A 132,189-nucleotide genomic window follows, 5' to 3' on the forward strand; every position below is an offset into this window, starting at 1 on the left:
TCTTTTTCCTGCCCCATGACATCCAAATGACAAGGATCAAGGCTTGTACAGAGCCAAGCCCACGGCTGGGCCCAGCCGGCAAAGAACATCTCTGTGGCTAGGCCTACACCTGACCTTCCCTTCTTGCCATTTTCCAGGTGCCACTGCAGGAGTGAAGGATGCTGCTCTGGGTGTTCTTCCTCGTGATCCTCACCTTCAGCAGTGGCTCTCACTGCTCTCCACCCTCCCCGCCCCTCAGGTAAGCAGTCCTGCCCACAGGGCCTGGATTCCTGCTGCCCCAAAGCCGTCCCTGCCACCCAGGGGGGTAGTTTAGGAGTGCAGAGTAGAGCCACAAGCTGGCCCGCAGCTATATCCTCAGGCAGACCCCACTGTCCATGTCTGGAATGGGGCAGCCCCTGAGCTCCAGAGAGGTCTCCCAGCCTGGGGTCCTTCTCTCTCTTGGGATGAGCAAGGCAAAGGGCAACAGAAGGACCTTACAGAGATATGGTAAGCGCAGCCCGCCCCAACCCTGGCTGTCCTCTCGCCTGGCCGCACCACCCCGCCCTCTGACCTCTGACTCCTTCCATATAGAATTCCTCGGTATGCAGATGCCATCTTCACCAACAGCTACCGGAAGGTGCTGAGCCAGCTGTCTGCCCGCAAGCTACTCCAGGACATCATGAGCAGACAGCAGGGGTAAGCAGAAGTTCTCGTGATTTCCTCCTGTCCTTCTATGCATCAGAGTTTGGAGGGACCAAGCTTTGTCACTTCCCTCGCACAGCCTCTGTCATTTCTGGACTTGCCATAGCAGAAGGGCCACCTTGTCAAACCTCAGCTTACCTCTAACCATGAAATGATCCTTGAAGACATGCTATGTGCTTCTCCCCATATGAGGCTCCAACACTAACAATACCAACTGCAGTTACCATTCTATTGATTGTGACTGTGGTAGAAACAAAGGCTCTGCCCTGGGACATTTACACACACTCTGCCCAGTGCTGGGCACACGGTCAGCCCTTGGTAGTGTTAGCCGTTACCCTTAGTTTGTTATCTGCTCCTTGTAACAACCCTACAAAGTAGGGATTCTTACCCGCATCGCACAGAGCTGTTAATAGCTTCTAGACGACATACATCAAAGAGTGGCAGAGCCAGGATACAAATAGCCTGACTCCACAGCCTGTACATTTGGTAGTTTTCATTTTGAAAAATTCCAAACTTACAGAAAAGTTGCAGCAGTAGTACAATGGACTTCCACACACCCTTCCCTATATTCAACAATTCCTAATATTTTATCATATTTGCTTACTCTATATCTATACCTAGATATGGATCTATACATGCACACACATATGTAGGCATTTATTATTATTATTATTATTTTGCTGAATCATTTGAGAGTTAATCGCAGTCATCATGACCTTTACCCTTAGGTGTGACCTTTACCCTGCGTGTGTCTCCTAACATGCCGCAGAAGGACATGCTCTTACATAATCACAGTATAATCGCTTAGAGTCCATATTCACATTTCACCAGTTGTCCCAAAATGTCCTTTAGAACAATTATTTATTTTCCTGATTCAGGATCCAGTCCAGGCTCACAGCGTGCATTGAGTTGTCGTGTCTCTTCAGTTTCTTGTAATCTGCAACTATTCCTCAGTCTTTCATGACGCTGGCATTTTTGATTAGTAAAGGCCAACTATTTATAGAATGTCCCTCATATCAGGTTTACTTGGTGTTTCTTCAGGATTAGATTCAAACTCACATTCGCAGAAGTGACATTGTGTCCTTCTCAGTGTATTGTATCAGGAGGCACATGATGTCACTTTGTCCCAGTATTGGTGATGGTAACTTGGATACTTGGTTAACATGGTGTCTGCCAGGGTTCTCGTCTGTAAAGTTAATATTTTTCCCTTTGTAATGAATAAGTAATCTGTGGGGAGATATTTTGCAAATATGTATTTCACAGCCTATACTCTTCACTACTGTATAGACTGCCTTGCTAAAAGCAGCTCAATCTAATTCGGTTGGGTGGAAGTGTCCACACCAGACATGGGAATAGGCACAGGGACACACCCTGCTCTGCTCACTTTGTCCTGGCCTTTCCCAGGCCTCCCCAAATCCTACCCAAATAGCAACCACAGCTGTTTCTCTTTCTCTAACCTAACAGAGAGAGAAACCAGGAGCAAGAAGCAAAGACACGGCTTGGCCGTCAGGTGGACAACATGTGGGCGGACCAAGAGCAGATGGCATTGGATAGCATCCTGGTGGCCCTGCAGCAGAAGCCGGGGTAGGAATACATGTGTGTGCATGTACACGCACATGTGTACATGCAGGGACCAAAGAGGATTCCTTCCCTGGGTGTTGCCAGGAAAAGGAAAGAATCTCCTCCTTTCCAAAGACATGGGGCTCTGCCAAGCAAACTGGGAACAAGGTCCCACCTTACACACATCAAGAACTGGAGGAAGGGAAGAAAATGCCTGATAGAGACTGGATCTTAGCCACTGCTGTATTTTCCAGCGTGTTGCAAGAGGCCAGGCTCATCTGTGACCGAAAAAGTTACTTACTTGATAGTTCTGGGATAGGACCTGGAACCTGAATTTTAACAAGTGTCCCAGGGGTTTCTGATGCAGATGATCTGAGAGGCATGCCCTGGATCCCTTGCCACATTCACAAAATTATAAACCCAAAGGAAGACCAGTCCCTCCCAACACCCTCAGGTAGAGAGTGTGGGCAGCCCTCATGAGAGGGAGAGAGGGGCATGACAGTCATTCCCATCTCCCTGACCCTCACACTCCCACTGGGACGGGGAAGATCAGGAAGGAGTTTTCCCATTTTACAGAGGAGGAAACCTAAAGCAAAGAAGGGGCAGCAGCTGGCCCCAAGTCAGGGACTGGCAGGCCTGAGCCCCTCTTTGCTTCCCTGGAGCTCCTTCACACGGAGCTCCACTTCACAGACAAAGTTTCCCAGGAATGACACGACTGTTTGGAGAAACTGTGCTGTATTTTAGAGCTGGATTTTAAGCTGTGAGCACAAACATGTCCCAGCACGACTCTGCCAGGCACTTCTGGACCAACCTATTAAGCCAATCCGGTTCCCAACAGAGCTCTCCATGTGCTCCCTCCCCTTATCCCCAAACTAATCTGACACCAAGAGCCCAGAGATCTCACCAACTACATCCTGTGGAGATACAAGCAGTGGCAGGCCAACAGACAGACTGCAGGAGGGGTGAGAACCAGGCTGGGAGGTAGGGTGGGCTCCTGGGTCCCAGGCCTGGTTCTGCAGCCAACTCGCTGTACACAGCCAGTCAACTTCCTAGTTTCCTCCTCTGTGAAGGAAGGGGTTAGCTCCCATCACCTCTAAGGTCCCTAAGGCTAGAATTCTAGAAATAATGCCTCCCCTGTACCTCCCACGCTGGGATTAGGTAACCATTCACCTGCCTTATGGCTCCCCCATGCCCCAGTGCTGTGGAGTGGCCCCAAGGAGGGTAGAGTCCTAAGAATGCAGGCTTTGTTCCTGCAGGTTAAAAGCCAGAGGCTTCACGGAGCTCTGAGTCACAGAGCCCACAAGAAGGGCTGCTACACAATGTTCCCCTCCAGCCCAACTGCTGCAAACACCAGGACCTCACCGGTGGGCCTGAGGAAACACCATAAGAACGAGCTCTTATACCCTGACAGCACAGAGCAGAATGATTGGGCAGGCGGCACGTTTTTGCACCCACCGCACTTCATGTCCAGCTAACCCCCCTGTAAGGAGTCTGAGATTCAGATTTATCCGTCCTCCCATCCTTGTAGAAGTCATCCAGTGACTACTATGTGCCAGGCTCTGGGCTGAGGGGACAGCAGTGAATAGGACAGCAGGCGTCCCGGCTCTCATGGAATTCATAACACACTGAGGCAGACGGAAATTAAGCAAGTACTCGCATAGTGAATTGTTTAATTTGTGATAAATGGTAAGAGATGTACGGGGTGTGGTGAATGTGTGTGCCGGAAGGAATAACCTAATCTAACCCTGTCTGGGGATTAGCAGGGGCTTCCTCAAGGGGAAGTGACAGGCCCGGGACCTCAGTGGCAGTGGGCAGAGCTGGGGCTACGACTGAGGTTCGCTTCACTGGCTCAAGTGAGAGCCTTCCCTCCATCCCACACTGGAACCCAGACAGCCAGTCCTGACACTGGAGTACCCGTCACCCTAGTTCCAGCCATCCTGGCCTAACTCACCCTGCTGCAGTCCCCCCATTGAGCTTTCTCGTTCTTTCTGCAACAGGAATTCCCAAGGATGAAGATTCCGCCTGTTTTATGCTACCTGCAGCTGAAACGCAACTGCATCCAGTTAATCCTATTTAATTTCTGCCCTACTTTTGTCCCCTCATAAATACAATAAAATTCCCCCAGACTTGTCTGCATCTCAATGTTCTTTTATCTTCAGCCTAATTTTTTACGTGTTTTACATAGTTACTTTTCCCAGAGGGATATTACAAGGTATAATAAAAATAGCTAACATTTACCCAGCACTCAGAGTGCCAGCCGGGCAGCTTCACATGTGGAATCTCACACGCTCCTCACACAGCCTAATGGGAGGTATTGGCATCCTTCTCATTTCACGGACAAGGAACTGAGGCCCAGAAAGGTTAACTGAACTGCCGTGGTCATAGCTGACAAGTGAGAGAGCTGGGATTCAAACCCAGGCAGGCCAGCCCAGAACCAGGCTCTCAACCATATTCATCTACTCCGGGCCAAAGTCATCCTTCATCCACTGATGACTTGTTTATCTATGAGCAATGCCATTTATTCACTCAGCAAATATTTGTAGAGCACTCACTGTGTGCCAGGCACTGTTCTAGGCACTAGGGATATAGTCATGAGCAAACAGACAACGCCGCTGACCTCATAGAGCTCATATTCTAATGGGAGGAAGAATAATAAAAACAAGTAAATATAGAATATGTCAGATGGTGGCAACTGCAAAAGAAAGAAATTTAAGGCCGGGGAATGCTGGAGGGCATTATTTTACCTATATAATGTATATATGTGCTGTGTAGGGGTCAGGGAAGGCCTCACTGATGAGGTGACATTTGAGTACAGACCTGAAGGAAGAGAGGGGATTGGCCTTGTGAATATCTGGGTAAAGAACATTCCAGGCAGAGTGAAAACCCAACACAAAGGCCCTGAGGCAAGAGCATGGAAGGAGGAAGAGCCAGGAGGTCAGTGCGGCCAGCTGGAGCAGGGCGAGGGTGTGAGTGGAAAGAAAGGAGGCCGAGAGGCAGCAGGAGGGCAGCTCATGGGGACGCTTGGAGGCCATGATAAGGACTTCGGTTCTCACGCTTGGAGAAATGGGAGCCATCGCAGAGTTTAAGCAGAAGAATGACGTGGTCTGACTCGTATTTAAAGTCACTCTGAGAAAGGGTCAAATTCTGGCTACATTCTTACAGTAGAACTCATTTGCTGATGGGTAGGGTGTGGGGATTGGAGAGGAGGCGAGAATGACTCCAGTTTTCGGCCCGAGCAACTGGAGGGATGGAGTTGCCATTTAGGAGCTTTGAGGGTAGAAGCAGAGTTAGGAGTTTGGGTTTGGGCATGTTGAGTCTGAGATGCCTACTAAAGGCAAGTAGGATGTTGAGTAGGCACCTGCATATTTGAGTCTGGAGTCAGGAGAGAGGTCTGGGCCTCTGGTTTGGTTTGGAGCTGTCACCATTTAGATGGTCTTTTAAAGCCAGGAGCGTAGGTCAGATCACCAAGGAAAAGAACAGAAAGAGTAGAAAAGAGATCTAAGACTGACCCTGGGGCACCCTCACGTTTAAAGTTTGGAGGAAAGATGAGGAACCAGCAAGGGAGACTGAGAAGGAGCAGGCAGTGAGACAACAGGAAAACTACAAGAAGGAAATTCCAGGAGCCAACTGAAAAAGTGTTTTAAGAGGAAGGGAGTGATCCACTGTACCAAATGCTGCCGAGGGGTCAAGTCAGTTGGGAGCTGACCACGGAAGTGGCCGTGGAAGCCACAATGACCTTGGCGAGAACCAATTGGGTGGAGTGGTGAGGCAAAAGTCTGTCTCAAGTGGGTTCAAGAGCAACGGTAGGAGAGGACTCAGAGCTGGTGAGTATAGACCTGGCTGTACACTACGGTGGCCACTGCCCACACGTGGCTACTGAACACGTGACATGTAGCCAGTACCAACTGAAATGTGCTTTAAGTGTAAAACAGACACTGGATTTCAAAGACAGTATGAAAAAATACAAAATATCTCAATAATATTTTTATACCGATTACATATTAAAATAATATTTTGGATATACTGGGTTAAGTAAAATTAATTTCACTTTTCACATGAAGAATGTCCTTTTTGCTTTTTTATTGTGGTTACTAGAAAATTTAAAATCACCTATGTGGCTTGCATTATATTTCTGTTGGACAGAGCTCGCAGAGACAATTCTTTCGAGAAGTCATGCTATAAAGGGAAGCAGGGAACTGAAGCCACTGACCAGAGGTATCCACGACAGTGATTACTCAACTTTTTCTATTCATGAATCGTTTTACCTAGGCCAGATATTCACGCATATCATCTACCATATGCATGCCTCTTATTAGAAGCTGTGAACTTTCTGGGGGGACCAAAGTGTTCCATATTTTGATTTGGGTAATGGTTACACAAGTGTAGTTAGATGTAAAAATTCACGGAGCTGTACACTTAAGATGTGTGAATTTTACTATAAGTAAATTAAACCTAAAAAAAACCCCACCAAACTCTGAAAAGTCTGGATTGATGTGATGTGTGTTTTGAATAAAAACACAAGAATTGCTGCGTTTTAGAGCCGATGGGGACTCAAGAGATGAGCAATCCCACCCCGGTGGTCTGCAGCCGGGGGCACAGTGCTCCCCCGAGTCCCATGGGCCCATCTCCCAGCACCAGAACTGTAAAGCCAACTCAGTTGTTCACAGAGTTTAGGCCACCTGCTGCCCCTGGGACCCCCAGTTTACCCTCCAAGAAAGAATGTGAAGTGTGGGAAAGGCTCTGCAGGGGCCCCTTAGCGGCTCTGCTGAGGAGACAATGGGAACAATGGGGAACAAAAGCCCCCTCCCAAGGAGAAGGCTGGCCATTGAGGGCGGGCAGTCCACTTCAACCACGAGAGGCCGAGAGGCCGGCTGGGCCAGGGAGAACCTGCGAGGAAGGAGGACAAAGGAGGGGACTGCTGAATGGTGGGCTTGCTGGGCCGCCTCTTCCTCCAGACCCACCTGCTCATCTCTTTCCTCCGCCTGTCCCAACAAGAGCAAAAACCGAGGACTCTCTCAACTTCCAGTTTTTCAAGTGAAATAATGACCACTGGGACCCGCTGCTCCTTGTGGTTTTCGAGGTGAATGCAATTAGAAGGCAAAAAACCACGATGGCACAATTCCAGCACTTTATCACCACTAACCACGACACTAATGGCGTCTTAAAAGACTTAGCCCCTCCCCACAGAGGTGCTGGGAGCTCCCCATTCCCGTGGGGGTCCTACTTAAGACCGAAGGCTATTTTCTTTCCCTAAAGAAATGGTCTAATCAATGGGGGACTTGTCGCTTTTAATGATAATCCCTTATGTTTGTATTAACTTAAAGTCCACAAAGAGGCTTCCCATCCCTTACTTCATTTGCTCCCTGCCACAGCCCCCGGAGAGAGGCAGAGCAGGGTGGCTGGCTGCCCAGAGAGGTGAGAGGTCGGGTGACTCAGCCAGGTCCTCCCACTCGGAGGGAGCAAAGCTGGCAACTGATTCCTGATTCCAGGGCAGTGCTCTTATGTTGTTTCCAGACTCCAGCCCCCTTAGGAAAAGAGAGCTGGGGAGTCCAGTGAATTAAACAAACAAACAAACAAACGTGGACCTGGTACAAACTGCATACTGGGCTCTTGCTAACAACACACGGGTATTAACAATAGTAACAGTATCCACACTAATCAGAGCGAACGCTGAGTCAATGCTAAGTGCCAGGCACTGTGTATGTGTTTGGGGTATGACCTTATTTAATCCTTATAAAGGCCTCAGAGGTATTATCCCCATTTTTACTGATGGAAAACTAAGGCCCAGAGGGGTAAAGAAAGGTACCTAAGGACACAGAGCTAATCCAGGAATTCAAAGCAGGTCAGCTGGACCCTAAACTGCTGTGCTTAGTATTTCCTAGAGAAGGCCAGTCCAGGCACTACTATGGTGTCAAAGATAAAGCAGAGCTGCACAGTAGTTCAAGTGCTGAAAACAGACTTTACTCAGGACTATTGCAAGAGGGGAAAAGAGACCTCAGGATAGAACTGGGCTCAATTCCCAATACGGCACGGCCAAGTGGGAACTTACAGCCAAGGAGCAGGGTGGGGACCAGTGGATGGAAACTTACTAAGAGGAAACGTCAGGGGTAAGGGGATTCTGGCTAAACCCACCTAACAGGATTCTTGTTGAAGACAGGCCAAGGTGATCAGACAGTACCTGGGGGACGTGGGAGGATTAGGGGCCTGATCAGATATCAAAGGTGGGGGGTTCTCGTTAAATTGACTTAGCAGGCTTTTTGCTAAAACTAGATTTTACAAAGAAGTGCACAGGGGGGCCTAGGAGAAGGTTCAGGAGCCTGACTAAAGTTTGGTCAAGCAAAGAATCTTTGTCAGTGGTGAATACTTTGAGCAACAAATCCAGTGGATTTCCTAAGATATAGGAGTTAGGCCTGCTGTCAACTCCAGCCTTCCCAGAACCACCGGGATACAAGCAAGCAGATTCCCCACTGCAGCCTTGCTCCAGAGCTGAGAGGTGAGAGCCCTTCAAGAGGCTTTGCCCACAGGATAGGGCCAGAAAGACAGCATGTGAGGTGAGTTTCTGCCTCTGCTATAATCCAGCATAAAGTTCAAGTTGCCTAAAATTTGCTGTCGGTCCTAAAATAAAATCTATCCCCTTGACCACAGCCCTTAAAAGCCGTTTGTTCTGGCTTCCAGTGATCCTCTCCTCCTTGCTAACTACACCCTAGCTACACTGGCCTGCTTTCAGTTCAGGTTTGCCAAGCTCTGGCCTCAGATCCTTTGCATATGTTCTCTGCCTAGAGTGCTTCCCCAGCTCTGCAAAGGCTCCTTCCTGTCCTTCGGGTGTCAGCTTAGCCTGTCCAACCCTCTAGATAAAAACTGCTTCCTTGGAAGCCCTTCTGAGATTTGTGATCACTCCGCTCCCTTTCCCCCGTCCCCTCCAGGTCGTAAGTGGACCAAGGGCAGGGAATGTGTGTCCTGCTCACTGCCATAGCTCTGGGCGCAACACAGAGCCTGGCACATAGCAAATGTCTGCTGTGCTTTATTCTCCAGCTCCTCTCCGGGTCTGCAGGCCAGCCCTGAGCCAGCCTTGGAGCCCCTTCACCTTGCCGGCCCCTCCTCCAGGAAGCTGTCTCCTGACCTTTCCTCCAGCCACCGTACTTCTATCATTAGGCTCCACGACCCCTTCTCTACACCATGTCCATCAGGCCTCATCCGGTCTGTCTGCCAGAACTGTACAGGTCTGGTTACAGGTGTGAAATTCCCAGCTGGGTGGGCTCCCCATGCTCTCATCCCTTCCCCACCACTCTTGAGCTGCTGGTCTCAGCCTACCTAAGTAGGGACACTAGGAGCCACCCAACAGCAACAGGAGACCACATCACTCTTTCTCCTCAGGATGGGACAAGAAGCTAAAAATTAAAAGCAAGGCTCCCAAAGTCCTGTGTCTACAGGAGCCAGTCAGGTATCAGTGGAGTGAAGTTGGCCGGTGGAGCTGACACCTGTGAGGGGCGGGGCTCTGGCAAACTGGAGCATGCAGGCCCCGCCCAAGGGGAGGAGCTGCTGTTCAGCTCCAGCTGATTGTTGCCATGCAGGAATCAGGCCCACTGTTGCCAGCTCTGATTTTTTCAAGAGAATCCAAACCCCAAAACCTAGATTTTTTTTTTTTTGGTGAGGGAGATTAGCCCTGAGCTAACATCTATTGCCAATCCTCCTCTTTTTGCTGAAGAAGGTTGGCCCTGGGCTAACATCTGTACCCATCTTCTTCTACTTTATATGGGATGCTGCCACAGCATGGCTTGACAAGCCGTGCGTCGGTCCGCACCCGGGATCCAAACCCGCAAACCCCAGGCTGCAGAAGCAGAGCATGCAAACTTAACCACTACACCACTGGGCCGGGCCCCCAAAACCTAGATTTTTTTGGGGGGGTGGGGGGAGGTGAGGAAGATTGGCCCTGAGCCCACATCTGCCAATCCTCCTCGTTTTGCTGAGGAAGACTGGCCCTGGGCTAACATCCATGCCCATCTTCCTCTACTTTATATGGGACGCCGCCACAGCATGGCTTGACGAGCGGTGCGTTGGTGCGCATCCAGGATCCCAACTGGTGAACCCCGGGCCACTGCAGCAGAGCGCGCGCACTTAACCGCTTGCGCCACCGAGCCGGGCCCCAATTTGTAAATGTTGGCAACTAATTCAATTTTTAAAAAAAACACTATGGATCAAATAAAACATATCTATGGGCCACCAGTTTGCAACCTCTGGAAAAGGAGAGGCCTCCTTCCCGTCTTAGAGGCACCCCTGTAATTGCCCACATCGCCCTCTCACCTGTAGAATCCCATTCAGAACTGGCCCAAAGTTTCAGAATCTCCTTTCCCCTTTGCCAAATCGAAATCCCAATTTCAGCTATGTTGGAAAACAATCCGATTAAAATAATTTCTACCACCCAAATTCAATAAATACTGTTAGAATTACCTGCATTTCAAAAGTTATCTAAATATATTTATTATGTTTCAATTAATAGAATTGGAGACAATGAGCCAAGGTACATAACTAGGGGCCACTCAGGAAAGATGCCAAGCACAGCCAAGCACTTCAGATGCATGGAATTTTCAGTCAGAGGAGGTAGGTCCTGTCATGATCTCTGTTACAGAAGGAAAAAAGGAGGCTTAGAGAAGTTAAGCCACTTGCCCAAAGTCCCTCACTCTAATAAGTGGTAACAGGAGTGGTTACCACTCTAATAAGTGGTAACTTCAGTGGTAACACTGAAGTCTATATACTTAACCATACTGTTCAACATTACTCTCTAAGTGATATTATATAACCTCCATGGAGTGGCAGTCCTAGGCATTTCAAAAGGGGCATTCTTGAGATGTGTCCCTCCAAGAGCCTAAGAGAACTCATGTGGTCAGCCTCCTTTTAAGACAATCCCTTCCCTTCCCCCACTGCATGCCTGCCGAGACGGCACTTTCAAGGTAAAAGCTGAGGGGCCTTCAGATACCAACAGGGCTCTATGCAGACAGTTGGTACCCACTGCTGGAGAAGAAGAGAGGGCGCTGGCTTTTCCAGGCAATTCTCAGTTCCGTTAAGAAAGGGGTGAGAAGGACCAATGTAAAAGGGCTTGGAGAAACACACTGGCCATTGTGTCAATAGTACTTTCCAACTAAGTCCTCAGGAATGTACCCCAGGGATCCCATCAGCTCAAAAGTGCTAGAACAAACTCTCAATCAGCCCTTTGTTTCTGTTATTCTCTTTATTCCCAAACAGATTAATTACAGATTTCAACTTTTCAAATGCAACATCTGGGTAAGTTAGGAATATTCACAGCATCTTGCTAGGGCACCAAGCCAAAGAAACAGAATATCTGGGCTCACAGGTATCTGCTCTGTGTTGGGGAAACAGAAAAACAAGCAAAGTATAACCACAATTTCAATTTTTTCCTTTTTAAGTTCTTTTTTCATTCCTCTTTTCAATCTGTAACTTGTTCTTGACTCTCTTTGATATTCATTTCAGCTTTCAGAATTTCCTTCCTTGTTCTGGAACTAATGTGCTGTTCTGAAAGAAAATGGAGATAAACACAAAATTACTGAAGGTTTCAATTCACTGTTACAGTTCCTAACTGGTGACAATGGTGACCTTGGAGAGACCAAGGTACTCTCCCACTATAAGATCCCATTTATACGGGAATCATGGTTTATTTATCAATTCTATTTATTTATGCCCCATCTCATTTCACAAAAGAATCTAAGATAGCTAGTTCCAAGTAAAGCTGATGACAAATAAAAACAATGTAACAAACCTGATGATAACTAACTCAGAAAGGGATATGTGAAAATTTAAGATGAGGTAATTCCAGGCACACCTCTCACAATTCAAGGCCAAAAAGACAGTGTAAATTTCAACCAGATGACCAGAAAGAAAGATTTAAAGAATGTTCATCTTCAGTTTCCCAAACTCCAGGTCCACCACCAAACATGTGGCCCTCATATAGCTTGGAAGATGACGTTCTGACCATTCAGTACAGAAACCTGCATCATATTCCTGCCATGTGGTCGTGTTCTTGCCAATGGTCAGACTCAGTGCCTAAACCTAATAAAGAATGATTCTCAAAAATGGGACTCAGTTCACAGAAAAATTTTAAGAGGGGATAAAAAAAAAAATCTCTTTATTCCTTCTTTCCCCACAGCTGCCTTTCCCTAGACTCCAAGAAGTGATGGGGAAACAGAAGAAGGAAAATGAAAATCTAGACAGACATTGTGTAACCAGGAGGGTGACAGCAGCAAGTAAGTAATTCAGGTGGCTCTGGCAAGCAGGGGCAGGTACTGAGAAACAGGCCGTCCTTAGCAGGCAGCTATATCCAGTGGTGAGGGCTGCTGTGATGACGACGCAGTCTTGCAGAACGGCAGGCTCCAAACCAATTATCAACAGTTCCAAGGGGCATGCACAGGCATGGAACTAATCCTGAGGGTCGAAGTGAGTGCCCCTCATTCTTTGCAACATTCAGAGGTGCCCAGGTACATTAAAATGTGTGTGTTCTGAAATGTTCACGCAGAGAGGAGAACACAAGTGTGAAATAAGAACCACTGAAAGGGTCGTGGCCCACAAACCTCTGTCTTGGCTAAGAAGTTATGCCCTCCATTAAGCCCGATCAAATCAAATCTGTCCTCAGATCAAAAGCCTTAGCTACCAGAGACTTTCCTTTAAAGTACTAGGTCCCAACCTCAGCAAGTCCCAAATGTCATATAATCAAGTGACTTTCCTCTCTCTCTCAAGCATCAGGATTTGGGGGTAGTTGGGCAGGGGTGAACTATCTGAAAATCAAGAAAAAATCAATCCAGAGTTATTTCCAAGAACTACAGAGCTGAATATTTAGCAGAAAGGACTAGTTCTGAAAGCAAATCTCAGACAGAGAAACTATAATTTAGGACAAAACCAAATGGATATGGCCAGGGAATGGGGGTGGAAAGAAGGGACTGGCTGCAAAGGTACATAGGGGGAACTTTTTGGAGTGGGGAAATAGTCTGTATCTTGATTGAGGTGGTATTTACACGATTGTATTAGGTTTGTCAAGATTCACAGAATGGTACACTAAAAAGGGTGAATTTTACTGTATATAAATTAAACCTGAAAAAACAAAACCAAAACAAATATAGTTTCATTCTGTGTTGAGGACTAGATGTTCCAGCTTATGCTCAGCCATCAGAGGAAAAGCTCTACATTCTATGCTTTGTTGATTTCTCCTATTTCCAGAGGATTAAAAATTAGAAGGCTTTGTTGCTTTGGCAGGGAAGGACATTTCCACGGTAAGGGACAAGAGGGAACATGACTTGAAAATTCAAATACCTCCCTCCTCTTTGTTGGTCTAGTACAGGGGTCAGCAAACTATGCCCCACGGGCCAAATCCAGACCGCCACCTCTTATCGTAAATAAAATTTTATTGGAACATAGCCATGTTCATTTGTTTACATAGTCCATGGCTGCTTTCACATTACAGTGGCAGAGTAGAGCACTTATAACAGAGACCATATGGGCTGCAAAGCCTCAAATACTATCTAGCTCTTTCTAGAAAATTTTTGCCTATCCCTGGTCTAGAGGAGCTGATCAATGAAGCATCAGACACTCTCTCTCCTCCCCTCCCTTCACCTTGCCTGCACTTCCATCCTCATCCTAGGACTCATACCTGAATAGAGAATAGGTGGTATTTCACTTGATATTTTAGTCACACAGGGAGCAGCCCTGAATCACACCCTGAGCTCCAGGAACCTGAGTTCTGATGCTGGCTTTGAGCTGTGGCCATCAGTCCTTCATAATTTAGAGCCTCACCAAACCACACTGTTTGGCCCAACCAGAGAAGAAGGTTATAAAAAGGCCTAGAAACAGTGACGAGGTGTGCCAGGATTTGCCATGGGACCATCACTGAATGAATTTAGATGTTCTGAATGGGGTCCCCTTTTAAGAAGTCGCAGGTTGGATCTGTCTTATCCTTAACTCTGCTCTCCTATAAACAAAGAGAGGGGCTGTTGCCTATGAAGTACCCCACAGGACATAAGGGAGGATGGAGTCATACAGTCAAAGCCAGGTCAAAGTTGCTCTGCTGCAAAGTTACTCCATCCGCTGGGCTACCTCAGCGGGCTTTGGCTTTTGCCCCAGTCCAGTCACAACCTGGTTTAGGAAGTGGGAAAAGGGCCTCCGAATTCAGCTTTGGCTTAGGGAGGGTGGGAGGAATGAGTGGGCTAAAAATTAGATAAATAACTGACATGCATGAGGTGGGCAAGATGGGAGAGTGGCCCTGCTTCTGGGATGAGTCCGCCCTTCATCTTTACCGTAGTGTCCTATATTTTGCCAATCTACTGCTCTGCTCTGCAGCGATCCTGCCAAAGGAAAGAGGGTTTGAGAATCAAGAAAGGACAGTAAGAAGAGAAATAAGCTGAGGAAAGAAATGGCAAACACCCAACCAGAGCTTCCATTAAGGGCACTGATTTTCCCAGTGGCAGAGTCTGTTCTAGGACTGAAAACGACAGCAACAGAAGAGTGGGCTTTCACTGTCCTTACAGGATGGGGGAGGGGGGGACACGGGGACAGACAATTTTAGGATTCCAGATTAGGAACTCCTGCTGAGCAGGATCTAAATCAAATGGTGTCCACCCCTATCTCCCCTTCATTTTGTTCATCTTGTGTGGGCAACTTCCAGAAAAGACAGAACTCAGCAGAGCACAACCTTTTGGCTCCCTGGGGCCCGGACTGGCTGCTGCAAGGGAACAGGGCTCGGCTTAGAAAAAATAGCTGAGTCTCTGGTTCTTTCTCAGATGCAACGCATAGCCACCAAGCTAAGGCTGCTGGAGGGACAGAAAAACGAACCAGCTGCCATTGCTGGTGCCAAGGGAAGCTCTGGTGGAAGCTGGATTACGACAGAAAGTCAAGGAGCATGTCGGGGCTGGGTGTCCAGTGAGCCACTCAGCAAGCTCACGATGGAGACTTGGGCAGGGATGAGACTGTGGCTCTACCGCCCACTAATGGTCTCTGAGAAAGCCTCTCTCTGATCTGACCAACGTAATTGGCAGCCACGTGGGAGAGCACACTACTGAGTTACATTCTTCCAGCAAAAGTCCTGGAGGGGAGAAAGCAGGGCACGTCTGAAAATGTTAACTTCCAAAGATGAAAGCAATTCTGACCTTTTCTTACTGACCTTTACATGGCTGAAATCACCCAAGTTCTAATAAAGTCAAATCAATGAGAAACACCTCTGTGACATTTAAATTTGCCTCTATCTCAGGTTCGAAAGTCAAGCTGCCAGCAAGCTGCCATCGCGTTGAGATCTGACCATTTGTGTGAACCTAAAGTTGTCTGGTTCTCAGGGACGTGGTATGGGCTACTAAGCAGTGCTCACTGCTGGGGCCCTCTGTAAAACCTGAGGCAGCTTCTGTGGGGAAGAGCATGGACCTCACACTTAGGAGGAAAAGCTCCGGGAGCCTATAGGGGTTATAGAGGAGTAACTCGCTGGGGCATGGGAGGAGGGCAGAACAGGATTCTCTGTGGCAGCAGAGAAGAAAATTTTTAAACACCCAGCACATTAACAACAATCTTCTGCCACATGTTCTAATCCATTTTAATCTTCATAAAGCAATTATTTTCTTCTCTTATTCTGGTGTGTTGGGGCATAAATTGTTGTGGTTTTAATACATTTAAAGCTGATCACCAAGGCTCTTTTCTGACTTAAAAGGCTTCTGTATCAGGCTGGATAAGGTGTTACACTTGCCCCTAAGGATATGAATCATTTGCCACATACTGTTGTTCAAAGAGCTGGGTGAGCAGAGCTGACAAAAATATTTCTAATCCCACTCTGGGTCCCTGGCCCACCCCCGGCATTACCTCTTGATTGCCTGCTGGGCCAGCATCCGATTGCCAGCCAGAAACGTCACACTGCCCAAGATGGCCAGATACTTCAGGGTCTGGAACATGTTGAGCTGAGTCCAGTAGACATACATGAGCCCCAGCATAGCTACAAGACAGGTGTCATGACAGCTGATTACATGAAAACACTGACAATGCCCTGGGGCAGAGGACAGTTAGGAACAGTAACTGCTGGATCCTGAAAAGGTCTGTATTTCTAGATCAGCTTGTTTTATTCCTTTTTCCAATGCCAGAAAATAGATAATTCAATATACTTGCCTCTCAGCCTTGGCTACCAAGAAATCCAGAGCTAAAAACTAGACCTCAGCTACTGTAACGATCTTGTTCCACCTTCTGGCTCACCTGTTTTCTTCAAGTAGGTTTTTTTTTTTTTAAAGTTACTGTCATGTATATTTGGGATTCCACTTTACTTTTCAAATTCTGAATGAAAGCATGCATGACTAAATAAATGAATAATTTCCTTTTTATTGAAAAAATTTTTCAATAATAATTTGCCACTGTGACTAGGAAGGAAGCAAGCAGGACTGAGGAGGAAGATTTAGTGAAAAGGGCTCAGGCCTGGGCATTGAGAGGCTGGGTTCTGGTCCAGGCTCCGCCCTTCCCAGCCACTTAAGTTCTCTGAGCCTAAATTCTCTCACCTGCCAAATGGGGATCATAATTCCTGCCCTGGTCACCCTCATCACGGTTGATGAGAATCAAATGAGGGAATGTGCACAAAAAGCACTCTGGCAAGAAAAGTCATGGCTCCAAACAAATTTATATTCAGGTTTTGTTCTCAGCCTGACCCAGGAGGGCTATCACTCAAATCCAGTAACTGGGCTGGAGAGAAAGGTCATCCTGTCAATTCTGCCCGGAAGGATGACGGATGAAGTACAGCAAGGGTTCTTAACCACTTTTGAGATCATAGACCACTGTGAGAATCTGATCAAAGTTAGGGACTCTCTTTCCCCATAAAAATACTGACACACATTTGCCTAAAATTTCAAGGGATTCATCTGTGGACCCCTATAGAATCCACACACTATGGAAACACAGAAGGTGATTTCTGACAGAGTCAAAGAAATGAGAAAAGAATATTGAAGTCTCAGCGAAACACAGGGCACCCCTGATCCAATAGTGTCAAAAGTCTCTGAAATGCTTCACCGATTTGTAAATTTACTGTTTTGTTACCTTTAGGTCCTAAGAACAATGCAGGACAACATGTCCGACTGTGGAAGGGACTGTTTTCTATTACTGCCCAGACACAGCTGCCAGTAAATGTGAAGATTGATATGGTGGGGAAAGATAACCTTTGGAAACTGCATTAATGCTCTTCATCCAGGAAGATGGCTCAATGTAAAGATACGATAAGTGAGTAATCTCTGGAAATGAACAGGGCTATTAAATGAGGGTAAATGGCCTGCCAACAGCAGCCTAGTACAATGAAACCCAATATAATGACAGCTGTTCTAAGCTGATGGACCAAACAGGTTTGTCATCCTATTAACTGTCCTAAAAGGCCAGGAGGAAGAGGGAAATGTTATGCTATTAAGTCATTATAGTTAATAGGTTGTGGGTCTACTTAACAGGGCTTTTGTGTGGGCAGACTAAATGTCAGAGGAGGTTAAATGGAATTAGCAGCCTAGGGCACTTACCAGCATGTCCCAGGTGAAAGATAATCGTGCTAGGAGCAAAAGTGAAGTTGGAGACATTGGCACCAATCCTGATCCACTAAACGATGGGGAGAAATAAATTAAAAAGACATTAGAACTTGAAAGGAAGGCAACACATGCTATGTCAACGCTAATCCAATAAACAGCCCTAAGGGCTTAAAAGTGCACGCATACTTGAAGGACAGGGAATTTTTCCAAGTGACAACCACCCTACTATAAGTCCTCAGGAAAAATTGTTCCCTTTTTTCTTTAGAAAGGCATTCCAACATCTGGTCTCAACTGGCCTTGGGTAACTCAAACCTGAACATCATTTTTCTGTGTGTGAGGAAGATCAGCCCTGAGCTAATATCCGTGCTAATCCTCCTCTTTTTGCTGAGGAAGACTGGTCCTGAGCTCACATCTATTGCCAATCCTCCTCCTTTTTTTTTTTCCCCCCAAAGCCCCAGTAGATAGTTATGTCATAGTTGCACAACCATCTAGTTGCTGTATGTGGGACGCAGCCTCAGCGTGGCCAGAGAAGCGGTGCATTGGTGCGCGCCCGGGATCCAAACCCGAGCCGCCAGTAGCGGAGCGTGCGCACTTAACTGCTAAGCCACGGGGCCGGCCCCGAACATCATTTTTAATGACAGCACAGTATTCTGTTTTAAAACAGGTGGAACCATGAAGCTAAAAGTTCAGAAACGGCATTTATGATGAAGTAACTGGCATCCCTGCTAACTTCTCCAAGTATTGGTAAGATAAACCCACTGGCAGCTGGTGGGATGCATGCTCCTCCTGCGGGCTCTGTGCTTTTTGAAACTTTGATCACTAAAAAACGAGAGCAGGTGCCCATACCCTAGGTCTGGTTTCTGAAAGCTTGTGGCATGCCTTCCAGATTTAGATTGACCAATAATTCTTTTATGAAAATCAATGAATGAATTAGGAACACAGGCAACTTTCCAAAAGTAAGATCTAATGAGTTTTTCATACAGTTCTCAAAATTCTCTGGCTTTCAAGGATACGCATCTATATTTATAATTTTTAGAAAGAAAAAAAAATTCGTAAAACAAAGGTAAAACTTCCCTTCATCTATCTCCCTAAAAGATTCTCTCTTTAGAGGTGACCAACACTAACAGGTAATGCCTTTTTAAGGTTTTTACACAGTGGATCCTACTAAATATACTATCCTACCCCTTGCCACCTTCACTCAATAAGACATCTTGACAATCCTGTCATATCAGCATATAAATCTATCCATTCTTTTAATAAGGTGTATATTATTCCACTGTACGGATGTACCATAATTTATTTAACACTGGCTTTTATGAGGACTTTAGGTTGTTTCCAGTTTTATGCTCCAAACAGTGCTGAAAGGCACAGCCTCTGTACTCTGGTTTTATATAGCCATCAGCACTGGGCTTTGGTTTTATCACATTTGACCTCATCTGAACACTCCTGTGGAGCATCACAGTCCATGCACTTTTATCATTTTTAATGCCTATTAGGTACTTTCTCATGTCCCTTGTTAGTGGAGCAGTTTATTTGGCTGCTCCCCCAAAGGGGGGAGTTTTAGTTATTCTAAACTTTTTTGACCACTGGTTCAGAGCATAGCTGCTAGACCCCTCTGGAGCTGTGCTGAGGCCAGAGCACAAAGCCTCCTTTGGAACGGCTACATCTGCTGAGTCCGGCGCCAGACACAGAGGGCCCACGCTAATTACAGCCACTCACCAGAGCAAAGAGCAGGAGCAAGGGTGAGAGGATCAGGGCAGTGAATGTATTGGACACCACTGTGGGGGGCCTCTTCTCAGGCTCGCGGAACAGGTGCTGCCAAAAGAAGACACAGCGAGGATATTTAAGAATGTGCCCTTCCCAGCAGGGGCTGTCACGTATACCAGAGACCAAAACACCAATGACAATCAAGAAGACGAAATGCCTCCCGGAGGCTAAAACCTCCTGGCAATGAGTAGCCACTTGGCCCACTGCCTCTTCTCAATGCTGGCTTCTGATCCCAGAGGTCTTTGGAAGGAGACCAGTCCCAGCCCACTGCTTGGCCAACTCTCTACTTCCCCCCAAAACTCACTGCCATTTAGAGGCTGAAGAATGCAACCCATCAAGTGGCATTTGCCTAGTATCAAAGAGGGTGCCCAGTATATGGATGGCTTGGGTGACACATCCGAGGTAGGACTCTGGATTTCATAATGCTTCTGGGTTCCCAGGGTGGCACTATCAGATGTTGCTGCCCCATTTAAGTTGGCTAACTGGTGGTAACCTCGCTCTCTTTTGAAAAAATGAACAGAGCCTCACTATGGATGGTTCCAGCCACAACTTACCCTTCCTGCCTCTAGCCCATGGCTCTAAGGAAGCCCTAAATAAACTTTCTCCCTTACTTGCACTGCCTGATTTCTAGAACTGAACCAGAAAGCTGGGCAACATTCTCTGATACTTGTTTTTTCCGCTAAGAAATTCTACATGAAGATCTTTGGGAGGCTCATCTAGATAGTGACACCTAGCAGAGGCAGTGAGGGACCGGGAGTCCAGAGACCTCTATTTGGGCCCAAACTGATATATATTGGCCGTGACCAGGGTCAAGTTGCTTCACTCTTCGCCTCAGTTTCTAGCTGGAAAATTGGGGATGGGAGGACAATGACCATCCTACTAGGCTTGTAAGGATATTGTAAGGATCAAATGAAAGAGGGCATTTGATTATGCTTTGTAAGCTGTAACACATGCAAATTTAACTTTTTTTAGACTTTCTTCTGATGTATAAACTTGTGGCTGTCTTTCCTGCCTCCCGATGTCCAGCCAACCCAGCTCTATGATGAGGCAGCCCCACCTGAGACTCCTGTTCCCAAATTTTCACCTCAGCTCCTCTTTGCTGCCACTGCCATCAGGGGATTTCTAACACTACCCGTGGCAGCTGCTGCCACCTACCTCACCCTACAAATCAGTCAGCACCCTTCATCACCACGGTTACACCTTCTACTATTCACCTGCATTTTACGTTCTTAAACAATGCTGTGTATCCACATTAGGAGGATTTAAACAAAGATTCCGACTGCTCCACCCCTTGGACTGCGTGTCCCTTTTTAAACAGTGAAATGAGAGCAAGGAGTCTGCTTGGAACAATTCAACATTAGCTCACTCACAGGTTTCCACATTACTACAGTATGATCATTTCTCACGACTGGAAAATAGTCCACTGAGTGGACCCACCTGTTTCCTTAACCAGTGCCCAACTGTTTAACAATTATTGTGTTTACTTTGTAAAACGCTTTAGAAACTTTTCAAAGCCTTTCTTTCCTTATCCGTTACCTATTTTGATGTTCCCAACAGTCCTGTGGGCTGGGCTAGGGAGGGATTGCTAATATTTGTGTGCGAGGAAGGTGAATCCCAGAAGAGAGGAGGGACTTGCCTAGAGGAGGAAAACCCTGTTCTCCCACCCCGAGTTTTCCCCCTGTAGGCGCCATCAGCCCTGATTTACGCTGGAGCAGAGAGGAAGACAGCCAACCCGTCTGTGCTGTAGCTGTCCAGCAGTGACCTGAGGGTGGAACCTCTTGGATATTTAGGAAAAATAGACTCAGCTTCTGACTTTTTCTCCATCTATGTGCTTTCTGGGAGGTGGTCACTGGGCTCTTTGAACCTGTTTTTTCAGATCTAGGATGGGACTGATATTATCCCTGCCTAACTCACAGGGTGGCGAGGACCAAACTACAAAACATCACATAAATAGGTTAAAGAAGGGACCAGAGCCACAGTCCGGGGGTTGGTTGCCTTCTCTCATTGTGCTCATCGCACATTTCTCCTCCGTGTTCAGTGGAGAAGCCCTTTGGGATATACCTGTATTTCTTGTTTGGCAGTAAAAAGGTTCTTGGACAGGACAGTCGACGGAGCATCTTCTTCAGGGAACTTGATGACCACATCAGCCTAAACAGATAAGGGCAGTCTTTAAAGGCACAGGAATAGAGGAGAAGGTGAAGCTCATCAGCAGGATAGTATCCGCTAATGCATGTCCAGGACCAGAGCAGAGAAAAGCTCCAAGCAGTCCAATCACTCCTGATCCATTAGTCGACAAATTGAGGCAGTAAAAATTGCAAGAACAAAATAAGTATTTGTTGAAAATGTAAGAGTTCCAATTTTCTACTGGTCTGGTGAGCCCCACAGAGCTGCTTAATACAAAAATCCCAGCTAGTACTCAGGCTGTTAGAGACGCAATCAGAAACTAGTCAGTGTCCCTGGGAAGTGTGATTTAGTCACAAAAAAAATAAAATAAAAATGCGCTCTCGTACAAGTACAAAAGCAGCCCAAAGTCCAGGAGAAGAAAAGGAGCTTTGAATACAACACAAGAAAACGCAGCTGCCCCTTTGTCTTGCAAAGGGAGCCACCCACCATCCAAGGCCTGCAATCTGGCCTCAGCCACCTTCCAACCTCACCGCCTACGGTCTTGACCAGATTCAGGTGCTCAAGCAAAATGGACCCGCTCCCAGCTCACTGAAACCACCTCGAGCTTTTCTGCAGGCCATCCCCAGCGATCATCCCACAGCCCCAAGACACCAATCTGATAAACCCTTGCAATTCTTCGACTCCAAGCTCAAAGGCCATGTCTTTCAAGAAGTTTTCTCTCATCACACCAATCAAAAGTGAGACACGTAGGTGAAAAGCACTTTGTAAACTATAACACGCTATGCAAATGCTGGATATTAATTTATTAGCGTTTTGCATATCCTACAACTCACTGTCCCCCACCATCCTGAACTGTTATCGGAATTCAAATCTTACCCCACCCCCTCCTACCCTGGGAGGCGATACCATATCTCAAAGGCCAGGACCTTTATCTCTTACATCTATGTTTCCCCCACAGTGCTTTGCTGTAATACAAAAACCTCCTTCCAGTATAACTTTTATAGAAATTCACTAGAACCCATGAGGGCAAATTTATACTTCATTCATTCACTCGATCACTATTTATTAAGCACCCATATGTGCCAGGCCATGTGCATGCCCCTAGGACTACTAATGGAGACAGCACACAGCCCCTCACCTCACAATGCACATTTATCACCCCGTGGGTGGCACAAGAAGGGCCAGGCTAAAGAGCCCGTGCCCCTGAAAAGGAGCTGTCTGTGTCTGACAGTGGCACAGCCACTCTTGCCCAGGCCAAGGTACATTTAGGCACATACCACATTCCAAAGGATTGGATTCTTCAAAGTGGCATCTCCGATGATCAAGTAGAGGGTATAGGTGCCGGAAGCAGAGTCGAATTCGATCTTTCTCTCAGAGGTATCCAGCTCAAACTTGTACACATTCTTGCTGTCTGGCTCAGCAACAAACACCACTTCCTGGCCAGTCTTCTGGTTATGGAGTCGGACAAATGTCTGGATGGAACAATAAGACAACCTTTCATCTGATAATTTCAAAACTCCCTCTGGGCCCCATGTCGAATCAGTGAGGCAACAGACTGTGAGCTCCTTCGTCACAGTGGGAGCTCTGGGATCCGCCTGATCTGCTGGAGGGAGCGCAGAGGGAGTGGCCATCCCACCCTGGTTCCTAGCTCAGAGATAAGATATAACTTTTCGCTAGTAAAAGAAATATAACTTAGGAGTCCAGCCAATTCTTTTTTTTTTTTTTTTAAAGATTTTATTTATTTATTTTTTCCCCCAAAGCCCCAGCAGATAGTTGTATGTCATAGTTGCACATCCTTCTAGTTGCTGTATGTGGGACGCGGCCTCAGCATGGCCGGAGAAGTGGTGCGTCAGTGCACGCCCGGGATCCGAACCCGGGCCGCCAGTAGCGGAGCGCGAGCACTTAACCGCTAAGCCACCGGGCCGGCCCCAGCCAATTCGTGAATGCCCAGTTTGTGGATGATTTAAGCCCTTTGCTGTTGCTACAATTTCTTCTTCCTGCCAGGCTTTCGGCCACTTTGCTACCCAATTAACTTCTTCACCAGGGGGTGAAAAGAAGGGAAATGAGGTGGAACTGTAAGAGACCTGTCTTCCATCTCCTAGTGCCTCCAGCTGACGGTTTAGTGGAAGAGACGTGGGGATTGACAGCAAGGCAGAGTTCTAATCGAGCAGAGAAGCCTAGTGTCAGAGAGATCCCAGGCTCTGAAGACAGAGAGATTTGCTTCCACTTCTTATTAGCTGAGCAGGTTACTTAACCTCCTTGGGCCTTGATTTCTTCATCTTTAAGATAGAAACATTAACTTTTACACGTGGTGTATCTGTGTGAAGATTCACAATAACGTACGCAAAGCATTTAGCACAGGACCTGGTATATACTAGCTAGCCAACAAACAGCAGCTGATATTATCAATATGATGGTACAAGTCTAATCATCCTATCCCCTCAATGGCATAAGAAACTAAGGTTTCCGCACATTAGAACTGCAGCAAAACTTAATATCCACTCACAGCTTTTCTTTCAAGTGTCTCAAAATAAAGAATTCAACAAGGCAGGTGGATTGGTTCTATTTTACAGATCATAAGGCACGAAGATTAAATGAGTTGACATTTAATCCTTAACACAGCTAGCGCTGGCTCCACAGAAAAAACATACATCTCATTTGTTACTTTACACCTGGGCAACAAAGAACAACTATCCAAGTTATTCAGGGAAAAGAGCCCAGGGATGTGAAGCATCCTGACCACAGCAGTCTTGGCCAAGAACGGGCTTTAGGAGCCCAGATGCCCGATCTTTCTCCTGTCACAGCCAAGTGCAGGCAGCAGCCAGACTCATCTGCAAAACGCCATCTCTACCTGGGAGGTCTCTAGGCCATGGTTTCCAAAACAGAATTTTGGATGAGACAACGTTTCAGTTAAAGTTACATTTCCTCACTAACTCTCCCTGCCCTAACCCCAATCCCACCAATGCAGTCTTGTAATTTTTTCTTTTCATATTCTGTCTTCCCTTGTGCTGACTGGTTGGCAAATGTCATTCTGAGAAGGAGCTGGGAAACATTAAGAGTGTGAAGTGCTTAAAGATCAGTTAGCCATGGCTAAGTGCCCTGACCAAGCTCCCTGGAGCTTGCGGGAGGAGGGGAGAGAGGAGCAGAGAAGTGCCAGGACAGCAGTCCTGGGGGCGGTGGTCCTGGGGGCAGCGCTCTGGGGCCCGGGCACAAGTGCAGCAGTTGCAGCTACAAGACACAGAAAGCAAAAGGCTTCCCCATAAATCCACTCACCTCAGCGGTCTGCTCTGAAGCTGCCTCTTGGCACAGACACAAGTCTGCTAGCTCTTGCTCAAGTATCGCTACAAAGGACCTAATCAATGCCACTAGAGCCCACATTCTTTCCTATCTTTCAGCATTCCAAGTATTTATCTGAATTTCCCTTTACAATACAATGATGGCTGGGGCAGGGCTGTGAGCAGTTATTCTCAACCAAGGGGGATGACAGAGGAGGGGGAGGAGGTATCTGAGAGGACAAGGGGCCATATTAGCTTCTCTGGGGAAAGAGTATGGTTTGAAAATCTTTTAAATAATAATTATCATTATTTTATATATGGAAAACAAAAATGAAGCCCATTGCTTTCACAATACAAAGTAGGCACAAGTTAAAACGGGCTATTCTTCAGATCCCCCAAATAGAAAATCTACTTTGGCCAAAACAAAAACAGGCTTTGGGCCCACTGCCTAGGTTTTCCTTTTTTCAAAATTATTTCAATATATGTTTTTTTGGTCAGAAAGAAAAAAGCCTCAATTAAGTGCTAATCTGCCTTAAATATATCTTCTCAAAACCAGCTAATCTTTTAAAAAGAGTGTATGCCATGTTCAGGGTTACAACCAGTACAAGGAGGGTAAAGTGTCATGTGGGAGAACCTCATGGCCTGTCAGTGTTCTGAGTGAAGATATGAAAGCAGGAGTCTGGAGCCATCCTGTAGCCAGCGTTACACAGAGCACCAACAACTCCAGCGTACATTAATGTTTCAGGCCAAGAGAACTGTCTGGGCTTTTTCCTGACCTGGTGAGGAGTGAGTTCAGCACCAGTGTTCACATCTACCAGCTGGAAGAACAAAGCAAAGTTCTGGTGGCTGTCAGCGATGAACGTGCCCTTGGCTTTGGCTGGGTAGGTCACCCTGAAAGAGACGTTTATACAGTAAGTCTCCAGAGAGGATCTGCATAATCTCGAGAACAGAGTAAAGAATACAAACTTCACTTCATTGCCCAATCCTCCCTCTCCCATTGTAACACTTTTCTGTTGTGGAAAGACAGAAGTGGAGAATTGTCTGCGGCCTGAGGGTGAACTGGACAGATAAAGCCAGGACTGAGAAAAGCACAGAATAAACTTGCATCAGGGTCTGGGGAAAATGCTATGTGCAGATGCTCCAGGCTTTCACTTCAAGGACCTAAGGATGTCAACTCAACCGAGTCAGGCACCAGTGGGGCTCACATGTCCCCATGCAGGCACACAGGTGGGCTGAAGAGCTGGGGTGGCAGAAGCGCAAGCAGAAATAATCACAGGACTGATGGCGGCAGCATATGTGAGCAAGGTCGAGAGACGAGGGGGTAGGAGATGCAAAGGAAAGAAAGGTACTTATAGCTTTTTCTTTTTTTAATGCTGTATTTTTTCCTAGGCACTGTTTCAATTTGTTTTTCTGCCTGAAATTGGGTTTTAAAAAGTCATTTTCTCAAAGGCAGCATTAATGAGAAAACTGTTCTTTTCACAGCTATCTCCTGGGATTTTTGATTAAGATGGCCAGGGAATAAAACAAGCCAAATGGTGACAGAGCTCAAACCTGGCCATATTTTATCCTATGGCTTTATATTTACTTACGAGTAATACCAACTCTTCATCTATATAGAGCATTAAATTTTGCCAAGCACTCTCACCGACATTATTTCAGTGGATCCTCAACAGTGCTCCCATCTCCAATGTCACTATGAAAATACCCAAGCAAGAGGCAGAAAGCCCAGCCCTTGCACATGACTTAAAAGGAGTGAATGCTTGGCTTCTAGGCTCTGGCTAACATCCTGTCTTCAAAATGGCCTTGAGGGTTCCTCCGCTTTCTCTGGCATCTATAGCCATCCCAGCTGAGTAAAGTTGGGGTCTGAACTATACCCAGAGATCCAGATGAGCCCCTCCAAAAATAAGGCCCTGGGAGAAGGGTGACAAATGAGCTTCATACAGTGTTCTGGCCCAACTCTGATCAATTGCTAATGGTTACCTAGAAGGTTGTGTAAAAAAAGATTCTATGTTCAGCAGGAACAAATACTGTGACTGATAGTGATGCCTTCCATGGACTTGAGAAAGGGGATCGTAACTCTAGTGCTAGGTATCTGCCATCTCAGTTCCAAGTGCCTAGGAGGCTTCCAACTGATTTCAGACCCACTGTGAGCCAAAGAGAGTTGCCATGAGGCCACCAAAAGCAAATTCAGAACTGTGAAGATAAAGAGATTACACCAGAATATAAATTAACACACTGCTTCCTTCATTGAGCAAGTCTTGATTTTAAAAAAATTGTCACCTGAACTAGATAATGTGCTTGGTGACATGGGTGACTGACTCGGATTTATATTCTGAGGTAAGGTCCTCATCTCACTGTGGACTAGTAATAAACAGTCTGCTCAGGGACTGGCCACCGGTATAGACAACCCCCAAATCTGCATGGATGCCAAACAGCACACCTGGCGCGGTGCCAGCGGAACTATACCTTCTTTAATTTGGAGTGTAAGCTAGATCACTGCTGACACGGAAATGACACCGAGAGGGCACAGTGTCTAGGCTGCTCCTCTCAGCTCAAGCCGGGGCTCCCCTGTGCCCAGGAGGCGGTCCCACCTACCGGGTGGTTTTGGGTGCAATACTCTGGTCCTTATCCACAGTGGAGAGATCGACATTTGTGATGCCAACTTCAGTGGAGATCTTGACTCTGAGCTGGAGTGAAACATAGAAGAAAATCGCCAAGTCAACTGGGTACACCAGGAATTAACATGCATACCCAAATTTTTCTCTTAAAGGTGAGTAAAGGGATAAAAAATCCGAGGATGGGAGTCTTCAATGATTTTAGTAAAACTGACCCAGTCACGTAGTATTTCCACCTCTCCCATCCTGCGGCCTAAAAGTAACTCCTTGATTCTTATCCCTTCTTCCCTTCTTTGGCTTTGGTTAGATGGTATATATTAAAAAAGAAAAGAAAAGTAGAACTTTTTACATGTCCTTTAAAACAAATAAGGGGAAAAATCCTTAAGCAGTAACCTTCAAATAATTTAAATCAACAAGTACTCAATTCTAATGACAGCTAATGTTTATTGAGTGTTTATTATGTGAAAGACACTGACTTTATAAAGACTATCTTGTTTAATCCTCACTCTGTGAGGTAGTGCTATTTCAGATGAGGAAGTTAAAGATAAGAGAGATGAAGCTACTCGCTCAAGTTTAGAGAGCTGGTAAGTGACAGAGCCAGTATTGGAGCTCAGGCATTCTGAATCGGAGCCCGTGTCCTTACACACCCTGCTATCTAGCTTCCCAGTGACAGTTACTCTGTGCCAAGCAGTACTATAATCTGTCCGTGAAGACCTAAGAAGCTATAGCATCATCTATACCGTTCACCAAGTACTTCTGGTTCTCTTTCCAAGCATGTGGTACAACTGTACTTCCCCGGCCCACCCCCAGAGTCACGTGTGGCCATGTGACTTGCTCTGGCCAACAAAATGTGAGCAGAAGTGAAGTGTGTCACTTCCAAGTGAAAGCTTTAAGAGCCACCGTGTGATTCTCTCTTCCTCTGACACAGACATAGACAACGTGCAGAGAGAGGCTTGCTCCCTCAGCCTGGGGCCTGGAGTAAGGAAAATATGAAGCAGAGCCTCCAGTCGACACACTAAAGATACCCAGCGTGGGCAAAAAAGACACTTTTGTTGTTTTAAGCCACTGAGATTTGGAGTTTGTTATAAGCACAAATCAGTCCATCTTGACTCTTACAGCGTTTGAATTCTATATGTTCCTTATAAATATTTCCACAAAGAAGAGCTAGCCAAAGCCAGTAAACAAGAAATTTTTAAAAATTAGATTAAAATAGGGGCCGGCCCCATGGCTTAGCAGGTAAACGCGCGTGCTCCGTTGCTGGCGGCCTGGGTTCGGATCCCGGGCGCGCACCGACGCACCGCTGGTCCGGCCATGCTGAGGCCGCGTCCCACATACAGCAACTAGAAGGCTGTGCAACTATGACATACAACTATCTACTGGGGCTTTGGGGAAAAAAAATAAATAAATAAAAATTTTAAAATTAGATTAAAATAAATGTAAAATTCGAGAAGAGACAGAAAATATGCTAAAAGTCTATTCATGGGCAAGTTGTGATTTAAAATCTAAGTTTGAATGTGCAAATCAAGGCACTTTCTATGTGCAAACATATCCATGAGACTTGCAAATATTTGATAAGCTTGAATGTAATGCTTAAGGAAATCCTTGCCAAATCCACTGGTATATAGTCTAAGTCAGGATCAAAGAATATAGAGGGCTGGGCAAATAATTGAAGGATAGCTGCAGCATTTTTCTAAAATGCATTACCAAGGTGTGATAGCCTCAAATCAAAGGCAAAGAAGAAAAATTAAAAAAGGATAAAGATAGCTATCAAGTAATTCTTCTTAGCGGCCTTCTCTCCTGCCTCCATAATAACTATTTTGTGACAACAGCCTCAATTATCAGGTTGAATAGGGGTGTTCTATTTTGCTTAAAAAAAAAAAAAAAACTCAATGGAAAAGATTTATTACCAGAGGCTGTAAGGATATCATTACCTCCTACTTTTGAATACACAGCCACCTATTGGCAGAATTATATTTAGCATCATTGCTTGTCACCAAGTCTAGGCAACTGGGTGAATTATGGCAGGGGGGTAGGGGAAGAGACGGGCTTCAAGTTGAGTAAACCCCCAGGAGAGAGCTGGGAGCCTCCACTTTGGTTCTTTGGGCTCTCTGCTAAGTAAACAGCTTCACAACTCACCTGGGGCTCGGAAACAGAGCAAGCTTTGCTTTATAAAGCTCAACCCAGCGAAGCACTGACACCACTTCTATTTGAAGAAAAACTAGCCTTGAGGAAGGCTCAAGCAAAGAAGTAGCCAAAGAGCTCTGATTAAGGCTACTGACTTTTAGCAAAACACCCTACTGAGACCACTTTCCCTACAACCCCCTAGAGCATCTGGAACACCTAGAGATATACAGAAACGGCAAGATGCACCTCCTCTCCTCAAGGGAAGTATATACGCAAAGCTAAACTATAAGAGACCAGGCTACTGCTTTAATGGAGGGATGTACCAAGTGCTACAAAAGCACAGAAGGAACTGTGATCCAAGCCCGCCTGGGGGTAGCCCTCGGTTGGGGAGTGGGAAACGTATAGCAGGAGGGCTTAGGCAGCCCTCCAGTTTGGGGAGAGCTAAGAATTTAGCAATACCCCATGCTTTAAAAAAATCTGTCTTCATATTTAACTACTCTGCAATCTTCATTAACATTAACCAGATAATTCCCTCTTCACTTTTTTGTGGGTGTGAGGAAGATTAGCCCTGGGCTAACATCCGTGCCCATCTTTCTCTATTTTATACGAGACGCCGCCACAGCATGGCTTGAGAAGAGGTGCGTGGGTGCACGCTCAGGATCCGAACCCACGAACCCCGGGCCACCCAAGTGGAGCGCACGCACTTAACCGCTACGCCACCAGGCCAGCCCCCCTCTTCACTTCTGTGAACTCATTCTCTTAAGGACTCATTCATTTAATCTGTAAATGTGATCTTGAAATCATCATCCCACCTAAATGTCCATAAATAGGAGGCTAGTTAAATAAATAATGGTACAGGTACACTACAAATTACTATGGAGCAATTAAAAAAGAAACAAGGCAGGTGTCTATAGACAGATATGGAGATATTACCTCCTTCTTTTGAATACACAGCTATCTATTGACAGAATTATATTTAACATCACTGCCTGTCATCGAGTCTAGGCAACTGGGTGAATTATGGCAGGGGTTGGGGGAAGGCCATCAAGCGGAATAGACCCCCGAGGGGAAAGCTGGGAGCCTCTACTTTGTGATAAAAGCAAAGAATACAACTGTTTATAGAACAATCCCTTTTGTGTAAATAAGAAAGGATATGCATTCACTCGTTTGCTATATGCATCCTTCTTTTTCTTAAAGCGTACACAGTTAACAGTTAATAATAGCTCCTTCTGAGGAGGGACTGGATTGAAGGGATGAGAAAAGGCTCTTGTATTTCATTATATACCTTTTTGTACTTTGAATTTTTTTTAACTACATGCATATTTTACTCCTCGTTTTCAAAAAACAGGAATTATCTGAGCAATGAGATTGTGTGCCATATACTTTCTTCTTTATAAACATTTTTGTATTAAAAAGTACCACCCAATAATTATGACTTTAAAAAATAATCACTCTCCTTTTCAGCAGATGGATAAACATAAACAGATGTTTAAAGACTTCTGTAAGGCTCCTCAATGTATCCTAATTACAGTGATAAGGAGGCCATCAGCTTTTGGGTTTTTCCTTAGAATCCTGACTATAAACTTTCACCAATAACATGGTCACTAAGGCCTGCTAATCAAGATTCCACTGTGTGTTTGTTATAAAGCCATCATAAGCACTCCCAGACAATACAGACACATGGAATGACAAAGGACAAACTGCAGTGAACTCAAGGCATTTGGGGTTTGCTCTCAGCCCTAATTTTAAAAGGCCCCCTAAGTTACAGCTTCTTTGTTGCACAGAAACACTGTAGGGCTGTTCTTGAATAGGGAACAATTTAAAACACGTTCTTCTGCTCCTAAAATCTTACTACAAATGAGTCTCTGGAAACATTTAAAAGAAAAGCGTTTTTATGCTACTCTTTTAAAGCAAACTGAGAAATAAAAATCATGGTAACTTTTTTCAAAGCCCTGTTATAGGAGTTCACAGTAGGATCCCTGCTGGTTAGCTGCTTCTTCCTTCAAACCAACACTGCAGGGTTAGTTTTTATAATAGGAAAGGGACTGGTTTAGCCACTTGAAATGCAGCTAAGCCTGCTCTACAGTGAACATGCTAGTCCTTTCTTTGCCTGAGCTGCATGCCACAAATATCTCAAAAAATGTTTTAACACCAGGAAATGCAATCTTTCTGCTGAGAGTAATAACTCTCCTGTTTAGCTCATTACTGTCAAAAATGATGGTGCTTTAGGGGCAAGACAGCTTCTAAAACCCACGCTTCCCCTGACAGCACGTCCAGTGTCAATGAGTGCTATTACAGGCCTTCCACACCAAACCACCGTTAATGCACTCTGACCAATGTTGAGCATCTCTCAGGAGAGTAAACAGGACCTGCTGACCTGCTCTGAGGCTCTAAGTGTGACTATTACTGAAATTACTAAGTAAAGTTGCATACGTGACAGAGGTCAGAGCAGGCACGCGCACCTACACAGACACGCACACATATGCACGCATACAGCTCTAACGTAATGAAGAGGAAGAGAGGAGATTTTCCATCACTGGGAAGGAAAAGGACAGCAATGGCCTCAACAGGGGCTTATTGTCGTTGCATGAGTAACAGCTATTAGCCATTTCTGCTATTTTGTACTTAGATGTACTTAGATAATTTTTCTAACAACCACAGAAACACTTGGACAAACACCAGATTTGATGTTACAAAAAGCCAAGCTGTTACAGTAATCAAGACAGCATAGTACTAGTATAAGGAAAAAATACAGATTAATGATGCTCAACATCATTAGCCATCAGGGAAATGCAAATCCAAATCATAATGAGATATCACTCCATATGCACTTAGGATGGCCAGAACGAAAAAGACAGATAATAACAAGTGTTGATAAGGATGTAGAGAAATTGGAACCCTCATACATTGCTAGTGGGAATGTAAAATGGCACAGCTTCTTTGAAAAACAGTTTGTCAGTTCCTCAAAAAGTTAAACATAGAGTTATCATATGATCCAGCAATTCCATCCCTAGGCATATACATAAAAGAATCGAAAACAGGTGTTCAAACAAAAACTTGTACATGAATGTTCATAGCAGCATTATTTATAATAGCTAAAAAGTAGAAATGTCCATCAACTGATGACTGGACAAACAAAATGTGGTATATCCACACAATGGAATATTATTTAGCCATAAAAAGGAATAAAGTACTGGTACATGCTACAACACGAATGAACCTTAAAAATATGCTAAGTAAAAAAGGCCAGACACAAAAGGCTACATATTTATGATTCCATTTATATGAAATGTCCCAAATAAATAAACCATAAAGACAAAAAGTTCATCACTAGTTGCCGGGACTGGGAGAATGCTATATTCCTATAGAATATGGGGTATCTACTAATAGACATGGTTGCTTTTTGGAGTGATAAAAATGTTCTGGAATTAAATAGTGGTGATGGTTGCACAGCTCTGTAAATATACTAAAAATGCTGAATTGTATACTTTTAATGGCTAAATTTTATGGCATGTGAATTATACTCTCAATACACCTGTTATTTAAAAAAAAAAAGCCAAGCTACTTTGTATAGGGTAAAAGGCTCACTCCTGGAAGATGAATTACCATAGTTCTAAGGTCCTCGAAATGTGAGATAACATCTTTAGATCACTCCATCCTTTTCTTCTTCTAAGTGGTCTGAGATGGAAACTAAGCACTGAAACACTAAGATTTGGTGTCTGCCCACAGCGGGTTCCCAGCCCAATGAAAGAGCAACACATACATATAAGCAAATGATGGTAATATAGTGCAATAAGAACAATTATAGACACGGTGTAAAATTACCATAGCAATAAAAATAAACTTTAAGTAGACTGAAGCCCTAAATAAAAAGAGAAAAAGGGGCCGGCCCGGTGGCGCAAGCGGTTAAGTGCGCGCGCTCCGCTGCGGCGGCCCGGGGTTCGCTGGTTCGGATCCCGGGCACGCACCGACGCACTGCTTGGCAAGCCATGCTGTGGCGGCGTCCCATATAAAGTGGAGGAAGATGGGCACAGATGTTAGCCCAGGGCCGTCTTCCTCAGCAAAAAAAAAAAAAAAAGAGGAGGATTGGCGGATGTTAGCACAGGGCTGATTTCCTCACACAAAAAAAAAAAAAAGAGAAAAAAAATCTTTAAAACCGTTAGAAGAAAATATTGGAGAATATCTTTTTGACGTTGGAGCAGCCTGGGATTTTTTAAAGAAGACAGAAAAAGCACAATCTAGGAAAAAAGACTTTTAAATTAGGCTTCATTGAAATTAACTTCTGTGCATCAAAAGATGCCATAAAGCAACATAGGGAGAAGATATCTGGTGCTTATAACTAAGGATTAGTATCCAGAATATAATAAGCTTCTAAAACTCAATAATAAAAACACTAACAAACCAAAAGAAAAACAGACAAAAGATATACGACAATTCACAGAAAAGGAAATCTAAAAGGCCAATAAACAGAAGAAAAGATGCTCAGTCTCACTAGTAACCAAGGAAAAACATTAAAACAAAAAGATACCATTTCATATCCATCAGATTATCAAAAACTCATAGTACCAAATATTGGTAAGAATGTGAAGAAAAGAGCAATTTGGCAATACGTAATAAAGCTGGAAGATGAGCACACCCTATGATCCCACAACTTCACTCTAGATAAACAAACAAAATGTGCATAAGGAAACATGTACTAAGCAGCATTGTTTGTAATAGTGAAAATCTAAATGTCCAGCAACAGGAAAATGAATGGATAAGATCTGATCCATTCATAAAAGAAAGACAATTAATTTTATGACACTTAGCCATATTTATGCATGTAGAACTTGAGCTATGTGCATAAATATGGATAAGTGTCATAAAATTAATATTGAGTAAAAACAAGCAAAAGGATACATACAGTACAATGTGTAAAATTTGAGAAGATGCAAATCAATGCAATATATTGTTTAAAAATACAATATGTGTAGCAGAAATATAAAAACTGGCATTGGAACAATAAACCCCAAATCTAGGGAAAGAGGGAAGAACAAGTACTTGAGAAATACACCGGCAGCTTAAATTCAATCTATATGGTTTTATTTCTTACCTCCCCCCAAAAAGGAGCAAATATAGCAAAATATTAAGGTCTGAAGGAGATGAGTGGATACATGAGGATTCATTGTATTACTCTCTCTTCTTTTCTGTATATTGAAATAGTCCATACTAAAAAATAAAATAAAGTACTATGGGAGCACAGATGAAGGAGCAACATTTGAACTAGATCTTACAGGATGAGTATTTCAGCATATGAGCAAGGGAGGGGAAGAGCATTCCCCGTGGACGAAATAAGAGTAGAAGTCCAAAGGCGTGTGCATGTAAAGTATATTTGAGGACCAGTGTGCATCAAGAGCAGCTGGAGCTGAAGGACGAGGATGCACCCGCACTGAAGCCTGTGCATGTGCCTGTGGACCTTCTAAGCCATGCTGAGGAGTCTATACCTCACTCACAGGCAACAGGGAAACAAAGAGATGTTTAACCAGAGGAACAATGCGATTTTATCATTCTAGTGGCACTTATGAATAATTAAACGGAAGGGGCAGAGATTAAAGACAATGAAACTAGTTAGAAACGAACTTATCAGTCTAGATCAAGAACACAGGGCTCTCACAGAGTAGGAACACTGGGACTGAAGAACCAAGGGCTCGTGCAAAAGACATTCCAAAGTGGAATGAACAGGAATTCCTGACTGAACAGAAGTCAGAAGTGGAAAGAAAGGAAGAGGTTAAGAAGGACTGGGACGTATGGATGTGGCACTTAAACTGAATATGTTGTTATCAAGATTAGAAAGGCAGAAAGAAGAGGTTTCAGGCAAAAAAAAAAAAAGTTTGCCTTTTAATGTGTTCAGTTGCAAATAAATCCCCTTAATGAAGGAAACTAAAATTGAAAGCATCTAGATTTTAAAGGTTCAAGGTACATAGTTTCTGTCCAAATTTTGTGTTAGTGAATCAACTAGGATCAGATGTCTCATGCCCAAAAAGGTCAAACATGAGGTAGAGAAAATGCAGAGAGACTAGAGTTCCAGAAAATATCTTCCTTTCTGCCAAACTTTAAATATAAGTGTTTAATCTACCTATGTTAAGTAATGTCCCACTTTTGAAAAGGTCAAACTTTCTAGCCGTCTTGTCCTTTCATTAAAAGAGAGTGAGTGTCACAGGAGCCAATGTGAGGAGCTCTCCAAAGGCCAAATCTGGGATAATATGAGCAACAAAATAAATGATCATAACCTATAGAATAAAATAAATATCCATGAGTGCAAAGCGTTATATATAATTGAATAAATAAATAAATGGGAGGGGGAAGAAGGAAGGGACAGCTTTTTCTTACAGCAGAATTCCAACTAATAAACGTACAAGAAATGAAAGAAAGAGAAAATCACCTTTTGGCAAACACCACGTTAATAACTTTTGCAAGTAAAATCATCGGGATACTTGCAGAGTATCAAAGTATCATTCCACCACTTACTTACAAGCAGAAAAACAGCAACTTTACAGTGGAGAAACCTAACAGACACCACCTCAACCAAGTGATCAAGGTTAACATCACCAGCAATGAGACATATCCACATCATACTTCCTAAGAGGATGCACTAAGAAGGGCAGAGCATCACTTCTGGAATATTCTTGCAAAAAATGCATGACTTGAATTTAATTATGAGGAAACATCACACAAACCCAAAAAGAAGGGCATTCTACAAAGTAACTGGCCAGTACTCTTCAAAAGTGTCCAAGTCACGCAGGACAAACTATCCTAAATTGAGGAGGCTAAAGGGACATGACAACTATAGGGATATGTGATCCTAGGTTGAATCTTGGATCAGAAAAGGGACATTAATAGGATAACTTGTGGAATTTGAATTAAAGTCTATAGATTATTTAATAGTATTGTATCAGTTAATTTCCTTGTATTGATAATTATATTACAGTTATATAAAATGTTAACATTTGGGGAAGCTGGGTAAAGGGTATACGAGAATTCTTCATACTATTTTTGCAACTAAGATTGAAATTATTTCAAAATGGATAATTAAAAAAAGAAAAGTGAGTGGAAAATGACATTAGAATAGTGACGAAAATAGTTGTCACAAATAGCATATATTTATTCAAGGAAAGCACAGTACCACTTCAAGTTCCCCTGACCCAACAGAATACACAACAAGGTAGTCAAGTAGAGGCAGCAAAGACACAGTGGCAGAGAAGTGACGGCTGAAAGGAGAAAGTGATATCATAAAGGGCCAGCTGCTGGAGCTGCACATAGCTCCACGGCCTCCAGGCTGGCTCTACATTCACCAGGGCGCTAACTAAACTGGTCTTGTGCAGGGCATCCACCCAAGCACAGGCTGCATGACCTTGGACAAGTCACTCTACCCCTTTGAGCCTCATCTATGAAATGAAGATGACTCCACCCATCTCTTAGGGTTGTTGTAAGAATAAAATAATGTAAGAAAAAGCACACAGGACCGTGCTCTCACGTCACAGGCATTTAATACAGAGTTCACACTGATGATTCTAATTCAGAATAAGCAAAGGTTAAACCATATTCCATAGCTTAACAAAGTAGGAAAATGTGTACTTCATCTTAAATAAACCTCTATCCAAAAAGGTTAAAATGAAAGCCACAGTGCCTGAAGGGTAAACTTCAATTAGGTGGGAAAACCACCAATGTGAAATACCTCATTTCCACAAAGCATCAGAAAAATGAGGCATAGCTTTCCATCCTTAAAACCACTTGCGGGGGCCGGCCTGTGGCCTAGTGTTTAAGTTTGGCAAGCTCTGCTTCGGGAGCCTGGGTTTGGTTCCTGGGCATGGACCTACACCGCTCACTGGCAGCCATGCTGTGGCAGCGACCCACACACAACATAGAGAAAGACTAGCACAGATGTTAGCTCAGGGTGAACCTTCCTCAGCAAAAAAACCCCACTTGGATCTTCAACACAACTAGAGTCAGCTATGCATCTGAAACACAGTTCATTATGAAAGATTACTGGTTTTCTTTCATACTTTTACCCAGATAGCCTCACTACAGTGCCACATGCCACTTGATGCTTTTCGTCACCTAATTAGCATCAAGCACTTTTCTAAATCTATCAAAGCTTATCCCACAAAACATTTTAAGAATATTTACGCCTCAGTGGAATTATGAGTGATTTTTATTTTTTCTATTTCCAAATTTTATGTAAGATAGTAATGCTAAATTATAATAGAAAATAAATAATTTACAAATAAAAGAGAACTTGCTATGATCAAGTTCTTGGCTAAGTCTGTCAAACAGCATAGTTCAAACCTATCCCTCTCTTAACATATTCATATTAACTCAATGGTAAAGTGAAGTCAATATACCAGATGATTAATGCCATGTGCTTATGTGATCATTTCCTTGGATATATTAACACGGCAATGGGGATGACAAGAAAAGCACTTACCTCTACAGTATTTGCAATATAACGGTTGTCACCTTCAACTTTGACAGAGAAGTCATAATAACCACTGGCAAACTTGACATTCTTGAAGTTTAGTTCAAAAACATCCCTGTTAAGAATGACAGCAGAGTTAGCAAGAACTCACATAGGAAAGTCAGGAAGATCACAAGAGGGCTACAGAGTGAGGCACTCCCGGGACAGCCCAGGGCCACACCACTTCTCCACCTTCTGACTTCCCATTCCACCTGGGCAACCTCCTGCTCAGTCACAGACTATAATGTGGGGAAAACTTCAAAACCATCTCAAATGACCTCCTTTTTCAAGTCTCCAAAGTCTTCTTTTCCTTTGTTTCCCCCCCTCAGCTCCTAAAATCCCACCTCCCTCAGGTAACCTTCCACAATTAAATGGGAAACAGGTAAGTCGATAGTATGATCCCAGTTATGTAGGGGAAAAAAAAAAAAAAAAGTAGAAATGTTCAAAGAGGTTGGGGAGGGTAGTAGAACTGTAGGGAATTTTTGGTATTATTTCTACTTTTCTGTTTTGTAAATTTCCTAAAAAGGAAATATCTTACTTTTATAAAAATATTAATAATTTTTATTTTAAAAGGGGAAAAAAGGTAGAGAATTCTTAACTCTAACTACATAGCAAAATCTCCACTGTCTCTTACCATTCTACTGATTCCTAAAAATGATTTTGCTTTTTAATTTCATGTATTGCCTGTGTATCTTTATGACTAAAAAATGCATTTTCTCTCTAAAACTCAGTTCCTGATCGCATTAACTTTCTAATCTAACACTTAACAAACTTTCATATAAAAATTGACCCTTAATTTTTAAAAAATTTACATAACAATACACAGCCATTAAAAATAAGACTGTAGAAGAATATTTAATCCTATGGGGGAAATGTTCATGACACATTGTTATAGATAAAGCATAATCCTAATTTAATTTTAAAAATACATTCATATGCATAGAAAAAAGACAGACAACAAAAGACAGCAAAATGTTAACAGGAGGTATATCTGGGTGGTAGAATTATGGGTAATTTATATTTTCTTTTTCCTGCTTTTCTATATTTTCCCTACAATAAACACGTTATCACTCATACATCAGAAAAAAACAATAAATACTAAATTTAAAACTGGCTACTTATACAATGGCAAGACAGAGACAACTGGAAATAGGGAAGGAAAGAATAAAACTAAAACAGAATTCTTTTAGTTTTAAAAATCCTTTTCTGGGCCGGCCCTGTGGCTTAGCGGTTAAGTGCGCGCGCTCCGCTGCTGGCGGCCCGGGTTCGATCCCGGGTGCGCACTGACGCACCGCTTCTCCGGCCATGCTGAGGCTGTGTCCCACATACAGCAACTAGAAGGCTGTGCAACTATGACATACAACTATCTACTGGGGCTTTGGGGGGAAAAATAAATAAATAAAAATTAAAAAATAAATAAATAAATAAAAATAAAAAAAATAAAAATCCTTTTCTTACATAACTATAGGATTTTGATAGGATGGTTAGGATTTTACCTAACCAAAGTTTAGATAAATTTGGCTTTATGATTTTGGTAATATCCACCTTAATCTGAGTTATACTGGCTGTAGGTTAATTTTCCAAAACAAGTTGACACCCTGCAAAAGTATGCTCACGACTTACCCTACAGGGGTGAAAGACGTCTTCTGGAGAACAGTGGCTCTGGAGGCAACAGATTTAGCATGTTCTAGTTTAACAGTGGCCTGAGTCAGAGGCTGGGACAGGACATTGGTGACCTGCAACTGGAAATAAATTTAAAAGTTATCTATAGGAACAAAGGCTGAGGGAGTCCAGAATTTATTTCTGGGGTGCTTTATCCATAAGGAGCTAGCTCTGCAGGGGAAGAAACACCTCAGTTCAGGAAATCTTCACTGACCTTTGGCCTACTGTCTATCAGAGATCAAACAGAGGAAAACACAATCAGATTGGGAATGGGATAGATTACAGAATGCTAGAGGTGGGTGGATCTTAAAGATGATCTTGCCCAGTGATCTCATTTTTCAGATAAGGAAACTAGAGCCCAGGGAAAGAAAATGACTGGCCCCAGATCACACAAGCTGTTATGTTTCCTTCTTTCTGATCCTCTGTTTTATCCACTTTACTAAAGTATCTTTAAAAAAAATTATTAGCAAGAATAATACTTTAGGAAGGTATGGGCAATGGGAAAACTGAAGAAATATGGATAACATTAATAATTATCATTTGCCGAAAGTCAACTATTTGCCAGATACTAGGCTAGGCCCTTTACATATATCTTCCCATCAACTGTCTGAGATAGATAGCATAATCTCTACTTTACAGATGAAGAAACTGAGGCCACAAGAGGTTAAGAGACTGTCAAAGACCACGTGGCCAGTTAAGTGGTTTGTCTAGGACACAAACCCCAGCTTATCTAGCTTCAAAGCCAATATTTGTTCTCCTTTGCTCTCTTAGCCTCCCCTGCCTCATGGTGAACTATGTTAATCGGGTTATTTCTGACCCCACTCTTGGCAGAGGGGATATGAGTTGTAAGTAGGGAGAAGAGAGGCAAGTCTGAAGTACAGGGCACTTCCTTAGGAGAGTATCTGCAGGGCCTCCAAAGCAAAAGAACTGGTGGGACCCCAACGTTTAGACATAAATGATTATTTTCTTATGAAGACGTTCGCTTATCACCGGTTTCCAAACAATAACAAATGCCTCATTTGAGATGAGAACTCTACATATTCGAGATTTGTGCATTTGCTCTGTTCAACGAGTTAACACAAAAGAGAAGTCTAGGCTTACCGCTGAGTGAGAGGAAGGACTATGCTATGAAGAGGCACAAAGATACACTGCCAGCACCAGGGAGGAAGAGATCTGATATTTATTTTAACAACTATAAGCACCAGAACGACTTGGGAATTTAAAAACCTATCTTAAAAAATGTATTTGGAAAGTTTTGGTACTGGAAAATGCATTATAGAAGCAAGACTTCTCTATACATCTCAAGTTACGAACTCAGAAATGCACGTTTCTTACCCTTAATTTATTGAAAGCCTTACTATTTAAAATCCTCTAGCTTTTATTTATTTATTTATTTAATTTTTTTGTGAGGAAGATTAGCCCTGAGCCAACATCTGTTGCCAATCTTTCTCTTTTTCCTGAGGAAGACTGGCCCTGGGCTAACATCCGTGCCCATCTTCCTCTACTTTATATGAGACACCATCACAGCATGGCTTGACAAGCGGTACATCTGTCCGCACCTGGGATCTGAACCTGCAAAGCCCTGGCCGCCAAAGCAGAGCCTGCGAACTTAACCACTACACCACCAGGCCAGCCCTCCTCTAGCTTTTTTCCATAGATTTGAAGGGTTCTGTGACTAGTTTGCAGTGGTCATGTCCCCATTTCCAGGCTAAGGAAAATGAGCCTTGCTCCACATTTGATGGATATGTCCTCATGGGGATTACAATTGGCTGTGTACCAGTCTTTAGGTTTCTGAAAGCCTCACACTGGAAATGGCAGAGTGGCACATTTTGGGCATGGAAGTCATACCCGCAGGATAGCCTGTTCGTGAGTGTCAGAAGGAGTGCCCTCGGGCACAACCACAACCGGCACGTGGTAGCGGTTCTGGGAGAGCGCAGCGGCAGCAGAGGCCACACTGAAGGCTTCTGAGAGAGATTCAAAGTTCTTCTTGCTGAAGATCGCATTCATTAGCTGGATGACCTGATCCTGAAAGAAAAGGGAAATACGGCTCAAGATCTCCCTCTGGCAGGAAGGTGGGAGAGCCACCCCTCCGCCCCCAACTGGTTCAAGTCATTCCTTATCTGTTTATGAGGTGTTCACATGGAAGCTCTTTTAGCCATTAATCCAAATAGGTGGGGGGGGGCGGGGTGCAAATATTCTGCATTTAAGCTTAAAACATGGAATTAGTTGTTTTTTTCCGTCTTCTAGTACAAACTGAAATTCATGCATTTATTTGTCAACCATTTATTGAATGCTTACTATACAAATGCAAGGTCCTTCTAGATAACTACTGAGATATGAAAGTATGTTATAAAATACATGTAACAGTAACCATCTGTTCAATACCTCTACGTGCCAAGCCCTGTGACAGGTGCTTTACATGCATTAACTCAAATCTTGACAAAAAGCCTAAAAAGTCTGATATTATCAATGTTTTCCAAAAGAGGAAACTGAAGCTAAAGAAGGTTAACTTCTCAAGTTATAACAGAAAAAAAAAAAGGCAAGATCAAAATTCACATGTAGGTCTGGTTTGTCTCCAAAGTCCCTCCACGATAAAATATGTTCTTGCCTGATTCCCCTCACCCTCCCAGCTAAGCTACCTTCCCTCCCAACCAGCCTCAAAGCAGTACATTGGGGCTAAGTTTGTGTTTACAAGACCAAACTTTATAGCCAAAATGTACATTAGAAAGAAACTATAATAACTCTCCATTAAGAATTAATGGGCTGCTTAGAGGAGAAAACTGAAAGCAATTTTTTTAAAAAGTGGAACCTAAAAGGCATTATTAAAATCCTGGAGGTTGTTTGCTTAAGAGGAAACATTTTCCACTTCAATCAGTTTTGTTTTTTAAAACCGACCATCTAACAAAAGAGCTCCCTTGTTCCCGACAGTGTTATTCACAGTTGACATGAAATAATTTTCTTTAATTGTACCAATTACATTTTTCCATCACTAGGCTGTTGACATGTTAAAATGGGTGGCTGTTCACCAAAATGGTTATGTCAAAAGCAGTGACAGCAAAATTACTCTAGCCAAATACCTGGTTAGTAGCAGCTTGGGAATAAAGCAAGAAAAAGTTTAAGTTGTGTAAGTAGAATATTGTCAATTCATCTACCGTACTGTGTATAGGAGACTTCCTAAATGATTTGTACCATAAGACCCATATTCCTGCACTTTCACCCATAAAAGAACTAAAAGAATGTGGTATCTCTAGACCTCCTACACTTAGGATGAAGGGAAAGACAACGTAAGAATGCCAATAAAGGAATACACTATTAGATCGTATCCTCTGGGGAAACTATGAAATTAATTCACGTTATCCAAGACAGATAATTATTTACTGTTTATTTGAAGGAACTCAGTACAGAACTCATAATGCATAAAAGAAATGAAATTTCTAACTTGGAACCCAAATCTCTCCTCCTAAAATTTAAACAACAGCAGCTTGTATTTTAAGTCCTTTAGATCAAGGGTTGGTAACCTTCTCACAGACAAGGGGTACAAAGAGGGTCCTACTCAAAAAGACTTCCCACACACATTCCAACTAAAGGTTCTTTCAGGTTAATGAGCTCCTCTTGACATAAAAGAAGAAAAAAAGAATTAACTCTTGGCGGATGTCGGCAGACACACACCTCTCAGTGAACTATGTCAATCAGCAAAGATTAGCTAAGATTTAGCCACTGCAGAGGACGAGGGGGAAGGGAGAACGGGCAGGGCCCTTCGCAGTACAGGGCCCTTCGCAGGAGAAAGGGGATTTGCATGGGCCACCAATGTGGAAAGCAACGAGACAGCAAGCAGTAAGAAGTATCAGGAAGAAAAGGGAGGGAAAGAAGAGTAACACACTTGGCCTTGCCACCACCTCATGACGTGTCCACACTCCATTTAAAGCAAGTGTAACAACTGATTTACACGTCTATCCCACTGACAACCAGTTTCTCGAGGACAGGCCTTACATTCTTCTATTTCTCATTCTCAGCGCCTAACCCAAGACACCGAGTGACTACACCCCAAGGCTAACTGAACAGCCCTCTCTGAAAAAAGCTATTCTTAGCAGATAAAGTCAACAACCACTGTGAGTTTCCTGCCTGAGAACTGTTAGACAAGCACCTCCTTAATGGATGGCTCAGTCCCCACATGGTCCATGAGCTTGTAGGTGGCAGCTACAAATAACGCTGTTGTTTCCAGTCCTTCTTCAAACTGGAGATACACACCTCCCAGTTCATCCAGGCGAGCAACAAGGTCCTGTCGTAATAAAACAGAAGCACGTTGGAAGTCAAGTGTTAAGAGAGAAATGAGATGCAAAACCACTGTCACCCTAGCGCAGACACAGTTTTGAGAAATCGCACTCTAAACCTGGAGACCGCTTCAGTCACTTAGTACTTTCTCAAAAAAGGTGCTTAGGCTACCATACAGGCATTTGAAGAAAACAGTATCTTCTGCAGCTCTGGGAGTGCTCCTGCCCTGATCCCTTGTACTCAAGCGCAAGCGCAGGGGTCCAGGCTGCAGTGCACCCAGGAAGCATCGTTACACAGATGGATTCCATGGCCATCCATCTGGATACAACCTATGGAGCACAGCATTTCTGCTTCCTATTCAATGCTCTAAAGGATGAAGAGAGACACACTGCTCTCTTGGGTAACCTGAGGCAGCTAGTGTGCCTGTGGGGCATCCAGTGATGACACTGTCAGGACTGCCTGTCATCACTGCCACGCAGTCCATGAGAGTAATCTCTGAGCAGCAGGAGGTCCTGGGCAAAGGAAGGGACAGAGTAATGATAAAAACCACAGTGCTATTTGATGAAACCTATTATGTACTAGGTACTTTAGAACCTCACTTGTTCCTACAACCACCATATAAGGAAATTGAGGCTCAGAGATTAAATAATTTGCCCGAGATCACAAAGTAGCAAGTGGCAGAAAAAAATATTTGAATTTCAGGTTTGTTAGGCTATAAAATCTGTGGACTATGAGACTATACCTACAAAAGGCTGGAAAAGTAGTTTGTTGCCTAATTGATGGTGTAACTATACTAGCCTAACAAATATTCCCTAGGACATAGTGCTCTGATACGAAGAACATAAGTATGCCAAGGACATGAAAAGAAATGTGACTGGCCCTAACAAATTATGTATGTCTATCTGCAAGACTCTTCTATAGGGTTTCAAAGACTGGAGCTGGGCATTTGGCAAAATAAATTCACACCTCAATCTCCTCCACGATGCTCCTCAGGTCAGCCTGCTGGGACAGGTGGGACGCCGTCTGCAGAGCCTGGATCGTTCTGGAAGGTAAAGAGTAGAGCCCCAATGAATGGCAAGTCTCCTTTCATCTACTTACCCTTTCCAGCATCAGGACACCTACACAAGTATCCCACTCTTGTTCCTTAGAAGTATAAGATAGTCTCAGTCTTTAAGGAGCTTATTTAATATCTAGTTGGGAAAGACGTAACAAATCCCACGACATTATAAAGATCATGACAGCTAGAGAAAAGGCAATCCGGGCAACAGGACTTATGGTAAGTACTATGGGCACAGAGAAGAGAGGGAGCACAGGTTCACCCCCCTCTGAAAATCGGCTTTGCTCCTACGGTTTCACACAGAGAACCCTGAGACTGAGACTTAACTGGGTGTATAATAGCTACACTCGTAGGGAGAACAGGATTCAGTTCAACCAAAGTGCATTTGGCACTGCCTATGCTGTATGAGGCACTGTGCTAGGCAGAAGTTGGTACTCCAAGGTTACAGAAATATTGTGGGATCTACTGTGGAGCAACTTTTCTGCAACCAGATTAATGCAATAGGAACAGGAGGCATTTGGTAAACATGTGTTGAATGGCTGATGCTCGTGCCATCACCATTCTGCTAGGAGACCTGAAAACCATTCATCCTTCAGGCATAAAATAAGATGAAAGGAATAAAAGATTCGGTTCCAAAACTAAAGTCTATTCTCTTTTCCTTTTCCTACCATTTATTTCTGATAATAAAGTACATATCTGTCAAAAATTCAATACATTACTAAAGAAGTTAAAATTCCAGTAACGCTCATCCCTAAAACATAACTGTTTTCCAATTTATTTATTTATTTATTTTTTTAAAGATTTTATTTATTTATTTATTTTTCCCCCCAAAGCCCCAGTAGATAGTTGTATGTCATAGCTGCACATCCTTCTAGTTGCTGTATGTGGGACGCGGCCTCAGCACAGCCGGAGAAGCGGTGCATCGGTGCGTGCCCGGGATCCGAACCCAGGCCGCCAGCAGCGGAGCGCGCGCACTTAACCGCTAAGCCACGGGGCCGGCCCTTTCCAATTTATTTTTAACTTAACAATATATTGTATACATCTTTCCATATGAGTACATAAAAATGCACTTCATCACCATCATTTACTCAATCTCCAATTGATAAACATTTGTTTTACTAGGTCATACAGTGCTGTAACTGATAACCCTTACTCCTATATATATACATACACATATATACACACACACGTATTTTTAATTTATTGAAATGAAATTCACATAACAAAACTAACCATTTCAAAGTGAACAATTCAGTGGCATTTAGTATATTTCTCAATGTTGTGCAATCATCACCTCTATCTAGTTCCAAAACATTTCCATAAGTCCAAAATGAAACCCCATACCCATTAAGCAGTTTCTTCCCACTTTCCCCTCCCAGCAGCCCCTGGCAACCACCAATCTGCATTCTCTGTCTATGGATTTACCGATTCTGGATATTTCATATAAATGGAATCATATAATTCGCAACCTTTTGTGTCTGCTTTCTTTCACTTAGCATAATGTTTTTAAGGCTCAACCATATTGTAGAATGTATTCAGTACTTCATTTTTTTTTATGGCTTATTCATATATTTTTACCCATTTATGAGTGTATTTCTGTGAAATAAACTTTTTAAGGTGGAATGTGCTAGGTATGTGCATATACAACTTTTTATTAGATTCTATTCTTTTAATGCAGATAACTTGGAAAATATAAATGTGTTTTTCTGGGTCAAATGGAGAAAGCTGAGGCCCCTTGGTGGTAAAATAGACTACCACTCAACCCCAGAATGGTTTCCTAGTTCCCCAGAGACAACTGGACCCTTGTGTAAAACCACCATTCATCAGTTCAATGTGTCGTGGAATGTAGAGCGAGAACTTGTCTGCTTTCATCGAGATCATAACAATTTAGATTCCCTCCATGGAAAACTAATTCCATTAAGATGACAAACTGGAAAACAGAGGAGTCACAATTCACGGAGAAGACCCAGAGTCTTCGACAACTCCTATGGGATGCCTTTTGTTATAATGCACTTGAGAAAATGAAACCTGAATTTCTAAACAAGATACAAATCCCACATCTGCCCATGATAAAGCTGAGCCCAGAGAAGCCTGCTCAGATAGCCTAGGAAGAACTTTTCAATTAAGATATCACTTTTCTCTTCTTTGGAACGAGTGAGAGTCATGCTGGTAACAACTTCATAAGTTTTTAGAATGAAATTAATCCACTTAGCTTTTGAAAAGTTTTCTCACTAGCTTTAATTATGTATTCCCCAGTCAGCAATTTCTTTCCCTTTGGAGTACTATATTCAAACACTAAGAAAGCAGATCCTGTCTTGCGAATACACAGCAGATGATTCAAAGAAATTGGGTTATGAGAGACCACAATTACATCTTTTCAAATGGTTCATCAAACCTACAAATATTTCTTTTCTATTCTAGACAAGTTTATGAACATACTTCCTAGAATAAGTCAACTTAAACGTAGAAGGCCCATTTAGAAGAGTCCTAATTTATAATCACATTTCCTTAAATAGGGCAAATTAGTAGTAACATGACATAAGGCATCCTGCCAGTTTGATCTTCACAATAACCCTATGAGACAGATATCACTCTCCCTGTTTTACATATGAAAACGCTGAGGTTTAGGGTAGTTAAACAGCATGCTCATGGTCACAGAGGTATTAAAGTAGAAGAGTCTGGATTTGAACACAGTTCTATCTGATCCCAAGCATGTGCTCTGTGTACTTACTGTAAGCTTTCTACAAGAGAAAAGAAACACAAAAGTCTAGTTTCAGCCTTTATTAACTCTTTGTGGGGTACCTACCATGTGCCAGGTTCTACGAGCACTGCAAATAAAGAAGCTTACAATCTAATACAGAAATAACTACAATACAACCAAGGAAGCAACCAGCTCCCCGAGAAGGGGACCTCAGAAGGAAGTGCTCTAGAGGAGAAGGAACTCCACTTGTTGCATGCCCACTAAGAACCAGGCATTACACAGGGCTCTTCACATGTATCATCTCATTTAATCCTGACATTTGTTCTATAATGTAAGGATGACTGGTCTCATTTTACAGATGAGGCTCAGAGACGTTAGGAACTTGCCCAAAGTTACACAGCAAGGAAGGAACAGAGCTGGTGTTCAAACCCAAGTCTAACTGACTCCAAAACGGATGTACCTTCCTTGTACTTTTTCCTGTTCTGGGGTTTTGAGGAGGGAGCTTTTCCTTTTTGCTCAGAAGGAAATAGACAGACTTCTGTGGAAGGTGGCATCAGAGTGAGGCATTGACAGTGACATCATGCCACGAGATGGTGGAGATTGGGGAGGCATTCCACAAGGGATGATGAAAAGAGATCACAATAGTGTGAACTGAAACCAGAGGACCACGGGGCCAAGCACTGGGCACGGTGTGTACAAACATCAGCCCTGGGAAAAGCATCAGCCCCAAAGTCACTGGTTACTGACCCTGTGAATATGAGCAGGTATGAAAGGGACAGAGAGAGAGAACGTCAACTGACTGTGAGCCCTGTCCGTAACAAAGCTTCAAGTTTAGAAACATTTTGGTTCTTAGCAAAAAAAAAAAAAAAACCACCACCTGGGAAACAACTGAACTGTTCTGCAATATGGAATTGGTGTCACCAACCTCTTGCTAAACAATTAACAGGAGTCCACGTGCTCCATTCTTTCAGGGTTGCAATTAAATGGGCGACACATAGAAAACAAAAAACTCATATACTGTTCTAACGAGGAGTTTCAGTGTTAAAGAATAAAACTACATATACTATCACTCTGAAGTTTAGTGAACATCCTTAAGTCAGTTACAACATTTAAATTTATAATAAACAGGGAAGTTGCTCAGAGTTCCTTTCCTGTAAGGTACTTCTCCTTCACCTGAGCCTCTTGCAGAGTAGTAGAATCTGATTCCTAGAATACTCCCTGCTCTGAGCACCCTCTTCTCCCACCAGGTGGTCTCTCTCACACTTCAAGGGATCCCATAAGCCCTCCTGCAGTGCAGAGCCTCCACTGCCACATCTCACCGTGCCCTGGCCAAGCCTCAACAAGAGACAAGCACACGGCTCACTGGCCTCACCCCCGCTCAGTTATCTCCTACCTTTGCTCCGCCTCTAACCTCAAAAGGCAATTCTGTGTCTATGCGACAGTGTGTTTATGCTCTGACTCAGTATTTGCCTTCTGCCTGAGCAGCCTGGGGAAGTCTGGGTGAGCCCCATGAGGACAGGGACCTTACCCACCTTAGTTCAATAGTATGTCTGCAGCGCCTAGCACAGCACCTGGCAAATACTAGGTGTCCAGAAAATATTTGCTGAACCGAGAATGAACCCTCTCAGGATAATATCTGACAAAAATCAAGCCTGAGAGGTGCTTGATATGATGACTTACGCCAGCACAGTCTCTTCCTTGCCGAGGCGAGCAGTAAGGGCACCAAGTGCTTCTTGGGAAGCCAAGGGAAGGCCAAAGCCACTCAGGGCTGCAACTGCGTGGTAGATCTGGGTAACAGAGGAGTCTTCGCTGACAGCTGCCAGAAGCAGATCTTTGGTCTCATTTGAAATAGAGATCTAAGAAAGGATTGGCAGACACAGAGTTTTAGAACAGGTGCTGGCAATGTGTAAGCAGGCATACCAAAGATGGCACGCAGGGCAACTGCCAAAGTGACACCACCTGTCTAGCACATGATCACTCCCCCTCAATTCCCCAGACACCAGAATTAAATCTTTGTAAAACCTTAGCACAACACTTTAGGAGAGAGTGCAGCAAGTCACTTGTCCACTTACATGGTTCTCCTATGTTCAATAAAATGGATTTCTAGAATCTGGTTTGGGGACATTCCTACTTTACTGTGAACGTGTTTAAATGTTAAAAAGAAATGGAAAGAAGAATCAAGGCTTCCCAGAAGAGAGGCAACTGCAGGAAAAAGTTATTTAAAATCCATGAAAAGTGAAAACTCAGGGGAAAAATAAATAAACTTCACTTCCTTAAGGGAAAAAAAACCCACAAGAATGGAATTCCCACCCACACTAATGGATTCTCAATGATAAAAAATAATAATCTGACATGACCCTCCCTCTTGAAAAATACACTTTGCAGTTTAAAGTAAATACAGAAGCAGGAAGCTGGACTCACCTCACACCCTGAGAGGGCCTGGCTGGACTGGGCGGCGTAGAAAAGGGAATCCACGTTGCTGGGATCAAGGTTTGATTTAATGAAGGCGCACGCTTTCTAAATAGGGGGAAAAGTCAATGATAAGTGGTAATACATGCAGTGATTGGGAAAAGCATATGTGTTTTTTAGATGACAAAATTCTAAGCAATCTATGATGGCTTAAAGTATGAGCTACACAAGATTTCATTTTTTATGCAGTTAGTTTCCATAGGACACTATATTTCCCAAAATTGCTGACTTCACAGAAGGAGCAACAAACCTGAAGGCACTCTAGTCCTTCTGAACCCTAGAAAGGAAGGAAAGAAACCACTGTCACTCATCACCTGCTCTGGCCATAACCTGTGCTGGGTGTTTATGATGCTCTTCCTTTTATGAACATAAGGACCCCTGTGGTAGCTATTACCAATCCCATTTAACAGAAAAAGAAACTGAGGCTTGGAATTGGTAAGTAACCTGATGAAGGTGACAAAGCTAGTAAGTGGCAGTGTCTTCTCTGATTCTAACTGTACTGGGTCTCCACTTAGATGTCTCCAAAGCTAAGTCAGGTTCAACACACCTAAAATGAGCTTGAAACCTTCTATTTCTTCATCTGGACTTTCCAGCTCATGTACGGCATCACCATGTACCCAACTACCTAGAGCAGAAACCTGGGAATCATTCTCAACTTTTCCCTTACCCTCCAAGCCAACAGAGTCTATCTCCTTTTCGTTTCTCAAACCCAATCCCCGCCCTCTGGCTTCTCTCATTGCCTGATTTCAGGTCCTTGCCATTTCTCACCTAGATTGTTACAATCATCTGCTAAGTGGTCTCAAGCCATGCAATCCATTCTGTATAATGCTTCAAGAGTGATCTTTACAAAATACAAATGTAACCATCTTACTCTGCTAATAAAACCCTTGGGTGGCTCCTTATTATTCTCAGAATAAGATCCAAAGTTTTGGGGCCGGCCCCGTGGCTTAGCAGTTAAGTGTGCACACTCCAATACCGGCGGCCTGGGTTCGGATCCTGGGTGCGCACCGACGCACCACTTCTCCGGCCATGCTGAGGCCACGTCCCACATACAGCAACTAGAAGGATGTGCAACTATGACATACAACTATCTACTGGGGCTTTGGGGAAAAAAATGAGGAGGACTGGCAATAGATGTTAGCTCAGAGCTGGTCTTCCTCAGCAAAAAAAAAAAAAAAAAAAAAAGAGGAGGATTAGCACAGATGTTAGCTCAGGGCTGATCTTTCTCACAAAAAAAAAAAAAAGATCCACAGTTTCCGATACAGCATAAAATGTCCTCACGAATCATGCTCACTCTCTGTGCCCGCTTCATCACCACACCCCCAACTCCAAAACCTTACCCTCCAGCCCGCCGCAGCTCCCCAGACACTATGCTCTCGCCATTTAGGTTTTTGACCTTGTAACTCCCCCCGCCAGGAGCACCTTTCTCTTGTCCTTCTTGTCTGCCAAACCAGGTCCTCTCATCATCTCTGCTCAAATGTCACCTCCTCCAGAAAGCCTTAACTGACATTCATCCTAAGATAAGCCAGGTGCCCTCTCTCCTGAGTGCTCCCCCAAAGCACTTTCCACACTGTAACTACCTCCCCCAGTGACTAGTTACCTGAGAGCAGAGACTTTGACGAATGCCCATCCCGGTGCCTGCACAGAGTAAGCCCATAATAAAACCCATGCTATTTCTACTATATCAAACTACAAGAAATATTATTTAATAGTTATATCACTAAATATTTTGGTTGAGGTAACATAAAATTCAAAATTAAATGGTAACAAAAACAGTTAAAAGTGAGTGCTTCTGGGGAGTAGGACAGGGAGTAGGACAAGGTAAGCCATGCGATGGACTGTTGCTTTTCACTATTCTGTATCATCTGATATTTTATTGTGTGTGTGTGCTACTTCAACCAAAACACTTTTTAAAAAAATTTTATGAATAAAATTTAAATAAGAGTCTAAAACAAATGAGTTTCAACCAGAAGTTTGAAAGAGAGAAAGGAAAGAAACAAAATACTTCACCTGCACTTATGACAAACTGGCTACAAATTTGGGTGTTCCTGCTATGACTTCAGGTTTGATAATTTACTAGAACAATTCAAATAACTCAGTAAGTGCTATACTTAAGTTCATAGTTTTAATATAAATGATACAAGTCAGAATCAACCCAAGAAGAAACCCATCAAGTGATGCCTGGGAGTTTCCAAATGTGATGCTTTTGTGTCCTCAGGATGCATTACCCCCCGGCACTTCAATATGTATCACCTGCCGGGAATCTCAACTAAGCCCCAGTGTCCAGAGTGTTTACTGGGGGTTTTTTATGTAGGCATGATTGGCAGAATCATTGATTACATAATAGAATTCAATCTCCAGTCTTACTCTCCTCCCATGAAGTTGGGCTGATATCAAGTGTCTCACAAATTAGGGATCTGAAGACTGAAAACAATCTCTTCAAGCAGTCCTTTCAGTAGAATGTAAGCTTAAAACAGGTGCTTTGTCGCCATCTGGTGCTTTAACAATGGAATGAGAGCACCCAAGGCACCAAACAATGATTACAGTCATTGCTACGACTTTTTGAGCACTTAAAATGTGTCAAGCACTGTTCTAAGTGCTTTATGTGAATTTCTCATTTAATAAGAGGACCTAATGTATAGGACCTATCATTAGGTCCTCCTATTATCTTAAGTTTACAGACAAGAAAACGGAGGCATTAGAGAGGCAAAGTAACTGGTCCGAGGTCACTCAGCTCTTAATAGAGGAGCTGGAATCAAACCCAGGCAGCCTGCTCCAGGGTCTGAGCTATACAATCTCCCGCTCTCAAGGGACCACTAAAAATGATCTGTTCTAGAGTAAAGCCAGCATCATGTCTACTCTAATTCTTTGCAGAAAGCAAGGTAAACGGTACCAGCAGTCAGTGGTTTCAAAGCTCACCACGTTGACAGCACAGCTTTAAGAGCAGCAGAAGAGGGGAGAGACCTCTTAAAACATGCTCTGGACTCCCAGTAAGCCCACCCAGTGATGAAGCTCCAGTCGGCCACTTTTGGGGGATTTGTAACTCTGATTCCAGCTGCCCTCCCATGTTCCAGGCTCATCTTCCCAATTGAAGGCTGAAAATCACCCCCTCAAAGTCCATTCCCTATCTGCTCCCTTCCAACTTTCTGTGTGCCCTGTGTTAATACTCCGGTTATCTAAACATCCTCCAGAGTAGAGAATATCAGTGCTTTCCTCTACCCATTCTTCCCTACAACTTGCTGAACCAAATCAGGAACCAAGAAAAGACAGTAAATCTCTCTCAGCTGCCCTTTCCTCTCCCTTATTTCCTCCATCAACTGCTCCCAACTACTCCTGTCTCCTCTCAGACTACACTGTAATCTTGCCAGACTCTGTTACTGTAACATGCTATCAGGGCACACTCTGGCGAGAGCCCCACACCAGGTCCTTTGTAACCAGACCCACTTTTTTCATGTGCATGTCTCACCACACTTCCCCACACCTCTGCTCCAGCCGCCCTGGACAACCGACTCACTGCTCCCCAAAATAAACAAGCACTTTTAAGCCTCCAGGCTTCACATGGGTTTTTTTCTCCATCTGAAAGCCCATTCCTCTTGTCAACTCAACATCTCCCTCTCAACAACTGGTAACTCCTAATGTATTAACAAAACTCTAGACTTATTTTATTTTTATTTTTTTCCCCCAAAGCCCCAGTAGATAGTTGTATGTCATAGCTGCACATCCTTCTAGTTGCTATATGTGGGACGCGACCTCAGCATGGCCAGAGAAGTGGTGTGTTGGTGTGCGCCCGGGATCCGAACCCAGGCCACCAGCAGCAGAGCGCACGCACTTAACCACTAAGCCACGGGGCTGGCCCTAGACTTATTTTAAAATAAAACTTTTCTTGATCCTTCTCTCCCCTCCAGTTGCTACCTTCTCTCTCTTCCCACCAGCAACCTCCAAATTGTTAAACCCAAAGGACATTTTCCAGTGCTCATTCCCTCAACAATGGACAGAACGGATCACTTCCTCATTCTGAAACATCTGCTTCCCTTCATTTCCAGGATTCCCCTGCACTCTCCTGGATCTCTTCCTACTTCTTGGCTGCTCCTCAATCTCATCCTCTTCTGCCTGACCATTCAACACTGGAGGTTTTCAACTCCTAGACCCACTTCTCATCCATCCTCTCTCTCTCCCTAGGCTATCTCAGTCATGCCCATGGCTTCATCCAGAACCTTTATGCACGTAACTCTCAGATTTGTACCCCCAGCTGAGTTCTCTCAATGGACATTTACATGACTCAAAGACATTTCAAGCTCAACATGTTTAAGACCAAAGTCATGATCTTTCCTGCACAAATCTAATTCTCTTCCTGTGTTCCTATCTTATGAAATAACCCAACCATCCATCCATGCAGCCAAAGTCGGAAGTCCCGGTGTTATCCTTTGTACCCCTTCTGCATTCAATCTCGGCCCGTATCCCCCTGCCAACGTCTGTCCTCCACAAAGCAGGAGAGAACTCTTTCCAAAACGAAAATTGGATCCTGATACTTGCTGCATAAAATCAACTGCTCTTTAGAGAAGGAGCGAAATCTTTTCTGTGGGCGCCAAGGCACAGAGGCTTGGCCCCCCTTCCTCTCTCTCCCATTCTCTGTTTGACACACTGCCTCCTTTCAGTCTCTCAAATGTAACCAGCTCTCTACCTGCACGGGTCCTTTGCACACGCTATTCCCTCTGCATGAATTCCCTTCCTTCCCCATCTCCCAGTTACTTTCCCTTTAGAATTCAGATCAGTCATACCTTCCTTCATTTAATAAACAGCTATTGAGTGCCTACCACATGCCCCCTGCTATTCTAGGTACTGGAGATACACAGAATAGAATGAACAAAGTTCCTGCCCTCAAGGAACTATAATTTAGGGGGACAGAGTGAGATTTAAGTTCAGAAATTTCCTTGGGAAAGCCTTCCCTGACCAAGTCAAAGGCCCCTATTTTACACCTGCCGAAGTCCTCTACTTATAACACCACATATCTAACCCTCATAAAACTTACCATTGTTACAAATATTCATGTATATATTTGATTACATGTTAATGCCTATCTGCATTATTAGAGTATACATTCCAAGGGGGCAGAGGCTCTCTTTTCTGTTCAACTCAACACTAAATCCTCAGTGCTAGCACATGGCAGAAACTCACTAAATATCTGTTGAATGATGGAACGATTCATGCAGCAGCCAGCACAGACGGCAACTCCCCCTGTACCAGTTTGGGGCTTATAGTAAGTTTTCTCGGCAGACAGGGTGAGTGACCTGCTCCCTCTGCTGGACTCCCATGGTACTTTCCACACACTGCATGTGTCTCTATACTCAGCACCTGGTCTCACTATTATGGTACCTGTCTCTCAGATAGGTAAGGGGCTCTGCTGTCTTCTCTGCACTTAGCACAATGCCTGGCACATACCAATGTTCCATAAATGATTACTGCCTGAAGGAATATCTGATTCTCTGCTATCCCCAACAACTAGCTGTGTGGCCGACACTCAGTACTTGTTGAATGGAAACAGATATACCTTTATATGCACTCACCATGGGCCAGAATACACTTATTATTTCATTTAATCCTCCCAACAACCCTATAAGGTAGGTATTATTATCCCCAGTTTACAGATAGGGAAAATGCTGGATTGACTGACAACCTGTGAACACTGTCTAATGTTTCCTGATTTCAGTCATTTCAATACTACCATCACAATTTTTGCCATAGTATGGATCCCATTTACTTAATATTTCATTAAAATGAACACAAAACAACCCCCATTGTTCTTAAGTCTCATAAAAAGCTAAGCAATAATATCTATAAAATTGCCATTCTCATGTGCTTACGGTTTTAAATATATATATACAGTACCTGACTATCAAAATTAAAGACGTTTACTCTTCATACCACCTAAAATCAACTCTCATTCCCCACTCTGTTGCTCCCAGAGCTGCTTTCTATTCTCATATTCTCATTAAACCCCATTTCTCCCAGTTTTACTGCTAAAATCCCTTGTTACAAAATAACTAAAATCTCCCCCAACAATCTATCTGTGACAGCAACCAATTTAGGGCACCCAGCAGGGCTGAGGGAGTACCTTCTGCTCAGCTGAAAGCCAACACAGCTGAGCAGGACACGTACCACTACACGGAAGCGGCAGTAATGGAGACTTTCTCTCAATGGGTTTATTTAGTGTGCACCTCTAAGAAGAAAATCCAACCGCTCTGAAACATCCCTACAATTCCCTTCCTTCCATTACTTATAACGCACACGCCACAAATCACCACAGCATATATCATAAGTGATTAGAAGAATGAAGTATGTGATTAACCCATTTATTTTCTGATTAATAAGCACATTTAGAGAGCTTCCATTTCTATTAAGCTAAAGTTTACAATTCACTCATTCAACAAATATTTGTTGAATACCCTCTGTTCGTTAGGCATTAAGCAATGGGAACGACAGTTTGAGAAAAAATAAAATGTTAACCAATGTACATTAACCACTACTCTGTATTAACAGTACTACTACTGAGACCTAATACTTATTATATACTCATCACACGCCATCACCATGCTAACTACGCTACGTACGTCCCCTGTGAGCTGAGTACTACTACCATCTGCATCTTACAGAGGAGAAAACAAAGCTTCCGAGGCGTTCAGCAAGCTGCACAGCTCACTCAGCTGTGAAGCCAGCATCTGGCAGCCACGCAGCGTGACTTGAGAATCTGTGTTATAAACAGAAAGCCACAGCTGGCCTAATCACGCAATTACCCCAAATCGCACTGCACTGCTGCTGTCTGGATGGCTTCAGTCTACATCTTCAGCCCTCACCAACATCTCCTCAAACTCAGGACATCAGCAGAGGACACCCTTAGGAGTATGTGTTCAACCCAAATCCACGTGGAGCCCCAAATCATGAGACAGATAAAAAGGCGCTGCTCTGGTTAAAGCGAGAGTGCCTCACTCCTCCATGATCCACCCCCCTAGACTGAATCCTGGGGTTCCACACAGGCTTGAAAAAGACCAGTAGAAACCTCTCATCCTGCACTCAAATCCGCCAAAATTTAACATTAACCTAATATTCCAATTTTACCTCCTACACCTTACAATACAAAACCTCTCCTAGTCAAGACTGCTCTCCTCCATGTCTCCCAATTTGTTCTCTCTCTTCCCCAGGCCCTCTACAGACACCACAGGCCTTCTGGACAGCACAGGACCTGCGCCAGGCACTGTCTGAACTTGCCTGAATAAATTATAAACAGAAGAAAAACTTTTTAAATATTAATAATAATAAGAGCTACAACTCGAAGGGCCTTTTGTGGGCCCATCACTCACTATGCATAATACGATTTCACTTTATCTTTATAATGATCCAGTGAGGAAGGCATCGTAACTCCCATTTTACAGAACCATGAAGCCAGAAGTAAAAAGTCGGGCTGACTCTGATGCCTATACTCCTTCTTTTGAGCAAAACTAATTTTGTTAGGAGGTGTATTCACCTAGAGGGTTTATAACAGTGTGATCATGAGGAAAAGTCTTCCCTTAATACAGTCACGCACAGGAAGGAATCGCCGGGCAGGAACAAGAGATAGCTGTCAGGAAGAAATCTGAATAGGCGTGAATCTTATATAGCAGGGATTAGCAAACTTTCCCTCAAGGGCCAAAGAGTAAATATTTTAGGTTTTTTGAGCCAGACAGTCTCTTAAGTAACTACTCAATTCTACTATTAAAGTGCAAAAGCAGACATGGACAATATTAAACGAATGAGTGTGGCTATGTTTCAGCAGAACTTTATTCCCAAAATAGCTTCAAGCTGGATTTGACCCTGGGGGTCACAGTTTGTCAACCCCTCTGCCAAATGGTATTCAGACGATGGTTGGCAGACACTGGGCAATTTTCTTAACCTCTCCAAGCTTCCATTTCCTCTATTGCAGGGTAATATTTCTGACCATAGACAATTAACTCAAGATAACATATCCAGTGTACCTGGCACATATGAGGCATTCAATAAATAATAGCAATTACTGATTCTAGTCTGGGGCAAGAAATATAAAAGATAAGCCTTGGACATCAGAAATTCTCAAAGACTACTGGATCATATAAAAACAAACAGGGGTCAGCCCAGTGGCCTGGTGGTTAAGTTCAGCATGCTCTGCTTTGGCGGCCCAGGTTCAGTCCCCAGGCACGGTCCTATATCACTCATCAGCGGTCATGCTGTGGCAGCAACCCACATACAAAATAGAGGAAGACTGGCAAAGATGTTAGGTCAGGGCAGATCTTCCTCAAGGAAAAAGAGGAAGATTGGCAACAGAGGTTAGCTCAGGGAGAATCTTCCTCAGCAAAAACAAACAAACAAACAAAAAACACACACACACAGACATATTGGCCCACTGGCAAAAATGGGACATTTTGAGCATTAAAAATAATAACAACTGCAATGGATTCAAGACTTCAACTGGGACTAACAGTTCTGGCCATGCCAGAATTAAAGGTATTGAACTTATCCTCTTGCCATAAATAACTATAAAACTAAACGAAAAAGATGAAGTTGAGACACTGGAAAACAGCACAAAACTGAGACCCTTGAAAGAAAGTAAAAATTATGACAAGACACAAACGATGGGAGTTTAAATAGAAATATATTGTTATAAGGTCTTTTCATTATTGGTGACAAAAATAATTCAAAGTATACTGTGATAAGTTACAATGCATACTAAAATCTCTAGAGCAACCACTAAAAAAAATGAGAGCTAAAAAGCCAATAGAAGAGATAAAATGGAACATTAAAAAAATATTCAATCTAAAACAGGTAAGGAGGAGGAAAAAATGGATAAACAAATAACAAGATGGTAGACTTAAACCCACAGTATAGTTACATTGAATATAAATGGACTAAATTCCCCAATTAAAAGATAAAGACTGTCAGACTAGATAAAAAACTAGTCTCTACTATATACTCTTTACAAGAGATAGATTAGTCTGACAACACCTGAATCCACTGATACAACTTTATCATAACTAAAAGTGAAAAAACCGGTTTTTTTTTTTTAATAATTTTATTTATTTATTTATTCCCCTGCTTAAAGCCCCAGTAAACAGTTGCATGCCATAGTTGCACATCCTTCTAGTTTCTGTATATGGGACACGGCCTCAGCATGGCCGGAGAAGCGGCGCGTTGGTGCGCGCCCGGGATCCGAACCCGGGCCGCCAGCAGCAGAGCGCGTGCACCCAACCGCTAAGCCACGGGGCCGGCCCCGAAAAAACCGGTTTTTATGCATCCATTGATAGGAAGTACACAGCACCACCACCTACAAAATGTTTCTGCCAAGAAAGCTGATCCTGAATATAATTAAGCCTCAAGAGCTAACTGTCAGTTTACAAGAATACAAGAGATAGGGAAATATGTTCAAAAACAGCATGAGTATGCAACCAATCAAAGGCAGAATGTAGAAAATTCTCCAAGTCAAGCAACCTGGCTTGTTCCATAAGTAAAAGGTATGGGGGATGGGAACTGTCATAGACGAAAAGGCTCTTGAGAGATATCAACAAATGCAATGTGTGGACCCTGTTTAGACCCTGATTGAAACCAAGTAATCAACTAACCAACAAAACATTTTTGCAATAACTTGAGATAACTGAACATAGACTGGGAATTAAATGACATTAAGAAATTATTGTTGGGGCCAGCCCCATGGCTTAGCGGTTAAGTGCGCGCGCACCGCTACTGCCGGCCCGGGTTCGGATCCCGGGCGCGCACCGACGCACCTCTTCTCCGGCCGTGCTGAGGGCTGAGGCGGCGTCCCCCATACAGCAACTAGAAGGATGTGCAACTATGACATACAACTATCTACTGGGGCTTGGGGAAAAAAAGGAGGATTGGCAATAGATGTTAGCTCAGAGCCAGTCTTCCTCAGCAAAAAAAAAGAGGAGGATTAGCATGGATGTTAGCTCAGGGCTGATCTTCCTCACAAAAAAAAAAAAAAAAGAAAGAAAGAAATTATTGTTAACCTTTCTAGGTGAAATAAAAGGATTGTCACTATGTTAAGAGTTCCCATTAGAGATACAAGTAAAATGATATGTCTGCTATTCGCTTTAAAACACTCTAGCAAAAAAATTAAATAAATAGCCAGAGGGAAAGTAAATGTAATAAAAATGTCAAAATGTGAATAACTGTTCAAGCTAGCAAATGGTACAAGGAGACTCATAATATGCTCTCACCACTTTTGTGAACGTTTGAAAACTTCCACAAGCAAAGTTGAAACAAAAGAGTTGCTATTCTTTTAACTTCCACTAGACTGCAAGCTCTCTGAAGGCAGTGATTATGACTGGTTCACCACTGTATACAAGGGCCTAGCACAGTTGCGTAGAAAACAACCACTCGATGAACAAGGAGTTCATTAGTTCAGTGAGCTAAACTGTCAATCCAGTGGGTCAGGGTGCACACCACTCTAATCAGAAAACGAACTTTTAGCCTTGAAAGAAGCAAAGAGCAGGAGCTCTGAGACCAGAGCCAGGGAGGATCACAGGACAGCCCTGAGGCTAAGGGACTCAGGTGGCTAGGTGCAGGAGTTACCATTCACTAAAATACACTGTACTTCTCTGAAGGGGGATAACACTTCCCTAATCTGTTGAATCCAGGTAAGGCCAAGTGACTTGCTTCAGGCAATGAAATGAGAAAGATAAAAAGAAGTGACACTTATCTCTTCTGAGCACAAGTTTTAAGAGCCATGCTTTCATTTGCACACACTCCAGAAAGAGACTGCTCCATCAGGCAAAATGGACTTCTGGACTGAAGAAACATGGAGCAAAGCCCCAACTGACCCATGGCCATATAATATAAGCAAAAAATAAACTTTGGTCACAAACCACTCAGATTTGGGGTCATTTCTATGCTAATACAAGAAAGAGTGGGCAGGATTCTAAAGGTGCCGTCTTTAGATTTCCATCCATTGATTATTTATCCATCCACTAATCTAGGAACCACTGTGAAGGGATCTTGCAGGTTTAATTAAAGCCCCAAGTCAGCTGACCTCAAAATTTAGAGATTATCCAGGTGAGCCTGACCTAAACAAGTAAGCCCTTTAACAGTAGAAAGTTTTCTCCAGCTGGTAGCAGAGGAGGTCAGAGAGATTTGAAGAGTAAGAAGGACTCAATACGCCATTACTGATTTAAAGGCGGGAGGGGGGGGGGCAGCCCCGTGGCGCAAGCGGTTAAGTGTGCGCGCTCCACTGCAGCAGCCCTGGGTTCAACGGTTCGGATCCCGGGCACGCACTGACGCACTGCTTGGCAAGCCATGCTGTGGCGGCATCCCATATAAAGTGGAGGAAGATGGGCACGGATGTTAGCCCAGGGCCAGTCTTCCTCAGCAAAAAAAGAGGAGGATTGGCCGATGTTAGCACAGGGCTGATCTTCCTCATGAAAAAATAAAATAAAATAAAAGGGGAGGGGGCCAACACAAGAAGAAATGCAGGTGGCCTTGAGGAGCAGAGACTAGCCCTTGGCTGACAACCAGCAAGAAAATGGGGACCTCAGACCTACAACCACAAGGAACTGGATTCTGCCAACAACCTGAAGGAGCTTGAAGTGGATTCTTCCCCAGAGCCTCCAGATAAGAGCCCAGCCTGGCCAACACCTTCATTTTGACCTTAAGAGACACTAAGCAGAGAGCCCAGCCAGGCTTGCCTGGACTTCTGACCTAGAGAACAATCAGCTAATAAATGAGTGTTGTTTTAAATTGCTGAGTTTACAGTAATTTGTTACACAGCCATAGAAAACTAATACACAAGACTTATAGGAGAAATCTGGCCCTAATTTCTTACCCTTGCTATCCATGCTGCTATAATGAATAAAATGTAAATTCACTTAAGACTTAAATCCAGGAAAGGTTTTAGTTGTGATGCATTTTCCTCATCGAAGGTCCAAAAAGTATACGAAACCTGCCTGATGCTGTGACTGTCACTGTTTAACAAATTTGAATGCTCCTCATCTTCAATTCCTTTATTATTTATTAGCCACACACATAGGGCACTTAACAAGTACATGTGGTATTGCAGTCTCACTCAGAACTACAGTAAAAGTTTCTAGAGGATCTATGATTTGCTCTTCTTTATATTCAACTAAAACATCTGGCATAGTCCTAAACATACATTAGGCATTCAAAAGAAAAGACCTGTCGGATTGATATAAATATTTATTATATTGTATTAGCCTTGGTTATCCTCAAATGAGCATGAGTTAGTTTTGAAGGACACAAAAGGAACACAGTGAAGGGATGAGGCCACCAACACAAAAGTAGCCTTACCTTTACATCTGGCACCTGGGCGTCAAGACTGCTGAGTCCCACAATGGAGTAGAAAGCAGATTCCAAACTCGTGAAAGGGCGGTCTAGCGAGACTTTCAGTCTCTCCACGTCATGCTTGGTGAGGTAGTGAATGGGCGTCAGAGCCTGGGCGCTGGCTATGATTGTCAGGGCCAACAGGAAGACAGTGCTTGAACCTTGGGGGGAAATGACTATTAAATACACTCCGCACTATTCCAAAGTTCTATACATAGTTCCAGTGACGATGCGCACCAAGGTCTGGGAACCAAACCATGTGAGGAAGGCTGGGGGAACTGGGAGGTTTAACTTGGAGAGAAACCTTGGGGAAGGGGTGGGCACTGTCTTCAATTATCCGAAGGACAGTCCTCCCAACAGCCTCCCTGTATCTAAAGCACAGGACTCATCATGCTATTCCCATTTCAAGCACATTCATGACTCCTATGCCTCTCAGGCCAGACCCAATCCTGAACCCTCACCACGGCCTTGCCTCTCTCAGCTAGATCTCTTCCCTCCATGTGTGGCTCTCTGGCCTCCTCTCTGTTCCTCTAAAGAGTCATGGTCTTTCCTACCCAGCACTTCTTCATGCTTTCCGCTATTTCAACTTTTACTTCCAGATTTCAGTTCAAGTTTCTCTTCCTTAAGAAGCCCCCAACAGCCCTCACTTGGCTTAGGTCCCCAGTACTATAAAGAAGGAAAGAATGTGGCCACTGGGGCCAGGTTTATATCCTAGCTCTGCCATTTATTAGCAATGTGGCCATGGCAGTTACAATGTGGCCAGCCTGTGCCTCAGTTTCCTCAAGTGTAAAGTCGGATAATAACAGTACCTACCTCAGGGTTGTTAAGAACATTACATGAGCTATTCTATAAAGAGCTTAGAATAGTGACTGGCATTTAACAAATGCTAGCTAAATGTTAGCTACTACTTCTGTTACCATTGTTATTGTTGCTATATCCACTCATAGCAACCTGTACTTCTACTCAGTATTTTTCATAACTCTAAGTAACAGTGTCATGTCTGATTCCTCTGCTAAAGTGGAAGCTCCATGAGGATAGAGACTGTTTCTCTTGTTCATCCCAGTATTTCCAAGTCTTGCACACTGCCTGCCACAAAGTAGTACTGAATTAATATTTGCTGAATAAATGGAAAAAAACTAGTCCTCATCTATTATGCCCCAGGGGACAGGAGGAAGTTATAGGAGTGGTATATTTCTACTTTTCATTAAAAAAAAAAAACACTTTGACTGGACTGCTACATAAATTGTCTGCCATCCAAGTAACAGTTATCACAAGGCTAACATCAACGGTCCTAAATCCTTTTGTCTATGGTGTCAAATTTAGTTTGAACTAGAACTCCTTAAGAAGAGCATTGTTGGGGCCAGCCCCGTGGCTTAGCAGTTAAGTGCGCGCACTCCGCTGCTGGCTGCCTGGGTTCGGATCCCGGGCGCACACCGACGCACCTCTTCTCCAGCCATGCTGAGGCCACGTCCCACATACAGCAACTAGAAGGACATGCAACTATGACATACAACTATCTACTGGGGCTTTGGGGAAAAAAAGGAGGAGGATTGGCAACAGATGTTAGCTCAGAGCCGGTCTTCCTCAGCAAAAAAAAGAGGAGGATTAGCATGGATGTTAGCTCAGGGCTGATCTTCCTCACAAAAAAAAAAAAAAGAAGAAGAGCATTGTTATATCCATTTTTACAAACAAGAAAACTTAGGCAAGAGTAGTTTGCACATAGCCAATCATGGACTCAAACCCAGGTCTAACTGTAGAGTTCAGGCTCCACCGTATCTTGGAGAATGTTGTAGAAGGGATGCCTACGTTAGGGGCATGAATGTTTGTTTCTATTTAAGTCCCAGTATGTGTTAAATAATCTAAAGAATGTGAAAGCTTTTTTTTAAAAAAAACTAGAAAGAGATCTGTAAGGTGGAGTATTCGTCAAATATTTATTGAATGCCTACTCTATACCAAGGACTATCTTTGGTGTTAAAGATACAGCAGGAAACAGAACAAAAACCCCCAACCTCACGGAGCTTTCATTCTAGTGGGAAAAGACAGATATCACATGAAATAATTAAGAAACATTATATATCATGTTAGAAGGTGAAAAGTGCAATGGAGAAAAATAAAGCACAGAAGAGATATCTGGGAAGAGCTACAATTTTAAATAAGGTAGTCTGTGAAGGCCTAAGAAATAGATACTGTGTATAGATCTGAAGGAAAAGGAGGAAGTCGTGAAGATACTTCAGGCGAAACTATCCCAAGAAGAGCCAGTGCAAAGACCCTGAATCAGGAGTGTAGATGGTGGTTTTTTTTTTTTCATTAGCAAGGAGGAAAGTATGGCTAGAACGGAGTAAGCAAAGGGTGAGAAGCAGGGACCAGGTGACAGAAGCAGCAGAGGCCAAATCCAGAGGGACTTGTAAGTCATTACAGGCACTCTGGCTTTTACTGAGCAAGATGGGCGCCACTGGAAAGCGTTGAGCAGAGGAATGATTTAACTTACATCGTAACAGGATCACTGTGTTGAGAATAAACAATACTGTGCTGAGATTATGCAGGAGCAAGGACTAAGAGGGACGTCAGTTAGGAGACTATTACCATAATTCAAGTAAAAAGATGATAGTGGTCTGAGCCAGGGTGACAGCAGTGGAGGTGACGAGCACTGATCAGAGTCTGGCTAGAATCAAAGTTAAAGCCAGGATTGCTAATGGATAGAAAGATGTAAGACAAAGAGGAATCAAGACCCTAACGCCGAATCCCCAGTGCTTTGTGTACATGCATGTATTCAATACATTAAGATCTAGTGAATGACTATGACGAGTATTTTCCCAACTAAACTGTAAATTCCCCTAACACAGCATTTGTGTCAGAATCCTAATCTTCCCACCTCACATTAATGATAACAATAACTTTTTTGGCAAAAATTTGAGCACTTAATATGTGTTGGATATGCCCATACTACGCTGAGTACCTTGCATGCATTCACTCATTAAATCCTCACAACATCCAAATGAGTACAGTTTACAAAGTAATTGAGGCTCAGTAGTTATCTGCCCTAAGACACATAACCAGCCGACAATCAAAATGCAGGCAGTTTGAATCCAAAGTTTGCTTTTTTCTTCTTCTTCTTCTTTTTTTTTTTAAAGATTTTATTTATTCAGTTTTTTCCCCCCAAAGCCCCAGTAGATAGTTGTATGTCATAGGTTCACATCCCTCCAGTTGCTGTACGTGGGACTCGGCCTCGCGTTGCACGGAGAAGTGGTGCCTCGGGGCGCTCCCGGGATCCGAACCCGGGCCGCCAGCATCAGAGCGCGCGCACTTAACCGCTAAGCCACGGAGCCGGCCCTTCTTCTTTTTTTTTTTTGTGAAGGAGATTGGCCCTGAGCTACCATCTCTGCCAATCTTCCTCTATCTTTTGTATGTGGGACGCACCACAGCATGGCTTGATGAGCGGTGTGTAGGTCCCCGCCCAGAATCAGAACCTGCGAACAGCGGCCGCCAAAGTGGCACGCTGGAACTTAGCCACTGTGCCACCCGCCAGGCTCCCAAAGTTTGTTTTAACCACTCTATTATCCTCATCTTCTCAAATAATAGAGCAGTGAGCCACTGACTTATTCACTGTTCCCTTGGGCAAGTTACTTCCTTTCTCTGGGATTCCATTTTCTCCTCTGTCAAACGGAATAAAAATAGTACGCATTTCCCAAGTGGTGGTGAGACTACCTGAGATTCCGTCCTGCACAGTGCCTACTTGATAACTAGCAATGCAGTTACCTTTATTGAGTGCTTACTTAGTGCCACGCACTGTCCTAAGCTACGCATAAAGATGATCTCACTTAACACTCACAGCAACTTCTGAGGCCGATAATGCGACTAACCTATTTCATAGATGAGAAACTGAGGTGCAGAAAGGTTAAGTTAACTTGCGCTGGGTCACATAACCAATACGTGGCGGACTGCAAGATTGCACCCGGAGAATCTACCTTCAGAAATTACGCTGTAAGCTCCCAGACAGAGGTGAGTGATTTTCTTGCCCCTTTTTCCTAAACAGGAAACTATGGCCCAAGGAAGGATGATTTGGTCAAAGGCTCACTCTTAGGCCGCCCGGCCCGGGAGCCCGCGCGAGTCAAATGAATGAGTGAAGCCAGACCTCGCGTTACCGCGGTCGCGGTCCCCCGGCTGGGCCTCGGGGGTACCCGTAGCTCCGCGCCGCACTCAGCCCCAGCCCCACCCCCTCCTCTGGTTGCCAGCTGTCTCACCCGCTCACCGGACCCCCGTCAGACCCTCGACCCCAAGAGAGCCCGAGCCCATGCCCCTGCCCCTGCCTCTGCCCCGCAGAGGAAGGGGAGCCCGCCCGGCCGGCTCCCGAGTGGCGAGCACTAGCCTCCCGCGGGCGACGGCCCACTCGCCAAGGCGTGCCGGCCGCGGGGCCCCGTCGTCTAGCCATGCGCAACGCCTCACCCGGCGGCGCCATTCCTCCGAGCAGGTCCCACCAGCGCCCGAGCCGCAGGCTGACTTCCGCTCGGGAAAGTGGCTCCAAGACCGCTCCGGAGGGGACGCCAGGGACCCGCGGCAGGCTCCGCGGACTGGGATGGGCTCCAGGCACAGGTCAGTCCCCGTCGTCCCGCTGGGCCGGGCCACTCCCAGCAGTCGCGGCCGGAATTCCAGTCCTCGCGCGCAAAGGGCCCCGTGGTACTCGCCTACAGGCCCGCTTCCCCCACCCCGCGCCCTGGCCCACTTGGAACCAACCACCTCGCAACCGTCGTATTCCGGCGCTCCCGGGACGCGGTTGGGCGAGGCTTCGGGGTGGGCCCCAGACGGGGCCTCCTCTGATTGGCCGATTGCCCTGTCTCTCAGTCGTCTCTCCTCAACCCGGCCAATTTTAAAGGAGTCGCCAGGGTCCGATGGAGAAGGGCGAGCAATATTGGAGGGTTATTATTTTTTTCCTTTAGAAAATTATGGCAATTTCTTCCGAAGATTTTCAGTTGTTCATAAGTTACCTATGAGTGACGTGTTATCAGATTTGCAAAGCATTTGTGTGGACTCAGTGACTCCTCACAGTTAGTCTGTGTGAGGTGCGTGTTAGCCCATTTTACAGACGGAGAAGTAACAGGCTCAAAAATGGAAGTGACCGGGGCGGCCCGGTGGCGGGCTAGTGGTTAAGTTCGCGCTGCGCTTCGGTGGCCCGGGCTTCGCCTGTTCAGATCTCGGCGCGGACCTGCACACCGCTCATCAAACCACGGTGTGGCTGCGTCCCATATACAAAATAGAGGAAATAGAGGAAGATTGGCACCGATGTTAGCCCAGGGACAATCTTCCTCACCAAAAAAAAAAAAAAAAAAAGTAAGTGACTCATCTAAGAACTGAGTAACAACTAACTCCACTTATTAAGCCTTTACAGCATAGCCGACAGTATACTAAGTGCTCTACGTACACTATTTACTCCATATCACCATTCTGTGAGGTGTGTACTGTTATTATTCCCATTTTATAGAGAAGGAAACTAAACGATTTGAACCCAGGCAGTCTGACTCTATAATCTGTGCCTTTAACTATAATGAACATATAAACTATGCACAATATGGTGACTCTTATTATCGTTATTAGTGTCCCAGATATTATTATCCCAAATAAGGGGGAGTCTGTTCTTTCTATGTCTGGTACTGTGCTGTTCAATATGATAGATACTAGCTGTATGTGGATATTTAAATTTGAATTTAAACTAGTTGAAATTAAAAATTGAGCTCCTCAGTTGTACTAGTCACATTTCAAGTGCTCAAGAGCCACATGTGGCTAGTGGGTATCATATTGGACAGCGCAGAATTATACAACATTTCCAATATCACAGAAAGTTCTGTTGTACAATGCTGATCTAGAATATATGAAGAACTCTTCCACTCAATAATAAGACAAGCAATGGCGTGCTAGAGCTGTCTCACACTGGCTTGCAAGAGTCAGTTGTTAAATCTATCAGGAATTTTGCAAATTGGTTGTTACATACATCTATTTAGAAAAATTAAATTATACAAAATTGCAATCAAATACAGTATATTGAAAACTAAACTCATCATTTCTTAATTATTTTAATACTTTTTACCATTGTCTATGCTTTTTGTGGTTTCTTATATCTATTGTATCTAGATGGTGGAAATATTTTATGATGGTGTGCTACTGCACATCTCTTCCCAAAGTAACATTGGTAGCTTGATTTGGGCCACCATGAGAATATTTGCACCATAGAGTCAGCAAATGCTACAAACCAGGGCTTGATTTATGGCTTTTTTTATCATCTAAACTTAATGATTGAGAAAATGTTAATACAGATTAAACTGAACAGTGTATCATATCCGGAAGAGGCTCCTACCACATGCACAATGGGCCTGTCAAGTTCCTGGTCACAGCCACAGCTGCCCTCAAGACAGACAAGGACAAGGCCAGGATGAAGACCAGAAGGACGCACTCCCCAACGAGGGGGCAGGGCCCAGCCTGAGTCAGAGTAACCCCAACTCCATTTGGCTGGGGGGTTTGCTGGGCTCCATGACTCACAGAAATGATTTCTCTTCCGGGTTCCTGACGCTATCCCGGGGCTCCAGCTCCCTGGAGCCCAGATCCAAAAAGCATCATCTGTGACCTGCGGCAGCCCAACATCTCACCAAGTAGAGGACAGCCGGCCAGGAAAGCGAGAGCTAGCTCCATGCTGGTGGCATGTGGAGGCCAGGGCCACCTGTGGGTGAGCAGGAAGGCCAGGCAGCAGCGCCTGGGGAGCTGGCCTCCTCCGTCATGATCTGGCAGATTCCCCTGCTAAATGTGTGAGCCAAGCACCCGCTTCCCAGTGTCAGGATCCACAATGAAGGGTGCCTTTTCAGCTAAGTCAGGTGACCTGAGTGATTTAGGCCATGTCTGCCCTGTTTGGGGATAAATTAAAAACCGTCTTTGGGGAAGAAATGTGCACTATCATAATGGTGGCATTTTCCTGCCAATTCATTCCTTCTCTTGCAATGGCAGAACTGAATACAAACACTTCTAAAGAAGGCAGAAGATCAACACTATATTTGAGTAGTTTCAAGTTCTGGGAAAACGCCACGTTCTGTTTGATTTCTGTAGTCCATATATAAATATGAAATGCTCCAGACCTATTCATTACTTAGAGTATTTGCAAACTAAGAATTTACGGGAAAATGCTGCATATTCAGTAGTGTAGGAATTTATTAACAATTCTTAAAATAATTTTACTTGATTCAGATTCACTACTTTTATTTTTATTATGTATCTTTTAATTCCAGAATACAATTTGTAACAATGAAGAAAGCCACATAACATATACCAGTACAGATGGTATTATTTGCTTTCTGAAGTAAGCTGGGTTTTCCAAAGTAGTATAATGTGTGTGTTGTATATTTGAACAAAGTAGTATTTTTATATTGCATTTTTCCATTAAAAAATTAAGTTAAAAAAAAGTGTGTCATGTCTGCAGACTTTACATTGTGAATAGCACCAAAACTTGAGGAAATATTCTTGTAGTGTTTGAAAACTATTACCCAATTGAAAAAAGAAGTCACGGGGCTGGCCCGGTGGTGTAGCGGTTAAGTGTGCACACTCAGCTTTGGCGGCCCAGGGTTCGTAGGTTCGGATCCTGGGCGCGCACCAATGCACCGCTTGCCAAGCTATGCTGTGGCGGCGTCCCGTATAAAGTAGAAGAAGATGGGCACTGATGTTAGCCCAGGGCCAATCTTCCTCAGCAAAAAAAAAAAAAAAAAAAAGGAAGATTGGCATTGGATTTTAGCTCAGGGCTGATCTTCCTCACAAAGAGAAAAAAAAAAGAAAAGTCACTTCTGAAGTTTCAATTACATGTTACTTGTTAATGTAAATGACAATATTGACCGGCTTTCACTTAAGAACTGCACTTAGAGAGTCTGTTTTAAACATTTACCAGCATAGCATTGCAAGCAACCCAATAAAAAACATGGGCAAAAGATTTGAATAGGCACTTCCTCAAAGATATAGAAAGAGCAAATAAACAAATGAAAAGATGATCAACATCATTGCAAATTAAACCACAGTAAGATACTGCTGCACATCCACTGGAATGGTTAATATGGAAAAGACCAACAATACCAAATGTTGGCAAGGGTGTGGAGCAACTGGAACTCTCATACACTACTGGTGGAGATGTAAAGTACAACCATTTTGGAAAACTGATAGCTTCTTAAAAAGCCAATTATACAACCTACCATATGACCCAGCCATTCTACTCCTAGAGGGTTTGTTAGTTTTTAATTAACTAGCTTTTTAAAAAATTATTAAAGAAATATATGCACACAGGAAAAAGTTCAACCTTTATTGGTTTGGGGCTTTTCCCCAAAATTGTTGTATATACTACGGACTAAATGAAAAAATAATATTTGTAAAACAAACATAAGGAAAAAAGAATAATGATAGAGTGAAACTGTGTACTTGCCATCTTGTTAAAAAAAGAACATAACCGTAACTTTTAAGTCCTCTTTCTAGTCCTGCCCATTCTATCCCTTTCTCTCCCCCCTCAGAGATCCCCATCCTGCAGGTTATATTGTTTCCTTGCTTTTCTTTATAGTTTTCCCATGTATGTTTATAACTCCAAACAGTATTTGCTTACTTTTGCATATTTCTTAACTTTATATAAATGGAATTTACTACATATTTTTTCTTTGACTTTCTTTTTTCTCTTAAATATTGTAAGATTTGTCTGTGTTGTTGTGCATGGCTAGAACTCATTTATTTTCACTGCTGTATTGTACTTCATTGAATGAATATAGCACAGTTTATTCTACTGTTGATAGGCTGTTGGATGTTTCTAGTTTTTGGCTATGATGACTACTACTATGAAGATTCTTATATTTATTCCTCGTGCACATCTATAAGAGTTTGACTGTAATACATTCCTAGTAGTAGAATTGTGAGTCGTGGCATATACACATTTTCAACTTTACTAGAGAATGCCAGATTATTTCCAAAGTGATTGTACCAATTTATACTGCCAGCTGTGATTTGTAAGAATTCTCTTTGCTCCACATCTTTGTCAATATTTCATATTCATACCAATATAAAAAAATTCAAGCAATATAGAAGTTTAAAAACTAAATTTTTCTCTCAACAGTTCTACTCCATAGATGTTTGGTTTGAATTCCATAAGTTTTTCTACATGTATCCCAACATTTGTGTGTGTGTGTCTGTGTGTGTACATAAACACACAGACACAGACACACACACGCTTATCGCCTTTGTGAAAGTATTGTTTCGTTTTAATAAAAATGGAATTGTATTGTACCCCATTTGGCAACTTGCTTTTTCATTCATTAATATATACTAAACATTCAGCAAATAGAGATCTATTAAGTCATTCACTCACTCAGTATTTATTGAGCATTCCCATGTGCCAGGCACTATTCTAAGCTCTTGGAATACATGCATGAACAAAGCAGCCAAAAATCCTTGCCCTCATGGAGCTTACATTTAGCAGGAGGAAATAGATGATAAACAATATCTTAAATAAGTGAATGATATGTTAGAAGGTATTGTGTGCTATAGAAAAAAGAAAAAGTAGGGCCGGCCCGGTGGCTTAGCGGTTAAGTGCGCTCACTCCGCTACTGGCAGCCCGGGTTCAGATCTCGGGCGCGCACCGACGCATCGCTTCTCCGGCCATGCTGAGGCCAGGTCCCACATACAGCAACTAGAAGGATGTGCAGCTATGACATACAACTATCTACTGGGGCTTTGGGGAGAAAAAGGAGGAGGGTTGGCAATAGATGTTAGCTCAGAGCTGGTCTTCCTCAGCAAAAAAAAGAGGAGGATAGGCATGGATGTTAGCTCAGGGCTGATCTTCTTCACAAAAAAAAAAAAGAAAAAGTGGGAAAGGGTAAGGGGATTGACGGAGGTGGGGGGATGTTCTACCTCAGTCTCTTTTTAACAGGAGCATAGTATTTCTTACCTGTCCGTTCACTCCCAATGAGGCTGACAATGTGCTAGGTGCTGGGAATACAACTGTGATCATGTAGACAAGGTTTCTCCCCTCGTGGAGCTTGTAGTCTGATGGCTAACAGTCAATAAACACAAATGAACTTGATAATTGTAGGTAATGCTTAAACACTATGAACAAGATAAGAAAATATCTGTGGGACTGGGGTGGGGAGAGGCTGCTTAACCTAGATTGGAGGTCAATAAATGCCTCTCTGAGAAGGTGACATGTAAGTTTTCACTTGAATGATGAGATGGAAGCAGTCTTGAAAAACTGTGATTTTTCTAATCCCCTCTTCATTCCTAGGATCTGTAGTCGGGAAGAAGTAGTGGTCCCTTATGCTTCTGACAGTGATTCAGGAAGTGTGGATTTGCAGCTGAGCAACTTAGAGGATGTTAAAAAAGGCCCAAGTAGCCTTGAACTTACAGGTGAAAAGGGGAAAGGTTAAAAAAAAGGGGAGGGGGCAGGGGCAGAGAAAAGGGAATCTCTTTTCAAGTCAAGTTGCAGGGTTACCAGACCCTGACTCGATTTTGACAATGAATTTGGTCCCTGACTTTAAGACCCTGGAATAGGGTTGGCAAAATGAGATAAGATATATTATTCTAGACATACAGGAAACTAAACTGAAACAGATAATCCTACAGATTTGTGCAGAGTCTAAGTGCTAGAAGGATTCTGAGAAGGGAAAGGTAGGTGTGAGTGGAACCTGGATTGGGCTACAGAATAACTGTCTTTCACTGATTCTACGAACATGTATTGAGTACCAGTTGCTGGGCATACAACAGTGAACAAGACTGACCTGGTCCTTGCCCTCACAGAACATACATTATAGTGCTGAAAAGACCAAAAAAAAAAGTAAATAAAGTAATTACAAGTTGTAGTAAACATTATGAAAGAGTGAAACAAGGGGTTGAGACCCAGAGGGGAGATGGGAACCTACTTTAAAGCATGGTTGTCAGAGAACACCTGCTGAGATGGTGCTGTTTAAACCTAAAGAAGGCCTCAAGGACATGAGAAAGCAACCCATGTGAGAAGTAGAGGGAAAAGCATTCCACATGGGTGAAACAGCATGTACATGAGACAGGAAAGACTATGGTGTGTTTAAGGAACTACATTCATTCATTTGTACATTCAACAAATACCGGTTTCCCCCACTATCCAAAACTGGAGCATTCCTATGAAAACTTTCATAAGCTGAAATGGTGTAAAGCAAAGTAGCGGTTACCATTAATTTATATGGGAAAAATGTCTGAGCGTTCCCAGACTCCAAAAATAATCTACCAAAATAAATCAAGATAAAACATAGCTGCTCACAGACGCAGTTCAAAGCTATGGCAAGTTGATGCTGAGATGCTGAGTGTAGTTCCTGGGGAAGGAGCTTGGTGGCGCCACTTCTGCTGCTCAGGGTACCACTGCCTCCATAAAGGCTCCCTGCAAAACAAACGCTGAACACTATAATTTCGCTTTTTGTAAAAGCGCAAATGCTCTTCAGGTTTCTTTGGGTTAGCAAAAACAGTACTAATGTAAGGTCTTCCATAAAAGGGAAGTAGCGTAAAACGAACTTTTGGATAGTGGAGGGAACCTGTATTTATTGAAGCCCTACTGTGCTCTAAACACTGATCTAGCCGCTGGAGACAGAACAGTGAACAGAACAGACAGTGTACTTATAAACAAATGGTTGGAATTCAGTATAATATCTGTGAGGGGGGTGGGGGTGGGTGTAGGGAGCAGACACAGAGAAGTTTATTAGCGACTAGGAGGATACTTAGCCAAGAGGGGGTCCAGGAAAGGCATCCTGGAGCTGAGCCCTGAAGGATGAGTAGGAGTGAGCTAGGCAAAGAGGGGTAGGGGAAGGTGGGGGAGAAGAAGGAAAAACATGCAAGCAGCAGGAAAGCCTGTGTGAAGATCAGAGGTGAGCGAGAACATGGCTTCTAGGGAATGACAAAAAGGTGGCAGGAAGTGGGAGGAAATTGCAGAAGAGGCCAAAAAGAGTACAAAAGTAGAGTGGTAGAAACCCTCAGATGATAGGTGTGTTAAGGGGGAAACAGTAAGACTATTTGCCCAATAGGAATAAAGGATTTGGTATTGGAAAATAGAAGAGGTAAGGACGTAAAGCTACATGAAGAGGAAAATGATGCCACCATAATCATTGTCACTCAGTGAGCAAAGGAGTAATACTTGCCAACCCTTCCTTGGTGCTAGCTCCATATCAGCCAAATGAAGTGGGTTCTATTATCATCCCCATTTTGGAAATGAAGAAATAGCCCAGAGAAAGTAAGGTCGCACAAGGTCAGAATGCTAGAAAGAGGCAAAGCAAGGATCTGAGCCTAGGCCAACCAACTCTAGAGTAACTCTGGAGCCTGTGCTCTTAATCAGAGTATATCCCAGGTTGGGAAGGAGATACCTCAAGCACTTACTGCAGTCTGGTCCAGTGGGAAAAGATCAGCAAGGGGCTGCTACTGTATTTTAAGCTCTTGTCACCACAGAGTCATAGACTTTTGAATCTGAATAATAATATCTACCATTTAAGTACTTACTATGGGCCACATACCGGGATAAATGTTTTGTATGTATTACCTCACTTAATCCTCACAATAACCCTATGTTACAGGTGAGGAAACCAAGGTTCCAAGAGGCAAACTAACTGGATAAAGGTGATACAACCAATAAGTAGAGCCGGCATTCACACTAGTCTCAAACTGCGATGTAAAGTCCATGCTCTTAACTACTCTGCTACATCTCAGTCTTAAAGGTTTTAGTAGTTCAGAAGGCCCTTAGAGAACGTGGAATTTGTCATTGAGAAAACTGAGACTCGGAGAGGGGAAGGGACTTGGTCAAGGTCGCAGAGCAAATAGTAGAGGTGAGAAGAGGGCCTGTCTGTCCTAATGTCCAGTGGTTCTCCCCACTAAACCATGGAACTTTACGTAGTACGGAGGCCTCATCCGATGTCTGTCTTTCCGTATTAGACTCGGACGTCTCTGACATCCCTGAACTCCCTCAGGAATCCCTCGCAGATAGCTTCAGACACCCGACCCACCAGGGCCCCCTCGGCAAGCTCATTGTTGAGAGGCTGATCCAATCCATCCGGGAGTTTTTTGATGGTGCGCTAAAGGTATGTACAAGCAATCTTTAGGGGTTATCCAACTTAGTCCTCCATTTTAACAAATATTTTAAACATTTATTATTTCCTTATTATATAAATAATTTATATTATGGGCCATAAAATGTATTTATATTTATACTTTAATGTTTATTTTTATATTTATAATAAATATATTTATATATATTTATAAACTTTATACTTATAAAAATTATAAAAATCCCTATAAAAACAAAGAAAACCATAGTAAAAATTAAAAGTTAATCTTCCAGGGCCGGCCCCGTGGCTTAGCAGTTAAGTGCGCACGCTCCGCTGCTGGTGGCCCGGGTTCAGATCCCGGGCGAGCACCGATGCACCGCTTCTCCGGCCACGCTGAGGCCGCGTCCCACATACAGCAACTAGAAGGATGTGCAACTGTGACATACAACTATCTAGTGGGGCTTTGGGGGAAAAATAAATAAATAAAATTCAAAAAAAAATAAAAGTTAATCTTCCCTAATCCCACTCTCCTGAGATAACTACTGTTAACATTTTGGTATATATATTTTCAGACTTTTTCTATGCATACAAATGCATGTAATTGTAGAAAAATAAACATCAGAGATGGTGGGAGAAAAAATTTTTTTAGGTCCATAACTATAAATCCATATTATGCTGCTTAATACAGTATTCCATTGTTTAGGTGAAACATTCATTCATTCATTCATTCTATGAGAGCATATAACAGAAGAATTTGTCTTAACCTGGGGGTAAGGGAAGGCATCTATGAGGAAGCAACCCTTAAGCTCGGATCTGAGGAATGAATACGAGAAACTAGAAGTTAGAGTTGGAGGGAGTGTTCCAGAAATAGGGAATGGTATGTTTAACAACCTTGTGGTGGAATGGAGCAGAGCATGTTTGGTGAACTCAAAGAAGCCTAGTATGTTTAAATCATAGTGTTGAAGGTATCTGTCATTTGTCAACAGGCACTTAGGTTGTTTCCATGTTTTGGCTATTGTGAATAATGCTGCAATGAACGTGGGAGTGTAGATATTTCTTTGAAATCCAGATTTCATTTCCTTTGGATATATACATGAATGTTTTTGGTTTATGAAAATTCATCAAGCTTTACATTTTATCTATGTATAATGCCAATAAAATTTTTTTTTTTTTTGGCAAGGAAGATTAGCCCTGAACTAACCTCCCTTGCCAATCTTCCTCTATTTTATATGTGGGAAGCCTGCCACAGCATGGTTTGATAAGCGGTGCATAGGTCCACGCCTGGGATCCGAACCTGTGAACCCCAGGCCGCCAAACCAGGGTACACAAACTTAACCACTACGCCACTGGGCTGGCCCTGCCAATAAAACAATTTTTAAGAACACTTAAAGCCAGAACGTTGGTCTTCACTTTTGACTCGACCATTCTTTATTCTTCATGTCAGCAGGGCTTTATAAAGAATTTCTTTGTAATTAATGAAGGGCTTGGGTTGCTGCAGTGAATTGAAAAAAGTCCATTCCCTGCCTTCACCTGAATCCACAGCCAGTCAGGGAAATAGATAAATAAGATGGTAATTCTGTCAGAGTATGACAAATGCCACGATAGCAATATATGCATTTGGTTTATGGATACACTTAGGAAGGGCACCCTGCTTCAGGAGAAAATGCATGATCCACGTCTTAAAGGACATATAGATTTTAGTCAGTAAACAAAAAGAAGTATAGAGAATTCAGAAGATGCAAAGGCCCAGAAGCAAGACAGGGCAGCATAAAAGTTAATTTGGCTAAAGCTCAAAATGCTGGGGGCCAAGGCAAGAGATGAATTTGAAAAGGTTAGCTAGGGTCACATTGGGAAGGGCCTTGGCCTCCATGGGTGCCGTTGAAAGATTTCAATAGGGAGTGACCTTATCAAATTTGCGTTTTATAAAGATGGATCTGGTGATGGCTGGGGGATTAGATTGGAGGGGGCAAAACTGGAGCAGGGAAACCCAGTGTTGGATCGTTACACTAATTCAGGTGAGAGAGAGTCAGGCCATGAGGTCAACTTCTTGCTAGATACTGCTACTTGCTGTCCAGAGAGCTTATACCAGTTTATACCATCTATATGCGGGGCGGGGGTGGGGGAGGATGCTAGAAGAAGTTTTCTCAAATTTGTGAAATTATTGGTCTCTTTTCTTCTTATGCGTTATTTTTTCAAAGTTCCTGTGATATAAAACTTTCTTGCTTTTATCATCAGAAAAGGAGAATAATACAAAAGAGATTTGATTCTTCAAATCAGAACTTGCATTTTAATAGGAAATCTTAAAGACTCAAAATAATGAATCTTTAATGACATCAAGAGAGCTAGAAGTAGCAACATCAGAGGTCACCTTTAGGAAGCTTAATCAGGGTATAGCAGTATACAGGGTGGGTGGTGCGGAAGCAAAGACTAAAGGTGGGGAGAGCCGTTATGGAGCACTTAGTAATCTAGCTGAGTGGGAAAATGAGGTCCCAGACCCAGGCAGGGCCAGTAGACAAGGAATTTCATTCCTCTGTAATTTATTCATTCCTTATAAGGAATGATAATATAAAAGACTGATATTGGATTGAATGAGATATCAGATGTTTAAAACATTCCAAATAACTTTTCAAAAGCCCTCTACAATTATCAAATGAGATTATAATGTATAATTGTTTTTATTGTTTTTTCCACAAATTCAGACTGAACTTGAGAAGCTGACATTCCTAAGATCTTTGTCTTCTCTCAGCCAAACTTTACCCTATGATGAAACCACAGAATCATTCATTCACAGCCACATAGCAGACATTGTGCATATCCTAAATGTAAGTATTGTGACCTTATCACAAATTATCAGGACCATGCAAATTCAGTGACTTGGCTAACGAATTTTTGGTGGCTTCACCTACATTATCAATTCCCTTAACCTCTTCTCATATCAGTATCTCTGCATAGAGGAGAAATACTCAGGGGTACTCCACAATATAATCACTCTTGAAAACCAATTAAAAGAGGGGTAGAAAGGAGAGGAGTAACATTTAAATTTCTCGGTAAGGACAGTGCTGCATGGCATTAATCAAGCACTGGTTCTGAGGCAGAGTCTATAATCATGCCCCAGTTCAAGTGCCAGCTCTGCCTTTTTCTAGCTGTGTGACTTTGGGAAACTACTTAACTTCTCAGTGCCTCAGTTTCCTCATCTATAAAATAACAGCTGTATCTACTTCACAGAGCTATTAAGAGCATTAAGTAAGAAATAAATCTAAGCCACGTAGCATGATACCTAACACGTATTTTGCATATGAGAAACATGATTGTATCCTTTCTAGTATTGTATTTTATCCTATTTGTACTTAAGTCCAGCCATACTCTGCCACTAACTCATTCATTCATTGCCTTGTTAAGTGCCTGACAGTTCCAGACAATGTCCTGGGACACTACAAAGACAAGGAAGACATATCCCTGTTCCTGCAGCCCAAGCAAAGTGTAGTCAAGTGTCATAGAGACTGTGACAAAAATTTAAATAGGTCTAGTGAGGGCACAAAGGAGTGAGTGAGTGGTCAATTCCGTGTCAAGTGATCCAGAAGGGCTTTACAAAGGAGTTGATACACTCAAGCAAATACTTAACTGATCGATGCTTTAGTTTTCTCATCTGTGAAATGTCCCCTTCTGTTTTTCTAAAGCTCTAAAGTTCTGAATCTGAGATTTCTTACAGACTCCAGGAAAATGAGCACTTCTTTTTTAATCCACAGATCTGTAAGGCTGATTAGATTGATGATTAGTTGTCAGAATTGAAAGCTAACCAGCTAACAGGTTTAATAATAATTAATAATAATCCAGACATTATCAAGGATCTTCTGTATCTAGAACACCATGGTGCTTTGATAAAGGATACAGATTTCCTGGAAGTATTAATCCTTGCCCTCCAAGGGTGTACAATCCATTTGGAAGTGACCACACCTCATAAATAGATTGAGAACTATTCCAAATAATACATCAAGTGGAACAGAATGATACAATGCAGATTTGAGAATGAATGCAGCTTTCTACTTGACTACACTCCACGGAAAGAGAGTTAGCAGCAGCCATGGGACTCAGCCAAAATGGCATGATTCTCAAGTCCCACTTCCACAAGAATTGGCAGCATTGAGTTGCTACATAAGGTTCAACCAGCCAGCTCAGAAGATCCACAAATGCAAGTCTCAAACAGCAAAAGCACACTGAATTTCCCCATGCTCTGCGTCTGGATCTGTCTAGCCAGTAGTAAAATACCCACTGTCAGGTATCAACCGAAGTTTGGCCTGGCAAGGGGTTCAGCTTAGAAGAGTTAAGGGTAGTTGGTGTCCATGAGAGAATTGCATCATTGTACAAGTCTATGAAGTCCTTGTAAGCCCTTGTGCAGGAGCTAAAAGAGTGTGGCTCCCAACAACCAGGAGAAGAGGTGACCCAGAGGAGAGGCACTTCTGCTGAGGAACCCACAAGGAGGAGAAAGCCAGGGTCCTTATAAAGAAAGAAGAATTTTAAGGCATTTGCCAGTCTTCTTATGACCCATGCTAATGCATGGTTCTTCAGTATCCAAATAAAAAGAGCCAAGAAAGCTAAGAACAGAATATGGAAAGGAAGGGGAAAAAAGTCTGTTACAATACTTCACCAAAGAAGATTTATAAATAAGCACATGAAAAGATGCTCCATCATTGTGATTAGGGAAGGGAAATTAAAACCACAATGAGATTCAACTGTACAACCACTAGAATGGCTGAAATAAAAAAGAAAGATAATACCAGTGTTGGATATGGTGCAACTAAAACTCTCATACACTGCTGGTGGGAATGTAAAATGCACAACCACTTTGGAAAACAGTTTGTCAGTCTCTTAAACATACACTTAACATATGACCCAGCAATTCCACTCCTAGGTAAAATGAAGCATATGTCTACATAAAGATATGTACATAAACGTTCATAGCAGCTCTATTTATAATAGCTGGATACTGGAAACAACCCAAATGTCCATCAGCAGATGAATGGATAAACAAATTGTGGTGTATCCACACAATGGAATACTACCCAGCAATAAAAAGGAATGAACTGTTGATACACGCTACAACTTGGATAAATCTCAAAATAATTATGCTGAATGAAAGAAACCAGACAAAAAAGGGACTATACTATGTGATTCCATTTATATAAAATTATAGAAAATGCAAACTTATGTACAGTGACATCAGATCAGTGGTTGCCTGAAGATGGAGTAGAGTAGAGTAGGAAGAGCAGGAGGGAGAAATGACAAAGTAGCCCAAAAAAACTTTTGGGAGTAATCCATATGTTCATTATCTTGATTGTGGTGATGGTTTCATGGATGTATACATATGTCAGAAATCATCAAACTATACACTTTAAATATGTAGTTTTTGGTGTATCTGTTACCTCAAAATCAAAAAAGCTGCAAAAAAATCTGTTGAGAACTTTAACAGAAAAGAAAAAAATGCAATGGCAACTGGGATATAGCGTTAAGTAATGACAAGATTGGGGTGAAATTAATCCAGCTAGATCTCCTGATCTAAGACTTGAAGGAGGTGGTGGAGAGGGTTGACAGAAGAGAGAAGGGACCTGCGGGTAGGGGTTTTGAATGGTAAATTACTACCTGGCTATGCCAAGGCCAGGGTTCTGCATCCTGCAATATGGCAGAGTGGCCAGGGGGATGGTCTTTAGATGCTGTTGTTGCCCGACAGCAGACACGGGCACCAAGACCTGCTGTAATAGAATTTTAATGTAGCCAGATTTGTCCTTAGCGCCTCTTGATTCTCCTCTGCCAGCTTGAGACTCTACCCTAATTCTGTATCTGGGGTCCTCCACAAAACCCTACTACTATGTTGTTGTTTGGTGAATAGTTAAAGGGTACACTCAGCATTGAGGAGGCACTGTATTATTTGGGCAGCGAGGCAGGAAATAGGTGATAATGAGGTTTCAGGAAGACTCTTCAGTGATATGGATAATAAATGCTGAAGGAGTTCAGAGGATAGACAGTTCATGGTGGACTGAACTAATATGAAAAGACTCTGTCCAGTTGTCCTAGTGAGAGTCTGAGCTCCCTGAAGCAGAAAGGTGGAGAGGAAAGGGAGCTGTTTTAGGAATCAGAAGACACAATTTCTAGTTCCATTCTGTCAAGCACAACCTGTGTGGTCTTAGACAAATCACTTAGTTTCTCTGAACCTCTAGCTCCACCCGGAAAATGGAGATAGTTATATCTGTCTGCCTTTCATTAAGACCTATAGAAAAATGTCTCATTTTGTTAAGATTGGTTAAGATTCTTCTTGGGGCAAGCAACAAAAATCAACTCTGGCTCGCTTAGATTAAAAACAAACAAAAAGGATGCTGGGATACAGTTTGCTCAAAAGGATGCTAAGGAAGAAGGTTAACAATCAAGCCTCCAGAAGAGCATGTTCCAGGACAGCTCCAGGGGTTTCACAGACAGGGGCTGCTCTGCCATCACTGTGACTCAAACCTTCAGCATCTCCCAGTCTGTCACTCTAAAATTCCAAATTCTGGGAGACAGAATCTGATTAGCCCAGACTGGGTCTATTCTCTACTCTTGCATCAATCAGTATATCTAAGGCAGCATCATATAGTAATGAAATGACTTCTGGGTGTCCCTCCCTGTGTATGGGAGGCAGTTCCCAAAGAAGGGGTGATTGCTGTGATCTGAGTAGTTACCCCGAGAGGTTCCTACTACACCAATACTTTACAAACAAAAATAGCCTCTCACTTCTGAGTTCCCCATAGTGGTTAGCATAATTGTGAACAAATAATAAGCCTTTCATACTTGATTAAACTGATTTAAAAAAGTTTATTCTGGCAGAAGTGGTCAAGTAGATTGAAGCCAGAGGGATTGCAGGCCTGGTGATTTAGCTAAGAGGCCCTGCCTTCATCCACATGTGAGGTGTATGGCTGCAGGAATGGACAATCAGGAACTGTGCAGAGCAAGGAGTAGCTATTGCCGTGATTGATTGGATGTGGGAAGTGAATAAAGGAGAAAAAAAGTCATAAACCATCTTTTTAATGAGCCCTGGGAAAGGGCACCATTGACAGCAATTGAAGGCTGGGAAGGTATGTTCTTTGGAGGGGAAGATGAACTCACCACTTTTTTACACCAAACTGCTGGGTATAGCTATGATCTTAGTGGTGAGCCCCTTGAGATAACTAGATTTGGGCAAGTAAAGCCCCAGGAGGCTGAAGGCAGAGTCTTATGCTTTGTCCCTTCCAGACTATAAAGCCATAAAAATAAGTGAGCTCCTAGAGGAGGTAAGGAAGAAGAGCAGCAAGCCACCAGCAAGAGCTGACCAGAGTTGGAAAATGAGAAGAGAAAGAGAAAACTCAGAAAGGGGCAAGAAAGAGAACCCGGGAGTATTTATTGAGCACTGCCTCCTGGGCACTATCCTAAGTTCCTAGTGAGGTCTTTTTGATGGCAGGTAAGAGAAATCCACTAGAGGCAGCTGAAACACAAAGGGGAGATTTGTTCTTAGGATAACTGAATGTTTCCCAGAATTCTATGACAGGAAGAGCGGCCTGTTCCAGGAAGGGAATGAAACCAGAAAAAAAAATTTCACAAACTCAGTGAGAACTTTCTCTCCCTCTCTTATCTTTGCTTCTGTGTATGCATTTCCATTTCTCCCTCTCTCTTCCCAAAATTGGCTCTCTGTTACCTTGTCATTAGGGCCCAGTGCTCCCAAATTTTAACTTTCCTTTTAGTAGATCCGCCAGACTGATACTGAAGCTGTTTGTCTCAATTCCAGATTCCTGAGAGACAGAATCTGATTGACCTTGATGTCTACTCCTGGACAGATGAGCTGTGACTAGCAGGACAGAACGACTTAGCAGAAACATGGCTGTGAGGTGCCCATTCCTGTGGGCCGGGGGCAGTTTCCAGAGAGGCTGGGTGGACAATCCAGTAAGGCTTCCACTGTAACCATTTACATTTGCTCATCAACTCCCTGAGATATATCTCATTTCCTCCATACACATAAGGAAACTCAGGCACAAGGAAGTTAAATAATGCATTCAGGGTCACACAGTGAATGAGTGGCAGAGCCAGTGCTCAAACCCAGGTGCTGTCTAGCTCCAAAGCCTCTGTTTTTTTCTATCACTCTGCAGATTTTTCCAGCAGAACAAGGCAACTTTCCCTCTGCCAATTTGAAATTTGGAAAGCTATTCCTTTTCTAGGACAAGTAACATAATTATATTAGGCACTATAGTAGAGATGCTGGTGTAGTAGAAAGAGGAATTAGGTTGCCTAAACTGGAAATAATCATTAGTAATAAAAATAATGAATAACAGACACTATCTAAGAGTTATTGAGGGCTCTTAGGTGTTATTAATTAGCTCATTTAGTACTCACAACCACTCCATGAAGGTAAGTAGTACCATTATCTTGTGTTACAGATGGGGAAACTGAGGTACTGGGAGGTTAAATAACTTGTGTCAGCTCAAACAGCTGTTAAGAGGCAGAGCCAGGCCTCGGGATCTGGCTCCAGAGAATAAACTAGCCTGGCCACTGTCCTGTTGCCAGTCCTGTGGAACCAAGGAGCAGGGCCCACTGAAGGGCTTGCTCTTGTTCTTGCAGGCCTCCCACATCTCTGATCACCTGGCCTCATGACTTGGCAAATTCTCGACTCTCTAAAGTTCTTTCCCTCTCATTGCAGAGGCTGGTGGAAGAGGAACCCCTGCATTCTCTCTTCAGCCCTATGCGCCAGGAGGTCTTTGTCACCATCACTGACCTCAGGTGATGCCAACATGCCCCACATATGCATCCTGGTTCCTCATTCAGAGCCAATACCAGAGCCAACATGTTCCATATTTTGAACTTCTGAAAACTATTTAGATAGGAAAGGGGAAGCCAAATCCATGTTTTTCTGTAAGAACTTTGACTTCATATATGCTGCCATCTATATCTGAAAGACCTTATTGGAACCTCTTTGGAGTTCAGTTTTGTCCAAAGTATATTCAGTGGAAAGTTACTCCCATATATGCTTCATGACATTAGAATACCATGGTCCAAGAAGTTTGGAAGGGCTGCCTGCAATTTACCTCCCTTGGAGGTTTGTACCACACATTAACTGATTAAAGGTCCCAAGAAGTCCTGTAGCTAAGAAGTTTTTTTAACTTAGTTTAACCCACTATTCCCCAAACTAACAAACATTCAGCAGAACACACTTTGGAAAATCGTGGTTTACTATGTTAGATTGTAGCAGGCTTCCCTCTCTGGTTGAACTGGAGGAAGCCTGGAAGGATGTCACTCCAGTGACCTCTTGGGGAGGTGAGGAGGGAAAGGGAAGAAGGATGGAGGCTCTGAGCCTGAAACTCTTTCTCTAACCTTTTGTGAGATTTATCTAAACAGACTGACAAGCATGCCATTTATCTTTTCCGTCAGAAGGATATACCAATCAGTCTACCCTTTCCTTTTGGGTTGCTTTGATCCCTACTTATCAATGTCAAATCAAATTCTTCCCAAACTGTCTTTTCTTTTTTTCTTTTTTGTTGCTGATGAAGATTGGCCCTGAACTAACATCCATGCCCATCCTCCTCTATTTTTTGTATGTGGGATACCACCACAGCATGGCTTGATGAGCGGTGCGTAGGTCTGCACCTGGGATTCGAACCTGTGAACCCTGGGCTGCCAAAGCGGAGCGTGTGCACTTAACCACTATGCCACCGGGCCGGCCTCTCAAACTGTCTTTTCTTAGTTACCAAGATGTCCATTTGCTGTTTGGCTCTGAAGATAGAACTGACTTGTTCAGTCTTATCATGAAAAGTATAATCACTCTGCCATCTGTAAAGACTCTTACCCAGCTACAGGACATCATGCCAAGTGGGCCCTACAACTCAGAGGTAACTCCTGCTTTGGTTTGATAACTTGTCATCCACAGGGTCAGCTGATCTTGGCCTTTTGAGAATGCATTTAATTTTTTGGAACTAGCCAAAAACCATTTAAGCCAAGTCTAGTGAATAAAATAGATAGTTAAATTAAATAGCTTTTTTTCCTGTTTATTTTGTCTTCTTTCTTTTTTCTTTCTTCCCTCCTTCCTTGCTTTTGGCTCTAAAATAAAGTGGGAGTTGTTGGGGCACAGGGCAAGGCCACCCTAAAATATCCCACGATGGCATATTGATTACTTTAAATTAAAGTTACTTGTTTTGGCCCTCTCTCTGCTCCCCCTAGAAGCAGGAAGTAAATCTCTCACATGAGGGGTATTCTCCCCATACCAGGAGATATAGACATCCTTGTCACCAGAGCTAGGAAACTCAGGGCTGAGAAGCCTGTATAAACAAACCTTGTTATTTTCACTAATTTACTACCTCAAGCCTAAACTCTGCTTAAATTCCTTACTAATTACATACCCCAAACCTAAGTTTCTTTGTGCTGTCAGTTACTCACAAATGTATTATTTCTTTGTGTAAAAAAGATATATAAACTGCCTGCTTTGTTCACTCTCTGAGCATCATTTTTATGATGATCTCCCATATATGCATATTAAATTGTTTTTTTCTTTGTTAATCTGGTCTGGTGTCAATTTGATTATAATAATAGCCCTAAGAAATCAAGTGGGGTAAGAGGGGGAATTTCTTCCTCCCCGACAGAGTATTCATATACTTAGAAGATATTTAGGGTTACCATGTGCTAAGCATCATGATAGGCAACAGAAATACAACAGTACACACTCATCCGGGGAGCTTACATCCTTGTGCAGAGATACAAACTGCTGATAAATATAATATCAGGTGGTAATAAGAGCTGTGAAAAAAATAAGACAGGGAAAGAGGAGGATGAAGAGTACTGTGGTTGGGAGGCACAGGGGCTTTTTCACATAGGGTGGTCAGAGAAAGCCTTCCTGATGAGATGACAGTGGAAGAGAGGGGGTGTGGATATCTCTGGAGGAGAAGCTTTCAGGCAGAGAGAAGGGAAAGTGTAAAGTCCTTGATTTTCTTCTGCAGCTAGTAAACCAGTTGGTAAAGCAGTTGCCAAAGGGAACTTGGTTCTCCTTTGTTTCAAGATATCAGAAAGAGTCACAAGTCAAACTTGTATCTTGATGACCCTAAATAATTCCCTAAATGTAGTGAGAATCAGTTAACTGTGTTCCCAGTAATGCTGAGGTGTCCATTTAATGTGAATATATGTTGTTTCACCTCAGGTCACGAACTGCCTACCAGTACTTTTACACTTCGTTCTGCACCTTGAGTAAAGTCTCCAGATAATGAGCCTTAAAAGTGTACAGTGCTTGGGGAACTTCCTATAGGGGGCGTCGCTGATCCTGTGCCTTTTCAGTGTCTCTACAGGCAGACGTTTCAGGCATTCTCGGAGATGCTCCAGAGTTTGGTGGTAAAAGACCCACATTTGGAAAATCTTGACACCATTTTTAAGGTAAACACAATATCAGGAGAGAATGGGAAACTATTCTTATTAACTGGTGAAAATGGAAGAAGAAAATGTGGAAGGATTAAGTTTTAAGAGAGAGCATAAGAGTTAAGAGGATCAGCTATCAATTTTGAGTCAGACTTGGGTTCAAATTCTGACTCTGCCATTCATTGGTTATAAATTCAGCAAGGAATGTAATCTCTCAGTCTTATTTCTTCACCTTTAAGTTGAGATAATAATTACTGTGAGTATTGAATAAATGGCCTTCAATAGAGGGTTTAAATGGTTGCTATGATTATTCTTTAAATTATTTTTGCTTTCTACCATAGAAGGGTTTCAGTCAGTGACCAGAGAACAGAGTCAGCCTCATGAATGAGTAAATAGGCAGCTGCCTACCAGGCAAGATTCAAAGGTCTTTAATAACCACCTGCTCCCACTTATACCAGTTCCAGTATATGCTCTTCCATCATTAGGGATTTATTCACTGAGTGCATTTACTGCAGTTCAAGCAGCTTGCTCTCTTGCCCCTTTTAAGATGCAGATATCCCAGAAAGGATAACCCCTGAGACTATTATTAATCATTTGTGTGTAAGTAAAGATGGACATTTATCTTTGCCACAACGAACCTTAACATTATTTCTCATTCCTCTTCTATTTGTACATCAACACTCCAGCCAGATTGGGTTTCTCTCCTTTATCTCGTTGTGCCCTGTACTTTCCTGCCTTGGCAGCTTAATTAAACTGTTTCTTCTCCCTGAAAAGCCACCTTCTTTATGAAGCTGCTACTCATGGATATTATCTTCTCCGTGAATCTTTTCCTGACTGTTCCAGGCAGATGCATTTTCTCCATCTTCAGAGTTCTTTAATAGCACGTCATTAATTTTCTTCCTTTCAGATTTCAGAAGGCTAAAAACATAGAGAAGAATAGAATAAATAATTGAAGGAAGTGGAATGAAGGGAAAACATGTCTAGAAAAGAAGCCCCTGTAGAAGCCAGACCACTGACCCTCTAGGTCTTTGTGCCGTTTGTCATCCCACCACTTTCATTTCAACCAAAACTGGTTTATCATTTAGGAAAATATTTTCAGACACAGTAGTGACATGTGGAACTTCTCTCTCCATATTTTCTTCCAAACAGAATAAAGGTGTTATCCCAGATCTTCCTGATAAACCATTTAGGCTCCCTTTATGTTTCACAGCACATGGACCCCTGGTTACAGTCAATCAAAGACCATGAGCGGGAACGGGCCACAGCCAGCATGGCTCAGGTTCTGAAGTGCTTATCCAGACATCTCAGCTTAAAGGTAAGCAGCCCTTCAGTTGCAGAGGAAGAAGGATCCGAAGCCATCCTATCGCTGCCTGTTTCCCCTCCTATTTGTGACTGCCCGAAATGGTGACTCCTTGGTGCTCAGGTAACATCGTAGCACTTAGCATTATTCACATATCTGCCGGTCTCCTAAAATTTGAGCAGCTTGAGGCCAGGTACTGTGTTTGTTAATCTTGCACACCTACTGCTTAGCGCAAGAGCTATAACATAACAATACAGTAAATGTTTTTGAATGAGTGAGTAAGTAAATGTCGCCTGAAAATATCTGAGGGCCCACAGTGGCCTAGTCTCTGTGCAGTGTTGTATTTGAAGTAATAAAGTCCAGCAGGCAAATGTAAGTACATCAATTTAAATATCTCCCAGCATCTCAAATAGTTCTATGGTACCCCTTTTTAAATCCTCTCATTTCTATCTTTCACTCTCTCACTTCTCAGTTGTTCTGAATCCTCTCCCATAACTCCTAAAAAGAACTCCCCAAAACTAAGATCCTCCTTCCCGCATCTATTCTTTTTTTCCTCTGTGAATCTCTTTCCTCTTTCCCAAGTAGATCTACTAGGCACTGGAGCTTCTCCTGTTCTCCATCCGTCATTTTTCTAGTCTGCATAATAAGGCCCAGGAATTGGAAGAGGAACTGGAGGTTGGGAATGCTAGATCCTATGCCAGAATTTTCCTTAGAGAATTTGTCCTTGATAAAAATATTCTAACAGTCATGCTTAAAGGGATGGCATTCTACTAACTTTCTTATTTCTCACAATGAAAATATATCCAAACTTTCCACCTCCGTACTGAAGTAAGTTCAGTTCCTCAAACTATGCTGCTTCCTTTTTTCTCTCTTTAGTCCATGAAAGCAAGTCACTTCTGGCCATTACTGACACCCTATTATTCTGTCTTCACTGACTACCCTATTGTTGGTATTCTAATAACAACAATGAATTGTTCTTCCTTCTGCATTCCTCAACCTCTAATTTTGGCTGCAGACTAAAGAAGAAAAGAGTTTCAAATGACTCTCTCCTATATAAAATCTCTCTCTAGGCCCTGGAGATCTTCCTTAGCGTTTTCTTCCTAGAGAGAATTGCTAATGTAGGGCTGCTTAACCTAGGTGCCTTTAGGGTCTGTGAACATCCAGACAGTTGTATGCAGAATTTTGTGTGGTACAGCCTTCTGAATTTTTCTGAGGAAGATCCATAGCTTTTCTTAAATCAACTTTATTGAGTTGTAATTTATATACAATGAAATCCACCCAATTTAAGTGTATAATTTTGACAAATGTATATTCCCTGGGTCCCTAACTTTTTGCATATTCTCAAGTAAACCTAAAAAGATAAAGAATTGAAAAAGAGATCGTTAAAGAACCACTTAGTCATCAGACTAGGAACATAATTCTCCAGTGGCCTTTTGTGTCTGAATAAAGTTTGGGATTTTTTTTATATTTTGTATAATTTTATTTATTTATTTTTTTCCCCCAAAGCCCCAGTAGATAGTTGTATGTCATAGCTGCACATCCTTCTAGTTGCTGTATGTGGGACACGGCCTCAGCATGGCCGGAGAAGCGGTGCGTCGGTGCGTGCCCAGGATCCGAACCTGGGCTGCCAGCAGCGGAGTGCACACACTTAACCGCTAAGCCACGGGGCCGGCCCCATATATTTTGAATTTAAATATGCTCATTATATAAAAATTTTAAAATATTTTTAAAAAGTAGAAGGAAGAAAAATTGTCTTGTTGTCATCCAGAGATAGCCACTGTTTAATTTTTATTTATTTCTTCTGAGTACTTTTTTGTGCATGAGTGTATTGGGATAGGGGCTTCCACTTCAGTTCCTTCCAATTTGTTGTCTATATGTAGCCAGTTATCTTCTTAAAACCCATGTCACTCTTTCTTTCTTTTTTTTTTTTGTGAGGAAGATCAGCCCTGAGCTAACATCCACGCCAATCCTCCTCTTTTTGCCGAGGAAGACTGGCCCTGAGCTAACATCTATTGCCAATCCTCCTTTTTTTCCCTTTTTCTCCCCAAAGCCCCAGTAGGTAGTTGTATGTCGTAGTTGCACATCCTTCTAGTTGCTGTATGTGGGACGCGGCCTCAGCATGGCCGGACAAGTGGTGCATCGGTGCGCACCCGGGATCCGAACCCAGGCCACCAGTAGCAGAGCATGCACACTTAACCGCTAAGCCACGGGGCCGGCCCCCCCATGTCACTCTTTTGATCCAATGATTTCCAGCTGTTCTTGAATACAAGGTCTTGTATGATCTAGCTTCTGCCTGCCTCTCTACACCCCCAAACTTAACTCCAGTCACACTGGCCTCTTTTAGCATATAAAGCTCTTTCTGCCTCATGGCCTTTGCACTTACTGCTTCCTCTGCTTGGAATGACCTTCCCCAACTCTTCTGTAGCTAACCTCTCCTCATTCTTTAGTGCTCAGTTCAAATGTTTCCGCCATATAATGCAAAGTGAAATAAGTCAGAGGGAGAAGGTCAAATACCGTATGATTTCCTTCATTAAGTAGTAGATAATAACAACAATAAACAAACACATAGGGACAGAGATTGGATTGGTGGTTACCAGAGGGGAAGGGGGGAGGTAGGAGGGTGAAAGGGATAATTCGGTACATGTGTGGGGTGATGGGTTGTAATTAGTATTTTGGTGGTGAACATGATGTAGTCCATGCAGAAATAGAAGTACAATGATGTACACCTGAAATTTTTGCAATGTTATAAACCAATGTTACTGCAATAAAAAAAAAAAAAAAAAAAAAAAATGTTTCCGCCTCAAAAAGGCCTTTGCTTACAAATAGATCTACTCTTGTTCTCTATCTCATCACTCTCTTTCCTTCCTAGGGCTTCTTAGGATCAGAGGTTAGCTTGTTTGATTATTTTTTTATTGACTTATTGCCTGTTTCCCTCTAATAGAATGTAAATTTCATCAGTGATGATGTTTGTCTTGTTCACTGCAGCATCCGCAGTGCCTGGCACAGAATATGCCACATGGTAGATGCTCAGTTCAATATTCATTGAATAAATGTAAGTCAGCTCATGTCCCTTCTCTGCTCAAAACCCTCCAGTGGCTAACTCTCCAATGCCTTACCATCTCACACAGAATAAAATCCAGAATTCTTATAATATTCTGTAAGTTGCTGTGCCGTCTGGCCCCATCCTCATCTATCTCCTATTTCTTTTGCTCTTGTTTACTTTGCTCCAGCCGACCTATCCTTCTTGTTCCTCAGAAACACCACACACACTCCCTTCTCTTTGCACTTGCTATTCTCTCTGCCTGGAATGCTTTTCTCCCAGTTATCTACATGGTTCAATTTCTCATTTCAACATTAGTGATGTCTTCCTTGACCATTCTAAAATAGCACTTCCTGTCCTTTTCTCCTGCATTTTTCTTCATCATAGCATGTATCACCATTTGATACATAATAAGTTTTACTTCTATGTTTGTTATTTTACATTCCTCCAACTAGAATATCACCTCCATGAGGAAGGAAGTTATCTTTTGTTCACTGCTTATATCCCCAGTGCCAGTCATAGTGCCTTACCCATAAGTATCATAGTCATAGCCAGTTCCTGGCTCATAATCGACACTCAGTGTTTGTTGACTGAATGAATGAATGAAGGTTATATCAGCAAATGAAAGATGTTATACAGCTTTGTGTATGTATTGCTGTGTTTACTGTAAATAGGTTGTAGAGGCTGTTGTTTGCGTATCTCAGTGTATTTTTATGAAGAGCCATAGAAGAAATTTCTTTCTGCCTCAGTCCTAGGAACAGTTGTCCTCCTTCTGCATGGCTATTTGCTTCTTATCTTATGGGCCATGTGAATCATATTATACGGGGCATTGTGTGTACCTCTGCATTAGCCCTGAGAAAGTTCAGAGCCCGGCTCCATGGCCTACTTCAAGCAAATGATGGTTATGCATTCTGCATGCTAACCAAATTCTTAACTTCATTTATCTTTTCTACCTTCATTTTCTAATTTGTCCCACTTTCTTCACTATTTATTTTAAATTATATTTCTTTTTCTGGTGTGGTTTTTGCCAGCTACCTTACTTTTTTTTCCTTAATAAGGTAAGATATCAAAAAATAAAAATTTTAAATAGTATTAAATGGTATACCTCAGCTTTGCATCCAACTTTTTCACTTAGCAGACTAGCACATTTTCCTACCTTATAAATTCCTAGGATACTTGATCCCTAAAGGTTATATTCATAGAGTGGCTGTACCATAGTTCTCTTTACTATTGGGAAATTATTTCCTATATGTGGTCTTTAAAAACAGTGCTAGAATGAACATCTTTATATACAAAGCTTTTTCTTTTATCAGCTTGCTTACTTAGGTTAGAATTTGCCCTATTTAATACCATCTGCTGGATATATTGTATCTACACGTGTTAAATGTTAATCTTAAAGAGATCCAAGGGCTGAATGTGACCCTTGCGCTTCTCTTGAGTAGGAGGTGGAAGTGGAACTACTTCTCAAGAACCTAAATCTCAGGCACTAAATGCACCTGTATTCTAATTGCATTTTCTTTTTCTTCCTAACTAGCTTCCACTGCAATTCCAGAGACTTGGACACCTAGTGGCTCTGATGGCGCTACTGTGTGGGGACCCCCTGAAGGAGGTGGCCAAGGAGGCTGCAGAGGGCATGCACTACCTGCTGCATATCACCCTGAGGCTGAAGTGTAAGGCACTGCTGAATGCAGCAAGGCCCTGAATAAATCCTCTAGCACAACGCAAGCACCAGTCCTCGTTGTGCCCTCACTGCCCACGTTCTAAAAAGACTTTTGACAGGAGTTCATAAATAGAAGGGTACATAGTCCATAGGCAGAGATGAAGCTACACTGACTTAATAATTAGAATCGTAACAGTGGATCAGACCCATCAGTATCAGCCATCTGCATGGCCATGGGATTGGCGTAGCTAAACACGTGGACAAACTGGAGTGATTACTTTGGTGAGAAGTGGAAGAAGTTCTTGCCATCATTTGGGCCTTGATTTATGTATTTATCCCATAAATGTTTACTGAGTACTTACTCAGGATCTAACAGTAATCAGCATATAGTCTAATGGGGGAGTCAGACAATCAAAGAATCAACAAATAACTCTGTTATAAACTAAGATAACTGCTATGAAGGGGAATTACAGAGGCCATGAGTAAGAATCAGATCTAGTTGTGGGGTTCAGAAAAGGCCTCTCTTAAGATAACCTGAAAAATAAAGAACATTAGTCAGGTGAAGAGGTAAGAAACGCATATTAGGCAGAGGAAACAGCATGAGCAAGGACCTTCAGGAGGTGTGAGCTTGAGGAGTCTGAAAAATAGAATGGGGGCCCTTTGGTCGAGGAATGAATCATTGATCCCCCCAGTCAGAAGAGACTTCAGAAGATATCTAACTCAGCATGCCCCCAATGTTTGAGACTCAGTCTACTCTATCCCCACCAAGTAGTTGCCCTGCCTGGGCTTGCTCATCCCAAGGATGAGGAAGCTGTATGCTTTCCAAAGCAGCAGTCTCATCTCTAGGCAGCTCTGAGTATGAGCAATGTCCACCAAGACATATAGCCAAGGAAATACAACTGATTATTTATTCAACAAATGTTTATGAAGCACTCATTATTCTAGGGATGCACTGGTGAACAAGACATACAAAGTCCTTTCCCCAAAGAGCTTATTTTCTAGTTGGAGAGATAGTATCCTCAACCAAGGGCTCAAAGACTTCCCATAGATAAATTTCCAGCCACCATGAGTCACAATAAAACGTGAGAAAACTAAGGCACTGTGAGGGAGTGTTGGCAGATTCGATCAGCAGCAAAACTAGACACACAAAGAGTTCTGATATCAGAATTATCAGACACGGTGCAGAATTGTGCAGTTTTTTGTGGGGACCGGTGCTTCGTAGGAAGATCCCTCAAAAGTCCTCACCAATGAGGGAACGGTTTAGCTTGCCTTGGTTGTACTCCCAAATCACTCAAAAGCTCTGATCTTAGAAAAAACTCTTTTCTTTTTCTTTCAGCCCTTTTTATATATTGCTCAACAAAAGAGGGGAAACAAATCAGCCTTCAGATTAACACACACTCCTTCCCCAGTCATTTTTATTCAAGTTTGAAAAAGACAAGAAGAGTGAGATCTTCAACCTGAAGATCAACCAGACTTGCAAAATCAAGAAGAAAGAAATAAGCTAGGGGCTGGCCCCGTGGCTTAGCGGTTAAGTGAGCACGCTCCACTGCTGGCGGCCTGGGTTCAGATCCCGGGCACGCAGCGATGCACCGCTTGTCTGGCCATGCTGAGGCGGCGTCCCACGTACAGCACTAGAAGGATGTGCAACTGTGACATACAACTATCTACTGGGGCTTTGGGGAGAAAAAGGGAAAAAAAAAAAAAAGGAGGAGGATTGGCAATAGATGTTAGCTCAGGGCCGGTCTTCCTCAGCAAAAAGAGGAAGATTGGCATGGATGTTAGCTCAGGGCTGATATTCCTCCTAAAAAAATAAAAAAGAAATAAGCTAGAAAGTATTAATATTTCATATTTTTTTCTCAGATATCACTCATGACAAGAAAAATCACCAAAGCTTGAAAAGAGCAATGAAAAAATGTCGAGAACTCCTAGAACTCTACAGTATTAAACAGTTCTACAGTTGTCCCTTCAAAATTGCTCAGGTAATGAGAATGGCTAACATTATAAAGACAGACAATATTAAATGTTGAAGAGGATGGGAAGCAACCGGAAATCTCATACATTTGTTCATGGGAATGTAAAATGGTAAAACCACTTTGGGAAAAGTTCTGGTAATTTCATGTAAAACTAAACATACAAAATTGCCCAGAGAATTTGCTTTCCAAACATTCCATAATTTGGAGATGAGGCACCATGGTCATGACTCATATACCTTGCCCTATTAGTTTAGTTGTTTAGATCAAACTATCAATGGGGCCAATGTCACTGTTTGGATATCTCTTCAGACAAACTCTGCTTCCATTGATGGCTCTCCAAACCCTAGCCAGCCTCTTGCAAATGTAAACACTTGTCACAAAAAGGAGCTGCAAAAAACTGTAGTTGGTCCAATAAGCCATACACTTTTTAATTAGTATATTTATTCATTATTCAACAAATATTTAAGCATCTGCTGGGCACCAGGCACTATGTTAGGAGATACGGAAAAAAAGAAAACCTACACATCTTACTCATGTAGAGTCAAAGGTATCAGGTAATTTAAAATTCTCTGTGCATCAGTTTCCTCATCCATATAATGGGGATCTGTAAAAATTGGGATAACTCAGTTGTTGTAAGGGTTAAATGAGATATTGTATGGAAAATGCCTTGCTTAGTGCCTGTCACATAGTAAGTGCCCAGTAGATTATACCTATTATAATCTTGTGAAGGACTTGATACACTGCCAAGTGCAACGAGAAGCAGAATGACACATTCTTTTTTGTGTGTGTGAGGAAGATCGGCCCTGAGCTAACATCTGCCAATCCTCCTCTTTGCTGAGGAAGACTGGCCCTGGGCTAACATCCGTGCCCATCTTCCTCCACTTTATATGGGACGCCGCCACAGCATGGCTTGACAAGTAGTGCATCGGTGCACGCCTGGGATCCAAACCGGCGAACCCTGGGCTGCCGCAGCGGAGCACGCACACGTAACCGCTTGCGCCACCGGGCCGGCCCCGACACATTCTTTTAATATATTGTCTCCAGACAAGATATTTTAGCTATTCCTGGGACCCTGTCAGCTCTATAGCATTAGAGCCTTTCCTTTAGTCCTAATCCTATGAAAGTGTGACTCTTTCTGAGGATCTCAGTAATAAAGCTTCTTTCTAAAAGTCAGAGCTATAAAAAGCCATGCATAGACTCTATCAGTGGACGATTGGGTTGCTCCAGTTTTTCACTCTTGTAAACAAGACTGAAGTGAACAGCCTTGTACATCTTTGTACACTTCTCTGATTATTAACATAGAATCTATTTCAGGGCTTTTTCTATTATACCATATATCTTGGAAGTTCATTTTCCCTAAATCATTTCAGGTCTTTGAAGTTTTTCTCAATTCAGATGAGCTCTGCCAGTTTGTAATGACTACATTGGATGGCCTGAAAAATCCGTACACACAGCAATCAGCAGGAGAATTGCTGATAACATTGGTGGAAAATGCAGAGTCCAGATTTGAGAAGGTAAAAAGCTCAGTGGCCATTTCCCAGGTTTGAAATAATGGCAAGACCTCTCCCCTCCTGCAGCTGCTGAGGTCTCCTCTGCTGCTCCTATTCAGCTGAGAACAACTACCAATGGGGACCAGCCAGGATCAAAGCCTTAGTCCAGTAGTCAATGTTGAACATTCATCCAGTTAACAAGCGTATAATAACCACCGTGTATGCAACTAGGGAGGGAGATTTTTAAAAATCTAAGTTGTGCCCATATTTTCCAGAAGAGTATAGTTTTTCTGGGAAGATATAATTAACACATATAAGAACAGTAACTTCAATTTAGACTCTCATCTAGCTTAATTAAAGGCGTCAAATTTTAAAAAGTCAAGCTATCAGTGATCCTATAAGGAAGCTGACTTAGTAAGCTTAAAATCAAGAGAATTTGTTTAAATTTATTTAAAATTGATACATCGAGAAAACACAATATGATTAGATCATCTAGAGATATGGAAGGACATACTGGAAGAGATAAAAGGAATGAAAGCAATAGTCTCTGGAGAGCAGACCTAGGGAATAGGCAGGAGAGAGCCTTGAAATACCGTTACCGGATACATACCCAGGTTCTTTACCTGCCACACAAGAGGGGCCAAATAAAACTAGAATGCCAGGCTTCTGGCAAGGAAAGAGTTTTTATTTCGGGTGACATCAGCCAGGAGACAAGAGCTCTCACATTTGTCCCGTCTCTCGGAAAGATGGGAGGCAAGGGGTTTTAAAGGTTGTGAGGAATGTGGCTGCTGGTAGGGAGGGGGAGCCTGTGGCCTTGCTGATCAGCACTTTCCACCAGCCTGTGTTTGGCCTTGTGAGGCTGCTGACAGGGAGGAGGATGGCGAGATAAGGGAATCACAGGTGGGTGTCCTTCAACCGTCTCCCCCGTCTCTGTGGTGGATGGTGGATTCTGGCGCCAAGAAGCCGAGGAGTTGAGGTCTGAGAAGCTTTAGCTTCTTGATATCAGTTTCCCTGTAACAAACCTTAAGAACTGGTAATTAGCCAAAACATCAGCGTGAGCCCAGCTTGAGGCCATCTGGGCTTTTAACAATTTGTAAAACAACCAATATCGCTGTGTGAATGTCACTTAGAGAAACAGGTGAAGAGGATGAGTGCTTTTGGTTTTAACCCCATATATGCTGGGTTTAGTATAGGGGAACTGATATCAGGGCCGGCATCAATACCACTGGACTTTTTAAATTGTGTGCATGTGGCACTTTGATAAAAATAAAAAGTAATTTTAAAATGATGAACACCCAGGAGCCGGCCCCGTGGCTTAGCGGTTAAGTGCACGCTCCGCTACTGGCGGCTGGGGTTCGGATCCCCGGCGCGCACCGACGCACCGCTTCTCTGGCCATGCTGAGGCCGCGTCCCACATACAGCAGCTAGAAGGATGTGCAACTACGACATACAACTATCTACTGGGGCTTTGGTGAAAAAAAGGAGGAGGATTGGCAATAGATGTTGGCTCAGAGCAAGTCTTCCTCAGTAAAAAGAGGAGGATTAGCATGGATGTTAGCTCAGGGCTGATCGTCCTCACAAAAAATAAAAAATAAATTAAAAAAAAGATGAACACCCATTTTTTTAACCTATTAAAATAGCAAGGATGCAAAAAGAGCAGTATGATGAGAGCATGATGAGATTGGCACTTGTACCGGTTGGGTGCTTTCAGCTGTGAGAAGCTTAAACAAAGGGTTTACTATTTCATATAGTAAGAAGTCTAGAAGTAGAGTAGATCTTCTAGATTGGTTCACGGACTAAACAGTGTTGTCAAAGAGCCAGGGGCTTTTCCAGCTTTCCACTTTGCCTGTTCATATAGTCATAAGATAGTCGCTGCAGTTTCAGACTTTATGAGCAGGTAAGATGAGACTATCCAGCAAAGAAGAGAGATGTTGCCTTCCTTTTGTCCCTTTAATCAGAGAGGAAAATCTTTCCCAAAAGCCTCCAGTAGATTTTCCCTCATGTGTCACTGGCCAGAATCGCATCACTTGCCCATCCTTAAACCAATTTCTGGAATTGGTGATAATGACAGCCATTTAATGTAAGGTTGTTGAGGACTGCCTCTCCGAGAAGCTGACGTTTCCGCAGAGACCTGAAGCCGTGAATTTATGAGCAGGAAGAGCAGTCCAAGCAGAGAAATGGACCAAAGCCCCACGGCTCCTGTTTCCTTTACCTGAGCGTGATAGACACCACTGGGAGGAAGGCAGGTGACTCCTCTGCCATTCTCATAGTCAGAGTGGAAGAGACCCCAGCTTCCTTGTAACACTTTTATTAGTTTGTCCTATTATAAAATCAATACATAATCATTAAAAATTAGAAAAAATATATAAGCAAAAAAATAAATATCCCATCACTCAAAAACACATTAACATCTTTGTATATACATTCTTCCAAATCTTTTTATATGCATATGCATACATACAGATATGTTTTAAGTCATTTTGATAATAAACCTTTTTTTTTTTTTTTTTGGTGAGGAAGATTAGCCCTGAGCTAACATCTGTTGCCAATCCTTCTCTTTTTGCTGAGGAAGACTGGCCCTGGGCTAACATCCATGCCCATCTTCCTCTACTTTATATGCGGGACACCTGCCACAGCATGGCTCGATAAGTCGTGTGTGGGTCTGCACCCAGGATCCGAACCTGTGAACCCCGGGCCACTGAAGCAGAGCCTGTGAACTTAACCACTACGCCACTGGGTAGTAGTTTTAAATAATAAACTTTTTAAAAATTATAAACATTCTGGGCCCCGTGGCTTAGCGGTTAAGTGCGCGCACTCCACTACTGGCGGCCGGGGTTGGGATCCCGGGCACGCCCCGACGCACCACTTATCCAGCCATGCTGAGGCCATGTCCCACATACAGCAACTAGAAGGATGTGCAACTATGACATACAACTATCTACTGGGGCTTTAGGGAGAAAAAAAAGGAGGAGGATTGACAATAGATATTAGCTCAGAGCCGGTCTTCCTCAGCAAAAAAAGAGGAGGATTAGCATGGATATTAGCTCAGGGCTGATCTTCCTCACAAAAAATTAAAAAAAAAAAATTATAAACATTCTGTTTTAAAAGTCACCCCCATGAGCCAGTCCTGAGGCCCAGCAGTTAAAGTTCAGCGCGCTCTGCTTTGGCAGCCTGGGTTCAGTTCCTGGGCGCAGAACCACACCACTCATCTGTCAGTAGCCATGCTGTGGCGGCAGCTCACACAGAAGAACCAGAGGAACTTACAATTATACACAACTATGTACTGCGGCTTTGGGGCGGGGCGGGGGGTGGTGGGGAGAAGAAAAAAAGGAGGAAGATTGGCAACAGATGTTAGCTTAGGGCGAGTCTTCCCCTAAAAAAAAGTCACCCACAGGACCTCTCAGAAATAGCCACAGTATCCTCAGTAACTATCAGTGTCGCACAGGATTAAGGTCTTAGTGATGTCCTTTCCCTCTTCAGGTGCCAGAAATTATGGGTGTTATCTGTGCCAGGCTATCCGTTATCAGCCAGCCTAGAGTCCGCCAACAAATCATAAATACCGTCAGTTTGTTTATCTCCAGGCCCAAGTACACAGATACAGTGATCAACCACCTTCTGTGTCATCCAGTGCCGTATGACAGGTAACAGAATCTGGTACAGCCTCTGGATTAAATTGGGGTGTGTGGCACAGTTCTGAGTGTTGTGGAACGTGGCTGCCCTCAGAAAACTAATGATATTCTTGTAGAGGAGATAAGATATAGACAGATGCTTCCAATATAAATCAGAATATAATGCACAAACATAAGGAAACAATTCAACAAATCCAGAATGAAGAACATTTTACAAAATAGTTGGACTGAACTCTTCAAAAAGGTTAATGTCATTAAAGAAAGAATAGTGCTGGGGGCACTGTTCTAGATAAAAAGACACTAAAGAGGCATAGCCAAATGCAAAATGTGGCTCTGATTGGATCCTGGATGAAAAACAAAAGCTATAAAAGAAAATTTTAAGAAAATTTAAGGGGCCGGCCCCGTGGCTTAGCGGTTAAGTGCATGCGCTCCGCTGCTGGCGGCCCGGGTTCGGATCCTGTGCCCGCACCGACGCACCACTTCTCCAGCCATGCTGAGGCCGCATCCCACGTACAGCAACTAGAAGGATGTGCATCTATGACATACAACTATCTACTGGGGCTTTGGGGGAAAAAATAAAAAAAAGAAAAAAAAAAAAAAAGAAAATTTAAGTATAGACTCTATACTAAATTATTAAATTAATGTAGTTTTCTTAGGTGTGAAATGATAATACGGTTATACAGAGGAATGTCCTTATTTTTAGGAGATAAATACTAAAGTTATTTAGGGATGAATGTCATGATGTCTGCAATGCACTTGAGAAAGATTTAGCCAAAAAATAAGTAAATATGTACATAAAAAATAAAGTTTAGGGGCCTGCCCGGTGGCGTAGTGGTTAAGTTCGCACACTCTGCTTCATTCAGCAGCCCTGGGTTCTCAGGTTTGGATCCTGAGCGTGGACCTACACACTGCTCATCAAGCCATGCTGTGGCAGTGTCCCACATACAAAACATAGAGGAAGATTGGCACAGATGTTAACTCAGGAACAGTCTTCCTCACCAAAAAATAAACAAATAAAAAATAAAGTATAAATATATACATAAATGAGAATAGAACCATCGAGAGGAACAAATAAGAAGCTTTTTTTAGCTAGTGGTTTTCAGAGTTGGAGGCACCTTGGAAGTTCCAGGAGATGCCTTATGGGGAAGACAGTGAGTCATGAGGAGAGAGTTCCAGGCCCTCACCCCACTTTAACCAGAGCAGTGCCTCTTTTTACCTGCTTTATATATTGTGATTCTGGGTAATTACTGTATTTGAAGAAAAGATTTCTTAGCTTTAAACTGTTTGAAAACCACTTTCAAAGAATGGTTCTCACTAATGACTTGGTGTAATGCTGATGTTTTTTATAAGCTGAACTTAGTCTACCACTAAATCAAATAAAGGAGGACTTCTACCCACCCAGAGAAAAATATGAGTTAATTTCAATTTTTTAAAAAATATTCTTGCTTTTGTATATTTCTCTAATACATTGTTTTTAAATCTTTACTACGTGCTTCAACTTATCTACACTAAATTCTTATACAACGTACATGATTTAGTGCAAAATATTAAATATATCTAGTTATTTTAAGAGTAATTTCAGCATTATTTTATTGTTTGTATTTGTTCTAGCTCTTGGAGGACTTTGAGAACTACTGCTTTAGATCAGATGGGAACTGTGGAATCTATTAGAAATGGAAATGACTTAGTCAGGAAACTTCGTTCTGGTTATATTTTTGGTCATTTGCCTGAAATCCGTTAGTTGGTTTACATACAGACTGGGGTGATTGTTCTTAGGAATCTGTTCGAGGCATCTACTATGTGCAAGATGCTGTTAGGCACTGGGGAAATGACGGACAGGACGTGGACCCTGCACTCAAGCAGCACACAGTCTGGTAGCAGACATAGACGATACCAGAGGATTCCAAAGCAAAATAGGAGAGTTCTGTGGAAGCCCATAGGAGGAGGCTTAACTTAGATGAAAGATTGGGGAGGAATTTCCGAAAGAAGGGCTGCCCCAAGCTGAGTTTTTAGTGTCAATTAGCCAAGTAGATGGTGGGATGGTGGAGTGGAAAAGGCATTCTAGAGAGAAGGAACAGCAAAAATAAATGCAAGGAAAGTATGAAACAGCTTGATGAATGTTCATTCCCAAAGGGATGATGAGCAAACAAAAACCATGTCACATCTACAGAATCAGTATCACTGGAAATGAAACCTGTTCCATATTTTAACAAACTCTCCAGATGATTTTTTCACACTAAAATTTGTGAACCATTGGCTAATAGGCCAATGTGTGTATTTTCCTAATTCAGATGAATTCCCAGCGCACTTACAAATGTACGGCAGACCAAAGCCATTTTTGAAACACTTCTTACACAATAAATAACTTCTCAAAGTACTTCATTTACTCCCTCAGAAATTCAGAGAAAAAAACCAACGTTAGATAAATATAGGGATTTCTTAGTTTCATCCCAGGAATGAATGTTCCTGTTCTACAATCTGTTTCCCCAGCAATGAGCCTTTTCAGCATCCCGCGTTGCCTTTCTGGCTTTCTCTTTAGGAATCCTTTAGGATCTTTTTGCTTGTTTTATTTACAGATTAGAGTCATCAGAATAGGGAATGTAATGTTGGAATAGTTTTAAGCCTCTCAGTTTTTAGAGTGATTCTGATGCAGATAGTTGGCAGACGACAGTTTAAAAACACTGACTCTAGCACACGAGTATACCTAGGTAGATTTAAAAATAAGAGAATGGATTAAATGAATGAGCAACTCACAGTCTTCCTCCTGTAATGCTCCTCGACAATACTTGTATAACTCTCAGGCCCTACCTTTTGAGTCAGTGGTAGAAGAGAAGTTATTACATACTGTCTTTCTTTAAGAAGAGATCTCTTCTGAGGAGGATCAAAGCTTTGTTTCAGGGCTTGACCTTAGCCAAAATTTGAGGACCATAGATTGGATTGAATAAATATGTCTTTGAATGCCTTCTGTGAGCCTGGCATTGTGCTAGGTCCTGAGAGTTCATAAAAGAAAAGCCAGACATAATCCCTGCCTTGAGAGGGAACAGATAGACACACATACAGAGAACTGACAATAGTACGTATAAGATTGAGACAACCTCTATAAAGAAGACATTTTTAAAGTGTTATGGGAACTCTCACAAGTGACATGGTGAAGGAGCAGCAAAGGCTTCACAGAAGAGATGACATTGGAGCTGGATTTTGAAGGATTTTGATGGGTAGAGAGGAGTTTTGGAAAGGGCCTTCCAATTTAAGGAAATGACATAAGCAAAGGTATAGGGTTTTCAAAGTCCATTGTTTGGTAAAAGTGAATAGTCTGGGGTAGCTAGAGCACAGAGTATGTGGTAGGGAAGTTGTGAGGCTGAAAAGGTTGGGTTAGGACCAGTTTGTGAATGGTCTTGTAGTCCATGCTGAGGCAATGGGAACTTGAGTCTATAAAACTTTGGGAATTACTGTTATGAAATCAGATGTAAGTCTTTTGATACTCTGAAGAACTGAGCAGATAGGAAAACCTCTTATAGACTGGATTCTAAACAGACTCTAGGAAGGTTGTGGTCATGGTAGGCCTGTGATAAGCCATTCTCTTGAACCCTCTTCCTCTGGGATTTCTAGGCATCTGGCTGAGTTGTGGAGAACTCTGGAGGTGGAGCTGCCCAGCACAACCTGGATTCTGTGGAGGCTCCTGAGGAAGCTGCAGAAGTGCCATAATGTGCCCACCCAGGAGAAGATGGCCTATGTGGCTGTTGCTGTAAGCCACTGAGCCCCTCCAACTTCAGCCCGCCATGCTCCCCTCCTAGGATGACTGACCCAACGCCCCCTCTGGAGAGTGGTCCTTTAGGTTCCTCTCGAAGTTTGTTTCTGTCATCCATTTATAAATCAATAGCGTGTCTACCAAGGAATTGACGTGGGGGAGCTGGAGAGAGGGAAGGAATCAGTGTGGTTTCGTATGTTTTAACATTCCTTCCCTCATCCTTTAAAAATGTGTATCATCATAGTTAAGAGTAATACAACCTCATGAAACAAAATGTCAAATAATATAGAAAAGTGTAAAATAGAGAGCAAAGGTCCTCCTTGAGCAGAGGTCAGCAAACTTTTTCTGTAAATGACGAGATGGTAAGTATTTTAGGTTTTGCAGGCCACATGTAGTTTTCATCAAATATTCTTTGGATTTTTTCTTATACAATCCTTTAAAAATCTAAAAGCCATTCTTAGCTCATGGCTATACTATCTCTCTGAAAATGAACTTTCTAGAAGTGCTTATACATATGTAAAGTTTTTATATATGTATTTGGTATATTTTTTCCCCACTTTTTTCCTTTTAAATAGACTTTATTTTTTAGAGCAGTTTTAGGTTCACAGCAAAATTGAGCAGAAAGTACAGAGAGTTCCTATATACTCCCTGCCCACTATGTGCACGCACAGCATGCCCCCCACTATCAACATATACTTTTTTCCTTTATTTTCTTCCTTACCAGTTTATGGTTCAGCTTCCCCTGGCCTAAGTTATTATCATACTTTTTTTTTAGCTTCCAAAATCATTTTGGCATTTCTAATCTGCTATTGTCTCCTCTTCTATTCTCTCTGTTCTTGTGGGTTTATGCCTTTTTAAAAATCCCTATAATGTCATTTTAGTTCAGTTTTAGGAATTAGGGCAGATAAAGGTATCTATTTAGTCATGTTAGTCTATAAATTGTATATATATATTAATAGGATCATACTATATATATTGTTTGATGACCTGCTTTTTTTCTTTTGACAATATATGAACTACTTTCCATATCAATATACAGGGTTCTCTCTTATCTTTTTCATGGCTGTATAGTAATTTATTTATTTTTAATTACCTTTTTAAAAATGGGTAATACTTACATGGTACAGAACCATTTATTTTACTATCAAGTTTCCTATTAGTGAACATTTTGACAATTTTCAAATTTGTTTTGCCATTAAAACAGTGCTGTAGCAAACTTAATCATGCATACCTAAATTTTGTTATACATACCCAGTTATTCTCTTAGGATAAAGTCTGTTGAAGGAGAATTTCTAGGTCAAGGGGTAGACTTATTTAAACTTTTTATAATGTTCCCAGATGGTCCTCTAGAATGTTGCCCTTCTACCAGTTGTGTGTGAGATGCCCGTTTACCCACACCTTCACCCCACTGAGCATTACCAGTGTTCTCATTCTTGCCTAGCTGATAGGTGAAAAAGCAACATGTTTTAATTATAATTTCGTTATTGGTGAGGTTGAACATTTGTATATTTTTTGTTTCTTTGTTTTTTTTAATTATTTTATTGAGGTCATATTGGCTTATAACATTGTGTAAATTTCAGGTATACATTATTATATTTCAGTTTCTGTATAGACTGCATCGTGTTCACCACCAATAGTCTGGTTTTTATCCGTCACCATACATATGTCTCCCTTTACCCCTTTTGCCCTCCCTGTATATGTTTTTTTGTTTGTTTTGTGAGGAAGATCAGCCCTGAGCTAACATCCGTGCTAATCCTCCTCTTTTTGCTGAGGAAGACCGGCTCTGAGCTAACATCTATTGCCAATCCTCCTCCTTTTTTTCCCCAGAGCCCCCGTAGATAGTTGTATGTCATAGTTGCACATCCTTCTAGTTGCTGTATGTGGGACGCCGCCCCAGCATGGCCGGACAAGTGGTGCGTCGGTGTGCGCCCGGGATCCAAACCCGGGCCACCAGCAGCAGAGCGCACGCACTTAACCGCTAAGCCACGGGGCCGGCCCCCCTGTATATGTTTTTTAATTGGCCATTTATATTTCTTCTTTTGTGACTTGTCTGTTCATGTCTTATACACCAGTGTTTCTTAATTTTAATGTGCACACAAACCACAATCATCTGTGGATCTAATTGAAATACAGATGCTGATGCAGAAGGTCTGGGGTAGGGGCTTACGAGTCTCCATTTCTAACCAGCTTCCAGGTGATACCAACGCTGCTGGTGTGTGGCCCACACATTGAGTAGCAAGCCTTTACGTTTTTTCTTTACTGATAAGTAAAAGCGTTTTATGTATCAAGAATATCACATGGATGTGAATACTTTTCCCGGTTATTTGTCATCTAAATTTGTTTATGATAAATTTTATCCTGGCTTTATATTTGTATGTGGTCAAATATGTTGATAGTTTCCTTTATAGTTTCCTTCTGGATTTCAGGACTCCCCTCACTCTTTGGTAACTTTTAATGACCACTTCACTCCTATTCCTTTTCCCCTCACTCTCATGTCCCGGCACTGACTACCACTTCTGTTCTGCCTATGGGATAGTAGAACCAGAAAGCACGTTCTGGCACAAGCAGAAGTAAAGCAAAAGTAAGGATGAGGGCTAGCAGGTGTTCAGTTCTGCTGTGTGTCTTTTCTACCACAGGCAACAGATGCCCTTTATGAGGTGTTTATGGGAAACAGGCTCCGAGCAGCTGCATTCCGACTCTTTCCTCAGCTTCTCATGACACTGCTCATCCAGATTCACCACAGCATCGGCCTCTCCATGTCTGATGTCGCCATCCCAAGTGGCCTGTACACAGAACAGGAAACGTCTTCAGAGGTCACCCCTTTGTGGTATTGCCCCTTGTGATTTCATTGACCTTTTCTAAGCACTGGGCACTGTGGTGGACACAAGAATAGCCAAGATGTGGTCCCAACTGTGGGAGAGTTTACAGTTTGCTACTCTCATGAGACATCAAAATGAAATGCCCATGAATCATTCTGGGCTTTCATTGGTTGTCTTTGTTTTTATTGGTGCGAAGGTAAATATGGCTGTCTGGGTCCAGATGCCCTGCAAAATAATGTGTGATTTCATGCCAGCCCCTTCTTGATAAATCAAGTAGAGACAGAGACAAGCAAAGCAGCCTTAAACCCACCTCCAAAATTGTTCTGATCCACAGTTGAACAATTCCTCATTTCTGCTTTATTGCATGCAGAGGTATTTTTAGTTCCCTATTGGGGTCTCAGTAGAAATTTCTTTTTTTTTTTTTTAAAGATTTTATTTATTTATTTTTCCCCCCAAAGCCCCAGTAGACAGTTGTATGTCATAGCTGCACATCCTTCTAGTTGCTGTATGTGGGACGCGGCCTCAGCATGGCCAGAGAAGTGGTGTGTTGGTGCGCGCCCAGGATCCGAACCCGGGCCGCCAGCAGCGGAGCGCACTCACTTAACCGCTAAGCCACGGGGACGGCCCACAGTAGACATTTCTTAGTGTCGCTGTGGCACATGGATTTCTTTCAGAGGAAGTGCTATAATGTGGAATATTTAAGAACACCTAAGAGTCAGGAGAAGTGAGTTCTATTCTCATTCAGTTGATTAGCTGTGTACCCCGGGCAAATCTTTCTGTTGCTCTATGCCTTAGTTTTCTTATCTGTAAATGAGATTGGGCCAGGTGCTCTCCAAGGACCCTTCCAGCTTTAAGATTCTCTAATGTTATGTCCAGCATACTATTCAATAACTAGTTTTAAAAAACAATGGGGGTAAACTTTATGAGGTGTAAATTGTATCTAAATAAACCTTAAAAAAAAGCAGTAGGTATCTGTTTAGCATCCCATATCATTTGTTTTATCATAGATTTCTTTCCAATCTCCCAGGGAAACAAAATCTAGTTATTAGAGCATTAAGAGTCTTTTGGGAAATCTATAAAGAAGAGAATTACAGTCCAGCAGCTATCAGTGCATGGCCTTCCTCAATGAGAGCAGGGCGATTGTGTGCTATATGTTGGAGAGTCCTGTTCTATTCACTTGTACTGTTTTTGTTTGATTTAGCTTCGCCATACAGGCTACAAAGACTCTCCTCCTCAGAACATTGTGCTGGCAGGAATTCAACATCATGGAAAAAAATAAAGGATGGACCCTCCTGGAAGGAAAAGATTGCCATCTTCAGGGAGTATCTCTCCTTGCCAAGTAAGGCTTCCTTGCCATGCATATCTGCTCTAAATCAGCATTGTTTCAAGGTATATTTTTCCCTTTTAGTTGTCACTGCAACCAAAGTTGGATGACCTTCTCATCACAGGGTGGGCAAAGACTCATATGCCAGGCAGATTTTTCAGAGGTCCTGGCCCTGCCATACTCTCCTGTGCACCTGAAGCTGGGCAAAAACTTCAGAGGGCCCCCAGCCCTGGGAACAATTCCCTCTGGATAGGAGCATTTCTAAGAGTTCTTCTGTCGGTGTTCTGTGTTGCAGCGCATTGCTGGAAAGAAGTCACCTCCTTGCACATAAGGTCATGTACTTGTTAGTCCCTCTTCTTAACCGAGGGAACGATAAGCATCAACTCACGTCTGCAGGCTTTTTTGTGGAGGTAAGACTCATTCTGTAGAAGCTGGATTATTCAGGAAGCCTATAAAGCAGTACCACCTGCCTTCCTAGACCCTTTCAGACTTAGTGGCAGGCTGGGATCCCTTTCAGATGCGGGATGGACACGGTTTCAGATTCAAGCCTATTGAAATTCTTCTTTCCACGCATTCATTAGTCAGTGTTCCTTATGTACCTACAGTGTAAGCGTCATCCTGTAATGTACATGCTGTATAGTAGAGGTTTCAAAGGAAATATGTATTTTGGAGTTGGTGGGAAGGTGGCTCCTCTCATGAAGAAGGGCCTAAAGGTAACTTCTTTGGCTGATTTTTGGGTTCTTTCAGCTTCTCCAGAGTCCAGTGGCTAGGAGACTGCCCAGCATATACTCTGTTGCCCGCTTGAGAGACTGGCTACATCATGAAAATAATCTCTTTAAAATTCTTGGCCTGAAGGGACTGAACTATCTTCTCAGACACCAGGAGATGGTAGGAGGGGCCCCCAGACCACTGATTCTTAAGTCATAAATAAAACATACCCCAGAAGGATACCTAAGAAACTGGTAACAGCTGAGGAGGAAAATTGGGTAGCCTGGGAACAGGAGTGGGTAGGAGTACATCCCTTTGTACCTTTTGAATTTTATTCCTAGGAAATTTGCAAGTACTGACTATTAAACATTTAATGAAATTAAAAGAAATAAAAAGTCCAAGTCAATTATATTCATAATATTTGAATCTTGCAGTTTGTGTGGGAGATACCCTCATTATCATCACAGCCTGGGCAACATTCGAGTGTCCTTTCATGCCTTGTACCATGTTGCTGTATGGCTAAATTGCATAGGCCTTTGTATCTGCTTCCAAGATGCTTATCATGTAAGACAAAGATCACTGACATTCAAATTGGAAGCTCGTTTTCCACAGGCCTACCTAGAAACTAAGCCTAGGTCAGAAGAGAAGATTAACCCCTGAGGCTTCCATTTTATCACTTGAGTTCTATTTCTTTTATGTAAAAAATATATATACATATCTGTGAAACAAAAATGACAAATGTTAACATGTTAATCCTGGTTGATTGGATACAGGAATATTTGTTGCCTTATTCTATTTACTTTTTACGTGGATGTTTTAAACTTTAAAACCCTGAGACTGCTTCCTTTTGGGGGTTTCAGAAGAGCAGAATCCCAGTTCAGAATGAGAAGGACCCTAAGGGGCCCTCAGTCAATTTCTGCTTGAATTCCTGCAAGGAATCTTTTAGCCTTTGGAGACCTTCCATGTTGGAGAGCTCACTGTGACCTGAGCTAGCCATTCCACTTTCTCTCATTGTTAGGAGAGCAGTTCCTTACATTAAGTCCAAGTCCATGTTGCTGGACCATCCCCACCTAGTCCCACTTCTGCCCTGTGAGGCAACTCACAACAGTTTGCTCCCTTCTCTACATATCAGCCCTGCTGATACTGAGAAAGGGCAATCATGCCCTCTTTACTTCTTCTCTGTTCTTGACTAGCCAGCACCGCCAAAAATTCCACAAGCACCAGGTACCCAGTAAAGGTAGGGAGCCTCACTTTGGTACCAGATGAAGTGCTATCAGGGGAGGTGGTAATGCGCTCCCTTTGGGCACACAGAGGGAAGACATCAAAAGCCTGTTGCCGAGCATCTTAGACCTCTTACTTGAAACCGATGAGAAGATTATTTTGTTGGCCGTTCAAATACTCCTGCAACTTGTCGGGACAATGGAATTCACCACCCTGACTGCCATGATGAGGACCCTGTTCTCCTTATTTGGTGATGTAAGACAATGAGAGAGGAGAGACTTTCCTAGGGGGAGGGTAATTGGCATAATAGCAAATAGAAGTTGGGCTTGTAATAAATACACTATTTTATATAGTACTTTTTATGTTCAAATCTCCTCTCTTAAGATCCTTCCAGATAACCTGTGATGTTGGTAGGGCTGGTCTTGATGTTTTTCAGATAAAACTGAGACATAGAGACTTGGCAGGGTACTTTCCTGCTTCGTGGGATGGGAAAGGAGTTTGTATAAGAAAAAACTTTGTCTTTCCTTTCAAGGAACAATGAGGACTGAGTCAAGATGGCGGACTATACATATGCCCCCATCTCAAATCCCAAAGATTGTTTAAAGAGAAAAACATGGAGCACAGAGAACCACATCCATGGAAGAGTCAAATATGCCAAGGCTGGGATTTTCAATTTCAGCAAAACAGCTTATGTGAATGGTTAATACCAGTATCAGGCACAAGCCACTACAGGTGGGACTGTGCCCATTTCTTACCTGTAGAGTGAGAGAACAACAAGTAGTGCAAAGCAGCAGGTCTTGCTGTTTCCACATACATTTGGTTTCTTGCCCTCAGCTACCTACAGCTAAATAGCCTCATGTTAGGACTAGCGTTTCAACTGACCTAGAGCTCTTATAAGCTAAGCACAAAAACTTTCAGTGAGTTGCTTCCCTTTGGATACTCCCTTCATAGGTGAGACCTGATGTTCATCGTTTCTCCATGACCCTCTTTGGAGCCTCCATAAAGTCTGTGAAATACACAGATAAGAAGGGTGTAGAGAACCAAGTCCTGGACAGCTTGGTCCCACTACTTCTGTATTCTCAGGATGAAAACGATGCAGTAGCTGAGGTAATGCCTACTGTAAACGTCTTTCGGCTTGAATAACTTCAAATCCAGAGCCAAATCTCCAAATAAGTGTTCATATCTTTGAGGGCAGGGACTTCGTGGTACCATCTTTATTTCCCATTTCCTCTGGCACAGGCTACCTTTCAATTATTTTTCCCAAGTGAATTGTGGAAAAAATCTTACGCCTCATTTTCATATAGCAAATTATGGCCCTTCGTGGGTAAGAATGATGTGTTATACCTTTTTGTAGCCGCAGCCCAATATTCAGCCCAACAGAGAGTCCTAAATACAGCGCCCATTCAACAAACTCTTTTTGTTGATGTCAATGATGATATTCTATTATCTTTCTTCTTTCACTCAAGAACTGCCTCATGGTCTTGAGGCAAATAGACTTATGTTGAGGCTAAGTCAGAAATAGTAGCTTCTCTGACTATCTGGAGAAGCCTTTACCTCTCCTTAATCTTCCAGGGGTTTCTGCCATAAGAGTTGTGGGTGGGATGTCATCATCTTTAGTACTGTCCCTCAGACTGTCCTTTAGACTGTCCCTCACACCTCAGAAGCCTGTCCATTTCAAGGTGCTAACTATGACCACCAGTTACAGCAAACCAGAGAGGTAGGTTTAGGCTGCAAGGATTCTGGAAAAATGCTGGAGCTCTCACCTATCTATCCTCCCTCTTACAGAAATGAAAGCAGGTTCAGAAACAGGATTTAAGATTATGGTGGGCCTTGGCACCTTGTTATGGGGGAATTTTTATGGCCTTGTAGCCATAAATATGGAATATTTCAGATCCCAATAAAGTATAGAGCAGAGCTTCCCAACAAAGTGATGGGAAAGTATGTCCTGTAGGGGTCACAGATATGTGGAGGTATTGATACCCACCCACCTCCTGCTCCCGCCAGCCTTTGGCAATCATGCAAGGCATAGAGCAGCTGAGGCTCTGGGCTTATTTTCCTTCAAACCTTGAACAACCTCTAGCTACCTCTTAAAGGCTCCTCAGAGGGTAGCCTAAGCAGAGAGGAGGGATCTAACATTAAACAGGTTAGGAATCACTGACAGAGAACACCCATCTATCTACCACCCACTCTAAGAACTAAAAAAGGAGTAAATCATGCACCTGTTCCCAATTGAATTCCCCCAAGAACTACCATCCTGAATTTTGTGTTTATCATGTCTGTGGTAATATTTTTCATGTTTTAAAACTTTATATGTTGTATTATTTATAAATCTTTCAGCAACTTGCTTTTTTGTTGTTGTTGTTTAACATTATATTTGTAAGATTTATCCATGATGTATAGCTCTAGTTCATTTGTTTTCACTGCTATAGAGAATTCCATCATGTGAATATCCTACAATTTATTCCATTTTCCTATTTCTGGACATTTGGATTATTTTCAATTTTTCATTATTACAATGCTGCAATGAGTATTGTACATAGTTTTTGTGTGTGTACATGTGTGAGAGTTTCTTGAGGGCATAAACCCAGAAGTGGAATATCTGGGTATCTTTAACTTTACTAGATACTTACAAATTGTTAAACAAAGTAGCTTAACTAATTTGTGTTCCCATAAATTCTCAAAGGAATTTTAATGGCCCAAATATCTAGTGGATCTGGGACAAAACACTTGCTTGAAGACTCATCAGAAGTGTTGTATGGTGTATGGAAGGCATTCTGAGAACAGTGAAATGAATAGTGAAGAGGCCCACTTGCTAAATTTTGCTCAAGTATCTGGATCAGGAAAGGATCAATACTCTCCAGAGTTCCCTCCAAGCCAGAGATTCTACAAGGACTGTGAGAAGAGGAGCTACACTTCCCTGTGTGGAGTGACAGAAAATTGACATAGGAGCAGCAAGTGGGCATAGGAGCCCTGTCTCTCGGGCATGGGGTAGTGGGAACTCCTGCCCACATCTCTGGGCTGGGTACTACACCTGGTAGCTCTCACTTTTGCCCTAGACTGGTGGTTCTCCATCCTCCCCAGAACCCCGCAGGTTTTATGAGTTCCCTTTAGAGATGGTTTGGGGAAGTTGAAGGAGGGCAGGATTCTGATTCCTTTCCACTCCTCCCCTCACTTCACCCAGGGTAATTCTGAGTTCATCAGCTTTTCGTATTGGACTTTAGTATCACTTTCATTTGAAGTAAAGTTATTTCAGCTAAAAAATGTTATAAAATGCTGATCTCTGATAATCCTTTTCACAGGAAAGCAGGCGAGTCCTAACTATATGTGCCCAGTTCCTGAAGTGGAAGCTGCCCCAAGAAGTGTACTGCAAAGATCCCTGGTACATCAGCCCTAGTGAAGTTGGAACAGTCTGCAAATTCTTTGTATGTGAGCAATAATGGCTTTTTTAACTCCTTAATATGCTGACATATTTATTTTGTTCAGACATAGTTTTTAATGGAGGAACATGACATGAAACATTTCCCATCCCTTTTTACAACAGCAGTTAATATCTATGAACTGTCTTGTACTGTGAATCTATTTTTCTAGTTTCTTCTCAACTGGGTCACAAATTCACTTCATGTTACCACCGTTCCTCAAAAAAAAGACTGGTGAACTCTTGGGAGCCCCACTAAACTGGGTCAGAGGCTACAGGGTCAGGCTGATAGTACATGCTCAAAAAACGACTTGTGGAGTGAGTTGAAATGGAGTTATGTATTGCCTTTACAATGATCTCTAATCCTTTCCTTGGATATAGTGGATTGTTTTACCCTCCATCAGAGCATGTTCAGGGAGCCCCACACAACGGCTGCCGTGCTGTTGTAGGCCATGCAGCATGACGGCAGCATACCACTGGCTCTGCCTGGACCCAGATGGCATCCTTTCTCTTCAAAAACTTGACAAAGGCTACTGTGGCTGATATTAGGGCAGGCTTGAGCCAGGGAAGCCTCAGGATGCCCATCCATGGTTTTCTAGACAACTAAGTCTAGAACCACTGGGATCCTACTATGAACACCCTAGGTCTGACTATTCCCAGGGATCTTCCACATGTGTAGTCTCTTTAGGACTCATTATGGGCTCCTCCAATCAGATTTACAGGGCTAAGAAGCCCCACAGTGCCCTTGCATCAGGCTTTCCACTGGGGATTATCTCTCTGACCTATAGCCAAACCTATAGCTGATGCACTGATGACAGTATTTACAGCAGGAAATTCAGTGCTCTCAACAGATAAGACTACAGATTGTCCATGTTAAATCATAAGTTCTGTGAGAACAAATTCCTACTCTCCTCCTATCTCTAAGGTGCCTATCATTGTAGGAAATCCATTGAGAGGTGAATTCATTCATCCAATAAGCATAACACATCCAGTGTGCAATAGGCCATGGAGAAACCAGAAACGTGCCAAAGATTAAAACTTCCTAAGGGGAGTTTTGTGCAAGTTAGTAAGGGAGATAAAAGATAAAACCTCTGAGGAACATTAAATAGAAACTCAAGGTGGAAAATTATATGTGCCAAGAGAGGAGCACCTGTAAAACACTCAGAACAGGTTTAGATCAGGAAGGCAAGAGCTGTCAGGGAAGAGCTCACAGGGAGGCAGAGCTCAAGATGGGTACAGAGAACAGAGAAGACTTAGATACAGAGAAGTGAAGACGGATTGAGAGGTGTTACTGGCACAATATGCAGCATGAGTTGGTGTGAACAAGGTGTATTCAGAGGATTTAACTTTGTCTAGGGGCTTGTTATTGTGAATATATAATATTAATTGAGCAACTGTAGTTATTTCAAGCACTGTATATGTATATCTGACATAGTCACTGACTCTGGAACTATAGTGAGGCTGATAAAAATAGTGCTGCTACTTCACTCCTTTATACTCTTACTTTTTTCCCCACTTAGGGAAAAAAATGCAAGGGGAAAGTTAACATCCTAGCCCAAACATTGATGTTCTCCAAGAATGCAAAACTTCCTATCAGAAGAACAGCAGTCTTGTTTGTAGGTACAAAGAAAATCCTTTCATTTCTACGTTCACTTTTATCCTGTACTTTCCTAAATTGTGTTGTTGAGTATCCCCGTTCTTTATGAAGATGACGTTGAAAATACTTCTTTGGAGAAAGGGGCTGTGTTGTCTATAGGTAACTATCGGGCACTTGGAAGTCCAATTTTTAGAATCTGTCTAATTATCAAAAGGCCAGTTCTGCCAACTGCTTAGAGCCAAAGCCAGATCACAGACTTCCTGACTTTCTCCTGCATTTAGGGCTCTTATCAAAGTACATGGATCACAGTGAGCTCAGGACGAAGGGTACTGGCTGGATAGAAGATGGTAAGTGATAACACACTTGGGTTGGGGTGCCCCATATTTTGGAAGGTATCTGAGGCAGTGACTGTGGGCAGGTTTTGGGGCAGAGCTGAGACTCTGGGAACCAGAAAACCTGACCTTTGTGATAATAAAGCTCTTAGAGACTTTAGCTGAATGACAGTCTTATCCCAGTCCAATTCCCTCTTTAGGAAAGGACATGATCCTGTTTGTCTGGAAATCAGCTTTTTATTTATTTATTTATTTTTTTTGTGAGGAAGATCAGCCCTGAGCTAACATCCATGCTAATCCTCCTCTTTTTGCTGAGGAAGACCAGCTCTGAGATAACATCTATTGCCAGTCCTCCTCCTTTTTTTTCCCCAAAGCCCCAGTAGATAGTTGTATGTCATAGTTGCACATCCTTCCAGTTGCTGTATGTGGGACGTGGCCTCCGCGTGGCTGGAGAAGCGGTGCGCTTAACCGCTAAGCCACGGGGCTGGCCCTGGAAATCAGCTTTGATGAGTGTCTCAGAGACAATTCCTGAACTTTGTCTGTCAGGAAATAAGACATTAGCTAGAAATAGTATCTTAGTAAATTATGATGACACCTCTCAAGTACCCCACAGATGACTGCAGCACTATTTTCTATAAGCAGTTGTCGTGTAAGCTGGTAGGACTTGATAATAGAGATGTTTTACAGTCGTGTAAGGCAACCATCATGCAATTGGTTTTCTGAATTGTCAGTGAGTGAAAATTTTCTATAATTGTACAACTTTGAGGATTTAGTACTCAATTATTTACTCCCACTTAAGAAGTAGTCCTACAATTAGAAAATGCCATGAAATGCTAAATCTCACAATCCGAAAGCATGTACTTTGAGAACCAAATTAAAATCGTGAATAATTCACTGCTTTTAAATTAAAAATACATAACTGGTTAAATAGCCAGAAGCTAAAGCTTATTTAAGAAAGATCATGCCACTTTTCTCTAAGGTCTCCTACTTCTCCACAGATATCAGAAGCAAGAAAAATAGGAAAAGTCATGTAGATTATTTTATTCTATGAGGTAGGATTCTACATGGTTGATTCTATTCAATTAAAAGGAAATTATTATATAATCTAAAACACTGGGGAACCAAAGTTCCTTTTCTATTCTGAAGTTATCTATATAGAAGATCTAGAATATGTATATAAATTATATACATATATATATAAATTATATGGTCTGCACCATATGAAATTGCCATTTTGTAGGGCAAAAACAGTCAAATATCAGCAATCTCATGTAATTCAATCTAATGGAATAATCCCACCCTCTTCCTTCCCTAACAGTGGCTTATCTGTTTTAGAAATAGGGTAGTAGAACACCCTAGCACTCTTTTCTGAACAAGTTTATGTCATTTGCCACAGCTAATTTTAAGCTAAATTTAAACAGAAATAACAAAATTTTTAAGTATCAATTTAAATCAATTTCATGACAAAATAAGTTTCAGTTCCTTCCAAAATTGATGTCTGCTCCCTCATGTATTCTGTGGAACAAGTAGATCTTAATGTAAGAACTGAAAGAAACTAAAAACTAGTCAAGTATTCCATTTTGGAAATAAACATGATGAATATAAAGGCTAAAATACTACTTAAATAATAAAAAGCCCCACACTATGAAGAGGTCCTGAGCATTTTGTGACCTTGGAGAATTAGAAATTAAAAAGAGAGCCTTTTTTGGGGCCGGCCCAGTGGCGTAGTGGTTAAGTTCGCACGCTCCACTTCGGCGGCCCGGGGTTTGCTGGTTCAGATCCTGGGTGCGGACCTACACACTGCTCATTAAGCCACGCTGAGGCGGCATCCCACTTAGAGCAACTAGAAGGATGTACAACTATGCCATACAACTATCTACTGGGGCTTTGGGGAGGAAAAAGGAAAAATGGAGAAAAATGGGCAACAGATGTTAGCTTAGGGCCAATCCTCCTCAAAAAAAAAAGAAAAAAGAGAGAGCCTTTTCTAATAGGATACAAACACAGATCCATAAAGTAAAAGAATAATAGATTTGTCTACATAAAAATTTTAAACCTGGGGCCGACCTGGTGGTGTAGTGGTTAAGTTCAGCGTGCTCCACTTTGGCAGTCTGTGTTCATGGGTTCAGATCCCAGGCAAAGACCTACACCACTCATCAAGCCATGCTATGGCAGTGACTCACATAAAAAAAATAATAGAGGAGGATGGGCACAGATGTTAGCTCAGGGCCACTCTTCCTCGAGCAAAAAGAGGAAGATTGGCAAAAAGCTGTTAGCTCAGGGCCAATCTTCCTCACCAAAAAAAAAAAAAGTTTAAAAACCAACTTTGAAAGAAAAGAGAAAGTGACAAAACTGAAAAATAATCATATGGAGGGGATTATTTGCAGTATGATAAAGGGTTAATATCCTTAAATCAGTACTTTCTCAAAAGAAAAGTGGCAAATAATATGAATAAGCAGTTCATAGAAGACAAATGGGCAATAAATACATGAAAAATATTCAATATTACTAGTAATCAAAAGTTTATGAAACAAAAAACTGATGAGATACCAGTATGTGTTTTTTTGTCAAAATGGCAAAGATTACTAATTAATACTCAATATTGATGTGTTAAGGGAGAACTGATATTACCATCCACTGGGCTGGGAAAAGCATAAATTATATGACTTTTTTATAGGAAAGTTTGGCAATATGTATCAAAACCCTTTAAATAAACATATACTTTGACCTATCAATCCCGCTTCTAGGAATTTAACCTATGAAAATAAGCAGAAATAGTTACAGGAATGTTCATTTCAGCAAATAGCAAAAATGGGAAACATCCAAGATGAGAAACAATAGGAAGTTAGTGAAATAAATTATAGCATATCCATATTGTAGAATCATATGTAGCCATGAAAGATATTGTAGAAAAATGTTTAAATGAGTTGGATAAATGATGATGTAATATTATTAAATAAAAAAGGCAATAATTAGATAATATGTATAATATAGTTCCATTTGGAAAAAAATAAAAGCACACGTGTGTAAATAAATGAACAGAAAGAAGACCAGAAAAATAACAGTGCTTTTCTCTGGTGGTAGGATGATGGGTGATTTTGATTTTCTTCTAGTGCTTACATATATTGTCTAAATTTTCTACACAATGAACACATATTTCTTTTGCAATAAGAAAACATAAAAACTAAAAATTTAAGAGAAAAATTAAAAAGGAATAATGATTTAAGAGTAACCTCTAGGACCAAGAGAGGAACTTAGAAATTAACGATATTAGACATAGCTTGGCAGGTCAGATCATTGGACTTTAAATAGACTACTTGGCAGTGTGATTGTTGTAAAGGAGTGAAATATTTGGCAACAAGTAAGTTTTGTAGGTCAAAGTTGGAATTGATCTGCAAAAGTACAAACTTTCAGACAGAGGCTTGGAAAAAAAGTTAGCCCTTCATCCCAGCTTCTATAGGCATGTTGGCTGTCTGATGTCTGGACTAGTGATCATTTCCACAGATCTTCACCTCCAACCTGGGGTTTCTTGCCACTTAGATCTAAGAGATCTGCTACGTGACCCTGAGCCCTCTCTGCGCATCATCACCTCCCAGGCTCTGTTCCGAGTCCAGAAGGTGGGGGCTGAATCAGATCCCGCACAGACAGTTTTCGGGTTGAGGAAGCTCATGGGTTGTCTTCCTACCTAGAGATGCAAGGCAAACAACATCAGGTAAAAACTAATCCTTTCAGGGGCTGGCCTGGTGGTATAGTGGTTAAGTTCATGTGCTCCACTTTGGCGGCCCAGGGTTCACGGGCCTGAAACCCTGGGACACGGACCTACACACTGTGCATCAAGCCATATTGAGGTGGCATCCCATATACAAAATGGGGGAAGATTGGCACAGATGTTAGCTCAGGGACAATCTTCCTCACCAAAAAAAAAAAAACAATAACAACAAAAAAACCCTAATCCTTTCAGAAACCACAGAAACAACTAGTACTCCTTTTTTTTTCAGACTTAAAGCAATGCCAGCATGAAGACACCTCCACTCATTTAATTACCTCAGAACATCTTTTTTGTTGTCAAAAGCTTTAAGGAATTATAAAGTATAAGGGAGAGAAGCTCTTGGTTTAAATTAGCAGAAATATTGAAAATCTACTGAGTTTTTGAGGCATGCCAGACCATCCATGAAGTTCCAGTCTTGATAAAGCTGTCTAGGACAGCTTCAGAAGAGATTCTAAATAAATGTTAATGTTGCAATGTTTGTGTTGTTGGTTCTTTTGTCAAGGCCCAGGTCTACTTGTCAACAATCTTAAGAATAAAGGTACAACAAGTTCTTATAGTTTGATATTAATGATTTTTTTAAATAAAATCCCTTATGGCCTTTCTCTTTCCTTTCCCTTTCCCTTAAAAACTTTCAAGCAAGAAAAAATTTCTGAAGTGATGTAATGCTAATTCTATCCTAATATATTTGAAGTTTCCCCTCCTTACTTCCACTTTTTCATTTTCCTGATTCTCTCTCCTACAGCTACTGTCAGATCCTCAAATGGCTCTAGGATGGGAGCTATTATTTATGAGTTCCACTGTTTCTTTAAACATAGATGGAGAAAATTTTCTTACAAGCAGAAATTTTCTGAGAAAGAGGTTAATTTGTATTAGGCAAATACTTTGATAAGCTGCAAGAGGCGTGCTAGATTAATTAGAAATGGTCACTATCAGTCTAATTCCTAGGCTCTTGTTTGGTTGAGGAACATAAGTGGAGAGCCAGAATATGAACTATTAGGGCAATGAAGAGGCCTCTTGGAGGTGGTGTGGGAAAAGAGAAAGAAATGAGGCAACCAGCAATGAAGAATAGACATATCCAGTGGTGGATTGCATTAAGTTTTTGCTGTCAAATGAGCCATGTGAATCTTTACCACCCTATTCCCTCACCTTTCACCCCCATCTCTCTGCCAAGACATCTTTAGGAAGAAATTTCTCCATGATTCATGGTAAGTTGGATATGTTTTGGGGGATGCAACAACGTGCCAAGTGTGGCCTCAAGAGGATCCCTGCCCAAGAGAGGTGTTCATATTTGGGACTAGCAGTCAGGAGTTTTGAGCTAAAATGCAGGCCCCAGCTGCCTGATGGACTAAATCTTCACCCTTGGGCAGAGCCAAGAGTACACCTTGAGGGTGGCCACTGGATGCTAAACTTCAGTGCAGCGAGCACATTTGAGTTACATGTGTCCCTCACTGCTCTCTCCTTGGTCTCAGTGCATACAACCAACTCCACTCTCCACTTCTGAACTCTCCATTTTGTGGATCATCCAATAAAAATGACTAACACTTATTGAGTGCCTACAATGAGCCAGACTCTAAGTACATTATGTGATTAACTCTTTTAATCCTCATAATCACTCTGTGTATTATTATCTCCATTTTGCAGATGGGGAAGCTGAGGAACAAAACCTGAAAGGGACTTGCCCAAGGTCACACAACTAATAAAGGCCAACTTGAGTAGCCTGCCTCCAAAGCCCATATCCTTGGCTGGTCTGCTCTGCTCCTCTCCAGTCTGCTCGTTCCCTCCACTGTGAATAAATGCAGAATTACTCTACAGTTAATCTCAGTTGCTGAACTCATGCCCCAAACTCATGTACGCAAACAAATGTTTTAAAGTGTTATTGAGCCTCAAATAATTACAAAGTTGGAACACATCTTACCTAAAAATTAATGTACCTTATTTTATTTTTTAATAGGATAGAATGCACATCCTACACTGTAGAGAGTGGAGTTAGAGCAAAAAGTGGTGGTTATTCTTGAGGAATATTTTTTGAGTCCTTGGTTTGATCTCATGAACTATCCCTGTCTCATAGCAGAAAACAGACCTATAGGTTTACAATGCAGTTTAAATATCCAGTGACATATAAGAGGATGAATGAATCCTCTCTCTTTACTCATATTTACACTACAGTCCCTTTCCCTCCAGGCAGATTTTTATTATCTGAATAATACCACTAACAGGGAGTAGCAATGAAACAATGCTTATTTTATTTATGCCTTATTGTGTTAAAATTCACAGAAAGAAGCATCCGTTCCGAGACAGAGGACTGCTCTTTACTGAACTACCTCAGCAGTTTGGGAAGGATTGAAGAAGTATTTAATATTGATTATATTACCAAGTCTATTTATTCCAGATATCTCCATTATTTTTTTACAAGGCTGTCCTCAGAGATAAATTTATGTTTTTATGGAATTTTTTAAATACACGAAACAAAAATTTCTGGACATTTAATTTTGTTATAATATGTTGAAATAAAAGTTCAATATAATGGAATATCATTTTGGCTTTATTTTCATTAAAATGTATTGTTGATTATTTATATTACTGGCCCAACTATGTCTTTATTATTTTAGGTTCTCTCTTTTTTTACTTTGAGTATTGCTTTTCCCCCTTATACTGAGATACCTATTTCATAAGAAATGATTTTTTTTCTCTTATTGAAAGATTAAACTATCATATAAATAAAAGATGGGATTGGGGAAGGGGAGAATCTCTCAGGCTTCAGCCTGGCAAGTAAAACTGCACTCAGTAAAATTGTAAAATAAGTCAAATTACTCTGCCCCTTCCAGCTTCCCACTCCTTCTCCCATGTTCTTGGCTCCATGCTCCTTTCTCTCTCTCTCTCTCTCTCTCTCAGGAAAGGACCTGATGTTAATGTAGTGATTAATGCAAGACTTAGTGAGGTTAACTCTTTCAGAGATTTTTGCTTTTTAACAAAGTAGACTTCTTAAGCCAAAGGCATGAACCTCTAATTGAGAAATTTTAGGTGTTACTGAGCAGGATGGAGAGAGGAGGTATTTGGAGATGGAGTTGGAGGTGATGGTGAAGGATAGATATTTTCTTGTCATCCCCGAAACTGTATCTATCATAAGAGCAGCTGCTTTCCCTACATCTTCCCAAACCCTCCTCAGAATCAGAACACAGCAGAGGAAAAGGATTAGAAAGGATAATTAACAACTGCCTTCTGTTATGCAAAACACAAAGGAAAGTGATGGATTCTATCTTTCCTGAAAAATGATGATGACTTCCAGGACATAGGACCACTGCCCTTACTTCAACACCAAGTGCCAACTCCTGAATGATTCAGTTACGTCTTTGACACTTTCTCTCACCCTGTAGAGTTTATCATCTGATGTCCAAGGAAGACAGCACTGGTTTAAAATGGTTCCTATGGATACTGATAAAGTTAATTCGTATATCAGGACCCACAAAATGGAGGCTGTCCCAGTGGCCTGGCCCATGTCACAAATCTAAACCTAAGTGAGCCTGCACTTATGGGAAACACCTGTCAAGAAATCCTAACATACACCCAATCACCATCCTCTAACTCAGCTTTAGCTAGCTTACCTTACCTAGAAAATAGGACCTGCTAGCCTCAGAAGGAAATCCCTGACCTCCTAGCCAATCATGCCATTTCCACGTTGCCTCTTCTAAGGTTCTGTGCACCTCACTCTTGCCTCAAATCCCTCGGGAACAGTGCTCCACTGCTCATGAGGCACTGTACCCACCCCTATCCATGGATTGTTTTCCCTTGAATAAAGGACATCAAACTCATTACTAAGTTGTATTATTTTTGTCATTTGACAATACCAAAGAATCTTTATGAGGGAACTGTCACACCCTCCTCCCCTCTTTTTTTTAACAGAAATGGTGGCGTGAATATAGAAAGGGAAATTTTAAAAGGGAGCAGGGATATGGGAAGAGGTTAGGAGGGAGATGGAAGCTGGGAATCTAGAAAGGATGTCCACCTATGAATGAGATTAAAAGGTAGAAAGTTGAGCCAATATAGAAGATATATCAAACGTAGGGTTCAGCCTTATTGGCCCCTAGGATGCTGGTTTTCAGTAAAATCTTCCCCTAGACCACTTCAGAAGACCACAGTTAGGGTAAAGAGTCTGCTTCCCCAGCCACTCATGGGTTTAAACGATTAGGTCAAAAGTCTACGTATGCTATAGAAGTGTGCCTCTCCCAAGCCTTTGTCTTTCAAGGAGCTGCCAACCAGACCAAACTACCAAATCCTGCTGAATTTAAACTCATTGTGTATCAGTTGATTTTAGGAAATCAATTCTTTTGTGGCAAGAAGGTCAGGACACTAAAAAGGAGAAGAATCTATAGGCAGCTTAAGTGTTGTAACCTTAAAACTAAAGAACTTGATTTTTCCAAGAAAGACCTCAAGCCTTTTCCCTGCAATAGCCTTGGTGATTTCTAAAGAATTTCTGTGTTGTATTACTGCCCAGATTATCATTTCGGTTCAAGACTCCATAGAATTATAAACTCTGGCCAAGCAATCCCACTTCATTTTAGTAGTTTTATATGAAAAAATTTTTTTCAAATAGGTTTAAGCCAAATACATTTCCACAACTTTCTTTGTGGTAACCTGTTTTAGAGCTTTAAATAATTTTGTCAGAATTTTTAATTTTAAGTTTCTAAGACCAAAGTCCTTTGCAAAACTATTTCCATCAACTGTATTATTAAAATAATTGAAATTATTATTAAAATAATTGAAAGTTTAAAAAGTTATAAAAGGATTTTCTAATGCAGACCTTCAAAGATTTTACTATTTAACAATTAATGAAATTGCTATAGCATCTTGGTTGCTAAAAGAACCTTTAAATAGGGCCGGCTCCGTGGCTTGGCGGTTAAGTGCGTGCGCTCTGATGCTGGCGGCCCGGGTTCGGATCCCGGGCGCGCCCCAAGGCACCACTTCTCCGTCCAACGCGAGGCCGAGTCCCACGTGCAGCAACTAGAAGGATGTGAACCTACGACATACAACTATCTACTGGGGCTTTGGGGGGAAAAACATGAATAAATAAAATCTTTAAAAAAAAAAAAAAAAGAACCTTTAAAGATGTTTGAAATATTAATATTGTAACACCACTCAGGCCTCATCACTGCCAAAAGTGAAATAAAAACATGAAATAGACATTAGTTAAGTGGTCCTTCTTGAAATAAAATCAGTAAGTGATTGAATCTGAAAATAATCTCAAGATACTATCTCCGCATCTGATTCCTTATATGAAAGCTCTGACCTCAAGATACTCTTTTTAAATCAGAATATTAAGTCAGGGTTTATTTGAAATTAAAATACAGTATTTAAAAAGAGAAAACATTTTTGTTTTTCTTGACTTATTACAGATTTACTAAAGTGGTAATGCATATATATGTTCAAAATTCAAAAGTTACAAAATATTCCCAGCCATCCACTTCACCTCCCTGAAGGCACCCTGTGTTACCAGTTTCTTGTATCTCCTTCAAGACATAATTATGCATTTATGAGCCAATATATGAATTCTCTTCTCTGTTTTTTTCACAAATTATAGTATTCTATACATAATGTTCTGCACCTTGCACTTTTTCTCCTTAATATCTTTGAGATTTTTCCATATTAGTCCAAAGAGTTTCCTCATTCTTTATTCCTGCCCAGTATTTCATTGTATTTATTATATTAATGGACGTTGAGGCAATTTCCAATCTTTGGCACATACAATATTGTCATAACTAATGGACATACATATTTCACACATGGCCAAGTGTGTCTTTAGGATAAAATCCTAAAAGGGGAATTACCAGATTAAAGGATATGTCATTTGTAATTTCAAATTAAAATATTGCCAAATGACTTCTATGGAAGTAATAACAATTACACCCCAGTGATGTAAGACTGTGCTTTTCTCCTCACATCTTTGCCAGCACAAGGTGATTTTCATTCCCTCTACAAATATCCACTCAGCTCTTGCTATGGGCTCAGCACTGTTCTATATAATTAGGAAACATCAAGAAATAAAACAGAACAAAATCCCTGCCCTAGTGGAGTTTATATTCTAGCAGGGGGCGAGAAATAATATAATGTATAATAATATAAATAAACATAAAACCATATACTTTGTTAGAAGCTGGAATGTGCTCTGGAAGAAAGATCAGAGTATGAGGAATCAGGAGTGTGGTGGTTGTGGGGAGGAGGGGGTACAATTTTAAATAGGATGGTTAACAGTAGGCTTCATTGAGAAGGTGATATTTGAGCAAAGACTTGAAGGAAGTGAAAGAGTTAGCTACGCAGATGTAGGGAAAGAACATTCTGGGCAAAGGAAATAGCCATTTCAAAAGTCCTAAGGGGCTAGGGTTGCCTAGGGTATTCAAGGAACCACAAGTAGGCAGGCATGACTAGGGTAGGGTGAGAAAGGAGAGAGAAGCAAATAAAGGCAGAGAGAAATGAAGTTATATAAGGGACCAGATCTAAATCCTTAGTGACTTGGCCATGACAAAGAGTTTGGCTTAACTCTGAAAGAAATGGGGAGTCACTGAAGTATTTTCAAACTTTTGGATTTTTGCCAATTGAATACATTTAAAAAATGGTTTTTCAGTAGTTTAAATTTGCACTTTTTCTTATTAGAAAGGCTGAGTATCTTTTCATATCTACATACTATTTGTATTTCCTTTTCTAAGACTGTATTCAAATCCTTTCCCCATTTTGAGGAGGTTTGTTAGTCTTTTTCTTGTTGATTCATAGGAAGATTTTTATATATTGAGCAATTAGCCTTTAGTCTGTCACTTTAGTTACAAATTAAGTTAACATCTGAAATGATCTGACCACCTGGGTTTTACTTTTGTCTGTTGCATTTCAAACTTTAGGACCTTAGCAATAACACTGCAATTGCGTATGGAGATTAATTCATGATTCTCCACCCCTGGGTCTTATTTTTTAAAATCAAATATACAGAGAAAAATCGTTTCTGAAATAACAAAATGCTTAGAAGTTCTTTTTTTTTTCTTTTTTAAATAATTGTATTTATTTTTTCCCCCAAAGCCCCAGTAGATAGTTGTATGTCATAGCTGCATATCCTTCTAGTTGCTGTATGTGGGACGCGGCCTCAGCATGGCCGGAGAAGCGGTGCGTCGGTGCGCGCAAGGGATCCCAACCCGGGCCACCAGCAGCGGAGCGCAAGAACTTAACCGCTAAGCCACGGGGCTGGCCCCTGCTTAGGAGTTCTTAGGTGCAGTTATAATTTACTGAGTTTATCAATAAAAATAGGTAGTAAAGTTTCTTAAGTTATCATAGCATACGTATGTGGGATGGGGTCTATTTTATTTTATAGCATACATCGTATTCATTAAGTTAACTTTTGGCGTAAGTACAAAGTTCAAAAGATACAAAAAGATACACAGTAAAAGGTAACTTTCTTTATGCCTATCTCACCACTATTGAATTCCTCTTCCCTTAGGCAACTACTGTTCCCAGTTTCTTACGTATCCTTCTAGAGATAATTTATACAGATGCATGTGTGTATATAATCTTCGGTCTGTTTGCTGTAAGTAGACCCATTCCTAATCTTGAATAACTTATTCAATTTAAAAAAATTCATGCCTTTAAGAATCAGTTATATTGTTTGAGGTGATGCACTTCAAACATGCGGAAATAAAGCAGATTAGAGTTGATTGGAAAGCACCCAATTGTTTCTGGTGCAGTAGGAAAACAGTGGAGGAAATAGTAAGTTATAACTGTTATTTGTATAGAACTTTCACGTTATTTTTTTACTTTGCATTAATTGTGTAATTTAGATATTACGGTTATTGCTATTTTACAGATGAGGAAACAGGCTCAGAGAGGTTTAAATAACTCGCCAGAGAGCACAAAATCAGTAAGTAGCAGTGCTAGGACTTAGACTCAAGTCTCTTGATTCCAATCCTCTGTACTTTCTTCAGTAGCTCCACAGGTAACAGCCTTACTTGTTTCAAAGAAAACGAAAATATCAGTTTCTCTAAATTTGAGGAAACTGAAATGAGGAAAAAAGCAATAGGGATAATCTCGCCAAGATTGTTTGCTGTTGCTGTCTATGGGTGCCACATACAGCCCCCTCATATGATTTGACTTTTCCACCAAGACCTTCTGCTTAAAGGCTAATATCTGGGGTGGTTTGTAGCTAATAATGTTCAGTTTTCTAGCTTCCCTGGGATTACAGAGGAGCAGGGTTAACCCAGAGAAGGATGGATTCAGGAAACAAAAATGATCCTAAGTTTTGGTTCTAGGCAGAATGAAGTCTGTGTTAGAACAATCTCTTAGAGTAAAACTTAAAAGAAAATACTATTCTGAAATATCTTCTTGTGACCAAAATGAGTGCCCTAGGCATAGATTTTGATGGATAAAGTCCTTAGAATTAACATTTTTAAGTTCAGTTGGGCTTTTCAGTTTCCCATTTTCTTATCCCAAGTCCAAAGGAAGTACAAAAATCACTTAATTGCCCTTGTGAGTAGGGCTGGCACTACTTTCCCTGTAGGGACCCAGCTTAAGGACCATCACTTTAGTTTTTCCTTTGAGGAACAAGAACAGTAAGAATGATGAGGTCACGTCTTGCCCCTCCCCCACAACTATCAACTGCTTTTTTTGACAGTTAGAAGGTTAGATGAGTAGTTTTTCCTAAGAGGGGCACGTGCAGACCAAGAACCTGCTTAGGGCATAGCAAAGCTGAGGGACAAAAAAAACTGTCTTGGAAAGAGTTTCAAAACAAAATAACCATGTTGGGAAAAATAATCAGAACTTTGTTGCACTTTCTTACATTTATTTTGTAGTTGAGAATTGTTTATATTTTGAATTACATTTGGGAGGGTGTGCACTATAATCTTTTAAGTCTTGGAGCCTCTAAAAGTTTTAATCAAGCTCTGGACACATGCTCTGGGGAACTCTGAAATATTAAACTGCAACAAGGAGGCTAATCATAGAGGCTATCACACAATGGGATCAAAATAGAAACAACCTTCACCATGTATCTGGATCCGAAATGAAGGACAGAGTAAATCTATTTCACTTCACGTTCTATTCAAAAAAGCTCAGTTTAGTGTTAAATGGGCATGCCACTGGATAACAAGAAAAAAATTAAAACCAACATGAACCATGATGAAAAGTAGGGAGAGCATACTGATAAAACGGGGGGAAAAAAAAAAGCATGCAGGTAAGGCTGGATCTGATAGATGTGTCCTCCATGCTAAGCTCCCTAAATTTGATTCAGCCGGTAATAGTGAACCCCTGAAGAGTTGTGAGAAAGAAACTGACACGATATAAATGCTGCTTGAGAAAAACTAGAGTAGTAACTAAATATAAGATGGATTGGAAGAGAAAGTAAAAAATGTTGAAAGACAACTAGAAACCTGGTAGAGGAGGAATCTGCAAGATTTAGTGATTAGGTGTAGGGGATGAAGGAGCAGGGGAGTCAGTGATAACAAAGAGGACAGCACGGTGCTTGTTTTTGATGCTTATGGCAGTACTGTTTATTGAAAACCAATGACACAGTTTAGTTACAATCCAAAAGGAGAAAAAAAAAAAAAAAGAGCACTGCTTAAATCTGCTTTATTTCATAAGAGAAATAAGAGAATTCAAGAATATTTTCCTGGGCCGGCCCTGTGGCTTAGCGGTTACGTGCGCACGCTCCGCTGCTGCCGCCCGGGTTCGGATCCTGGGCGCGCACGGATGCACCGCTTCTCCGGCCATGCTGAGGCCGCGTCCCACGTACAGCAACTAGAAGGATGTGCAACTGACATACAACTATCTACTGGGGCTTTGGGGGAAAAAATAAATGAATAAATAAAATTATTAAAAAAGAATATTTTCCTCTTATCCTGGCCTCATTTCCAAAGCCTGTACTTTCTAATAATTCAATTCCGGACAGTCTGAGAACATGGCAAAAGGAAAAGTCACAGAAGCGAGTGATTGATTGGATGTAAATGGTGACAGATCAGGTGAATCAAAAGATAGGAGATGAAAATGGAAGGCTTTACACAGACAGGATACAACTTACTGAAAATCCAAACTTAGAGCCCAAATTCAGTCCTGAAGAGAAGAAAAAACCTATAACGTTTCTCAGTTTTTGTTTAGTGGATGACCTTTGAGAGGTGTTTCTTTTGTTCTTGGATCATTTTCAATCCAGCAATGCCCCTCAATTCAAGTCTGGATGATCTGATAGTCACAGCAAAGGAAGAATCAGTATCTTGCACACTGCAAGCATTCAGTAAACATTTGTGGAATGAAGAAATGAAGGGTCTTCAGGACTTAGTATGCATAAAGTGGAAAAAGAATCAGGAGAATCAAATCCAGTAGCAAAGAAGAAATGGGCTATAGTACATATACTGCAACTCACCAAAAACCTAACTACTAAAGAGATGAAAAATAGGGCAATGAGTCTCTGATTTTGTTTGGTTTATAATTCCTGAGAGCTATTTCCTTCTATCTTGGTTTCTTTTCAAGGCCAGAATCACCCTCTGCAGTTCAGATCTGGATAAAAAAGAGATTGATTAGTTATAGCAAAGGAAAAAAACTTGAGGCTTCTCAGCTCTTGTGATCCTATCCAGGCCCAGCTGTGAAAGCTGGGATCCTATGGGGTAGACCTACTTTGATTCCATTTTTCCTCAAAAATTCTGCCATGATGTTTGCATTTGACAGACCCAGTGATATTTCTCAATAGTTATTCCAAATCTTTACCACTCTCAACTCCCTGCTGCATGTTGCTCTATTTTCCACTCAGCAAAGGACCTAGCAGGTCTGTTTAATCTAGATGTAAGGTGATAACCTTCCAGACAGGAGCTATTTAGAGGAAGGACAGGCTCTGGATTTCCAGCTTGGCCACCTTTTCCAGGGCGTGGCTATATTAATGATCTTTTTTTTAACTTCAGTCTCTCTCTGCCTGCTCCTGTTCCTGATTATTCACATGCTTGTGTTTTCCCTATCCTAGAAAATCCTCTTCCCTTTGCCTTGCCTCCACTAAACTTTTTTTTTTTTAAATAATTTTATTTATTTATTTTTCCCCCAAAGCCCCAGTAGATAGTTGTATGTCATAGTTGTACATCCTTCTAGTTGCTGTATGTGGGACGCAGCCTCAGCATGGCCGGACAAGCGGTGCGCGCCCAGGATCCGAACCCGGGCAGCCAGCAGCGGAGCGCGCGCACTTAACCGCTAAGCCACGGGGCCAGCCCTCCACAAAACTTCTTAAAGAGAAGTTTTTACTTCCTACTTCAACTTTCTGATCTTCCTCCCATTAGCCCCTCAGCCTCAGTAATCTGGCTTCCACTCCTACTGTGCTAAAGAAAACTGCTCTGGCAAAGGTCACTGAAAACATATGAACGATAATATTGGAGGTCTTGTTTGAATTCCTCATCCTATTTGAGTTCTCTGCAGTGTTGGACTCTATGGAATACTTCTTGCCTGCCCTCAGATACCGCTCCTCGTTTTTATACCTCTCTGGACAGTTTTTTGCACACTCCTCAAATTCTGCCCATCCCTGAAATGTTGGTGTTCCTAAAGGTTCTACCCTTGAGTCTCTTGTCATGCCAACACACTCCCTGAGTGATATGAACCTGCTCACTTGGCTTCAGATACTGCGTGAATATTTCCAAACCCATGTCCAGGCTGTCCCCAGTCCTGGAGCTTTCTCCTAAATAAGCACAGTAGGTTAATTAGAAAACAAGTGAGCTACTACAGGAGGACCTTCATCCATCTCACCTCTACTAACCCTGCCATTTCTTTGCTAACAAGAAAGGAAGTTGAGAGAAGGGATGATAACCCCTGTTATATACCCCTTGGCACTGGAGATAGATCTCCCCCCAACTGCCCATAACCACTCCTCTTTAAATAAACAAAGACTCATGGGAGGAGAGTCTCTGTGCAGACACTATGCGCCAGCATCCTCTCCAGAGAATAATGAGATGGTCCTGAAGTCAGCTGCAGCGGTAGCTTCTAGAAAGAAACAGAGTTGGAAGTACCACACAGGTGGTTAAGTTTGAGTTTTTTGGGGGGAGTTTGAGTTTTTACTCATTTGAGACCTGGCTTGTGGCTGATTCCCAAGTCGCACCCTCTCTATGTGTGGAGAATGCAGAAGATTGGAAAATTGCCAGGAGAGAGGGGCTACCTTCCAGGATCCGACTGCCTCCTCTTTTTTTTTTTTTTAAAGATTTTATTTATTTTCCCCCCAAAGCCCCAGTAGATAGTTGTATGTCATAGCCGCACATCCTTCCAGTTGCTGTATTGTGGGACGCAGCCCCAGCACGGCCAGAGAAGCGGTGCGCACCCGGGATCCGAACCCGGGCTGCCAGCAGCGGAGCGCGTGCACTTAACCGCTAAGCCACGGGGACAACCCGACTGCCTCCTCTTAAACTTCCTGCAAGCATCCCAAACATTTCCAGAACTGATCTCATTCCTCTGCTTGTACTCCCATTCCAGTTAACAGCATCACTTTTCACACTCTTGGCCCAGATGGAAACCTATGTTATTGGGGACTCCTCCCTCTTCAGCCGTGACCCCCTCAGTTCTACACCAGGGACCCCCCCTCCAGCCTGGCTCCTTCCTCTGCTGGATGAGCCCCCTACCACTTCCATACTTCTAGTCTCTACTCCATCCAAACCGTCTCACACAGCAGCCAGAGGAACCTGTTCAAAACACACATCAACTCATCACCTCCCTTTGTTAAAACCCCACTGATAATGTCCAGGCTTTTAGTGGGGCGTATGAGGTCCTTTGCAACCTACCTGTCTTCCACTTTCATCTCTGGTGACTCTTTCCTTCATCCAAGCAACAAGGGGCTCTTTGTAATCTTTCAAACACATCATGCTAAGTACTGAGTGACACTAATCTAAACTTTGGAATACAGTCAACATGAAAGGAAGGTCCCTGCTCTCATGCAACTCATTTTAGTAGGAAGAGCCAGTGAATACACAAATAAGATAATTTCAGATAGTGATAAGGTGCTATGAAGACAACAAAATGGGGATGTTGGGGGGCAGGGGGCAGCTACCCGGGAGACAGCGCTCAGGGA

At 42.3% G+C, this 132,189-nt stretch overlaps 3 protein-coding genes across 15 annotated transcripts; 2 read left to right on the forward strand and 1 right to left on the reverse strand.

Moving 5' to 3' along the window:
• The first annotated feature begins 158 nt into the window (after positions 1 to 158).
• Positions 159 to 2,269, forward strand: GHRH (growth hormone releasing hormone). The gene is made up of 3 exons (XM_004430568.1): positions 159 to 238; positions 571 to 675; positions 2,146 to 2,269. Exons 1-3 carry the CDS (start codon positions 159 to 161, stop codon positions 2,267 to 2,269), a joined length of 309 nt encoding a protein of 102 aa, XP_004430625.1.
• Positions 2,270 to 11,421: 9,152 nt separating this feature from the next.
• Positions 11,422 to 67,264, reverse strand: RPN2 (ribophorin II). 2 transcript variants are annotated; one of them, XM_004430425.3, is made up of 18 exons: positions 67,123 to 67,264; positions 62,647 to 62,840; positions 50,278 to 50,373; positions 49,537 to 49,712; positions 45,065 to 45,140; positions 43,971 to 44,105; positions 41,675 to 41,851; positions 39,788 to 39,906; positions 38,135 to 38,240; positions 27,527 to 27,618; positions 25,708 to 25,822; positions 22,934 to 23,128; positions 21,594 to 21,680; positions 19,485 to 19,580; positions 17,760 to 17,835; positions 16,084 to 16,213; positions 14,538 to 14,585; positions 11,422 to 11,769 (listed from the first exon to the last, which is right to left on the reverse strand). In XM_004430425.3, exons 1-18 carry the CDS (start codon positions 67,133 to 67,135, stop codon positions 11,757 to 11,759), a joined length of 1,944 nt encoding a protein of 647 aa, XP_004430482.1. In that variant the 5' UTR covers positions 67,136 to 67,264; the 3' UTR covers positions 11,422 to 11,756. The 2 variants fall into 2 exon arrangements, with proteins under 2 accessions (XP_004430482.1, XP_004430483.1); XM_004430426.2 differs by lacking the exon at positions 14,538 to 14,585.
• MROH8 (maestro heat like repeat family member 8) lies at positions 66,889 to 121,670 on the forward strand. Of its 12 annotated transcripts, none has more exons than XM_087445300.1 (24): positions 66,890 to 67,269; positions 72,959 to 73,080; positions 75,619 to 75,764; positions 78,431 to 78,553; positions 84,424 to 84,503; positions 85,465 to 85,609; positions 87,042 to 87,137; positions 88,330 to 88,434; positions 92,994 to 93,129; positions 94,980 to 95,098; positions 96,463 to 96,606; positions 100,063 to 100,223; positions 103,821 to 103,956; positions 106,596 to 106,786; positions 107,980 to 108,117; positions 108,398 to 108,512; positions 108,850 to 108,990; positions 110,122 to 110,286; positions 110,983 to 111,138; positions 113,331 to 113,453; positions 114,967 to 115,066; positions 115,325 to 115,390; positions 118,913 to 119,084; positions 121,416 to 121,521. In XM_087445300.1, exons 1-23 carry the CDS (start codon positions 66,971 to 66,973, stop codon positions 119,059 to 119,061), a joined length of 3,156 nt encoding a protein of 1,051 aa, XP_087301426.1. In that variant the 5' UTR covers positions 66,890 to 66,970; the 3' UTR covers positions 119,062 to 119,084; positions 121,416 to 121,521. The 12 variants fall into 12 exon arrangements, with proteins under 12 accessions (XP_087301427.1, XP_087301426.1, XP_087301423.1 ...); XM_087445297.1 differs by lacking the exon at positions 121,416 to 121,521 and adding an exon at positions 119,371 to 120,989; XM_087445299.1 differs by lacking the exon at positions 121,416 to 121,521 and adding an exon at positions 120,783 to 120,989.
• Positions 121,671 to 132,189: the final 10,519 nt, after the last annotated feature.

The sequence above is a fragment of the Ceratotherium simum genome, chromosome 21 (assembly GCF_057802395.1).
Source record: "Ceratotherium simum simum isolate JZ-2026a chromosome 21, ASM5780239v1, whole genome shotgun sequence".
NCBI lineage: Eukaryota > Metazoa > Chordata > Mammalia > Perissodactyla > Rhinocerotidae > Ceratotherium > Ceratotherium simum.

Bases quoted from the DNA above. Each gene is read 5' to 3' on its own strand.
- GHRH (XM_004430568.1), top strand. From the start codon at position 159: ATGCTGCTCTGGGTGTTCTTCCTCGTGATCCTCACCTTCAGCAGTGGC. The intron at 239-570 runs GTAAGCAGTCCT...CCTTCCATATAG, and splicing joins CCACCCTCCCCGCCCCTCAG to AATTCCTCGGTATGCAGATG. The intron at 676-2,145 runs GTAAGCAGAAGT...CTAACCTAACAG, and splicing joins ATCATGAGCAGACAGCAGGG to AGAGAGAAACCAGGAGCAAG.
- MROH8 (XM_087445295.1), top strand. From the start codon at position 66,971: ATGCCCCTGCCCCTGCCTCTGCCCCGCAGAGGAAGGGGAGCCCGCCCG. The intron at 75,765-78,430 runs GTATGTACAAGC...CCACAAATTCAG, and splicing joins TTTTTGATGGTGCGCTAAAG to ACTGAACTTGAGAAGCTGAC. The intron at 108,991-110,121 runs GTAGGAGGGGCC...TTGGGCACACAG, and splicing joins TTCTCAGACACCAGGAGATG to AGGGAAGACATCAAAAGCCT.
- RPN2 (XM_004430425.3), bottom strand. The intron at 39,907-41,674 runs GTATGACTTCCA...ATTTATTTCCAG, and splicing joins ACGAACAGGCTATCCTGCGG to TTGCAGGTCACCAATGTCCT. The intron at 19,581-21,593 runs GTATATCCCAAA...TTCTTTTGGCAG, and splicing joins CTGCCAAACAAGAAATACAG to CACCTGTTCCGCGAGCCTGA.